Source organism: Bos mutus, chromosome 8 (assembly GCF_027580195.1).
Source record: "Bos mutus isolate GX-2022 chromosome 8, NWIPB_WYAK_1.1, whole genome shotgun sequence".
Taxonomy (NCBI): Eukaryota; Metazoa; Chordata; class Mammalia; order Artiodactyla; family Bovidae; genus Bos; species Bos mutus.
Window position 1 is genome coordinate 2,218,765 of NC_091624.1, and position 143,139 is coordinate 2,361,903.

Here is a 143,139-nt window from a genome sequence, read left to right on the forward strand (position 1 = left end):
TACCTACCAACCTGGGGAGTTCATCTTTAAGCATCCTATATTTTTTCCTTTTCATAGGGGTTCATGGGGTTCTCAAGGCAAGAATACTGAAGTGGTTTGCCATTCGCATCTCCAGTGGACCACATTCTGTCAGACCTCTCCACCATGACCCATTCGTCTTGGGTGGCCCCACACAGAATGGCTTAGTTTCATTGAATTAGACAAGCTGTGGGCCACGTGATCAGATTGGCTACTTTTCTGTGATTGTGGTTTCCATCTGTTTGCCCTCTGATGCCCTCTCTCAGTGCCTGCCGTCTTACTTGGGTTTCTCTTACCTTGGACTTGGGGTATCTCTTCACAGCTGCTCCAGCAAAGCGCAGCCACTGCTCCTGACCTTGGATGTGGGGTAGCTCCTCTTGGCCACTGCCCCGACCTTGGACATGGGATAGGTCCTCTCAGCTGCCACCCCTGACTTTGGACTTGGGGTAGCTCCTCTAGGCCGTCACCCCTGACCTTGGACGTGCAGTAGCTCCTCTCGGCCGCCGCCCCTGACCTTGGACGTGGGGTAGCTCCTCTCAGCCGCCATCCCTAACCTTGGACGTGGGGTAGCTCCTATTGGCTGCTTCTGCGCTGCGCAGCCGCTCCTAAACTTAAAGTGAGGTCTTTCTCATGAGGATTGGTGATCCTTTTTATAAATGGAAACCTGAAGTCACCTAGGCATGCCACAAGTCAAATACACTGACTTGTGAGGTAAGCAAGGCTTCAGCTTGAGCCGAGAACTCTGCTACACCCAGGTTGTAATTTCTGCAGAGATACCTTCCTCTTGCTCACCCTTTCAGCTGTTTCTCCCCATTTGTCTTACACGTAATCCTTGAAAACAAGTATGAGTTTACAATTGCATAGTCACAACAGACAGAAAACTAGAACCATCTGGGGAGCTTTTTCAAAAGATACACACCTAGAGCTTGACCTTAAGAAATTTCCATTTCTTGGGTGGGGTCTGGGCACATGATCTTGAAAAAGTCTCCAGACAATTCTGATATAACCTCTCTGAAAGAGAAGTGTTTCTCTGAAACCATATTTAGGCTTTTTTCCTGAAGAATCTATACAAATGATCCCTGACTTGCAATGGTTCAACTTAGGACTTTGACTTTACAATGGTGCGAAAGGGATACACCTTCAGAAGAAACTGTACCTTGAATTGTGAATTTTGACCTTTTCTTAGGCTAGCAATGGCATTCTCTCTTGATGCTGGGGAGCCACAGTTCCTAGTAAGCCACACAATCACAAGGGGGAAACAACAGATACACTTCCAACCATTCTGTGCCCACACAACTGTACTGTTTTTCACTGTCAATACATAAGTCAATAAACTGCATGAGACACAACACTACATTATAAACAGGCTTTGCGTGACATGACTCAGCCCAATAGTAGGCTAATGTAAGTGTTCTGAGCACGCTTGAGGTAGGCTAGGCTATGCTATGATGTTCCGTGGGCTAGTGCACTAAATGCATTTTTGACTTACAATATTTTCAACTTACGATTTCAACTTAGGTTCATTGGGACACAACTCCATCACAAGTCAAGGAAGACCTATATACATAAGAAAGGGTGGGGGCAGATTTAGAAATTGAAAATATAAATATCAACTTAGGAAACTAAAAAAAAAATTCAGTAGTCATTTAATGCTGCTCACTGATGTCTAATTCTCTCTTTCCTAAACCCAGAGAACCACACTTTTCCCTGCTTGTCTGAAGTTGGACCTGGCTAAGTTACTGGCTTCCGTCCATGAAACATAAACAGCAGTGCACGTGTCCCTTTCAAGCAGAAGCTTCAAGAGACAGTGCACAAGCCACGGCACCCCCTTTCCCTTCCCTTGTGATGGTGGAAGCACATGTCAAGGTGGAGCTTCCATCAGCTGAGATCCCTGGCTGACTGTGATGAAAAGCCTCTGTCATCCCAGGAGTAAGAAATAAAGACTTTAGTGAAAAATCATGGAAATATGAAAGCTGTTCATTGCTGCTGTTGTTCAGTTCCTCAGTCATGTCTGACTCTGAGACCCCACAGACTGCAGCATGCCAGGCTTCCCTGTCCTTCCCTGTCCACCTCTCAGAATTTGCTCAAAACTGAGTCAGTGATGCTACCCAACCATCTCATCCTCTGTCATCACCTTGTCCCGCCTTCAATCTTTCCCAGCATCAGGGTCCTTTCCAATGCTCGTTAATGCAACATAATCTACTCTGTCCTAACTTATAAACTGGCACATCTTCTTTCAGAGTCTAAGCAATTTAAAGAGAATCGGTTCTGTCTTCAACAATGACTAAAAACTTACAGAGATGGTGCTGATTAGAGGGAAATGGGGGAGCTTTAGCGTCAGAGTGACCTAAGTTTAAATCTGTGGTGTTGCTTGCTTATTGTAATAATAAAAATTAGTATATAAAGTCTATATAATATACAATTACTTTCAGCAACCACTAACACATGCGAAGCTGCTTACTACGTGCCAGGCATTGTGCTGAGCACTTTACGTGGGTCATCTCGCTTACTCTTCCATTTTGAAGATGAGGAAAATGAAGTTTAGGGTGTTAAATAACTTGCCCAAGGTCAGAGAGCTATGAGATGGTGGAACGAGGACTCTAACCCAGGCAGGGGGGCCACAGCGCCCGTGGTCTTCACGACTCCTCTACGCTGTCTCCCAGAGCGACTCCAACCAGATTAGTTTCCATCTCAGCTTCCTCAACTTAGGATGAGGTTGAAAACTACCAGGCAAGGTGTTTATGAGGATTAAAGGAGATACTATCATTCCTGGCATACAGTAAGCATTTAAGACATGGTAGAGTCGGACATGACTGAGTGACTTCACTTTCAGTCTTCACTTTCATGCATTGGAAAAGGACATGGCAACCCACTCCAGTGTTCTTGCCTGGAGAATCCCAGGGACAGGGGAGCCTGGTGGGCTGCCGTCTATGGGGTCGCATAGAGTCGGACACGAATGAAGCGACTTAGCAGCAGCAGCTAGTATTTTTCAGTAGCTAAAATGTCACTCATTTGTGCCTATTCTATAAATGGAGATTAGTCAATATGCAATAAAAGGTAACGTTAGTGAACACTTGTCATGACCTATGGGAATGCTGTACTGTAAAAAGACAGGCAGCACAGGCACAATAATCAAATCCTACATTACTATGCTTGCGTTCCTTAATGGCTGATATGGAAATTATTGCTAACTTCCTTAAATAAAGGTTTTTTAAAATAAAGATACAGTGTACAAATAGCACCCATAAAATTTCCAATGATGTATCCAGTAACTTCAAACCATTATTATTATTATTTAATATTTATTTATTTTCTTTGGTTGTGCCAGGTTCCAGTTGCAGCACGTGGGATCCGGTTCCCTGAGCAGGGATTGGACCTAGGCCCCTTGCACTGGGAGCATGGAATCTTAGCCACTGGACCACCAGGGAAGTCCCAAGCCATTATGCTTTAAAGTCCAAGAAAAAAGGTTTCAAGAATGGTGAGAAGATATTTTATGCTCAGATCAGATCAGTTGCTCGGTCGTGTCCGACTCTTTGCGACCCCATGAATCGCAGCACGCCAGGCCTCCCTGTCCAACACCAACTCCCGGAGTTCACTGAGACACGTCCATCGAGTCAGGGATGCCATCCAGCCATCTCATCCTCTGTCGTCCCCTTCTCCTCCTGCCCCCAATCCCTCCCAGCATCAGAGTCTTTTCCAATGAGTCAACTAGCCACAAATGATAAGTTGGGATCATTCAATAACCTTATATTCACATATTAATTGTTGACTACATAAGAAAACACCATTATTAAATGTGAAACTATTTATTCTGGGCCCTTTCTTTAACTTCCTCATTTCTTTTGCTTCCTTATGTAACGTTGTAAGAGTATATACTTTCTACACAGACAATCATGTCTTCTGCAAAGACAATTTTATTTTCTCCCTTCCAAATCTGTATACTTTTCACTTCCTCTTTTTCATTAGTTAGGAGTTTCCTAGGCGGCTCAAGTGGTAAAGAATCTGCCTGCAACGTGGGAGACCTGCGTTTGACGCCTGGGTCAGGAAGATCCCCTGGAGAAGAGCATGGCAACCCACCCCAGTGTTCTTGCTTGGAGAATCCCACGGACACAGGAGCCCGACGGGCTATAGTCCATGGAGTCGCAGAGTCGGACACAACTGAGCGACGATCACTTTCACTTTCAGGACTTCAGTATGATGTTGAAAAGGAGTTGCCTTGCTCCTGATGTTAATGGGAAAGCTCCTACTGTCTCACTGTTAAGTATGACGGTCACTGTAACTTTTCTGTACATGTTCTTTATCAAGTTGAGAAAGCTTTCTCTATTCCTTTCTATTTATTCAGTTCTTATGATGAGTATTGGATTCTGTCAAATGCTTTTTCTGCATCTGTTGATAGGATCATGTGACTTTTCTTTGTCCTGTTGATGTGATAGATTATACTGACTGATTTTCAAATGCTGAACCATTTCATATGTAACTGCATATAATTCTTTTTATATGTTGTTGGATTACATTTGCTTACATTTTGTTGAGAACTTTTGTACCTATCTTCATGAGCAACATTGGTCTATAGTTTTCTTTTATATAATGTCTTTGTCTGATTTTGGTATCAGAGTAATGCTGGTCTCATAGAATGAGTTAGGAAGTATTCCTTCTGTTTCTATTTTATAGAAGAGATTGTAAAGAACTGGTATAATTTCTTTCTTAAATGTTTGGTAGAAATCACCAGTGACCACATCTGGGCCCAGTACTGTCTGTTTCAGAAGGTTATTACTTATTTACTTTAATAGATAAAGGCCTATTCAGATTGTCTGTTACATGATCTTTTGATAAGAGGGGTTCATTCCATCCCTCTTGTTAAGATCCTTCATAACTTACAGCTTCATAATTACCTTCTAAGTTTGGCATATGCTTTTTAGTCCATTGTCATTTCTTATCACTTTCAATTCCCACATATCTGATTACATACATTTCCCCCCAAATATCAAGCTCTGACATACCAACATGCATTTACAGAGGCATCCTCTGTATTCCAAAAGCATCCTTTTCTAACTTGTATTTGTCTTACTAAACTCACCTTTCTGCAGAAGCTGTTCTTGATGTCTCCAGGCAGTTTAGCTGTCCCATTCAACTTGTATAATACAGAAACAAAAACTATTCTTTAAAACTACCAAAAATGCCAAGCTTTTAAATAGTTATTGTTCCATGTAATTCAAGGTATACAATAAGCTATATGATACTGACCTGGTTGTAGATTGTGTCCTTTATAAACATTACCTAAAACAGACACATTTGACACATCAATGACTGCAAAACTGAACAATAAAGCATCATTTCAAGATAAAGATTAAGTACATACCAAGACTGAAGGCAAACATGAGTACTCATTTGGACGCATGCTTAGATGCGTCATTTGTCAAGGCTGTATTATGAAATGTTTGAGTCTTTCTGTTTCTCTTATTTATTCTGAACGATTAGGAGCTTAAACTCTGGAGTCATACAGACTTGAGGGAAACACTACTTATAATTTGTGAGATCTCGGCCAAGGGAGTAAACCCAGTCTTGGTTTCCTCGGGGGATAAAAAAATAAATAGTAATTGGTAGTGATAGTAAATGATGATACTAATATTACTAGAGTTACTAAAAATAGTGTCATTATATAGACCTCTCTTTCCTTCCACATACAATGGTGGAAAGAAATATTTTTTTTACCACGACTCCATAGTGCCTTGTGAATAATAACCTATTGAAAAGAGAACCCCTTCTCCAACATAATTCTCCGTTTTTCATTTTTATAACTTTGACAAAAGTAGTTGAATATAGCAGTCACTAGATGGAGCAACATTCCTAGCAGAGTAATCCTTCCTAACCAAGAACTTTCCATTTAGTATTTAATAAAAATAAATCCTGTTTAGAAAAAAATCACTCACAAGTAGGTTACCTGGTACATTTTGTTACGTGGTACACTTGAACATAAATGATTTCGAATACCTCAGAGATATGGATATGAGAAAACAAGAGAAATATTTGGATATACCACAGTCATATGTGCTATTAGAAGCTGAACTGGGTTCCCCCAAAAGTTGTATGTTGAAATCCTAACCCCCAGCACCTTAGAATGTGACTATATTTGCAGGTAGGGTCTTTAAAGAGGTAATTAAGTTAAAATGAGGTCATTAGGCTAGGCTCTAATCCAATATGACTGGTGTCCTTATAGGAAGAGGGGATTTGGACACAGAAGTATGCAGAGAAGACAACATGAAAACACAAGAAAAAGAAAATGATCTACAAATCAAGAATAGAGACCTGGAACAGACGCTTCCCTCAGGCTCCTGAGAAGAAACCAACTTTGCCGAACCTTGGTCTTAGACTTCTCACTTGCAGAAATGTAAGAAAAATAAAATTCTGATGTTTTAGCCATCCAGTCCATTGTACTTTACTATGTAAACCGCAGCAAACTAATACAGGCTTCCCCGATGGCACTAGTGGTAAAGAATCTACCTGCTAATGCAGGAGACGCAAGAGACTTGGGTTCAGTCCCTTGGTCGGGAAGATCCCCTGCAGGAGGAAATGGCAACCCACTCCAGTATTCTTGCCTGGAGAATTCCAGGGAGAGAGGAACCTGGCAGGGTGTAGTCAAGGGGGCTGCAAAGAGTAGGATCCGACTGAGTACACACACAGAGCAAACTAATACATGTGGAAAGGAATACCAGAAAGTGAGCGCCGTGCAGGCAAGCATTTTTGTCTTTTTTGTTCAGTGTTATATTCCAAGCACCTAGAACAATGCCTGGCACATAATAGGTGTTTGATAAATATCTGCTTTGTGAATAAAGCAGATTAATAAAATTCTTGCCGTAGATGACTCTACTAAATACCAATGATGTTTTCTATTTTCATAAGATCCGAGAACATGAACACCCAGTGCTCTTACCAAGTACTGTGGTGTAATTGGTCTGCTGCCATAGCCCATATACAATAAGTCCTCTGGTGAAACTCCTGTTATGATTTAGTTCCTGGAGTAATTTCCTGAAGAACAGAAGAGTCAAGAAGACAAAAATACTACTGTAATATAATAAATGTGAATTAGTCCACAAAGAGAAACAGATCAACCTTGTTAGACCCCTCCTGGGGAAAATTCCATAGATACAGCTTGCTGGTAATGCTGTTCTCACATAAGCATTTGGTTAGCTGATTTCACCACAGGCATTGTGTACAGTCTGGAATCATAATTTAAAGGAAAAGTAAATACGACTTTTCTCTGCTGTTCTTCAAGTGCTTTTTAGGTGGACACAGAAAAAACACTAATTAAATTGCCTTCTTACATATTCAGTTACAAAGTCACGGTGCATGTCTGTCTTAAACCCATATCCACATCTTAATGTCATCACTATTATCATCAATCGATACTTAATTTGGTACCCTAAAGATGCTAGGAAAATAACAGCAAAATAAAAGAAATATGGAATGAATACTTTGATTTTAAATTATATGCAAATATCCTTTAAATAGGGCTTCCCTGGTGGTTCAGATGGTAAAGAATCCCCCTGCAATTTGGGAGAGCTGGGTTTGATCCCTAGGTTGGGAAAATCCCCTGGAGGAGGGCACGGCAATCCACTCCAGTATTCTTGCCTGGAGAATCACCATGGACAGAGGTGCCTGGTGGGCAACAGTCCATGAGTTTGCAGAGTCAGAAAAGACTGAGCAACTAAGCATAGCACAGCATATCCTTTAAATAACAGCTGGAGGAAAAATTCACCAAAATGATAATAGTTCTGTTAGAGGCAATAATACTATAAATAATTCTTTCTCTTTTCAATTTGTAATTTTATATAATAAGTCTCAGTTTTTAGAGCATAAAGTTCTAAAAAAAACATTCTTCTAATCGTTACTGAAGTGAAAATCACTTAGTCGTGTCCAACTCTGTGACCCCCTGGACGGTAGCCTGCCAGGCTCCTCTGTCCATGTGGATTCTCCAGGCAAGAATACTGGAATGGGTTGCAAAGCCCTTCTCCAGGGGATCTTCCCAACCCAGGGATGGAATCCAGGTCTCCCGAATCGCAGGTGGATTCTTTACTGTCTGAACCACCAGGGAGCCCAAATCATTACTGAAATTCCTTCAAAGAGAGAGGATGATACAACAGTATTTATTTTTAAAGTATGTTCTAAATTTTATTCGTTAATTTTTGGCTGCTGCACGCAGGCTTTCTCTAGCTGCAGCAAGCGTGAGCTACTCTTCATTGAGGTGTTCGGGCTCTAGACCGAGACTTCAGTAGTTGGGGCTCACGGGTTCAGTTGCTCCACGCCCTGTGGAATCTTTCCAGATTAGGGATCAAACCCTCATCCCCTGCATTGGCAGGTGACCACCGGACCACCAGAAAGTCCTATTTATGTTTAATCAATAAATTTATATAGAATATGCATGAGAAAGCCAGAATACAATAGCTTCATGGGCAAATAAAATTGAGCATTTTAAACTCTTAAATCTGGAAATTCCCATCTACTTTGAAAGTAATTTAAAAATCAAGTCAAAACTTGTTCTCAGTTTGGGGCCTGGAATTAGCTCCCATACTGATGCAATCTGAAGCCAGGGCCAACACATGTTTATCGAAGTCTTCGTCCCAAAGGGAGAAGCCGCTTTTCTAATTCTCCAGAAGTGATGCTGCTGGGATTGCCTTGAGATTTGAATCAAGGCAGCAGGAGTAGTAGTACAAACATGAAATCCATTCCGAAATATTTCCCTTTCCAGCAAAAATGAAAGCTACTTTCCCACCATATACAATTTGTAATCAAGCCCTCCCTTATTAAAGGTTTTAATTAGCTGCTTGTGCATTCACTCCTTATTCCTGGGAACCATGGCATAAACAGGAAGTTCATGCCTCTGGGGCTCATTTGTTGCAGAATGGAAAATATGAAGCTGTGGACTTTCCCAAGGATGATTCAGAGGGAAAGGAGCCTTAAACTGCCATACTCCCCTCCTTCTTCTTCTTCTCCAGAAGACTTAAAAACCAAGCCACTTCACAAGCAGTACTCCACTCCCACGAATATAAACAGTTCTTTCCCGACGTGACTGGAGATAAACTTGAGAGTTCTGCCTTAGGCTTGTGCCATACTCTACTGCCTGCACCCTAAAGCAACCATGATCTGCCACTCAACACCCTTACAATTGTGTGTGCTCCACTGTCTACGCTGACAACCACAGGGCTCCAGAGCTAAAACTAGAACGCCTACCATATCAACCACCCAGACACCACACTGTTGGATATTCTAAGGCCAAGCCGATGGAACAGCCCTGCAGCTTGACTGTAACGGTCGTTATACAAAACTAGGCCTGAGGTAAAATGACACAGAAGGATGCATACTTGGCGTGCCACTGTCGATTTCCTAGCTTTGATACTACACCTAAGATTTAACTATGAGAGGAAACTAGACAGAGTGGACACATAAGCTCTCGCTACTGTCTTTGCAACTTGCGGAGAATCTGTATTTATTTCCAGATGAAATGTTTTTAAAGGGCATCTGCTCGTGCACCTCGCCATACTTTGAAGGCTTGCATCCGGACAAAGCATCCAGAATAAACAGCCTGGTTTTCCACCGTGAGGTTTCAGCCACCACCCAGCAGAAAGCTGGAGGTGGGGAATACTCTCGCTAGTGCTTTTCTCTCTGCCTGGGATTCCCTCACCGACCTCCCACCCCGCCTGTCCTCCTTCCCAAGGCTGGCTCCTTCTCATCTCTCAGGTCACACCTCAATGCCGCCTCCTTACAGAGGCTTTCCCTTGGCCCGGTATCTAGAGTGGCTACTCTCGGGGCTTTCTGAGTTCCCCGAACCCTTCACTGCGCGCGCCCGTGGCCACGCGTAACGATCTGCTTTGTTTACTTGCCGGTTACCTGTAACAACTCCCGGAGGGCGGGCCCCGTGTCTCCCCTGGCGTGCTCGGTCCCCAGCAAGGAGTACCCTGCCCGACTACGGCAGGGAGAGGACTTTATTTCAATAAAGGGCACCTCATTCGAATTCACTCCTTTGGGCTCGAGGCTGGTCGCACCGCTTTCTTCCCCTCACACCACGGGGGCTCCCTGTCTAGGGCTGGCTTTGGTGCCCTCACTCTGGGCACACGCGTGCCCCTCTGCTTCCTCCCTTCACCTGGACCCTACCCGCCCAAGGAAGGCACCATCTTCTTCCAACTCGTTTGCCCAGAAGGGAGCCGTTTCAGAGTCTTTCTCCATAGCCTTCCCTCAGGCCATCCTCTCAGCCCCTTCCCGTATCTTCTCAGCCCCTTCCCGTATCTCCTCAGCCGGCGCTCCCACCCCGGTGGCCTCCGCCCTTCAATTCGGGCGACGCCCCTCCTTCCGGTGCTGCCCCGGCCCGGACCCCCGCCTCAGGAGCGCCTCGCCCCTCAGGCCACGCCCCTCAGCCCTTGGCTAGCTGGGAGGGCGGGAGAAGAGGCCGCGCGGGAGGGGAGGGCGGCGGCTGGGGGGGGCGTGTCCTCCCCGGCCCTGGGCGGCGATTGGCTGGACCGCGGAGAGGGGGCGGGACTGCTGCCTGTGTCTAGGGGCTCCCGGGTCGTCTCCGGGCATTCTTCGCAGTTCCACCTCGGGCTCTGGCGACTTCTACGCGAGAGTAGCGACTCTGGTTCAGGCAGCATGTCTGACAAGCGGCCAGCAGTGGACACCCAAGCTCGGCGGCTTCCTGACTCCTTCAAGGGTGAGCCCCGTGCCCCTGGCGAGGCCCGGTGGGGTCGCCCGCCGTCCCCTTCACCTCCTTTCGGGAAGAGCCCCAGCCCAAAGGCCCCAGGAATGTCTCCGAGGTTCCATAGCTGAGTGACCGTTGCTCACTACCGACGTTTCTGCCCGTTGTACGCGGAGAATGACGAGCCCTACTTCCCAGGCTGGGGGGAAAGTTGTAGGGATGTTAGGGTGCAGAATGCACGCCCAGTGCCCCGCACAGCCGGGACGCGGCATCGAGGGCGTGTCTCCGGTGCCCACAGCCAGAGCAGGGACTCGCGTTATCCAGCGGCTGCCAGATGCCAGGCCCTGTGCCAGCTCTTTCCCCTCGTTATCTCGTGGCGTGCACGAGTGACTGGCGGCAGCGGCTGGTGGAGTCGGGGCTCAAACCTGCCCGCCACGCCCGGGGCGCGGGGGAAGTCGGCGTCTTCGCCCCACTCCCCTCCAGCCCCATCCGAAGACAGCTCCGCCACCCCGCTCTCGCCCACCCTCAGAGTAAGCCCGGGTCCTCCCGAGCTACAAAGAACTCTTTCTGGTTCCCACCCTGGCCAGTTTGTCTTACTAAACCCCGCAACAGACCCGTGCGGTTTCGCCATAGGTTCCCTACACAGTTGCGGAAGTAGGCTCGTGTTGGCATCCTTCCTGTATCTCTTTCCAGCTTCACGTTCCGCCTCACTCTGGCCCCTCCACTTAACTTCCTTTGTTCTAGGAACATCGGCATCCTGGCTTTTGGCCCTCACTAGGAATTGTGAGTTCCCCACCCTACCAGGGCCTTCCCAGTCTTGAAGACAGAAATTGTGTGACTCAATTTGTTCCCCTGTGAAGGCACTAGCACTCTTGAGGGGGCTATCTCCTTGGGGGAGATGGGGGTGGTTCATAAAGAGATGCTGTAAACCTCTCGGGAGTACTGGTTCCCTCCCAGGGGTTCTTAGTGATCCAAAGGAATTCTTTCTAAGGACAGAATTTCAGACAGAATGACACAGTGAAAAATTTAGGGGGCTGGGTGGGCTTTTCCGGCACCCCACAAAGAACACTGTACTGCAAGGGTCCCCAGACTCTGGGATTTAATGCCTGATGATCTGAGGTGGAGCTGATGTAAGGATAATAGAAATAAAGCGTACAGTAAAGGTAATGCACTGGAGTCATCCCGTCCACCCTACCCCCGCCTCCACGGTGGAAAAACTGTCTTCCGGGAAACTGGTCCTTGGTGCGAAAAATGTTGGGGACCGCTGCACTGGACTCGTCAATTCTGATTGTTGGTGATGACAGCCTTGTCATCTAACAGACTGATCTAACATGTCCCCATTTCCTTTTCCAGCAATCTTTGTCTTTAGTTCCATTCCAGGAACATCAGAAGAATTATAGAAATCTTAAATTGTCGCTTTTTTGTACCTTGGAGAGTTATTTTCCCAAATCAGGAGTGTAGTAGAGAGGATATTCTTGAAGAATCTGATACTCAAGAGGCTGAATTACTTTGTCACACAGTTTATAAGAAATGGAGTCAGATTTTAAGTCCGGATTGTTGGCTGATCCTAAAACTTGCCAAAAATTGTGCAGTCTGCCTCTCTGATAGTCAGTTGTCTTTTTCTGGAAGGGAAGGTGGGCAGGATCCTTTCCTCTTCACCCTGAAATCCCAGTGGGAAAATAGAGGACCATGAGGACAATGTTAGAAGTTTGGTGACACTCTGGTAGGAAATCTGTGGAAGTTCTTTGGGAATAAACATGATCTTTTGGCTTAATGTGATTTGTTTTTCGTGCTCACAGAACAGCATTCACTCTTTAAGTTCTTTTTCTTGATTCTGCACTTCACTACTTTTTAGACAGCAGTCTTTAAGAATCTAATGAAAACTGTGCACCTTTTCCTCTGAAAATCATACATATAAACAAAATTTTGCCTGGGCTCTGTCACTTTTTTAAAAAAAATGTAAGACTTAGAGATGTGACACTGATAGGAAAGCCAATACGAGAATTTATTAAATAGAATTCACCGAGTGCTTGCCATATGCCAAACAGCCCAGATACTTTAAAAGCATTATCCAGTGCAGTCCTCTAACAGCTCCACAAGGAGAATGTCATTCTCTATCCCTTTACAGCCAGGAAACTGAAGCTCAGAGTGGGAAAATCACCCACACCTGTGAACTAGGTTCAGCCTTGAACTGACTTTGCAAATCATTTTCCCCATCCTAGAGCTGTTTGCAGAAAGTGAAGGTGTTAGTCACCATTCATGTGGTACTCTTTGCAACCCTATGGGCTGTAGCCTACTAGGCTTCTTTGTCCATGGAATTCTCCAGGCAAGAATACTGGAGTAGTCATTCTCTTACTCCAGGAGATCTTCCCAACCCGGGATTGAGCGTCCAGAACCAGGGATTTAACCCAGGTTTCCTGCATTGCAGGCAGATTCTTTACTGTCTGAGCCATCAGGGAAGCCCTAGGGCTGTCTCTGAAATGCATACTCAGAAGGAGGAACTTGTCAAGCATCAGTAGACGCTGAGAGACCGCAAAGGAATCTAGCTTCAGTCAAGAACCCTGGATAAGACAACTCCAGAGGGCTGCTCCAGAGAGAAGCAGTGGAATATAAAAGACTAAACTGTCCCATTATGATTTTGCTGATAATTAGTCTTAGGAACATAAATATGACCAAACCCTCAGTCAAGACTAGTTTTTCTTTAAAACCAGTGCGTTCACTTTGTAATGAAATAATGCAGGTGGGTTACAAAGAAATGCATGATTATAATTAAGAGTCATGTCAACAGAATAAATCCCTTTGGGAGAATGCCTGAAAATAAGCAGAATCAGGGGACTGCTTTGTTTATTTCAGTTGTTACAGTCGATCAGATGGGGAGTACTTTGTAACTTATTTAATAATTAATCTGAGTTAAATCCATCAGTGGTCATAGATTAACTCAAGCGATGACAAGTCTGCAGAAGTTGGCATTTATGTCATTTTTCATAATTAAATAGGTTATTGGACCCACCTCATGGTGTAACTTGCACACTGTAAAAGACGAAGTCATTGATCACCTGGTCAACTTTGAAGAAAAAAAATTTTTAATGTTGATAAATATGATAAAGATTGGATTCAAAGTCTGTTTTGTAAGAAAATGTCAGAAAACACTTTGCTGAAAACTATTGTAACCAGAAAAAGTGAGCCCCTCTTCTCTGTTTCTGCCTGACAGTCTGTGCCAGCCTCTATCATAATATTTATTACACAGTCTGTAAATATAAATTATAATCACCTTTGTTAGACCAGGAGAGCTTCTGAAAGCAGAGGATTGTGTCCTTGATCACTGTAGCAAGTTCAGAATCAAGTGCCTAGTAGGTTTGCAAAAATATTTGTTGAAAGAAAGAGGAAGGAATGAGATAAAGTTTACATTAATGGAGACATTTTCTGTTTACAGTTTGTCTTATTAAGTTTGTTACAACTCAAAATGATTGATTTTAGGGTGTGGACTTGTTCCTCATACATGTCCTCATTACAGATAGACTCTCTGGGTTTATGTTATCGATAAAGGGATTATAATTGTCAAAGTAATACATTGTACTTAATAAGGAATCTCCTTTGCTTATGAAAGTGTGGGAAGAGCAGTTAGAGGCACAGTAGAAAGAAGGAAGTGTGTGTCAGGTCTCTGTTGACACACATCATCCTTCCGTTCTTTTTGGACCTTGGTCTATACTCTGAGACTTGTAAAGACACCTGAACCCCAAACATTTGCCCTGACATTTCAGTAGATTAGCCTTGAAGTTACTGGCAATAACAGGTCTGTCCTAAAATATCAGACAATGAAAATCAGATACCAGCCTTGCCTAGTTGTAAACATGCATGGGTGGTAAGACTGTATAGATAGCAAAATGAGGGTGGAATCTAAAATTCAAAGATCTGAACTGAGACCTCAGTAGCATCACTCACCACCTGGGTCACCTGGGGAAGTCCCTCAGTCTCCAGAGTCGGTTCCTCATCTAGATGTTGAGCGTCGTCTTTCTGTACTATCTAGCTTCCAAAGTTTGGGGTATCAAATGAGAACATTTTTGTGAAGGTACTTTTGAAACTTTAAAATGTAAATTACTAAGATATTATTTATTGGGGACAACAGAATTAAAAAGTTAACAAGAGCTTAGTAATTATACAGCAAATTAAAATTTATGGACAAAAAGTGTGAAAGTCCAAGAAAGTTTAGGACTCTGACTTATGTCCCCAAATGTGGTCTGTTTCTCCTCCAGGGACAGAATCCCCAAGCAGGTTGTTAGTCTTGATGTTTCTGTATGGTGTGCAGGTCCCAGAAGGTAATTCAGTTAATATAAAGTTTATTCCTATGTACTGTCAATAATTACCTTACAGTTCTGATCATAACAATGGCTACTATTTACTGAACACTTCCTAAGTGTCAGGCACTCTACATATTTTCGAATATGAGATAATAACTATTCTCTTCCCTCATTTAGTGAAAGTGAAGTTGCTCAGTCGTGTCTGACTCTTTGCAACCCCATGGACTGTAGCCCACCAGGCTCCTCCATCCATGGAATTTTCCAGGCAAGAGTACTGGAGTGGGTTGCCATTTCCTTCTCCAGAGGATCTTCCTGACTCAGGGATTGCACACAGGTCTCCCGCATTGCAGGCAGACACTTTAGTGTCTGAGCCACCAGACTCTTTTAAAACTTTTCACTTTCCTAAGTGTCAGGCACTCTGCATATATTCTCATATGAGATAATAACTATTCTCTTCCCTCGTTTCACTTCCCTGGTGGCTCAGATGGTAAAGTATCTGCCTACAGTGGGGGTTCAACCCCTGGGTCAGGAAGATCCCCTGGAGAAGGCAATGGCAACCCACTCCAGTATTCTTACCTGGAAAATCCCATGGACGGAGGAGCCTGGTAGGCTGCAGTCCATGGGGTCGCAAAGAGTCAGACATGACTGAGCGACTTCACTTTCCCTCACTTTACTAATAAGAAAGTTTAGCAGTAGAATGGAACTCTTAACAGCAAAACCCCAAGCTTTTAGCCACTGCTTAGCTACTCAACTTCAGTTGAAGAATTGGGAACCTTAAGAGCTAGTTCCCTTATGTTTCTGCTTTCCGTTTTTTATTTAAAATGATGTTGCCCTCCAAAGACTTTTATGAGAAAAACTCAATTATAGATACTTTAAAGGGCTTCCCTTGTGGCTCAGCTGGTAAAGAATCTGCCTGCAATGCGGGAGACCTGGGTTTGATCCCTGGGTTGAGAAGATCCCTGGGGAAGGTAAAGGCTACCCACTCCAGTATTCTGGCCTAGAGAATTCCATGGGCTGTGTAGACCATGGGATCGCAAAGAATCTGAGCGACTTTCACTTTTCACATTCACTTAAGATGTCTAGGGCTTCTTCCCTGGTGGCTCAGACAGTAAAGAATCTGCCTGCAATGCAGGAGACTCAGGATCGATCCCTGGGCGGGAAGATCCCCTGGAAAAGGGAATGGCTATCCACTCCAGTATTCTTGCCTGGAGAATCCCATGGACAGAGACCTGGCAGGCTGCAGTCCATGGAGTCACAGAGTCAAACACAACTGAGTAACTAACACTTCAGATGTTCAAGTGAAAGAGCTAGGGGGAAAAGAACTGAAGAAGTATAAGGGTTTTGTTCTATTTAATATATTTCAGGCTCAGTCTAAATTTAATTAAGAACATCAATCTTTCCAGACGTGGGTCATATTCAGTCCATACCGTCCCTGAATTCTCTAACCTCATGGGTGTAAAGGGCTGATTTTAAAAAGAGAAAAGGAAAGAAAGCATTTGGGGAAAGCAGTATGACCACTGCTTTGGGACAGAGGATGATTCTGAATTGTGTGTGTGTGTGGTTGTTGTTTAAATAACACGGGTTTATAAGTTTCACGAGTAAAACAACATTGTATTTCTACTTCTATCTACCTCTCCTATTACCTGCTCACCACCAAAAATTGATGAACTGTATTCTGGGATCTATATATGCACATGTAACTTCCATATATCTTCTGTAATAGCCTTTTCGTCTCTTCCCCACGGAACAGCAGAATCTGGAAATGCCCTGGAGGTCCAGTCATTAGGACTCCTAGCTCTTAGTGTTCAAGGGCCCAGGCTCAGTTCCTGGTCAGGGAACTAAGATCCCACAAGCTGCATGGCGCAGCCCCAAAACAACAAAAAAACAAAAACAGTAGACTCACACAGCTCATCCAACAGCTGTTTACTTAACAAATGCTTGAGCACTTGCTGTATGCTAGGTGCCCTGCGTGACAGCTCACGTACTCTTCACACTGACCCTCTGAGGAGGGGCTCTTTTTAGCCCTCTCTTTAGATGGTTGGACGAAAGCACAGAGTTAAGACACTTGGAGAGAACACACAGCTGATAAGCAGCAGAGCCAACTCTGAAGCCACGGTGCTGTACTATTTTAACAAGGCCAAAAGTCGGGAAAAGACAGACATCGAGTAAGATAGTTACAAACATGAAAAATGGTATTTCGAGATGGTAAAGTGCTATAGATTCGCAGAGGGAGTCCTTTTAAAAACTCAGGTGTTCAAATTTGAAATTACTGATGATACTCTCACCTATTTTTTCTCCTCTTTTATGGCTAGAAATACTCAAATGAAGGAAAGCTGCAGAAAATCCTCAAGATGCTTGGGAAATAAAATACTTACACTTATTAATTTCTGTATTCTTTTTGGGCTAAGCACAGCATTCCCTTTATTTCTTTTTTTTTTTTAATTGCAAATATTCCTTAAAGGACTAGACTGTTTCCTTACTTCTCACGGTAAACAAACTCCAGGTTTTATGGTTCCGGTCGCGTAGCGCGCCGTCAGTACTGGTTCTTTCCGTCTAGTATGTGTGGGTTTATGACAGGCAGGGAGGGTTAGTCTTTGGTCCTGATTTTAACTTGATACCATCTGGCCTGTAGCCAGTCCAGCCCAGAGAATAATTTCTTCCCTAGAGGTTCTAGGATACGGGCATTCAAAGAACCATCAACCATGCCTAATTAAAATAATCATTTGAAAGATGGATTATAGAGTGCTCTTGTTTGCTTTCAGAGCTTCTGCCCAGTGAATTGCAAGTTGCGATCATCAGTCGAGTAAATGCCATCATTTTCTCAACAGACATTTGTTGATACCTTGCTGTGCTAATCTGCCTCCTCCCCGCTCTACCTGTTTTCGTCTTTCTCTCTATAGGATGCTGCCTGCACTTTTGTTGTTTCTCTTCCTTCCTCCATTTCTCGTATTTGCCTTTTCTATGTTTCCTTCCCTTCTGTGTCTCCTAAAATCCCAGTTGATTGAAAAACACAGTTATTTAAAATTTTGATTAATTGAAGACACATTTACATTCACATATTTTATCTGCCCTTTGCTTGTTTCCACCTTGAGTTCTTATTTAGCAGATCTTTCAAAGACCCTGTTTCAAAACAATATAAGGGAAGAGAAACTGGTTCTGTGGAAAATATACCCTTATTTGAAAAGTTGGAAGAAAGAGCCAATGTCTTATTTAACTTATGATTTCCTCTTCCTCAAATAGATGAATATGGTGTAGAACAGGACTGGGTCGTATACCCATGGACCAAATCTGGCTGACCGCCTGCTTTTGTCAGCCCCACAAGCTGAGAATAGTTTTTATACATTTTTTTAAAAAGAGGAAGATCTGAAAATTATAGAACTCAGATTTTAGTGTTCATAAATTACACTTTCCTGGGACTCAGCCTTGTCTCCTCATGTATGTGTAGTTTGTGGCTTCTTTTCGCGTAGTATTCACTGGTTGTAACAGACTTTATGGCCAATAAAGCCTTGTGTTTATTCTCTGGCTGTTTATAGGAAAAGTTGCCACACCTTGACTTTGAATCTCCAGTGAGGCCGAAAAAGAACACCTGTATGCTGAATAAATATGCTTTTAAGAAAAACTCAAAAAATGCCAAGACCTTTCATTTTGACCTACTGTTACCCCTTAAAACTTGCTGTTAGAACCAGATAACATGTTTTTGAGACTAAATTAGCCAGGCTATCTTTCATGATCCAAGCAACACTGTTCTTGGCAATTTCTGATACGAAGTATTTCACCGCATTCTGGGAAGGAGAAAGGAAAAAGTCATGCTTTCAGTCTTCTCTCTCTCTTAGTCGCTAAGTCATATCCGACTCTTGCGACCCCATGGACTGTAGCCTGCTAGGCTCCTCTGTCCGTGGGATTCTCCAGGCAAGAATACTGGAGTGGGTTGCCATTTGCTTCTCCAGCTTTCAATGTTGGTATTTCAGTATTCGCTGCCACACCTCTTCTTTCTGTGTGAGTAATGTGTATGACTTAGTCAGATTTTCATATACGCCAGAAGGTATTTACTTGAAGAGGAAATCCAGTATCTTTTGAACTTTAGAACAGAGTCACAATAGTAAACAGAATTGATCATTTCACATAATTTCTAGTAGTGACAAATTTAATCATCCTTAAGGAAATTGGCGATATGGGATCATGATCAGCATGCAGTGCTCTGATATTATGCATGTTATGATCTTGAAAAGACTGTTTTGCTCCTTGTCTGGAAGCCAACCCAACAACAATTGCTCTACAAGTTGGTTTTGTTCTTTTTTCTCTCTCATTTGTTTCATGGTTTTGTTTTGTTTTTTTCATTTGTCTCTTCCCAGAAAGTCTTTTTCTTTAGTACTTTGGTACTCTGAGAGGAATATTTTATGCCTACTTTATAGATTTTTATAAATATGAGAAATAATGTATATAAGAAGTTAGCTTGTGGCTGACATGTAATAGGCATTCAATAAATGTTATTGTTAGTATTCATAAAAGATACCTCCAGAATGAGAGAAATTTAAGAATTGTGTAATTTCATCTTTTCAGCAAAATTAGTTTACACTATGAAGATGTATAGAAGTTTTACTACAAGTATATTCAAAACAACTGAGTTTCTAATTGAGAAAACTGGACACAACCTAAATGTTCATCATGTGAAACAATGGAATATTATAATAATAAAGGATTTTTAATTGCATCTTTTTAATAATAAAGGATATTTATTTAATAAAGGATATTAATAAAGGATAATAAAGGATAAATAATAATAAAGGAAAGGATATTAATAATAATAAAGGATATTTCCTGATATGAAAAGATGTCCACAGTATACAGGAGGAAAACAGATTTTAAATTATTACATATACCACTATATCATTTTGGGGAAAAGAGAAAAAAACAGGACAGAAATTTACAGGACATATATATCAGTTCAGTCGCTCAGTCATGTCCGACTCTTCACGACCCCATGAATCGCAGCACACAAGGCCTCCCTGTCCATCACCAACTCCTGAAGTTCACTCTGACTCACGTCCATCGAGTCAGTGATGCCATCCAGCCATCTCATCCTCTGTCGGCCCCTTCTCCTCCTGCCCCCAATCCCTCCCAGCATCAGTCTTTTCCAGTGAGTCAACCCTTTGCATGAGGTGGCCAAAGTACTGGAGTTTCAGCTTCAGCATCATTCCCTCCAAAGAAATCCCAGGGCTGATCTCCTTCGGAATGGACTGTTTGAATATATATATAGCTAGGCAGAAAATAATCACCATCTAGAGATAATGAAAGTATAGATCACTTTTTCCTTCCTCTATTCTGAACTATAAGTTTGATATAGTGATAATATCTTGCTTTTAAGATAAAAAAAGTAAGATTTTTTTAAATGTGTGCAAGTTTCTTGGAAGAAAGCCTAATTGGAATGCTCAATTAAAAAATGTTAATGTATGGGCTTATATCTATTTTCAAAACCTTGCTTGGTCAAAAATTTATTCTAACACAGTTTTCAGGAAAGAGTTTGAGAGGAAAAAAAAAAAAATACTCTAAACCAGGCAAAATAGTGTTTACAACCACTTATCATGGGGTCCCTGACCTTTACAATTGTCCCTACCCAGCAATATCAACAGGTATCTCAACCAGAATATCTCAGAAATACCTATTACTTGTTATTTGTCTTTTAACCTCATAAAGGTAGGAGGGAGGATCCAGTCCTCAAGGTAATGAATGGGAATCTTGGAGGAAATGAATGTCCTACAATTTGGGGGGAGTTACTGAGGATTTCTTTTCCCCTTGACTTGTAGTAACTGTAGATGATTAAGGGTTCAATTACAGCCTGGAGTTTAAACCTCACCTTTCCAAGGAATGTGATTTTATACATCTTTTAAAGCTATAACCAGGTGGGGAAGAGTTTCAGGGTGAAACAGTGCTGATTCCCCAGAGTGTGTGCTCAAATTATTTCTAACTGAGCCTTTGAAAAGTGAAAGACCAAGCCCAGTTTTCTGAAAATCCACTTAATTTCTTCTTCCTCTTGATTGGCAGTCAAATCCCCTGTACTCATCTGGTATTAATAATTCATTCATAAATGAGCTTCCTGAAGGTCTTTGACTCTCCAGGCCTAGCCAGTCAGGCACAAAGTGAGGGGAAAATTAAGTAGTTTCAGAGGTTTTTGTCAAGAAGGGAAAAGGTGCCTGCTGCTACGTGCTGCTAAGTTGCTTCAGTCGTGTCCGACTCTGTGTGACCCCATAGACAGCAGCCCACCAGGCTCCGCCGTCCCTGGGATTCTCCAGGCAAGAACACTGGAGCGGGTTGCCATTTCCTTTTCCAATGTGTGAAAGTGAAGTCGCTCAGTCGTGTCTGACTCTTCTCGACCCCATGGACTGCAGCTTACTAGGCCTCTCCGTCCATGGGATTTTCCAGGCGAGAGTACTGCAGTGGGGTGCCATCGCCTTCTCCGATTTTTTTCCCACTATTTGTGGTGGAAATAGAACACTTGAATAAAATAGGAGAGTGACAGAAAACTGTCATCTGTGTTTATTGAGCAATATTGCCTCAATCCTGGGAGGCCAGTCTGATTATTCAAGACACAAAGGTTCAGAGAGGTAAAGACCACACAAGTAAGAAGTCACAGAGTTGAAACTGGAAATTCATCTTACAAGGGATTCAAATGCGTAAAGAAATTATACATCCAGCAGGTAAGCTAAGAAGTGTTTTATATCCTCTCTCTGGGAGATAACTGTGCTAGACATTGAAAATATAAACATAAAAAAGAAACAGCCCTGCCTTCAGGGTGTTTATCGTCTAGGATGTTGAGAACACGGAGCTTTGCCTGGAGTAAGGGAATCTTGGAGCAGTGTTTGAGAGAGTACCGGACGCTGTCAGATAAGTTTTTGTGCCCCATCTATTCCTTGTTTGGAATTCCTTTCACTTTGGAAACCTAGGCCTGAGCCTGGCAATGAGCCTTGAGACTGTCTTTTGCTATAAATAGCCACAACTGGAATTAAGAGGACTTCCTCTGTGAGAATATGAGATTTCATTCTCAGAACTCCTACCATGCTTTTCCAGTTTGGAGTTTGTCTTGAGGAGTGCTCCAAACACAACAGCTTCTTTAATAAGGATTTTTTAATTATTATTATACAGAGGCAAAGGGTCAAAGAGTGAGTTGATTTATAACATGGGCTTTGGAGTGAGATGATCTATCTTTGAAGCCCAAGTCCTCCATTTTGTGTGACCTCTGGAAAAATGTTTTTTCAGTGACTTCATTGGTATGGTACTTCAATTCAGTTCAGTTCAGTCACTCAGTTGTGTCCGACTCTTTGCGACCCCATGAATTGCAGCACGCCAGGCCTCCCTGTCCATCACCAACTCCTGAAGTTCACTCAAACTCACGTCCGTTGAGTCGGTGATGCCATCCAGCCATCTCATCCTCTGTGGTCCCCTTCTCCTCCTGCCCCCAATCCCTCCCAGCATCAGAGTCTTTTCCAATGAGTCAACTCTTCACATGAGGTGGCCAAAGTACTGGAGTTTCAGCTTTAGCATCAGTCCTTCCAAAGAAATCCCAGGGCTGATATCCTTTAGGATGGACTGGTTGGATCTCCTTGCAGTCCAAGGGACTCTCAAGAGTCTTCTCCAACACCACACTTCAAAAGCATCAATTCTTCGGCGCTCAGCTTTCTTCACCGTCCAACTATCACATCCGTACATGACCACTGGAAAAACCATAGCCTTGACTAGCCGGACCTTTGTTGGCAAAGTAATGTCTCTGCTTTTCAATATGCTATCTAGGTTGGTCATAACTTTCCTTCCAAGGAGTAAGTGTCTTTTAATTTCATGGCTGCAGTCACCATCTGCAGTGATTTTGGAGCCCAAAAAAATAAAGTCTGACACTGTTTCCACTGTTTCCCATCTATTTCCCATGAAGTGATGGGATCAGATGCCATGATCTTCATTTTCTGAATGTTGAGCTTTAAGCCAACTTTTTCACTCTCCTTTTTCACTTTCATCAAGAGGCTTTTTAGCTCCTCTTCAGTTTCTGCCGTAAGGGTGATTTATCTGCATATCTGAGGTTATTGATATTTCTCCCGGCAATCTTGGTTCCAGCTTGTGCTTCCAGCCCAGCATTTCTCATGATGTACTCTGCATATAAGTTAAATAAGCAGGGTAACAGTATACAGCCTTGATGTACTCCTTTTCCTATTTGGAACCAGTCTATTGTTCCATGTCCAGTTCTAACTGTTGCTTCCTAACCTGCATGTAGGTTTCTCAAGAGGCAGGTCAGGTGCGCTGGTATTCCCATCTCTTGAAGAAGTTTCCACAGTTTATTGTGATCCACACAGTCAAAGGCTTTGGCATACTCAATAAGCAGAAGTAGATGTTTCTCTGGAACTCTCTTGCTTTTTCCATGATCCATTGGATGTTGGCAATTTGATCTCTGGTTCCTCTGCCTTTTCTAAAACCAGCTTGAACATCTGGAAGTTCACGGTTCACATATTGCTGAAGCCTGGCTTGAAGAATTTTGAGCATTACTTTACTAGTGTGTAAGATGAGTGCAATTGTGCGGTAGTTTGAGCATTCTTTGGCATTGCCTTTCTTTGGGATTGGAATGAAAACTGACCTTTTCCAGTCCTGTGTTCACTGCTGAGTTTTCCAAATTTGCTGGCATATTGAGTGCAGCACTTTCACAGCATCATCTTTCAGGATTTGAAATAGCTCAACTGGAATTCCATCATCTCCACTAGCTTTGTTCGTAGTGATGCTTTCTAAGGCCCACTTGACTTCACATTCCAGGATGTGAATGGTATGGTAAAGTGAAATTAAAAACACCTAACTTCCCAGGGACTTTGTAAGGAGTAAATGAGATACATGTCTAAAGTAATTCAACACAGTGCAGGAAGTATAACAAGCTGCCTAAAAAGGCTGCTGTGATTCGTATCTGTTACAACAGCACCTGACCGGACTTCTCTCCACAAGTGATGTGTGGCCTTGCTTGAAATCTCTCACTGAATGTGTCCATGCCCCTCAAAGAGATAACTTAGAAGCCTCCAGGGTTAACTTGGATCACTTGTAGAACATTTACCTCACACCATGACACAGGATCAGAAAACTAAAGTCACGCATAACGAAAGGACTCATGAGGGACTTGCCTGGCCGTTCCTAAGACTCCACGGTTCCACTGCAGGAGGCACAGGTTTGATCCCTGGTTGGGAAGATCCCACACGGCACGGCCAAAACCAAACCAGACCCAAGTACTCATGTATATTTCTCATCTTTCATCTTGGGTTTTGGAGCACTTGACCTGGATGCTCACATGTGTCTGTCTTTTCTCTGTGCTCCCAGCCGTCAGTCTGCTGCTTTCTTGACCTCCTGTTTATTCAGAACCTCTTCTCGCTGCCGTCTAAATTGCTCCTCTGATCTAAGGAATCACCCATACCTGGCCTACCTCTTCCTCTCTGGCCCCCTCTCTCCCTCTCATTATTAAAACAGCTCCTGGAAAGACCGGCCTTCCATGCTTGAAAAGAACAGGGATCTATCCCTGAGCCTATTCAGGCCCTCTGTCCCCCACAGAAAGGAAACCAAGAACCAGAAAGACAGCAGATACAGAGAGTAGGAAGCAGCTCAGGAAGAGCAGGGGGATTTCCAGGATGGCAGTGAGAGGCAAGCGGAGGGAGCCCGAGAATCGATCAGTTCAGACGCGGCTCCGAGCTGCTTCCTCAGCAGGCGAAATGGGTAGAATACCTGAGCCTGCGCAAAGGAGGTGCAGACAACTGAAGAGAGTGGAGTCGTTAAGCACACCGAAAAGTACGCAAAAGAAGAGGACAGTGACTCCAGAAAAAAAATCAGTAAATTGTATGAGTGAAAACAAATTACGCCTCACTGCACGGCTTAGCTCTGAATCATGGTTGCATATTTATGAAATATAAAATTTGATATTTTCATGCAATTCCAAGGATAGGTGTCTTTATGTGGTGGGGGAGGGTTAGGAAGTCAACAGATGAAGCTTAAAACTGTAAAAGCAATAACAAAACCCGTGTGTCCTTTAGAAACAGGTAAGTCGGATACCACAACACACAGCTGAAAGAGCACTTGCCTTGAACAGAAGAAATCGGAAGAGGTGAGCAGAGGACTGCCCTCTTTTTTGCACTCGTCTTGTGGAACTATTTGACTTTTTAAACTTTGTGCAAGTGTAATTGATAAAAATTCCTTGACCCCCTGTAGCTCAATTGCTGAAGAATCTGCCTGCAGTGCAGGAGACCCAGGTTTGATTCCTGGGTTGGGAAGATCCCCTAGAGAAGTAAATGGCAAACCACTCCAGTATTCTTGCCTGGAGAATCCCATGGACAGAGGAGCCTGGCAGGCAACAGTCCATGGGGTTGCAAGAGTCAGACACGACTTAGCAACTAAACCACCAATTGATAAAAATAAAACTGAAACAGAAAAGGCACAAATGCTTAGCAACAAAGCCTGAAAAGGAAGCTGAAAGAATAATACCTAGAAGGGAAGGAAATAGGTTGCAAATTTTATTTACTTTGAAAAATTTGCATGCACAAAAAGGGTTTGGAAGAATATTTATCATCTTGGAATTGAGTAATTTTCCCATTCTTTTCTATACTTTTCTAAACTATTTGGAGTGGGACTTGTATTAATATTATCTTTGTGATCAGACAGAAAGCTATTTCAGGAAATTCCCTGGTGGACCAGTGGTTAGGACTCTGCACTTTCAGTGCCAAGGGCATGGGTTCAATCCCTGATCGAGAAACTAAGATCCCACAAGCCACACTGCACAGCCAAAAACAGAAAACCCAATTTCACGTTACAGAAAAGGTAAAGTGTTAGGAATGTAGGAGGAAAACCATGTACAAAGATGTTCATTATAGCATTTTCATAATAGTAAGAAAGCAAAACCAACATGGGCGGTAAGCTGTGCGTATGCCTAGTGAGATGTTTTACAGATGGACCTAAGTGAGCTCGTAAAGTATATCATGATTTTCACCTTTACGCTGTACCCTCAGCTTAAATGGCTTTTCCCTCCGTCCCCTTCTTTGTCACTGGTTTTTCCTTAACTGTCACATCCCGCAAGAAGCCCTTCTAACAGCTGCCGCCACTGCCTGCCCACCCTGCCCACCCCACCCTGGTTTCACCTCCATTCCAACAGTGTGGTGTGAGTTGCTCCTATTCTTGTGTTTTCAGAATGTTCTGAACAGACGCTGTATCTTAGTGCTTAGTATTGTAACGATTTTGCACTGAACTCCACCTTCTTGGTAGTTGGGTATGGATCGTTGTGTCACTTCGTCACACAGTAAAGATCAGGGGAGGAGCACTTGCACTCAGGGTTTTATGTGGACTCGATGGGCAAGTCCATGTAAACAACTGACGTTCAGTGAACGGCGAGGATGAAGATGGGGCTCATGCTAAGGACAGTGGTAAGAACTGTATGTTTTTCTATTTCCACAGATAGCCCCAGTACAGGCCTCGGTGTCTGTGGATGGATTTTGGTGGCTGTATCGTTCTTGTTCACGGTTATAACTTTCCCAATGTCAATATGGATGTGCATAAAGGTAAAAAAGATTTCATTCACATCTGGAACGGGGTCAACTCATCAGTACCTAAGCCCATGAAGGGTGTATGTGTGTGAGAGAGACCATACTGACCTATAATTCTTTTCCCTTCATCTCTTGAAAAATTTACCCCAGCCGCCTATTACAGTGGGATTTTAAGACCACTTTTCAGGGACTTCCCTGGTGGTCCAGTGGTTAAGACCCCACCTTTCAATGAGCTGGGGTGTGGGTTTGATCTCAGGTCAGAGAACTAAGGTCCCACATGCCTTGGGGTGTGGCCAAAAAATAAAAAATTTTCTTTAAAACAGACTTCAGCCCCTATCCAGTCAGCCCTTCCTGCGGGTTAAAGTAAGGATCACCACCTAAAATTTTCTGGAATCGGGGATGCAGGCCAATCCTGTGAGAAAGTCCTCCAGAGTCAGGGTTCTGAGGTGTGGCTGCAGGCGCCACTGTTCACTGTGTGACCTTGGCCGAATTTCCTCACCTGTCAGATGGGAGGAGTGGCAAGGTCTGTCTCATGGGGCTGCTGTGGGGGTTAAATGAGCTACATACTCAACACAACACCTGCCGCGTGGTTACTGTCCCCCCTGTGCTGGTGTTTCTTCTATAAAGTTATTCAGTTCAGTTCGTGTCCGACTCTTTGGGACCCCATGGACTGCAGCACGCCAGGCCTCCCTGTCCATCACCAACTCCTGAAGTTCACCCAAACTCATGTCCATCGAGTCTATGATGCCATCCAACCATCTCATCCTCTGTTGTCCCCTCTCCTCCTGCCCTCAATCTTTCCCCAGCATCAGAGTCTTTTCCAGTGAGTCAGCTCTTCACATCAGGTGGCCAAAGTATTGGAGTTTCAGCTTCAATATCAGTCCCTCCAATGAACACTCAGGACTGATCTCCTTTAGGATGGACTGGTTGGATCTCCTTGCAGTCCAAGGGACTCTCAAGAGTCTTTTCCAACACCACAGTTCAAAAGCATCAGTTCTTCGGTGCTCAGCCTTCTTCCCAGTCCAACTCTCACATCCATACATGACCACAGGAAAAACCATAGCCTTGACTAGACGAACCTTTGTTGGCAAAGTAATGTCTCTGCTTTTTAATATGCTATCTAGGTTGGTCATAACTTTGCTTCCAAGGAGTAAGCATCTTTTAATTTCATGGCTGCAGTCACCATCTGCAGTGATTTTGGAGCCCAAGAAAATAAAGTCTGCCTCTGTTTCCACTGTTTCCCATCTATTTTCCATGAAGTTATTAATACTGTGATAAATGACAGTCACTTACATATTCCTAAAAAGATAAAATATGCTCTAAGAATTTTCAGATTAGTTACTATTATAATTTAAGGAACCAGAAGACAAGCTATAAGGCTGTTAACTTTTTTCCCCCTGTGTTGACAATTCATGAGTAATTGAATAACATTGTTAACAGCTGAGGAGTGAAGTTGTGAATTTGCTTTTGTATACTCTTTGTATACTATCCAGATTTTACTCAGTGAATATCTACTGCTTTTGTAATCCACAAAAAAGTACTTAATTCTTGGTTATTCTGGGAGGGGTCACTAAACATTAACATGTTGCCTATAGCTGTTATCTAGTGTTATAAACATCTCACCTATTTAGAGGAGAAATATTATATTTCAAAAGCTATGCATGTAAGTACTTGTACTCCTCATGTTAAATTATGATTTGTGTTTTTAATCTAGATCATAAAAGAATATGAAAGAGCTATCATCTTTAGACTGGGTCGCATCTTACAAGGAGGAGCGAAAGGACCTGGTGAGTGCTTGCACTGTTGGTCTGGAAAGCAAAATGCATCCTTTTACTGATGTGATTTCCTTCATGAAGGTCTCTGTTGACTTAGAAGACTTCTCACAGCAGAATTTGTGCAACAATAGCAGTACGGCCTACCAGAAATTACCCTTTCCTTCCCGCCTCTCCCCTCCCCTTCCTATTTGAGTTGATAAGATTATCTTTAGGCCAGAAATAGCTGCAGCTATCGAAATTTGAGTGTGAGAATCCCTACTGAAATAAATGCTTCCAGTCATTATTTTCGGCAAACTTCAGTTAAGCTCCCACTGAGTTCCAGGCTCTGAGAATTCAAGGGACATGAAAACAGAGTCTCTGCCACCTTTCTGCCTGGTGGTGGGACGCCGGCAAGGAGACAGTTGACAGTTACAGTCCCACGTGGTCAGTGTTATGTCAGGAAGTCACAGGTGGCTGTGGAAGCCCAGAGAAGAGTGTCGGCCCCAAGTAGCAGGATGCTTTCTGGAGGTGACATCTCGGCAGGAAAAGGTGAGAACTGGAGGAGAGGTGTCCCCAGGATCAGAACGTGTGCAGAGCCATGCAGAGAAGAGCCCTGTAGGCTCAGTGAACTGCAGGCAGCCCAGCCGAGCCGGCGTGCAGGATGAGAAGAGGGGGTGGTGAAGAGGTCAGCAGGGACAGGTTGTGCAGGGCGTGGTACGGCTTGTTTGTGGGAAGCAAACTGGAAGAAACAGCAAGATGGCATAAGAAGCAATTGCATCGGTCTAAGTGAAACAGGGATTTCCCGGGTGGTCCAGTGGTTAAGACTCCGCTTCCACTGTAGGGGCACGGGTTCAGTCCCTGCGGGGAACTAAGATCCCACATGCCGTGTGGGACGGCCAAGAAACAATGGTGAGTGAGAGCAAATGGGTGACAGTAAAAGCGGAGTAAGGAAATGCAGCCCACAGGTCTCGAGGGGACGGCTGGCTGTGGGGAGAAAGCCGCGGCGTCCAGGGTGCCGTTCCTGGCTCCCAGTGCACCCACTCGGGGGTCCAGGGTGCCATTCCTGGCTCCCAGCGTATCCACTCGGGGGTCCAGGGTGCCGTCCCTGGCTCCCAGCGCACCCACTCGGGGGTCCAGGGTGCCGTCCCTGGCTCCCAGCGCACCCACTCGGGGGTCCAGGGTGCCGTTCCTGGCTCCCAGCGCACCCACTCGGGGGTCCAGGGTGCCGTTCCTGGCTCCCAGCGCACCCACTCGGGGGTCCAGGGTGCCGTTCCTGGCTCCCAGCGCACCCACTCGGGGGTCCAGGGTGCCGTTCCTGGCTCCCAGCGCACCCACTCGGGGGTCCAGGGTGCCGTTCCTGGCTCCCAGCGCACCCACTCGGGGGTCCAGGGTGCCGTTCCTGGCTCCCAGCGTATCCACTCGGGGGTCCAGGGTGCCGTTCCTGGCTCCCAGCGCACCCACTGAGACGCCCTGCTTCCTTGCGGTTAATCGGGTTGATCCTGTGAGAAGGAAGGGCACGGTGAGCTGATGAGTGAGGAGCCAGTGTGCACTGACCTCAGGTATGTCTCTGTTGCAGGTTTGTTTTTTATTCTGCCGTGCACTGACAGCTTCATCAAAGTGGACATGAGGACTATTTCATTTGATATTCCTCCTCAGGAGGTAAGGTTGTCGTTTGCTGTGGGTGACTGAGCTGTCCGGGGCCTGGCGTGGAGAGGCAGCGGGGCCAGCGGCCACAGCACAGCTGGAGAGCCCCTCTGCCCTCAGCGGTTTCTGGCCCTGTGACCTCCAGCAAGTTCTTTAACTTCTCTTTATGCCCGCATTTCCTCATCTATAAAGTAGAGGTTATAATAGCAGGACCTACTCTATAGAGTTCTTGTGAGGACTAAATGAGACGCTCTATGCAAAGTGCTTAGAGCAGAGGCTGATAAGTAGTCAGCGCTGTGAAAGTGCTTATTATTATTATAAACGTACTGTAGCGTCAGTGTAAGCATAATTCACCATTACCACTGTCATCAGCGCTCTCCCTACCACACTTCTCTCTGGGTTTCTGATAGAACATTCCTCTTACAGTGCTTGACAGTATTCTGGGTAAACTGGTTAGAAGCCAAAGAATTAGAGACTGCCCATTTGGTATTTTAGATAAGAATATGATATTTTATATGAGTAATTATTTCATGCTTTTTCAAAGTGCCTCACCGTTGAAGCTCACAGCAGAATCCCAGAAAGTAGACAAGAATTCCTCCCGACTCAAGGACAGGGCCAGGACCTTCAGAGTCCCGGGTCAAGGCTTAGCTGTGGGACAGCTCCATGCTGAGTGCATCCTACGTTCGTTCCGTCCCAGCCCTTGACACAGTGATGGCCATCCTGGCCCTTGTGTCTGAGGGGGCGTCATGACCATCACAGGTAGAAGGCCTGAGAAGCAGGACCAAAGAGAACTGCTGGTGTTTGCTGGCCCGAGGCCAGGCCCTCAGCAGAGCGGTGGAGCCTGGTCACAGAATCCAGAGAGCAGCTCAGAAGCTTCGCTGCTGGTCCTGAGCCAAGCAGTCAGTGAGGCGAGACTTTGTAATCCACACGTATGTAGTGACACCAGAAATCGTTTTACCCGTAAAAGCAAGACTGAGAGCACGTCTGTATTCTCTGTGTGGAAGGTTGACTCTTAGAAGGAGCCCTCTGAGGGTAGCAGGGAGTTCTGGCACTTTCCTCTGTAAACACAGCGAGCATCTGGCAGGGTCACGGCAAGCCTCTGCCTTCCAGCTGCTCCCTGAACGCAGAGCGGTTTGAAACTTGGCAAGCAGTCCTTTTTCTGATCCCCTGTGAACTTGTTATGAAGGAAGATAAACACTCTGCCTACAATAATCAGTAGATAGAGAAGCTGCAACTTTACAAAGCTCCAGCCATGGCAGAGTCTCCATGGCAAGAATTCCTTTAGAAATGACCAACATTTTCCATCACATCATGGGAAAAAATTAATTTTCACACAAGATGGTAATATATTATGTATCTATTTACAAACTCCCCACTTCTCCAAATTTGAAGTATTTTTATGTTACTGAGAAAAAAGAATTAACTCTTTTTATGCCTGGCAGAACTAAACAGCTATTACCATTTTTATGACTTTTTCCCATGTACATCTTTACATTCTCAAAATGGCTTCACTTGCAAACATCTTTTTTGACCTTCAAAGAAATTTGCTTAGAATTGGGCAATATTAGTAGCCCCATCTTACAGATGAGGAGTCGCTAAGTCAAACAGCTGAAAGCCCTCGCTGGAGGTCCCTGAGGAGGAGCTGGCAGAGCTGGGACTGTAGTTGAGGCCTCCTGACTCTCCCCACACTGCTCCTCCCACAGTCTAGTCCTTCTCCTGTTTTACTGACTACCTGCTGTGTATCAAGCACTCTGCCAGTGCTACAGATAAAAGGACAGACTGCCTTCAGAAGTTCATAGTCGAACAGGGAGGCAGTGGTGTCAATAAATCACGTCACTGCAGGGACTGGGTGAAGGAATGAGTGTGTAACTCTGCCGGGAGGGTCAGGCAAGTTTCATAGAGAAGAGGACACTTGAGCTGTGTCTTAGATGCCGTACCCGTCTGACGTTGTGGGGAGGAGAGATGAGGGGGACCCCCTAGCAGAGGAACGCCTGCAGGGAGGCCCGGGACAAGGAGCGTGGTGCATGTGGGAGCCCCACATCGTCCAGTGGAGGACGTGTGCAGGAGTGGGGAGGAAGGAGGCCAGAGGACAGGTATCAAAGGGCTTTGAACCAAACCAAGGACTCTGCCGTTGAACGTGACAGGAAGCACTGACACACTGGGTCTGTGTCCTGTAACCATTTTATGAAGCACACTGTAAATATGCTTTCACCCTGACATCGCCCTGTGAAGAGAGTTCAGTTCTTTGGTCCCATTAACACTGCACTGCTTCAGGCTCATCAGACACAGGCTCTCTGGCGCCCCCGCCCCTTGTCACACATTGCTGTCTGCCTTGGATACTCTCACTCCATCCTCAGAAAATTATTTCCTTTTTCAAGAGTTAGTTCATGTCTCACCTCTGCCACCTGCAACTGCCCATCTTTGTCCCTTAGAGCGTCACTTGATTCCCTGACCTCCTTGAAAGTAGGAACTAAGTGTTTTTCATGCCTTTATCCCTGAAACCTAGCACAGTGCCGGCTACTGACTGTGACTAAGTCTCAGTATGTGTTGAATGAGCAAATGAGTGAATGGAATTAATAGTAAACGAAAGTACTTTATTAAAATTTTTAAGACATAGTGAACATCCTGATACTTGGCGGTCTTAGTCCCTTGCGGTCTCTGTAACAAATTCGGTGGCTTATAAACCAGATATGTAGTGTTCACAGTTCTGAAGTAGTGCTGGTGAAGACACCAGCAAATGTGGTGTCTGATGAGGGCCTGCCTCCCCATTCCTAGATCACTGTTTGTGTCCTCACTTTATGATCTCATGTAGTAGAAGGGGGAGGGGTCTCTCTGGGGTCTCTTTTATAAGGGTGCTAATCCCATTCATGAGGGCTCCACCCTCGTGGCCTCCCAAAGGCCCCACCTCCAAACACCAACACATTGGGGATGGAGTTTCAACATGAATTTTAGGGAGATGCAAACATTCAGTCAATAGCACTTACTAAAAAAATCAGCTCTTATTTTAAGACATTCAGTGGGATCACAGTCCTTGCAGCCTTATTAAAGGGGAGGCTGATGGACTTCCCGTTGCCTCCCTGCGTCGCAGATCCTCACTAAGGACTCGGTCACCATCAGCGTGGACGGCGTGGTCTATTACCGTGTGCAGAACGCTACTCTGGCCGTGGCAAACATCACCAACGCTGACTCAGCAACCCGTCTCTTGGCACAAACGACCCTGAGGAATGTCCTGGGCACCAAGAACCTTTCCCAGATCCTCTCTGACAGGGAGGAAATCGCACACAACATGCAGGTGAGGTGGGCACCACTGGCGCAGCTCAACTGCAGGTTTGGGAAGAGGAGTACAGGGCCCATGGGCATTTGACAACTTTTCATTAAGTCAACTTGGAGAATCACTGGCCTTTTTTTCTTCATAGAAAACTCTCCCCAAGCTTGATGGAGGGGGATTTTTTTCATATAAGTTGGTTATAGGTTAATAACACTCCAATGCGTGCATTGTTTTTAAATTCCCTCCAGTATAAATTTTTTTCCCCAAAGTTAGTGTTAGCCTTTTTCTTTTAGCATAATAGTTCAGAGGCTATTCTGCAAGCCAGGGCAGGTATGGCTGGAGCCACGTTCTGTGCGAGTCCTATGACTTTGTTTGTAACTCCTGCACTTTCCAATCTTGCCTTCATAACAGATGATGAATCAAATCTGACTTGGTCAAAAAAAATCAGGTACCATCACCTGAACTGTTACTGTTTGTGCAGATTTCTTTGGTCTCTTGTGATGCCCCAACAACCGTATGAAATGGAATAGTGTGATTTCACTCCTCCCGTTGTAAAGGGAGGAGGTTGAAGCACAAAGAAGTAGCCTGGCTTGCACAGTCCCATTAGCTCAGGAGTTCTCTGGCCACCTGTTTTAATAAGTGCAGTTTTATTAGAATGCAGCCACACCCATTGATTGGTATATTATTTTCCATGGCCACTTTTAATCTGCACAGCAGAGTTAGTTGCAACAGACACTGAAAATCAGTAGCCACTGTAACCCTTTTAGGGCTTCCCAGGAGGCACTAAGGCGGGTAAGGAACCCGCCTGCTGTGCAGGAGCCGTAGAGACGCAGGTTCAGTTCCTGGGTCAGGGAGGTCCCTGGAGGAGGGCATGACAACCCACTCCAGTGTTCTTGCTTGGAGAATCCTATGGACAGAGGAGCCTGGAGGACTACAGTCCATTGGGTCGCAAAGATCTGGACACGAATGAAGCGACTTAGCAGCAGCAGAAGGAATTTAGCTCTTTTAGAAAACGTTTGCCAACCCACATTAGCTTATTAGTAGCAGAATCAAGAAAACTTCCCAGTAATCCAGCCTCCCACTTCAGCCTGCATGCCGCCGTGGCTGACTCTCTCCGCAGCCCTCCACCAGCGCCTCACCCACTCCAGATCCCAGTGAACACAGCTGCCTTAGGCTCCTGAGCGAGGACTGAACATTTTCAGCCTGCCTTCTGTCTTCCTAACAGTGTACCCTGGATGATGCCACTGATGACTGGGGAATAAAGGTGGAGCGCGTGGAAATTAAGGACGTGAAGCTGCCAGTGCAGTTGCAGAGAGCCATGGCTGCAGAGGCAGAGGCGTCCCGGGAGGCCCGAGCCAAGGTACCTTTGTGTTTTTTGTGTGGTTTGTTTTTCCCGTTGAGTCTTCCTTTTTAAATATACAATGTAAACATGCTGGTTGTAAAAAATCCAAATAGTCCCAAAGTAGCAAAGATGAAAGCTCTCCTCATCACTTTAAATCATATCCCCTCCCACCAGAGGCCACTACTCTTACCAGCTCAGTGTATATGTTGACACCCCCAGATTTTCACTGGGGTTTATTGACTAGGCTGTCAGTCTGCTGGCCTATTTTACAGAAGTAGGGTCACAGCACATACTGTCCTTCACCTTGCTTTCTTACAAACCGCACCTCCTAGGAATTCCAGTACATAGGTAGCTGCCTGGCTCTGTTAGAACTGCGTACGCCCTGCGTTATTCTCCCAGCCCTCTGTTAAGGACACACCAACAGTCTGACTTCAGAGTGAACGGCTGTCCCATCCCTTCCTTATTTTTGTCTCTTTCTTCCTTTTCCCAAGTTGTTCTTCCTTCTTACAGTTTCCATCTTCCTTTCTCTCCTCTTTTTTTTTTCCCACTTCTTTTTCCTTGATGTCTGATTTTTTTCCCCTTTTTGTCTTTTTTTTAAATCATCATCCCTGACTGTGTTTTAACCCTGCATGGGTGTGTGACATCCATGGGAGGTGCTGAGGGAATATTTGTGAATCTGGAAAAGAAGATATGTTCAAATGAGTTCATAAGGATGTCTTACCAAACCCAAGGGTAGGAAGTAGAGTCAAGCCTCACCAGAATCAAAGCCAGAGACCAGAAGGCAGCCTCAGGGGAGGCAGGCATTCCACATCCTGGGCCTCGCCTCGCTGCAGACAGCTGGAGGGGAGAAGGTCTGGTTCTCAAGTGCGTGTGTCTCCCGGCCGAATGCTGTGGGAAGCAGACCAGCCCCCACCCCAGATTCACTTCAGAGTGACCCAGCTTCGATCAAAGATCTTAAAAAGGTCCCACACCCCCTCACCTGTGAATAGATGGAGGAAGAGGGACAGTCTTCATAGGAGCAGTTGCTGTGGACGTGACAGATCTCCCAAGATACCAGTAGCGAACCAATTTGTTGTTGTTAGAAAACAGTAGCAGCTGGTGATAACTGGCTAACCACAGAACCCTGCCCTTCTGTTAGGATGCCCTGTAAGCTACAGATGCTGCTGCTGCTAAGTCGCTTCAGTTGTGTCTGACTCTGTGTGACCCCATAGACCGCAGCCCACCAGGCTCCCCTGTCCCTGGGATTCTCCAGGCAAGGACACTGGAGTGGGTTGCCATTTCTTTCTCCATTGCATGAAAGTGAAAAGTGAAAGTGAAGTCGCTCAGTCCTGTCCGACTCTTAGTGACCCCGTGGACTGCAGTCTACTAGGCTCCTCCATCCATGGGATTCTCCAGGCAAGAGTACTGGAGTGAGTTGCCATTGCCTTCTCCAAAGCCACAGATGGGTCACTCTAATTTTTTAGCCAGCACCAAATAGATTCATTTGACACACTGCATCCAGAATGTTTCACTAACCAGAACTTTTAGATTTTCCTAATGTGTTAATTGGGCTTCTCAGGTGACTCAGTGGTAAAGAATCCACCTGCCAAGCAGGAGACTCATGTTTGATCCCTGGGTCAGGAAGATCTTCTTGAGAAGGAAATGGCGACCCACTCCAGTGCTCTTGCCTGGAAAAGCCCATGGACAGAGGAGCCTGGTGGGCTGCCGTCCGTGGGGTCGCAGAGTTGGACGCGACTGAGCGACTGAACAACAGTGGGTTGACTGGCGCTTCCGACACTGCAGGGCCCTCAAGTCTTTTCTCTCCAAACCATGATATTTTATTTAGAAGATTTAATTGTATTTATGAGAATGATATTAACTATGCCTCACTATAATTTAGTTATTTTGAAAATGAGGGATCCCTTTTACCTAGAATCTGTCATTAACCAAAAGCCCGGTTCCCAAACCACGTTGAATAATATAATTTATCATACATAGACGATACAGAATATTGGCGCCCCAAGGGTCCTTAGAGATTATCTTCTGAAGGTGACAGATGCTGCCTGTCCCCCTCCAGCTCCCATGCCCGTCGTTGACCACAGCGCTGCTTTCCACTGAGCTTGGGCTTGACCTGAGAATGCTGCTGAAGCACTCTAGGTGTGCGTACGGGCGAGCTAAGTCGATTCAGTAATACCTGACTCTTCGCCACCCTATGGGCTATAGCCTGCCATACTCCTCTGTCCATGGGATTTTTCAGGCAAGAACACTAGAGTGGGCTGCCATTTCCTCCTGCAGGGGATTTTCCCAGCCCAGGGATCAAACCCATGTCTCTCGAGTCCCCTGCACTGGCAGGCAGGCTCTCCCTCCAGCGCCAGCTGGGAAGCCCTGATGCACACTCGGTAACCACCCACAGCTGCTTGAAATTGGCCCTGAGAACGAAACGCATTTGCCATTCCCACTATTTTGACAAAAATATCAAACCCCAAAAAAGTGATGTGATCTCAAAATCACACAGTTGATTAGTGACTGTGGAAGTTAAGATTTCTTGTGCTCCTCACTGCCTTCTTTCCAGGAAGGACTGAGCCTCCTTTGCAAACATTCCACCAGTTAGGAAAGAGCTCCTGACTTCGCTTTATAAGAAAAAATAAAGTCACTTAGGATTCTGAATTACTGGGCTCTCACTGGATCTGGCTGTCTTTAAGGTTGGGGTTCGGAGAAGGCAGTGGCACCCCACTCCAGTACTCTTGCCTGGAAAATCCCATGGACGGAGGAGCCTGGTGGGCTGCAGTCCACGGGGTCGCTAAGAGTCAGACACGACTGAGCGACTTCCCTTTCACTTTTCACTTTCATGCATTGGAGAAGGAAATGGCAACCCACTCCAGTGTTCCTGCCTGGAGAATCCCAGGGACGGGGGAGCCTGGTGGGCTGCCGTCTATGGGGTCACACAGAGTTGGACACGACTGAAGCGACTTAGCAGTAGCAGTAAGGGTGGGGTTAACACACAGAATCTCAAGGAGTCTTAATTCTTCCATAGAGTCCAGTTATCCTACAACAACCACAAGGCCCAGTATTCAAGTTCTCAGAGAAATAGGGGTCACTGTTTCTTAAATAAATTGCAAAGGAAAAGGTTGTAAGAGTCTATCGACTAAGAGACTTCAGAGAAAAATTCCTCAAGTTAATTAGCCTGAAATGCAAACTCATGTCACAAGCAGATGCCACTCTAAACATTCACTGTAATGGGTTTAAACAAGAAAGAAAGATCCAAGTGTGGGGGAGGGGGAGGTCTCGGTGGCGAGAACACGCATTGGTGCGACAGCTCTGGAGCGTCTGGCCACGTGGATCTGAGCGGAATGCATGCTTGTTTCCCAGAAGACGTGTGCTGGAGTGTTCACAGCAGCACTTTGTAGTACCCCTGACTAGAGATTATCCAGACATCCGCTGCTAGCTGAATGGATAGTGGTTGAGATGAAGACTTCCTAGACTGCAAAGAAAATGAGCACATTAAGTGCTCACAAGCGTCATTTGAGAGAAAAGTTACAAGAGGACAGATTCTCCTGAACTGTTATGTTAGCGGGACCTCTTTTAAGGTTTTCAGACCGTGACTGGAAATGTAATATCTTTTGTGCTTGCAGATTCTCCCTTTTTTCCTTTGTCACGATTCTCAGAAAAGTGCCTGGCATGGGCTTTGGGCTTGCACCTCTGGACCTAGTTGTGTGATAACTGAGCGGGTGGAGTACAGGACGCAGGTGGCCTTTCCAGCCCTTCCCTCAGAGCAGCCCCCTGGGCCGCAGGAGGAGACAGCAGGACCCTTCCACAGGCCTGAACTCACCAGCTATGACACTGCTGCTGCTGCTGCTGCTGCTGCTGCTGCTAAGTCGCTTCAGTCATGTCCAACTCTGTGCGACCCCATAGATGGCAGCCCACCAGCCTCCCCTGTCCCTGGGATTCTCCAGGCAGGAACACTGGAGTGGGTTGCCATTTCCTTCTCCAATGCATGAAAGTGAAAAGTGAAAGGGAAGTCGCTCAGTCTGACTCTTAGCGACCCCGTGGACTGCAGCCCACCAGGCTCCTCCGTCCATGGGATTTTCCAGGCAAGAGTACTGGAGTGGGGTGCCATTGCCTTCTCCGAGCTTTGACACGATGCTCTGTGAATAGGAAGTGTCGATTGACAGGGCTCCGGGCTTCTGGCAGAAACTGCGAGTGCCTGGTTTCTAAGACCCTGCCCACAGCACCCGCTTGGCTTGTATTAGACACGGCTAGGGTATTGTGTTCACATCTTTGGCAGCTCACTCAGACCAGCTTTTCTAGTAACAAAATGTGTGCCCAGCTGGGTGGGTCTGGCTTCCCAGCCAAGAAATGGTGTGCTGATTGGTAGTGGGAGCTGAGCTATCTTTGCAGTTGATCTGTGTCCAGACAGGGGGAAAAAAAAAAGCGCCTTATTGGACATCTGAGCTGACGGGAAAAATCAGAGCCTGCTGTGCCCGTGGCAGGGTCAGCTTGTGTGTTCTGTCCAGGCCTTGCCTGGGAGACAGTTCCCAGAGTTCTTCTCAGTGTGGCTGGCACTGGGCCCTTCCCACACACTTAGGGGGACATAATGCTTTAAAATGCTGATAAATTCCAGTTTTTATCCTCTAATCTGGTCCCTTCTTCCAGTAAGGCTCCTCTGTCTCACCTAATGCACAGCACAGAACCCAGACACAGCCTGTGCCCCTCGAGTCCCGCCCAGTCCACCCCACACTGTTGAGTCTCAACAGCCCATTTCCTTCTCCGCCCACACCACTGGTGACTGACACCAGGTCGCTCTGAAAGCTCTCCTCCGTCTCTTCTCATACTGATGCTCTAACATCTGGTGGAGGCTTTTCTCTAACTCTGAGGCTTCCCACCGCCTTCAGGATAAAGACGAACACCTGGGTCCCTGCTGCCCTTCCCGCCCTCCTGTTCACCCCCCTCCCCGTCCTGTTCAGCCCCCCCAGTTCACCCCCACCTCCCCCTCCTGTTCACCCCCACCTCCCCCTCCTGCTCACCCCCCTCCCTATTCACCCCCTCCCCCCTCCCCCACTCACAGTTCACTCCCCCTCTGCCCTGTTCGCCCCCACCTCCCCCTCCTCCTCACAGTGCTCACCTGCTTATAGTTTCCTGGAACACTAGGTTTTTTTATACCGCAGTACCTTTTCCCATGTTCTGCCTGAAATAGTCTTTCTCACCTTAGTCCAAACAGCAAGGCCTCCATCCTCTATTGTTCCGCTTCATCGAGGGCATAACCCCACCACTTCACCTTTGGCAAAAACTGCTTTCCTCTTCCTGCCAGCTCTGGGTCTTGTACCTGCCTCAGTCAGCATTTGTCACGTTGGAATGAAATGATCTGCTTCCGAGTCCATCTGCCCTGCTTGGCCAGGAGCTGAAGGACGTGGAGGAGTCCCTCCTCTACCCTAGCCCCTTTATAGGTCTTGACACCCGGGAGGCCCCAAAGCTTACTGTGTAACTGAATGAAATTATACTGGTCGTAAGACCATTGCTTTCAATTCTCATATTCACAGAAGTATTGAAAACCTCCAGCTGTAAGTTGTAGATTTACCAGCCTAATAGTTTTTTAGGATCTGTGCAATAGTGTTTGCAGTCTTATTTCCCCTAAGAAATTCCCTGTGGATGTCATAATTGTTATACGTTGAATAAATACTCATACTTATGCAGTTGCATTGAAATAAAAATTTAGCATAAGAAGAAAAAAAAAACCATTAGTATTTTGAGATTCCTGTGAGAACAACCTAACTATACTTTTAGGAGGGTTATGGTATCTTTACACCTGTCCTCCTAGGATTAGGACTTAGGAATAGCTGCCTTGACTTGGCTTCTGACTCTCTTAAGAATTAGGGCATAGGTGGATCCAAAAGTTAGGTCTGGTCACTCGCCCTTGCTATGTAATTAGCTCTGTTTATACACTTCAACACGTAACAGACCTCTGTCTTCCTTACAATGGTCCCATGAGGTCGGTGCTTTCCCATTTTAAGAATAAGAAACTGAGGCTCAGAATGTTAAATAACCTTTCTGAGGACATTCAGCTAGGAAGCGTTAGGTTTGCAATTTGAGCTCAAGACCACCTAAACTCTTGGAGAAGGCAATGGCAACCCACTCCAGTACTCTTGGAGTCGGACATGACTAAGCAACTTCACTTTCACTTTTCACTTTCATGCATTGGAGAAGGAAATGGCAACCCACTCCAGTGTTCTTGCCTGGAGAATCCCAGGGACGGTGGAGCCTGGTGGGCTGCCGTCTATGGGGTCGCACAGAGTTGGACACGACTGAAGTGACTTAGCAGCAGCAGCAGCCACCTAAACTCTAAAACCCCTGCCCTCCCCACCTCTCCAAAAGCCTTCAAGCTTTGCTCACATAACCCCTCAAAGAATTCAGAAAATCTGTGTCCCATCTCACATTTTAAATAGACATGTACATTTTTTCATTTTGAATGTGGATATTTGCCAAACATATAAGTCCTGGCATGTTTTAAATATTGACATTTTGAGGTAAAACTGTTAACATCATTCATTTTAAATGCTTTCTTTGAAATTTAGGTAACAATGATTCCATTCTCTATTTTATAGAATGATGAGAAAATAAGCTCTTTTAATAGTTAGGAATTTTCATTTTTCGTTTTTCTCCTTGAATTTATGTTTTCATTTCACATCCCTACAGAGTCCTTTCCTAATATATTTTGTTATGAATTATTTCATCACCCTTCTGAAACACATCTAGTATATAAGTTAAACTACTTCGCAGTTTTCTCTGACTACAACCAAGGGTCTCAATGAGATGAATGAAGAATGAGTCCGTGTCTTGTCGACGGCTCTTACTTATTGCTAGAATAGGCAAGAGTCGGCATCAGTTCTCTTATTTTTCGTTTCTACAAGTATGAGAAGTAAGAAATCTTATTTATATAAATAAGTAGATGGAAATGGAAGGGGTTTTTTTAAATACTTTTATACAGTACTTAGCACTCCCTCTGAATTTATGTGCTGAAAAATCCTATGACTTTTTTGATCTTTCATGAAAAACATTTTTAATTATCTATCAGCTTGCAGTACAATAAGGTCCTCTTCCCTTTCTTTGAAATCAAAGAATTGAAAATCTATCTGACTTGCAAAAGGCTTTGTATCCAGTCATTTGGGTCATTCACTTTCTCAACTCCTACACAGAATTCTGAATTTTCCCTTTGTTTGACGCCCTGGAAATGGGAGAAAGACAATAAATAGTAAAAGAGGATGTCTTTTTTTTCAATTCTTATTGGAGTATAGTTGCTTCATAATGTTCGTTTCTCCTGTGCTGCAAAGTGAATCAGTGATACGTATGCATCCATCCCCTGTTTTTTGGATTTTCTTCCCATATAGGTCACCAGAGCCTTGAGTAGAGTCCCCTGTGCTACAGTCAGTTCCCATTGGTTATCCATTAGATCCATAGCATTGCATATAAATCGGTTCGCATCCCCCGGTCCATCCCCCCTCCTGTAAAGACGGTGTCTTGACCTCTGGCACACACTCAGGCACATCAGTTACAGGGAGAAGATCACAGAAACTGAGTATCTGGAAGCTGTTTTCCTGGGAACTGTTCTGGCCGACTCCCTGGAAATGTGTGGCTGGAGCCAGACGTGCCCTAGTTTGAAGGCTGCAGCTTGACAACCAGCGTTTCCTCTGGTTTAATCTCTTCTTGCCGCTGCTCCGTAGGTCATTGCGGCTGAGGGAGAAATGAACGCGTCCAGGGCTCTGAAAGAGGCCTCCATGGTCATCACCGAGTCTCCCGCCGCCCTCCAGCTGCGGTACCTGCAGACGCTGACCACCATTGCTGCTGAGAAAAACTCGACCATCATCTTCCCTCTGCCCATAGACATGCTGCAGACTATCATGGGGCCAAAACAGTGAGCCGCGGGGGCGGCAGAGCTGAGACGGGCCCAAACCGGCCCTCAGCCGGGAGGTGGAGGGGTGCACGCTGGGCCTTTCTCCCTCCCTCCCCTGTTCCATAGGTTGAGTGTGATATTCTTACAACGCGTAGTGATCCTAGCAACAGATGAAGGTTGTTAGCTTGTAAATACGACATGAGAGAGAGAGGTGATTAATGTAAGATAACCTTACTCTAAAATATTTAAAAGTTCATGTGTTTAGATTGCTCCATGATAGGTGAAGTCCATCTTCTTTCAGATTTCATCGAGTCGTTCTGCACCCTCCATCAGCCTCCAGGCCAGAAGCAAGAAGATAGAGTATCTCTGCAAGACAAACATTTTGCAGAGAATAGTGACCTTGGGCTACAAGCAGCTTCTCTGGGCCACGCGTGCCTTACTTCCGGGGAATCTTAATTAAGGAAATTTTCCTAACGTTCGTCTACTTTCTAAACTCAGAGCAGGTTGCAAACTATTCCTTACTTGAGAGGAGACATGTTCTTGCCAGTGCCTGTCAGCACTGGAGGTCAAGATCGAGGGAGATGATCACCCAGATTCTTGAGGGCCTTAAACCCACTGCTTTAGGGATCCGTTCAGAACAACGCGGGTTGTTGTTTTTAACGTCATTGAGCCCCTTTATGAGTAAATGATTCCTCTCTCTTTCAAACCAGCTAAATACTTACCACAGAAGTGCTTTTTTCTCACTTTTGCCTATTCTCATATGTCAGATTCTAAATATTTGAATTTTTAAAATAAAATTTTCTCTAAGTCCTATAAATAGTTGTTTATACACCAATTTGAATGGCTTAAGGACTAATACTTGATAAAATACATCTTTAGAAAACTATATTTTACTGTCTGCATGTTAACAACTCTTGGACGCTGTGAGCTATCTTGGTTACCGTTCATTAAGTAACAGAAGGAATTCATAGTCAGGCACACAGTATCCAAGGAGCTTGGAAGAACAGTCAAACTTGGCATATCTGTAGAGATATGGCTCTTTTTGATTTGCCTGGTCATCTTTCTGTCATATATGTTGATGCTGAAGGAGGAACTGGTCAGCGCTTCTGAACCGCTGTAATTTTAGGAAGCATCTTCCGTTTCACAAATGCCTGTGAAGCCAAGCACCTGGTATTCTTCCTGTTGGTTTCTGGAAAGCCGGCTAGTGCATTTGTACTGCTTCCTCTTGGAAGCTGTGAGATCACTTTTAAAAATTTAAAAATAGCAGTGTCCTCACCCAGAGCCGCCCCTTGTATCTGTCCTCAGCGGGTCACTTGTCAGTCTTCCTGAGTCCCTCCCCAGCAGCCCATTTCCAAGTTTACTTTACGGAGCCTTGGACCACCGTGGATCCGGGTCCTGGCTGAGCTCATTAGATGTATATGGAGCATTTTGACTTGGAACTCAAGCTGCATTTCTATTTTCAATTTTAAAATTGAAATGATTTTCTCTCTTTTGCGAGGTGGCTCACCCCTGACTACTAAGGACCAGGAGACAACCGCATATCCTGGCTAAAAGTCTCTTCTCAGACTTTAAGGTTCAGTGCTTTCTGTTCCTTGAGTCTGTTTCCAGACACCAGACAGTCTTCGCTCTTCTTCCTCGTGGGTTGTGGGTTGAAGTTAAGTCGCCTGGGAGAGAGGAGCCGTAGAAGGAGCTGCAGGGTGACAGCGGGCAGTGTTAGTGCGAGGGCTTTTCCAGGTGGCCCCCTTAGTGCGAGGGCTTTTCCAGGCGGCCCCCTCTGCAATGCTGTGCATAATAAAGTGTGAGCTCATACTGATTTTCTGGGATGAGAATCTGTTTCTGCCTGCATGTGGTATGTGTGGATTTCGTTTTTCAGAAGTGGCACATGTGTTTCTCCAGGCCTGGACTGGCTGCTTTGGCTGCTGCACACTCTTCCTGGGCCAGAGGAAGAGGGGAGGCCACGGCCTTCTGCCGTCTGTCGTGTCTTACTCCCTCTGGTGTCCACGCAGCTTCCCTGAGGAGTTTGAGATCCACGAATCCTTGGCTGGTCTGATTTCCCAAACAGGACAGGGCCTCACTTCTTCCTGTCACCCAGCTAACTCACTGGCATAAACCCTACTTATAAAGAGGAATAAATGATATAAAACCAATGGGGGGCATTGTAAAAACCTATACCAAAGAGTTAAGAATGGATGTTTTTGGAAGACATCACATAGAAGCTTTCACTTTTTCTATATTTTAATGTTTTACGATAATCACAAATCTATCAGAAAAAGCAAATAGGATATTTCCATTTGGAAAGCTTTAAAATAAAGAGAAAAAACAACCCCTACCCTCCAAAAAGCTATGGGTGTTACCTGCGACATTCAACCTTTAAAAGACTGTCCTGAGGGATTTCCCTGGTGTCCAGTGGTTAAGAATCCGCCTTCCAACGCAGGGGACGGGAGTTCAGTCCCTAGGCAGGGAGCCAAGATCCCACATGCTGAAGGGCAGCTAAGCCCGCGTGCCACAAGTACAGAGCAGCACCTCCACCCCCGGCCACGGCCAGACAAGGCCCAGCACCGCCGAGATGAACGAAAGGCACGCGCAGCCATGGCTGACCCTGTGACCCGTGCACGGGGCCTGCCGAGCTCCTATGTCCATGAACCATGAAATTTTGCAGGCAAGAATACGGGAGTGGGCTTCCATTTCCTGTTGTAGGGATCGTCCCAGCCCGGGGCTGAGCCTGCATTCCACGTGTCTCCTGCGTGGCAGGCGGGTTCTTTACCACTAGCTCCCCGAGAAACCCGGAGAAAACGAAGAGCGGCCTTGGATCAACGGCCACCACCTGTGGAGCAGCAGGCACCCGGCTCTGTGCTCAAGTACTTGTGCACACATTTTATCTTCAAAACAGCTTGATGGGATGCATTTTTATCCCCATGTTACTGATGAGGACCCTGGAGTTCAGAGTGCCTTACCCAGCATCACATGGTTAGGAAGCAGCAGACTTGAGAGTCAAACGTGGCTCTGTCTACAGTCAGACTCCTGAGGCGTCTGTTGTGCCCTCGTGTGACAGCGCCTGCCCCCACCACTCCCGTGCACACACCACCAGTCACTTTATATGCAGACCACAGCTTTTCAGCACTGTTGAGATTCAAATTTGACTAGTGGAATTTTGCATTCATAGCCAAGCAGGCCTTAAACTTCAGTTTTGGGCTGTCAGTTCAGTCCGAGTGAAAGAAGTAGGTTGGGTGTTTGTAGCCACGACATGTTACAACACACTCACCTGAGTGGGAGGAAACCGGGCTTCCACAGATCTCTGAGGTTACGTGGCCTTTTAAAATATTTCTGTGATCTTTACACTGGGCTGCTTCACAAGGTCACTCTGCTAGGAAATAGTGAACCACCTATTTCCAAACTTCTTTTTAGCCGCAACCTTTCCCCCTGTTTTTTCAAAGGAAACTCCAAAGTAAACGAATAAATTCTCAAGTTCACATTTATAACATTTACTTAATGTCAATCAGTGAGGCTGCATTGAAAACAATTGGAGTTAGAAAGGCAGTTACATCCTTAAATGAGGCTCTACCTTCAGTTTCCCGTTTGTTTCGAGTGTCTGTGATATTTGTTACCACTTTAAAAACTAAATTTCAACCAAATTGTGAAATCACTGAAGCACCTCGTAGAATTCTATTGATCCCAGTTTTAAAATCACTGAATTTGACTTGAACCCAGGTCTGACTTCGAAGTCCAGCTTTCAAGCCCTCCATTGTGACAACTCTGGTTGGGTACTGTACAAAGACAGTATTACCATTTTGCAGGGGGGAAACTGAAGCTCACGTAAGTTTTCTGTCCTATGCTTAGTGCCTTGCACACTGCCTGGCATAAATATGTTATCTATTCAACTGAATTGTCCAAGATAGGATGCAGGTTCTAAGCCCAGGCCAACCTCTTTCCAGGAGACGCCCCATTGGCACTTGGGCATTTCATGGCATTTTGCAATGACTTCTCCATCGTACATGATGGAATCCACCGTCTCTCAAAAACCATTAGGAAGAGAAAAATATGTGGTTGAAGTGATAGTGTTCCTGACTCATTATTTTGCCTTTGAGAGAAAAAATACGGGGCTGAAGCAATTCAGTTGCCTCAGGCAACTCCCTTTCTCAGAGTTCACAGGTCTCTCTCTCTGAAGCCACAGGCACCAATAAACAGAAATTGGCCAATAAACCTCCTTGAATGCCAATAAAAGGAAATGAAAACTGCAGGGCGGGTTCACCTGTGCTGGACTCCCTCAGGTTGCCAGGACTGGGAGCTGTCTAGACAGGCCTCCCCGCCGCTAGGGAAGCCCTACAAGCTCCAGGTGGTCAAGGCCCCTTTGTTCCAGAGTTTCGCATTTGTCATGTTAATAGCTTTGACCCTGAAATTGGCCTTCTGGAATAAAGGCAGGCATTACAAGTTCAAGTCCAACCCCCTCTCTGCAGACTTTGAGGCCCTCTGTGAATTCCTGCCTTCCCTGTCTTCTGCCCTAGCCTCCCCTTACCCCCGCCCCGCAATTCCTGCTGTTTGTCCCTGAGCACAGCAGCCTCCCTCCAGCTCCGACTCGGGGCTGCTCACACCCTGCCTCAGACAGTAAAGAATCTGCCCACAATGTGGGTTCCATCCCTGGATTGGAAAGATTCCATGGAGGAGGAAATGCCAGCCCACTCCAGTATTCTTGCCTGGAGAATCCCCATGGACAGAGGAGCCTGGCGGGCTACAGTCCGTGGGGTTGCAAGGAGTTGGACAGGACTGAGCGACCAAGCACACAACACAGCACAAGTGCCTGACATGACCTGACCCACCTCCCACCCCGACTGTGTCACCTGGAAAATTCCTTCCCCGATACATTCGTCACTTCTGCGATGAATCAGACTCTCTTGAGGTAGGGCTCCCCCTGGGGAATTTTATACTTTTAAAAAGCTCCCTGGGCAATTTGCATGATCAGCCAGCTTTGGAAACAATGGTGTAAACACACACACACACACACACACACACACACACACACACACACGCCCTTCCCACCCCAGAACCCCTCACACTGGCTTCTGTTCTTCTACATCCTCTGCAGGGGAGTTTTCCTTCTGTAACTTGATAGGGATGGGGGAGAGGGAGGTGGCATGGAACAAAAGAGGAAACCACCAGAGAAAAGACCAGAAGGATGGAGGGGAGGGGAGGGGCTTGTCCCTCTTCAGTTCTTTGGACTGATTTGGGATCTCCATGGAGAAAAGGTTTAGAGACACGAGTTCATGGAAATGTCTAACAGGCACTGTCAGGGGAGTGTGCAATTTCCTCGTTTCTGTCTCATTACAACAAAAATTTGAAGCGACGGACGTTAAAGCCCTCAGCGTGTCACAGCTCTTGGATGGTGTCACAGCTCCGTGTTATTTAGAAAATAAAGGAAAATAACATCCTCGAGGCATGAGGGCAAGCCGACCCAAAAGATGCGAAGAGGAAAGAGAGAGAGAGAGTGCCCGTGCATGACCCCCGGCCCTTTGGCTCTTCTTTTTACATGGTTTTTCCTTCCCCTGGGCCTGCCCTGTGTAAACTGGGCTCCATCTGAGGTCCTCACTCCAGTCCTTGGACCTTCCTTTGTCCTATTTTCGCGGGCTTTTCCCCTCCTTGTCTTTTAGCCACTCCCATTCTGGACTCCTGTTTCCTCTTCTGCCTAACAGGACTTTGTGACAACGTGAGCATGAGCAGAGAGTCAGGGTCTGGGGACCAAAGGGGCACAGAGGCCCTCACCCATGCTGCAAACTCGGAGAGCACCCAGGGGCACCTCCTGTCAGCAGAAACACTCGTGGCAAGCAGAGGAGACGAAGAAGAGCCATGTAGATGCTCCAGGGGAGGGCAACCCCCGGGAGTGTAAGTGACTCTAGGGTCCCGCTACTGCCTTGACCTCCTTGCCCCCAGTGTTCCAAGGCCGTGCCTCCCAATGACTGACCGAAGTGGGGCGATTAGACACACTTCATCCGCTCCTGGGAGACCTTCATCGCCTTTGTTGGCTGATGGGCTCTAGAACATTCTGAATCAAACAAATATTTGTACACCAACGTTCAGAGTAACACTTTTTTTTAAAGAAAATCTATTTATTCGTCTGCATCAACTCTCAGCTGCGGCACACGGGATCTTAGTTGCCCTGCAGCACCCCCAACCAGGGACTGAACCTCCGTCCCCCACGTTGAAGAGGGATTCTTAACCACTGGACCACCAGGGAAGACCCCCAGAGGCATTATTCACAGCAGCCAAAAGGTGGAGAGGATCTGAGTGTCCATCGATGGATGAAAGCATGAATGAGACGGTATATACACACACGATGGAATAGTATTCAGCCACAAGAAGAATGCAGTTACTTTATGGGCTGTAAAATGTATGAATCCTGAAAGCATCAAGCTAAGTGAAATAAGCCAGACAGAAGGCAAGTGCATGGTTCCACTTCCACGATGCACCTAGAACAGGCAAGTTCACAGAGACAGAAAGTGCAATAAGGTTCCCAGGGGCAGATGGGAAGTAGGAAGAGGGAAGGAGTTGTGTCATGGGCACAGGGTATAAAGCTAAGCTGGGGATTAGGAAAAAGGTTTGGGTGGAGATGGTGGGGACAGCTCCACAACGCCACCAGTGTCTTCAGCGCTGCTGAATCGTACATTTGCAAATGATCAAAAGGATAAATTAACAACACAAATGGGACTATGCCATTAATTTTTTTTTCACTTTGTCTCAGGACTCCCCAAAAGCTATGCAAAAGCCTCCTGGACTGCACGGCTGTCTAAGACGCATCCACCCAACCCCTCTTCCTCCCTGCTTCACATGGGGTCAGATGGCATCTGTCTGAAGGCTCTCCAGCCTCCTCTGGCTGCCTATCAATCTCCTTCCATACAAGCACTCTCCCCCTAGTGCAGTCTCTGCCCATTCCATCTCATCTTGGCATCTGCTTCTCGGAGGATCAGATTTATATGTGGGTTGAATGAAGCTCATTCACTGGGTCTCAGGCACAGGCCAACCCCCCACCCCCACCCCATGGACCCTTCCCAGAACAGTGAGGATACTTCTCAGGACAAACAACCACAGCAGGTCACACACTTCAAAAAGCTTTTTATTGAATTCAATTTTCAAAAGCACAGACACTTGAGACAATTCTGCAAGGACCCTGAATTTTTGCAGGGCTGTTTTGGCTACAGTAAAAAAAAAAAAAGGAAAAAGAAAAAACCAACCACACGCGCACACACACCAGGTTGACCCTGCTCACTCTAAGGTCTCCTCTCGAAGGGCGGACAGTTCTGAAAGGCACTGGCCGGCAATGGGGTGGGGCCTGCCTTCCTCAGGCAGCCAGCTCAGCGAGGGCCCTGTCCAAGGGGTCCACAGACCAATAGTTGTCATCCCAGCCGAGGAACCAGCCCACGAACGAGGGGGGCTCGAAGCCCTGCTTCACCACAGTGATGGGGGTCCGCCGGTCACGATTAGCTGGGTCCGTCTCGATGTAGCGCTTAGCTGCAGACACATGGGCAGAAGAATCCTCAGTGTCTCCACCACCGAGGAGAGCTGGTTCCACGCCTACGGTGGCTGTGGTCCCCCTGCCCCTAAAACCCAACCCCTCCCCTGGACACCACCATTCCTTAAAGGCAACGACAACCACGTGACTCCTTCACTGCCCCGCCCAGAAACACAGGAAAGGCCAGGGGTCACAGTTTAACCTCCAGCTTCACAAGGCGTGCCTCATTGTTCTCTAGCGTCCCCTACTGGAAGGTATTAAAGAAACCAGCTTCTGGATTTCCAGCTCCCAAATCAGACTCTACTCAGCTACCAGAGACCTGCTTTCCTGCATCTAGATCCAGATGCGGTTAGTCCCTGGGCATCCTGGGAACCCGAGGCAGCTTCTATCTGCCTCTTCCTCTTGCTGTGACCCACGGCTTCTGCAGGAACCGAGCTGTTCTCTCACCACCCAGGGAGGGCTCACCAGGGGCTGGCCGTGGGGGAGGAAGCCCCCACCCCGCTGTCACGAACTCCCAGACCCGCACAGGAAGCTGCTCCCGCCCCACCGCCCGAAACAGACCGGCAGGCACGCGTGGGTCCTCACCAGAGGTCAGGGCTTCTGTCTTCTCCTCTTCTTGAGAATCCTTACCAACCCAGACAAAGACCTGGAGGAGAGGCAGAAGAGGGAAGGTGTGAGATGAAGCCGCACGGGGGCACTGGCCCAGCTTGCTGTTGGAAGAGGAGGAGGTTCCAGGTGCGGGCCGGACACCCCCCTCCCCTTCACAGCCCACGGACTGTGACTAGAGGACTGGGGAACAGACACGGCGAACTGGTGGCCGACACCCCGCTTTGCAGGCCCGCCCTCCACTGGAGGCTGGTGGTCCGCTGTGTCTTCTTAGACAAATGGAGTCACTAGCGGATTACCTTCAATCCAGACTGCAGATCCCCCTGAGAACGCGGAGGGCCTGGCAACCACGACCACTCACAGGCGGCTGAAGCTGAGCAGTAGCTGCCCCTGTGCTGGGAAGTCCCACCTGCCTCAGACTCCCCCGCACCTTCACGTCCTCCACCCCGGCCTGCCTCAGTCAATAACACTGACAACCAAGCTGGGACAGCCATGAGACGGAGCCCCTTCTCTAGAAGTTCACGAATGATCCGTTTGGGGGCATAAACTTATTCAACCAGTGAGCAGACTAATGTGCTCACTAGTTTATTGATCCAACCAATGAGCACTGAGTCTGCTGGGGGCCACTCTCTTGGTATCTGAGCCAATAGGGTTCTAAGCCTTGGAAGAGAAGTAAGTCATCACCACTACCGCCATCTTGAGTCTTCAGTTCAGTCGCTCAGTCGTGTCCAACTCTTCGCGACCCCATGAATCGCAGCACGCCAGGCCTCTCTGTCCATCACCAATTCCTGGAGTTCACCCAACTCATGTCCATGGAGTCGGTGATGCAATCCAGCCATCTCATCCTCTGTCGTCCCCTTCTCCTCCTGCCCCCAATCCCTCCCAGCATCAGAGTCTTTTCCAAAGAGTCAACTGTTTGTATGAGGTGGCCAAAGTATTGGAGTTTCAGCTTTAGCATCAGTCCTTCCAAAGAACACCCAGGGCTGATCTCCTTCAGAATGGATGGGTTGGATCTCCTTGCAGTCCAAGGGACTCTCAAGAGTCTTCTCCAACACCACAGTTCAAAAGCATCAATTCTTCTGCGCTCAGCCTTCTTCACAGTCCAACTCTCACATCCATACATGACCACAGGAAAAACCATAGCCTTGACTAGACGAACCTTTGTTGGCAAAGTAATGTCTCTGGTTTTGAATATGCTATCTAGGTTGGTCATAACTTTCCTTCCAAGGAGTAAGCATCTTTTAATTTCATGGCTGCAGTCACCATCTGCAGTGATTTTGGAGCCCAAAAAATAAACTCTGACACTGTTTCCACTGTTTTCCCATCTATTTCCCATGAAGTGATGGGACCAGATGCCATGATCTTCATTTTCTGAATGTTGAGTTTTAAGCCAAATTTTTCACTCTCCACTTTCACTTTCATCAAGAGGCTTTTTAGTTCCTCTTCACTTTCTGCCATAAGGGTGGTGTCATCTGCATATCTGAGGTTATTGATATTTCTCCCTGCAATCTTGATTCCGGCTTGTGCTTCTTCCAGTCTGGCATTTCTCATGATGTACTCTGCATATAAGTTAAATAAACAGGGTGACAATATACAGCCTTGATGTACTCCTTTTCCTATTTGGAACCAATCTGTTGTTCCATGTCCAGTTCTAACTGTTGCTACCTGACCTGCATACAGGTTTCTCAAGAGGCAGGTCAGGTGGTCTGGTATTCCCATCTCTTTCAGAAGTTTCCACAGTTTATTGTGATCCACACAGTCTAAGGCTTTGGCATAGTCAATAAAACAGAAATAGATGTTTTTCTGGAACTCTCTTGCTTTTTCCATGATCCAGCAGATGTTGGCAATTTGGTCTCTGGTTCCTCTGCCTTTTCTAAAACCAGCTTGAACATCTGGAAGTTCATTGTTCACATATTGCTGAAGCCTGGCTTGGAGAATTTTGAGCATTACTTTACTAGCGTGTGAGATGAGTGCAATTGTGCGGTAGTTTGAGCATTCTTTGGCATTGCCTCTCTTTGGGATTGAAATGAAAACTGACCTTTTCCAGTCCTGTGGCCACTGCTGAGTTTTCCAAATTTGTGGGCATATTGAGTGCAGCACTTTCACAGCATCATCTTCCAGGATTTGAAATAGCTCAACTGGAACTCCATCACCTCCACTAGCTTTGTTCGTAGTGATGCTTTCTAAGGCCCACTTGACTTCACATTCCAGGATGTCTGGCTCTAGGTCAGTGATCACACCATCGTGATTATCTGGGTCGTGAAGATCTTTTTTGTATAGTTCTGTGTATTCTTGCCACCTCTTCTTAGTATCTTCTGCTTCTGTTAGGTCCATATCATTTCTGTCCTTTATCGAGCCCATCTTTGCATGAAATGTTCCCTTGGTATCTCTAATTTTCTTGAAGAGATCTCTAGTCTTTCCCATTCTGTTGTTTTCCTCTATTTCTTTGCATTGATCGCTGAAGAAGGCTTTCTTATCTCTCCTTGCTATTCTTTGGAACTCTGCATTCAGATGCTTATATCTTTCATTTTCTCCTTTGCATTTTGCTTCTCTTCTTTTCACAGCTATTTGTAAGGCCTCCCCAGACAGCCATTTTGCTTTTTTGCATTTCTTTTCCACGGGGATGGTCTTGATCCCTGGCTCCTGTACAATGTCACGAACCTCCGCCCTTAGTTCATCAGGCACTCTTGTCTATCAGATCTAGTCCCTTAAATCTATTTCTCACTTCCACAGTATATCATAAGGAATTTGATTTAGGTCATACCTGAATGGTCTAGTGGTTTTCCCTACTTTCTTCAATTTAAGTCTGAATTTGGCAATAAGGAGTTCATGATCTGAGCCACACTCAGCTACTAGTCTTGTTTTTGCTGACTGTATAGAGCTTCCCCATCTTTGGCTGCAAAGAATACAATCAATCTGATTTTAGTGTTGACCATCTGGTGATGTCCATGTGTAGAGTCTTCTCTTGTGTTGTTGGAAGAGAGTGTTTGCTATGACCAGTGCGTTCTCTTGGCAAAACTCTATTAGCCTTTGCCCTACTTCATTCCATATTCCAAGGCCAAATTTGCCTGTTACCCCAAGTATTTCTTGACTTTCTACTTTTGCATTCCAGTCCCCTATAATGAAAAGGACATCTTTTTTGGGTGTTAGTTCTAAAAGGTCTCATAGGTGTTCATAGAACCGTTCAACTTCAGCTTCTTAAGATGAGCTTTATTACCCCAAAAAATCATTTCAGCTGATTTTTATGTGTCATCTATTCTGATGTGTATCTAAAATATTTTATTATTTGTAATATAAATTTATTTTAATTGGAGGCTAATTACTTTACAATATTGTATTGGTTTTGCCATACATCAACATGAATCCACCACGAGTATACACGTGTTCCCCATCCTGAACCCCCCTCCCAGCTCCCTCCCCATACCATCCCTCTGGGTCATCCCAGTGCACCAGCCCCAAGCTTCCTGTATCCTGCATTGAACCTGGACTGGCGATTCGTTTCACATATGAAATTATACATGTTTCAGTGCCATTCTCCCAAATCATCCTACCCTCTCCCTCTCCCACAGAGTCCAAAAGACTGTTCTATACATCTGTGTCTCTTTTGCTGTCTCTCATACAGGGTTATCGTTACCATCTTTCTAAATTCCATATATATGCGTTAGTATACTGTATTGGTATTTTTCTTTCTGGCTTACTTCACTCTGTATAATAGGCTCCAGTTTCATTCACCTCATTAGAACTGATTCAAATGTATTTTTAATGGCTGAGTAATACTCCATTGTGTATATGCACCACACCTTTCTTATCCATTCATCTGCTGATGGACATCCAGGTTGCTTCCATGTCCTGGCTATTGTAAACAGTGCTGTCATAAAATGTGAAAGCGTTCATCACTCAGTCATGTCTCTTGCAACCCTACAGACTGTAGTCCGACAAGCTCCTCTATCCATGGAGTTCTCCAGGCAAGAATACTGGAGTGGGTGGTCATTCCCTTTTCCAGGGGATTGCCCCAACCCAGGGACTGAACCCAAGTCTCCTGCATTACAGGTGGACTCTTTACCATCTGAGCCACCAGGGGTGCCCATTCATAAGATGGTATCAGACAAGAGAATGCAGACACTTTCGCCCTTATGAACAGCTGTGTGCCTGCTACCTGGCGCCTCCCCACCAGCTATGCATGGTGTCTATCCTGTTCATCACAGGACTCCCAGCAACCCAGCATTCTGCCTGGAAGACAGTGATGCTTCACATGTGTTGACTGAGCGCATGAACACACAGATGAACAAGCAGATTAAGGAGCCAATGGAACAAAGGAGCCAGCAGCTGATGGCTAAACTGCAAAGCTTCTGGTACTGACCTTCCAACCGGGGAGCCCAAGAAGAAGCCGGGCAGATGCAGAGCAGTCTTGCACCTGCATGGCTGCTATGTTCAACCCTGACAACTCGCGGAGGAGACAGCTCGCTAGGAAGGGCTACTGACTGCCATCCCTCACGAGGACGCAAGGCCCTTGGGGACAGGGGCATGTCTCTTTCTAGGTGAGAGGTTACGCCTGCATGAGATGTGAACCAAAGCCCAACTGTCTTTACCAACAGGTTCAAAGTAAGAGTTCACGCTCCCCTAAGGCCTGGGAACGAATGCTGGTCATCTGATTTGCCTTTCTAAGGTGCTTTGCTATTGGCAAGGGGATTCTACCTGCCTCTCATCTGCTGGGATAATGCAAGGTGGGCACCATCACGCCCAAGCTGCAGATGAGGACACGGAGCTCAGAGCGGGAAGTTACTTGGGGGACCGTCCATTACCTGGTCCCAGGTGTCCAGAAGCATGACGTCATCAGTGGCCAAGTCTTCCTGCATGAGCTCGCCAGGGACCTCCTCGATCTAGGAAGGGATGGAAGAGGTTAATGAGAGCCCACCGCAAGCCGCCTTCCCCCAGCTCTCTCTGCCCTCCATGGGGAGCTGCTGAGCTGGCTCCAGCCTGTGGGGGTCTGTACTGGGTCGTCAGAAGGCCTCTCCCTGCCCCTGCTGTGGATGCCTCAGCTTGTTCCCTGGAAAACACCTCCCAAGGGGCGAGCAGGGAGCGACCTCGGACCTCCTCTGGGACTCACCACGAAACGTCCGATCTTGTTGGAGCAGGCGAAGAGGCGAGGAGGGTGGGCGTCCATCTTCTTGTCCTTCAGCCGTGGGGACGTGCGGTAGGCGGCCTTCCCACCCAGGGCCTCCCAGAAGCTGTCTGTGAGGGGAGGCCAAGCCAGTTACCAGCTGACACCACCTGCCCCCTCCAGCACTTCCCCGCAGACTCTGGGACAAATGCTGCCTTCGCATAGCCAAGTGCTCTCAACCGCCACCCGGCATCTTAAAACCCCAGTGTGACCAAGAGGGACAGGGCCTGCGGGACTCGAGGGTGATGAAGCAGAGGCCCCGGGGGGCAGACTCAGCAGCAGACACAGGGCCGGGGCTGCTTCTGCTCTGAGACTGGCACAGCACTGTGGGATGGGGATAATCATCCCCGCTCGACAAACAAGGCGGCTGAGGCTCAGAGAGGCCAAGCCACTTGCCCAGCACCACACAGCAGGCACAGAGTAAAGCCACCTCATCTGACTCCAGTCCCCTGTATTTTCCCACTATATCTGCTCCAGCCACATGTGCTTTTTATATTTAAATGCATTTTCCCACCAGTCATATTTAAATATACATTAACTGAAGCATGTGACTGGTGGTGGTTTAGTCATGTCTGACTCTTTTCCAACCCCATGGACTAACCACCAGGCTCCTCTGTCCGCGGGATTTCCCAGGCAAGAATACTGGAGTGGGTGCCCTTTCCTTCTCCAAGGGATGTTCCCGACCCAGGGATCGAACCTGAGGCTCCTGCATTGGCAGGTGGATTCTTTCCCACTGGGCCACCAAGGAAAGCCCATAACCATGTGACCAGTGGTGACCAAATTAGACCTAGCAGATACAGAACACGTCCACTCTTTCAGACGTTTTCAATGGATTATGTGACTCTAGATCGAACTATTCTTCCCCATTTCTGCTTAGCATCAAGCAAGAGAGAGCGGGCTTAAAACCAAGGAGGGAAAGATCTAGGGTTAGCATAAGGGAAGTGCTCCTGACTCCCGCTCTGGAAACAAGGCAGGCTCGTGGCATTTCTGTCCACGAAGCTTCTCAAGGTTAGGACAGACCACAGCCCCCATGAGGCCGATGCTGCCACATATAATCTTTCACGGCTTTCCCGCAAGTGAGCCCCCCTCCAGCTGCCTTCCCCACCTGCCCCAGCCCACACTGGGCTCTCCTTTCTCTAACTCCTAGACGCCTCCCTCTCAATGACCACATTCTCATTTTCATCTTGGGTGTACGTGTTGGCCGTGTCCGACTCTGCGACCCCATGGACTGTGGCCCACCAGGATCCTCTGTCCGTGGGATTCTCCAGGCAAGTATACTGGAGTGGATTGCCATGCCCTCCTCCAGGGGATCTTCCCGACCCGGGGATTAAACCCAAGTCTCCCGCATTGCAGGCAGATTCCTTACTGTCTGAGCCACCAGAGAAGCCCCCTTTTCATCTCACCCACTTTAGTGAACATACGTTAGGGGATAAGTGCTGAGGCAGGAGGAGGATAACGAAAGCCCCGAGCAGACAGGAGGCAGGGGAACCCAGCAGCTCCATCCCCAGAGAGCAGCAGGCCCCTTGCCTCTCGCTCCTACCTGGCTCGCTGCCTTCTGCCACCTGCACGGGTTGCGCCCGAAGCACCCTGAGCAGCTCCAGGGCCCCGGTCTTCTCTGCCTCGCTGGCTCCCGCACCCACCCACAGGTAGGCGGCCGAGGGGGTCTTCAGGACAAAGGCATCGTTGGAATTCAGCGCGCCAGCCTTGGGCATCACCTGGGAGGGTAGTGCTCAATTAATCAATCAGGAAATAGGTAAAAAGGCTTCACCCACTCCTCGCAGCCCAGGAGACACTGCAGCAAGAGCAGCTCTTACGGGTGGACTTGGAGGAGGGAACGTGTGCCCCATCAGAGCTGAGGACAAGGACTCGGGACACTGAGGGGCTCAGCTGACTCCCACGAGCCACGAATGCACTGTGCTTAGCCAAGGAGATTCTAGAAATCGGGGAGGCATTAATAGAAGTTGAGCACCCACAACAAAGGAGGTGATAATCCCATTGTCCTCTAGGCTGCTCAGCAGGATTACGTTCAGCTTCTGCATCTTCCACTATAAAAGGGACAGCAGCCAACTGGATGGAATCAAGAACAACATCCAGATTGTGAAGAATGGACTATCTGTTAGGTAATGACTTGGCCATCATGGAAGGCATGCGAGGGACACTGGGCATTCTTGAAACAAGGAGAAGTCTAAGACACACAATCCTGCTGCCAGGGCAGCAAGGCACAAAAAGCTGCTTCTCAGCCCCTCAGCCACCCGACCGATTCTGCACCCAGAGGTCTGCCCATCAGGCCTGGGGGGTTTCCGAGAGGCCAGTCTTGCTAGGGGTCCGGGGCCCAGGGCCTTACCTCCACGGCTCGGGTGGCTCCAGAGCTGCTGGCCCGGACCTGGAACAGGCGGGTGCTGGCGGGGGCCGTCTGCCCACCCTCGCGGGAGGTGCCGCCCCTGTAGATGATCATGGGTTTCCCGCCAAACAGGCTCATGAGGTGAGCGGGCTCCTTGCCTTGGACCACACGGCTCTGAGGGAGACGGGAGCGCAGGTCAGGAAAGGGGGGTGGGAGCATCGTCCTATGCGCACACACTGGGCTCAGCTCAGGGCAGCTGGCATGGCCCAGGCTCACCCCCAAACAAGCCCATCATGCTCGGGTCTGTGTGTGGAGTGGGGCTGGCCAGGGAACAGGAGGTGCAGGAAGGCTGGAGACAGCCCTGCTGGCTGAGGTAACCCCGGGCACTGCTTCGGCGTTTCCCCTCCCACAAGGCCTAGCCTGGCTGAGGCTGGGTCTAGTCCAAGAACCCAGAGAGCCCATGTTTGCAAATATTCCCTTAAATGGAAGCCCAGGGATGGTTCGTGGACATTCTTCCCAGATTGTGACGTCAGCCTCGGCCAAGAAAGCTGGTGGAGTGGTGAGAAAAGAGCCTTCCAGGTCTGGAGAGAGCCCTCCTGCAGAGCCAGTGCAGACCCGGCGAGGGCTTGGCGGTGGGAGAGGGACAAGGAGGTCTGAGAGGGTCCCATCTGTTCCTGCCCTGTGTGCCGTGTCACTTCGGATCCCAGCTGTGACCCGTGCTGCCTAAATCCAGATCACCTCACATGTGGGTTTGGGGGTGGAGGGTGGTTCGTGGTCCCTTCCCAGCAAGAGCCACCACTGCTGGGTCAGAGCTCAGACCCCAGCTCCACTCTGCTGGTGAGAATTCAGGCCACGTGTGATGGTACATCCTCTGCCTGCATGTCTGATGAACCTCTTTCTCCCACGACTAGACTGTAATAAACCACATCACAGAGGTTCAGGGCAGGGCAGGGCCGGGGGCCGGGGGAGGATACATCTGTGTGTTCACGTTGGCAGACGCAGCATCCGCGTCCTGCTTAAATGTCTATCAAAAGGATGGATGCATGGGATGAGGGACGGTCACATGAGTGAGCAGCGGGCTGGGCTCACCTGCACGGGAGTCCCTCCCAGCTCCTCATCCAGCTGAGCGGTCAGGATGGCCGAGGCAGCGACCTCATCCTGGGTGGACTGGGCGCCCTGCCTGGAAGAGAAGTGAACCTCAGCACCTTGGTTTGCACAGAGCCCGGGGCCCCTCCGTCATCCTGGGCCTGAGAAACCTGCAAATCTCCAGATTACAGGTAGTGAAACTGACAAACAAGAGGAAAAGAGATTTCTCTGAAAAGGAACCAGAGCCAGGAGCCAAAGCAACACAGCACACACCCCAGTCAGCAGCCCGTCACCACACACCCCAGCGCGGCTGCCCGTCTTCTCACAGAGATCCGACCACAGCCAGTGGACTTCCTCATCCTACACCTGCCCACAGGGAGATGTGTGGTGGAGGGCTTTCTGTCTCACCTCTTCCTCCGCCGTCTAAATTTCCCATAACTAACCTGTGCTATCTGCATAAGCAATCTAACAGATCAACGTGCTGATCAAAGAAAATGTTCTAAAAGCCTTCTGGTGAATTTTGTACCGTGTGTGTATCATTAACACCTAGTCCAGAAACATTTCTTCAAGCTGCTTTTAAAAGTCTGAGGTTGTCAAACTGAGAGGCGACCTCCACAGCATCGAAATCAGGAAAGGAGAGTGAAGCCTGAGGAACTGTCACACATTAAAAGACGGAGAACACGACGATTAAACGCCACTGAGAGGCATGATGACTAAATACCACGTGAGACCCTGGGTTAGATCCTAGACCAGAGAAAGGACATTAGTGGGAGAACTGGTGAAATTCAAGAAACATCTACAGAGGAGCAAATGGTCTTGCAACAATGTTAATTTCTCGGTTTTGAAAACTGAACTGTGGTTAGGTAGGAGCTGACCGCAGAGGGAACTGAAACAGGTACATGGAAACTGTCTGCACTGTTTTTCCAACTTTTCAGCAAGTTTAAAAAAGCAGAAACCCATCAGTCAACCTTTGAAAAGTTGGAGATTGCACAGTAAGAGAAACGAACTGAAAGATATTATACTGAGACATCGTTTTATCAACTCTAAAGCTGACAAAGAGCAAAAGTGTGAGAGCACAGTCCACCAGTGAGGCCACGAGGGGACATGCTCTCACCTGTCACCGGTGAAAAGGCCAGCGGCACAAAGTTCATCTGCAGAAGCTGGGTGCCACCTTCAAAGTGACGCACGCGCTCACTGTCAGCCAGCAGCCCAGCTTCTGGGAACTCACTCTAAAGACACTTCTCACGCATCCAAAATGATGCTTGTTTAAGCCAACTAATCATGGCAGTGCTTGTGACAGGAGGAGCCGAATCAAAGCGAATATGCATCAGCAGGGAATTTGTTAAATAAATTACAGGATAGCCACACAGTGGAATATTACATGGCTGTAAAAAAAGAGAGTAAGGAAGCTCTTTATGGACTGACACAGTCTGAGCTCCAGAAAGTATTAACTGGAAAAAAAAAGCAAAGTGCAGGACATTATACACAGTAGGCCATCTTTCACATGGGGAGGGAGGAGGACTAGGAATACAGGGCCAGATTTGCTTTTATCTGCATAAAAATGACTGGAAGGATATGTGAGAGGCTAATGAAGGCAGGCACCCACAGAGCAGTGAGGGTTTCAGAGCAAGGTGGGCGAAGTCGTGAATATGTCATCTCTCTTTAAAGAATTAAAAATAATCTTTAGTTAGAAAACATCAGAGGATAAACAGAACTTAGAGTGGAATTGAGGGAGAGATTTTCTATTCGTTTCTCCCTAGTCCGCACGTCTCTCCTACAATGGACATGTGATGCTTTTATGAGATGAGTTTACAGTTTGTTTTGAGAAGTAAGACCAGCGGTCTTGACCCGGGGACAAAAGCCTTTCCCAGTGGAGCACGGCTGTGCTGGCCCAGGTTCACACACCCGCAAACTCCCCTCAGCCCTGTCCTATGCCCCCCGTGGGGGCCATGCTCCCAGCGTGTGCCCCCACTCCGCCCCCGCTGCCCCCCGCGGTGGCCATGCTCCCAGCGTGTGCCCCCCGCTCCACCCCCTCTGCCCCCTGCTCCGCCCCCTCTGCCCCCGCTCCGCCCCCTCTGCCCCCCGCTGTGGCCATGCTCCCAGCGTGTGCCCCCCGCTCCACCCCCTCTGCCCCCCGCTGCCCCCCGCTCCGCCCCCGCTGCTGCCCCCTGCAGTGGCCTCCAGCGTGCCCCCCGCTCCACCCCCCTGCCCCCGCTCCACCCCTCTGCCCCCACGGTGGCCATGCTCCCAGCGTGTGCCCCCTGCCCCATTCCCTCTGCTCCTCGCGGTGGCCATGCTCCCAGCCTGTGCCCCCCTGCTCCGCCCACTCTGCCCCCCGCGGTGGCCGTGCTCCCAGCGTGTGCCCCCCGGGACCCCAGACCCTCACCAGTTGTAGATGATCTGTCCCTGACGGCCGCCGTGGCGGTAGTTGTACAGAATGATGTAGCTGTCACCACCGTAGAACTGTCCGTACGTGGCGGGGTCCACGGGCACTTTGTTGGAACCTTCAATTCTCCAGATCTACCAGAGCAAAGCTGGGCTCAGACATCGGGCGGCATTCCCGGCCCCCAACTCCGACCAGCTGAGAAACCAGAGGGTGCTGGGTAGCGGTTACAGCACGGGATTGCCCTCGGACTCAGCCTGAAGCGAAATAACTTGCTGGAATCACGGAGCCACCAAGATTCAAACCCAGGGCTTCTGTTCAGATCCTGGCAGCGCACCCCTGCCCCCCGCGCTTCCTCCTCCTTGGGAGCAGCCCAGGGACTGGTAGCTGCATGGCGGGGTTCAGAAAGTGCTTTTGGTGTGTGTTACACAGTGCAACACAGGCTCAGAGTACACATCAATATACGACCTGCAGCCAAATCAGGCTCTACCCCCTCGCAGGCTGTGCACCCTTGGACAAATTGCTTGATGTCTATGGGCCTCAGTTTCCTGATCTGAAAATGGGAATAATAAGGGAGGTTGTAAGGATCGAATGAGCTACTTCACGAGTCCAGCACAGTGCTTGGCACAGGATGACGGCCCTGCAGGTGGCGGCTGCTGTTAATAATGATGATGATGATGATGATGACTAAAGTTGCCATCAGCTGTATCAGCAAGTTGGCTGGATTTTAGATATCACCTGCAGAGGCAGGGTCGTCACTGAGTGACCTCAGAATGACTCCTGCTGGCAGATCTCTCTGCAAAGCTCGGGTGACGGTTTTCCAAGCGGTCACGGAGCCCTGCAGCGCCACCTGGTGGTGCTGCGAGTCCTGGCACGTAGAACCTTTGAACCTCGAAAATTCTTGAAGGTGATGGAGTGGGATTAAGCCTCATTTTAGCAGGGGCTTCTCTGGTGGCTCAGACAGTAAAACATCTCCCTGCGATGCAGGAGACCTGCGTTCGACCTCTGGGTCGGGAAGATCCCCTGGAGAAGGGAGTGGCAACCCACTCCAGCATTCTTGCCCATGGACAGAGGAGCCAGGTAGGCTACGGTCCAGGGACTAACATTTAACTTAAGCTTCATTTCACAGATGAGGAAAGTGAGGTTCAAAAAGGTTAAGTAACTTCCCCAAGACCACACCGCTGAGCAGCCGGGGCTCCTTCCACATTGCCCTATCCTGGCTCATTTTCATCGCGTGCTCCTCTGCCACTGAACTAATGAACCAATGACAGAACCAGTAATAAGTCAGAACGAACATTCTGCCATTTCTATTATGTAGGATGGAATCGACGTTTGAAGTTGATTCTACCTCCTAAACATCTCGGAATCCCACTCCCCACCTCTCCATCTTCTCTGTGAACTCCTTGGGCTCACGGCCATCTCCTCTTGCCTAAACTATTGCAACGACCTCTGCATGAGGTCTCTACTCCCATTCTCCTGTCTCGAACTCATTTTCACAGCGAGTTCTGGAAGCACAGAACTGAGCCTGTCACATTTCTGCCTTTAAAAAAAGAAAAAGAAAAAACCCTCACTAGCACCTAATGGTTGATACAGAATCAAGGCCACACTTTTGGACAAGGAATTTAAGGCCCTCCCCTGAGAACATCCTCAGCACCAGGCTCCCAGGACAGCTCCCTGCCCGAATACCCACTCTTACTCTGGCAGCAAACCTCCTCATACTCGGAGGCCCCACCCAAGGGTCCCCATCTCTATGGAGATGCCCCAACCACCCACCTCCACTGCCCTTCCTGCATTCCCAGAGTCCCTGTGCACCCTCCATGTTCCACTGACCACACAGGTCTCAGCAACCAGCTGTGCCCACCTCCCCTCCCGTCCCAGCACTCTTCATGGAAAGGACAGGGTCTCAGACACTTGCAGGGAGCCCTCAAGACAGCAGGGGCTTAGGACATGTTGGTTGTAAAACTCAAGCAAGACAAAAGAATCCCACCCATCAAAACTGGGGTCAAAGCCTCTTAGAGAAACATCCTCAGAGAAGAGGTGGGCCAGAGGTGCCAGGGACGGAGCCCACCCCAGCGCCCCAGGTACCTGCTTCTGCCCTCTGCCGTCATCATCCATGCCGTGCTGGGCAGCCATGGCAGTGGAGGTGTGCAGGGTGGCCGCGTCGAAGGGCACGCGCTCCACGTTGGCAATGTGGCTGGAGAGATAGCTCAGGCCCGGGCCGTCCGTCTGGTCTGGGTCCCGCCAGTTCTTGAAGAACTGTTTGAACAGCGGGGTCTCGCCGCCCTCGGGAAGGACAGAGACCTGGCGGGGATGGAGCAAGAGAAGGTCGTGGCTGGGCTGGAGTCCCCCAGAGGGCAGAGGCCACCCGGCCAGGGTCCTCCAGGGAGCCTCAGACACCCCGTCCAAGCAGCCCTCCCCACCCCACCGGGCCCACTCTCACTGTCCCACCCAGCTCCCTGGCTCACCTGGGTCTGCCTGGGGTAGTCCATCTTGGAGATGAAGTCGGACGCTGTTTTGAGGGCGGCCTTCCTCTCCTCGGTGTTGGCCTGCCTGCCTGTTGGCCGAAGGCGAGCAAGAGTCCTGGGGTCAGGGCTGCACCCCAGTGCTCAGCGGCCCAGGGAGAGCAGAAGGCACGCCTCCCTCCCTTTTGTTCCTAGACCATGGACGGCCAAGGCCAGAGGCCCCAGAGCTGACCACGCCATGAGCTCCCGGGAGTCCAGCGAGGGGTCCTGGCTAATGACCTGGAGCACACCAACCCACTTACTGAGCTCAGAACTACACACAACTTGCTGCATTTAATCCACACAGCAACCTTCTGTGATGATCATTATCTTGTCCTCATTTGCATATAAGGAAGTCAGGGTCTTAGAGAGGTTAAGTGACTTGACCAAGGCCACTCAGCCAGTAGGGAAGTTGCGACTCAAGAGCCCCAGCCTCCCTGTATGCCCCAGGCTCGTGAGCCGAGTTCTGCAAGGCTGCAGGGGCGCCCGTGTAAGGCCCTGTTGGAGCCCTTCCCTTCACCCCAGTACCTTTCCAGACAAAGATCTTTCCGTCTTTGCCATGGTCCAGGATGAAGCAGTCCTCTGACCTCAAGGCCCCCTGGGCGAAGGGGTTCTCATCAGCCACGAGGGAGACCGACATGGTGCCTGCACCATTGGAGACCTGGGGGAATGAGAGGGACCCCGGGCCTGTGAGTGGTCTTCCCCACCTCGGCCTGCCCACGGGCGCCCCCAAGCCCGCACTTGCAGAGGCCGACAACCCACGCCACCTCAAATGACGCTGCAGAGAAACACAGCCCTGAGGCTCATGTGGGATTTCTTGATCCTTTTCCACCTTCTCACAACCACATCTGTGACCTACACATGGGTGTGGCTTGGAAATGGCAGCCAGAGAGGGAAGGGAATCAAATGCGGGAGTGCAGGGGGCATAGGAAAACCACCGCCCAGCTGATGAAAGGACGTTCAAGCTCATCGGCTTAAACAAGGACGCACATGATAAAAGCAACGCGGTCTACATGCAGTGCGGGCTACAGAGCTGGGACCTGGAGGGGGAAACGGGGAAATCTGAATGAAGCTTGCAGTTTACTTAACAGCATTGAACCAATGTTTCTTAGTTTTGACAAAAGTACCTGGTTATGTTAAGATGTTCAAGGGAAGCTGGGTGAAGGGTATATGGGAACCTTCTGAACCGTCTTTGCAATTTTTCTGTAAATCTAAAAACTATTCTAAAATAAAAAGTTCATTGAACTCTTCTGAGGGTACCCTACTTGTCCAAATTCAAAAGATTTGACAGTACCCACGGCTGACAAGACTCCGGTAAACAGGTGAGGGTGATCAAGGAGCCTTCCAGAATGCAGTTTAGTACCGTGTCAGGAAGTTAAATAACAAGTGTTCTGCATTTATTGAAAACTTACTTTGTGCCAGGCACTGTTCGAAAAACCTTATGTAATTTAGTAACTTCTACAGTTACAGAACTCCTTTAATCCTTACAGCAACCCTAAAGGTAATCTTATTACTGCCCCTGTTTCCTTCACAAGGAAACCAAGGCGCAGGGAGGTGAGGTCACCCCCACAGCTAGAGAGCGCCAGATCCGGGATTCGCAGCCAGACAGTGCAAGTCCAGAGCCTGTGTTCCTGTCAGTTACTCTCAGGGCAGAACCTTCCTCCCTGGGGTAGGACAGACAGTCTAACTGCAGAACTGGTATTTTTGTGTTTCTGTTTTCTTCTGGTCCTGCCACGCAGCTGAATGCAGACATCAATTCCCTGTCTCGGGACGGAACCAGGGCCATAGCGGTGGAAGGCCCACAGGCCAAACCACCCAGCAACCAGGGACTCCCGAGAGGCAGCGCCTTCTTTTGTCTTTTATTTTATTTATGGTAATTGGTATATACCAAAAAATTTTCATCTTGAGGAGGCAAATATACTTAACTACTTTGTTAACAGTTTTTTCTTAATATATATATTTTCCTGAAGTTAGTTGACTAGTTAACGTACAATGTTTCAGATACATAACAAGGTTCCTCAGCTACACACACACACACAATTTTGGGGATTATTCTCCACCATAGGTTACTACCAGTTACTGACTGTAGCTCCCCGTCCAAGAACCAGTATTTTCAATCACTGACTCCTCATTCAGCCTGTGACCCAAGCGATCCACATCTGGAAACCTCCCCCAATGCCATACTTAGCACACACGCACAGAGAGACTGCTGGCGATCAGAAAAGGCGGAAACGTTCTCATGCCCATCATTAGGGGTCTGCAGAGATTTCCACATTCATAAAATGAAATACTACACAGCCGTTATAAAGGGTCCAGTGGAAAAAAGAAGTATGAATAGCCTGCATCTGTTGATATCAAATAGAGACGGAAAAACACATAAGGAGACCCAGGAAACTGGAGTTTCCTTTACCAAACGGGCAACCATGTAACCACAGCAACCCAAGGAGCAGGGAGGAGAGGAGGCTGACTCTCTTAAACTGAGTATTGTTACTTTTGTAATTAAAACCCATTTTTAAATAGTACTGGCTATCTTAAACTAATAAAATTAGACTGACTTTTATTTTTTTATGTTCTTGAGTATTGCTCAACCCTAGTACTTACGACAAATACATATTATTACTTCAATATCAGAATAAATATCAGTAATGTGGTCTTCCTGCGGTGGTGATACGAATCTGCACCTCATTCTGCTGTTATTTCACCACAAACAAGCTTAGGGCACAACTCGGGCAACACAGGCTGAGGTCAGACATCCCTGGCTCAAGATCAGCCTTAGTCCAGCTTTTCAAAACCATGAGAAGAAATTATAAATAAGTCACTGCCCATAACACACACATAGACACACACTTCTGTAGTACTTTGCTGGATTTCCCCTTGGACCCCCCAGAGATCCTGCAACGTGGACTCTGCGGCCCTCCGCCCTCCCCACTTCATGGGCCCCGTCAGTGACAGTGGCACCGATGTGTCTGCAGTCGCCCACACGCTTGTTCCTGGGGCAGAGGCACAGAGGCAGCAGACGGGCGTCCCCTGGAGCCGTAAGAAGCCGAGTCCCCCCATGGCACCCCCACATGTGCTGGCTCAAAGCCCCCGGCCAGTAGAGCTGGGGAAGCCCAGGTCTCCTGCACCCCCATCCTGAGCTCAAGACCCAGGGAGCTCAGCCCAGGCTCACCTTGTACAGCTTGGCCAGCTTGCGGTTGGCCGCATCCTCCTTGGCTGTGTCCTCGGTCCCTGCGGGCAGAGCTGGCTTGGGGCCCAGCACCTGCGGAGATGGAGAGATGGAAGAAAGCGTGGCGGTGAGCTCCTGGCAGCCTGCCGCCTCCCAGGGAGGAGACTGAGCTCCAGAGAGAGCTTTCTCCCCAGGCAAGCAGGGACCACGTGGGCCTCCACCATCCACGGCAACCTTCCACTTGGGGAAGGACTCCCTGTGGAAATGTCCTGGATCCCTGACTGTGCCTCTGGGGTGCAGAGCCCAGCCAGGGCTGCCTGTGGAGTCTGTCCCTCCCCGACCCCTGTCTCCAGGAGCTCCATGAGGACCCCGTGCAGTCCTTCAGATGTTTACCATTTCCACCAAGCCTTCTGAGAAGGATAAGTACAGCTACCAACACCTCCCACCACCTGCCTTCAGTGGACTTCATTTCACCTTTGCAGCCATGCTAAGAGGCACAGGGGCTTCCCTGGTGGCTCAGCTGGTGAAGAATCCGCCTGCAACGCGGGAGACCTGGGTTTAATCCCTGGGTTGGGAAGATCCCCTGGAGAAGGGAAAGGCTACTACCCACTCCAGTATTCTGGCCTGGAGAACTCCATGGACTGTTAAGTCCATGGGGTCGCAAAGAGTCGGACACGACTGAGCAACTTTCACTTTCAAGAGGCACAGATTACCACTCTCATTTCACAGGCAAGGAAACCAAGTCCACAGAGAGGCAGCACCTTGTCTACACCACTTAGTTCAGCTCAGTTCAGTCGCTCAGTTGTGTCCGACTCTTTGAAACCCCATCAACTGCAGCACGCCAGGCCTCCCTGTCCATCACCAACTCCCAGAGTCCACCCAAACCCATGTCCATCGAGTCGGTGATGCCATCCAGCCATCTCATCCTCTGTCGTCCCCCTTCTCCTCCTGCCCTCAATCTTTCCCAGCATCAGGGTCTTTTCAAATGAGTCAGCTCTTTGCATCAGGTGGCCAAAGTATTGGAGCTTCAGCTTCAGCATCAGTCCTTCCAATGAACACCCAAGACTGATCTCCTTTAGGATGGACTGGTTGGATCTCCTTGCAGTCCAAGGGACTCTCAAGAGTCTTCTCCAACACCACAGTTCAAAAGCATCAATTCTTCAGTGCTCAGCTTTCTTTGAAGTCCAACGCTCACATCCATACATGACCACTGGAAAAACCATGGCCTTGACTAGATGGACTTTTGTTGGCAAAGTAATGTCTCTGCTTTTTAATATGCTGTCTAGGTTGGTCATAACTTTCCTTCCAAGGAGCAAGCGTCTTTTAATTTCATGGCTGCAGTCACCATCTGCAGTGATTTTGGAGCCCAGAAAAATAAAGTCTACACCACTATTAGGTGGCTAAGTAGAAATTTGAACCCATATCCCTGCGACATTAGAATCTATCTTCACGTCTCCATTCTGCGCCACCTTCAGCCTCAGTGGCCCCAGCTATTGCCCCTCTCAAGCCATGCTTGGTGTCCAAGCTCTTTCCCCATAACAATCACCTTCTGCTCTTCCTAAAAACCAGTGCTCAACAGCCCCAGACAAGCAGGAGAGACAAGTGGCACGAAGCACAGCCTGTGGTCTCCTCTTTTTCCTAGCGACCTTTAGCTCTATTGATACATCCTCAAAGCACACTGGCTGGCGATGCCTATCATGCAATTGACGAAATGGGTCATAAACTAATTGGAATGGTCAGAAGAGGAAAGAGGGGACTGGGTCTCCGTTGTCTCTTTCTGGCCTGGCTCTAGCACCAGGCTTGTCCTCAGAAGACGCCAAGACCCTCCTGCTCAGCTCCTTTAGAGGATCCGACTCTCTTGGCAGAAGGGTGTGGCTCACAGCCCGGATGCACTGGATCCTGGGATGCCAGCCCCGCCTCTCAGGGGAGTCTGGGGAAGGTCAGGGGGAGACTCCTCGGCTTGGTAGAAAAACAAAGTCACCCCACAGTTGCCTACTGGACGGAGAGAAGGAATGAGCCCCCGTCCCCTTGCTCAGCCCCACCCTGTGCTCCCGGGACGCGGCCGCGGGTACCTCGAGCATGGCCTCAGGCTCGGCGCCCTCCTCGGAAACGTGCACGCGGGCCCGGCCGCTCCGCTCGTTGTCCCGGATGCCCTTGGACACCTGTGTGGCCTTCAGCCTCTCAAAGCGGTTGCTGCTGGAGCCACACCACTGGTAGATGTCCTGTAAGACAAGGCCCCCACGTGAGGCAGCGCCCCCTGCCCGCCTTCATAGACGCCCAGCCGAGCGATGTGACAAGCACACCTGTTCTCTGCTTGCCCAGATGAGGGCTGGTGGAGCACACACACCCACATCCAAGCACAGCAGGTGTCATGTGTGTGTACCAGGGCACGTGAGGGTCTGCTGCGGGTGTGTGTTTTTCATAGGTACACCTACTTACAGAATGTGCACAAAGATGTCTGCCTGAGGATGGGAGTGAAACTGGTCCAACCACTTTTGAAAACCATGTGACTGTGCCTTTTTAAAGCTCCATATGCAAATATGCTACAACCCAGCCATCCCTCTCCTGGGAAAATACCCAACAGTAATGCATGCAAATGTCCACCAAAAGACATGTGCAAGAATGCAGTATCTGATTCAGACTGCTTGCTCTCAAGACAGCTCACCATCATCGCTGAGAATCATTGAACTGATGATATTTCCCTTTCTTTCTTTTTCTACCGTGGATTTTCATTCATGCAGAATAACCATGAATTAATATTAGTATCAATAAAATTATGTACCTGTTTTAAAATAAAGCTTGTGCAAGAAGGCTCAGAGTTGCATCCCTTGGAAGAGCCCCAAACTCTCCCAAGTGTCCGTCAACAGTAGAACAGATAAACCGGCAAAGTTTATGTAACAAGGAGAAGGAACAAGCTACAACTAAAGGCAACGGCAGTACGGATGGGCCTTGGAAAGAGAATGTTGGGCAAAACCAGTCAAACAGCAAGAGGAAAGGTTCCAGGAACATGAAGTTCAGGAACAGGTGGAACTGCTGGTGGAGGAACTCTGGGGTGAGAGTTACCCATGGGGAGGAAGGGACTAGAAGAGGCCACACGGGGCCTCCCAGGGCTGGCGGTGCTCTTTCCTGAGCTGGTGTTAACTACACGGGCACGCCCACTCCGTCAGATCATCGAGCGGCACACGCAGAATTCACACGCTCTTCTGTGCATCTGTCACACTTTCATCACAAGCTTATGCTCAGTGTGTGTCTGTTTGCTGTCAACGTGCTAGGTCACGTCCAACTCCTTTGCGACCCCCATGCACTGCGGCCTACCAGGCTCCTCTGCCCAGGGATTTCCCAGGCAAGCGTACTGCAGTGGGCTGCCTTTTCCCTCTCCGATAGACATTATACCACCTGTATACGTGAGGCGGGGGACAGAACGTCTGGCCACGTCTTCCTGCAGGAATGCGTATATGTGGATTTGGGAAGAATATGTACGAAGCATCACACGTCTATAAGGTGGGTCTGGGTAAGTGCACCCCACACTCACCCACACAAGTGAGCCACAGACAAGTGAGCATGTGCAACGACACAGTGACACGCACATACGTGGGTCCTTGAACAACACACCCAAGTCTCCACGTGCAGACATTCATCATGGTGACGTGCCTACACCTGCTGGCAAGAGCTTATAGCTTTTTCTGATAGAGGTACAGTTGACTTACAACACTATGTAAGCCTCGGGGGCACAACACAGTGATTTACTGCTTTTAAAGACTATTCGCCGTTTGTAGTTATTATAGCATATTGGCTACATCTCAAGAGCCTATAGGTTTTGAACACGCCCGCCATATACGTGCAAGTGAGTGACCATGAATAAAAGATACACAAGACGCGCATGTCAACATGCCCGGGACCACACACCACCGAGGCCGTTCACAGTCTCTGCGCGTGTACGTGACGAGCCTGAGTCTCTGCGCCACGCACACCTCCCCTGAGTCTCTGCGGGTGTGTCTGACTCATACACAGCACAGGGCCGGCTGCCCCTGCGACCCGCCCCACCGTGTCTTCACATTGTTCACGTGGATGAGCCCACCTCCCCAGGCCAAGCCTGGGGCACTGCAGTGGCCCCTGAGAAAGGGCAGGGCAGAACTCACGTTGCCCAGGTCCAGGATGAAGCAGTCGCCGTTGTTGAAGCTCTCCCAGGACACGGGCACTCGGTGGCACGGACCACACGCCGCCCTTTGACCTGGAAGAGTCTCTGCACCACCACCTCATTGGGGACCACGTGCTTGAATCCTGATGCCACACCTCCTTTCTGTTGGGTCAAGGAGACAGCGTTAGTCCAGGGGAGAGGGTCTGGGGACGGACAGGAATGATCTGAAGGGCACAGTGGCCCACGTGCCAGTGGACTTCCAGCAGATACCCCACCTCTGCACCTTGCTGCCAGCCTTTTGAATTTCATACTCTAACAAAGACCCCGGGGCCCACTTTCCTGGATCAAAATGCTACAAACAGTCCTTTTTCTTTTTTTCTTTTTCCTTTTTTTTTATTTTTCTAATTTTATTTTTAAACTTTACATAATTGTATTAGTTTTGCCAAATATCAAAATGAATCCGCCACAGGTATACATGTGTTCCCCATCCCGAACCCTCCTCCCTCCTCCCTCCCCATACCATCCCTCTGGGCCGTCCCAGTGCACCAGCCCCAAGCATCCAGCATCGTGCATCGAACCTGGACTGGCAACTCGTTTCCTACATGATATTTTACATGTTTCAATGCCACTCTCCCAAATCTTCCCACCCTCTCCCTCTCCCACAGAGTCCATAAGACTGTTCTATACATCAGTGTCTCTTTTGCTGTCTCGTACACCGGGTTATTGTTACCATCTTTCTAAATTCCATATATATGCATTAGTATACTGTATTTATGTTTTTCCTTCTGGCTTACTTCACTCTGTATAATAGGCTCCAGTTTCATCCACCTCATTAGAACTGATTCAAATGTATTCTTTTTAATGGCTGAGTAATACTCCATTGTGTATATGTACCACTGCTTTCTTATCCATTCATCTGCTGATGGACATCTAGGTTGCTTCCATGTCCTGGCTATTATAAACAGTGCTGTGATGAACATTGGGGGTACACGTGTCTCTTTCCCTTCTGGTTTCCTTAGTGTGTATGCCCAGCAGTGGGATTGCTGGATCATAAGGCAGTTCTATTTCCAGTTTTTTAAGGAATCTCCACACTGTTCTCCATAGTGGCTGTACTAGTTTGCATTCCCACCAACAGTGTAAGAGGGTTCCCTTTTCTCCACACCCTCTCCAGCATTTATTATTTGTAGACTTTTGGATCGCAGCCATTCTGACTGGTGTGAAATGGTACCTCATAGTGGTTTTGATTTGCATTTCTCTGATAAACAGTCCTTTGTCAAAACGTGCATTCCCCAAGGAATGTTCTAAGGAATGCTAATCCCCCAAGATATCCTGCAAGGAAAGGATTCCCTGATCAGGGAAGCACAAGGCATGCCCTTCAGTTGCCCCCTGACTGTTACACAACGCACATCCGCATCATAAAGGCACTGGGAAGTCCAATGGTAAATACACTCGCTTGGCATGTTTTAGAGAGCACTTCCCTGCCTTGAGTCAAGATACTGCTTTTCTCTTCCACATCCTGCCTGCAACTCAAGTGTTCTGCAAAACCCGCTTTAAGAAGCGCTCATTCAAATCTTTCCCATCCTTCAAGGCTCTCTAGGAAGAGTCAAGACTGTCCCCTCCCCCCCCCATGATGCTGCAGCGAGTTCCACCCAGCTGTGCCTTCAGAGGCAGCTGTGGGTAACGGACAGAGCACTGACCTCAGGCCCAAGTCCCTGCCCTGCCACTGGAGTGCTGGGGGACTCTGGGGAAGTCTCTTGCCCTCTCTGAGCCTCAGGCCTCCTCCTCCTGGAACGGCGATCTAAGCCCCTGCTGTGCCGCCCTCCGCAGTCATCATCAGGTCCCAGGGAAGTTCAGGAAGGCTTCCCAGCAGCAGTCAAAACTGCCCGTGGGGGCTTCCCTGGTGGCTCAGTGGTGGAGAATCCGCCTGCCAATGCAGGAGGCCTGGGTTTGATCCCTGGTCTGGGAAGAACCCACAGGCCTGGTGGCAGCTAAGCCCGGGGGCCACAACTATCGAGCCTGCGCTCTGGAGCCCGGGAGCCATAACTGCTGAACCCACACACGGCAAACACCGAAGCCCCGGTGCTCCAGAGCCCATGCTCTGCGACAGGAGAGGCCCCGGAATGAGACGCCCACGCGCCACAACTAGACAAAAACCCGCCCAGCAAGGCAAAAAAAACCAACTACCCTCAGGACGGGAGAAAGTCAAGTGGGCTGGGTGTCCTCATGAGCAGTCCCCAGCCCTGGATGCTCACCGGCCCCAAGCCCCAGGGAGGGCAAGTCAGAGAAGAGAAGGTGCTCACAAGCTTCCCATTTCACCCATGAGTATACTGAAGAAGGGGTCGCAAAGAGTCAGACATGACTGAGCGATGAAACTCAACTGCACTGATACTGAAGACCAGCGAAGTGAAGTGACTTACTCAAGGGCACTCAGTGAGCATGTGGCAAAGCTACGGAGTATAACTCCGTCTCCCGTTTCCAAAGCTGCACACGTCATGGGCCACTAAGGCTGGAACTGTGGCCACCCTCCTCCCCTCCCAGGTCCCTTGCTGACGCCTCACCTTGCAGAGCAAAGCCAGGTCTGACTTGCTGCACTGAGTCCATGAGGGCAAGGGACAAACGGAGTGTGATTGGGTTCCTATTACATCTACACACAGCAAGGAACACAGAACTGGCTGTGACATGATAATGCCATTGTGCCGGGCATTCTGCAGGAGTCATCTGTGAGGGAGGCATCATTATCACCATCTTACAGATGCAGAGAACGGATGCCGGAAGCAGAGAGACCTGCCTGAGATCTCAAAGCTAGTAAGTGGTGGAGCTAGGTTTCAAACCCGGGTGTAAACGAATGTGTAAGGTCCACATTTTCCCCCAACGGCAGGTTTGCTTAGAGCCCAGGTCACCAGGGTCATCCAGGATGGGAGGCAGGAACGAACACTGTCCTGAGCAGGGTCAAGTAGAAACGTGTTCTCCCTGTTGTGAGTGGGAGCGCCCTCTGGTGTCCGTTCTTGGTACCAGCGTGAAGCCTTTCAACAGCACCCCCTTGGTAGGGCTCAGCAGGACCGCCTTGGTCTTCTCAGAGCCTTGTTTTCCACCTGGCTTCAGAGGCCTTCCAACTGGGAAGCATGTGAGGAAGGGCAGCTGGGGAAGACGATTCAGTGCCCCATGCTCATCTGGAAGTGACCGCGCAGGTTGCGTCTTACCAAGTCCATGCCAGGCTCCTCCGTCATGGACGTGCAATGTGGTCCCCACAAACTCCTGAGGTCCCAAATCTCATCATCCCACTTTTCAGGCAAGAAAATTGAGGTGCAAAGAGGTCCAGCCCCATGCCCAGGGTCCCAGCTAATTGGTGGAAGTTTTACCCCCAAGTTTGCCCTTCCTGGGACCAGTCTTGCCCAGGTCCACCAGCCCAGGACCTCCTGAGTGTCTATGGGCAGTGCTCACCCCGGGACCCCACATGTGGAGGTAAAGAGACAGTGGATCTGAAAAGCTTTTCCAAAAGGTGCTGAACGGACACAATGACCATTTCCATGGATTCCTTAGAGACGAGGAAATGGGAAAATGAGGGAAGAGAAAGACCCTTAACATTTTTTAATACATCTCTAAAATATTTTACTTGTTCAAGCATGTCTTCTATTTTTTGTCCAAAAAAATTAAAAACTTTTCTTTTAAAAAAGGAAAAGGGTTGTTCAATGTCATAAATCTCAGCTCCAATAAATTTTATATATGAATTTATAAATTAAAAGATACAGATTTCTAATGAGTATGGACAGGCATTTCCTGATTGATTAACTCCTCTAATCTTACTGATCTAGGAAATTGGACTTGGAAAGATCAGTTCATACAAAAATAAAAGCAAGCTCCCAGGAGACATTAGTGAATCTCCAAGCATAAGGGGCAAGGGTTTTTTGTAAAGTTTTACTATTTTTTTATTATTTTTACTTTAATATTTAAGATTGATTGCTGCTTTCTGTGGTCTAATCATTAGTGGACAGAGATTGGCATCAAATTATTTGAACAAAATTTAATGGAATACTTTTTAAAAGCTACTTTCCAAATTAAAGTGAAGACACACACATATAAATATATACATCTATATGTTCATATATAGAGAGAAAAATTACATACCATTTGGTGTATATCTCCAAGAGTAGAATCATGGGCAACTTTACTTACTAAAAGCCTTATTTCTATGTTTGACATTTTACAATAAGCGTGTATTATACTTGTAGTCTGAAGAAAGGTAAAAGCTATAAAAATCTACCTTTTAAAAATATGTTAAGCTCTTTATAAAACAAAGAAAAACCTATTGACTGGCACTGATCCCATCCACCCTCTAATTTCTGGGTTCCTTATCTAAAAACAGGAGGGAGGACAGGAAGGACCCAAGGGATTCTGTGGGTTTCCCACTGTGTTCCTCAGGGTCAGGGGCTTCCAGGACTCAGCCCAGCCCAGACTCTGCTGGAACAAAGGGTTTCAGATAACCCAGCTCCTTGGGGTCTCTGGGGTTCTATCCGAAAGTCAAGAGGAGGAGGAGGAAGAAGAAAAAGAGGAGGAGGAGGAAGAAGAAAAAGAGGAGGAGGGATCAAAAACAGTGCATTTGAAGGATCTGAGGGTCACAGAGCAAGATAAGACGGGCCCTAGGAAAACCCTATCTAGGGGCTCTCGTCCCTTCCCTGCCCCTGCTCACACCCCGAGCACAGAACCGGCTTCGAGGAGCAGGCTTTCACAGAAACAAGTCTTGCATAACAAGCTCTGCTCCTTGGAGATCCATAATTGATGAGGGCGCCAGGCCGGGAGCCTTGGGCTGGGCCTGCCGAGGGCAGGGGCGACCAGAGGACTCGCGGGAAGGGGAAAACAGGACCAGCCGTGGACCTCAAGTTCCCACCAAAAGCAGGGCCTTTGAGGACTGAAGCCAAAGGCAGGAGGGGTTGGGAACCCCTCCCCTAGAGCATCCTCAGAGTACGTACGGTCCAAGAACATCCTGGGAAAATCACCAGAGCAGGGAGGAGACTTGCTAAACATGTAAATTCCTGGGCTCCATCTGAGCTAAGATAAGAGACCAGAGAGTCTTCAAATGTTTCTCTGAACTAGCCCCTTCATATCTGGGTTTAAATCCCAGCTCAATCGCTTACCAGCTCCGTAAGCCGCTTAGTCTGTCCACAAGTTAAGTCGCTGCTGTCCACACAGCAACACCAGGAAGCAGGCGCTGCTGCTCAAGGGGCCTGATAAGTACTTGCTGGAAGGAAGGACGAACAGGGAGCGTGTGCCAGGACCACGCGGAGGCACGCGGCAGGCAGAAGGGCAGCCTCCTGGTTAAGTGCTCCTTCCACCTTCTGCTCTAGGAGCTGCAAAAAGTCCTGGTCTTTCTCCCCGTCCAGGGCCTGGCTTCCTAACTTCTCTCCTTCTGCTGGTACCAGGGCCCCAGAGGAGACTCCAGAAAACGTAGAGCTGGACAGGTCTGTAGAAGGCGCTCTAGGGAGGGGGGAACTGGCCGACAGGGGGCGCTAGGAGGCTCCAGGGAATCCAGCCCAGCTTCACCCAGCCCAGGGCTGAGGCCCAGTTCCCAGGACACACCCTGCCCTCTGCCATCTCTAGAGCTTTCCCATCATCTAATCCCTGGCGTGTCAGCTGGGCAGACAGCATCACCACCCGGCTAACACGAAGGAACTGGAGGCCCAGAGATGGACAATGACTTCTCGAAGGTCACACAGCATATCAGCAGCGTGCTGATGCTGCTGCTAAGTCACTTCAGTCGTGTCCGACTCTGTGTGACCCCATAGACGGCAGCCCACCAGGCTCCCCCGTCCCTGGGATTCTCCAGGCAAGAACACTGGAGGGGGTTGCCATTTCCTTCTCCAATGCATGCAAGTGAAAAGTGAAAGCGAAGTAGCTCAGTCGTGTCCGACTCTTAGCGACCCCATGGACTGCAGCCCACCAGGCTTCTCCGTCCATGGGATTCTCCAGGCAAGAGTACTGGAGTGGGGTGCCATCGCCTTCTCCGATCAGCAGCGTAGATGAGGCTTAATACTACCCTGGACCCCTGCTCACGAAAGGCAGATTGGTGTACTGGGAAAAAGCTGGGAGTCAGGAAACGTGGGCTCCAGTTCTGGCTCGGAGGCTGACTTGCTGTTTGATCTGGAGCATTCCTTAACCTCTCTGTGCCTCAGTTTCTCCTCCCTCCCTTAAAATAAGAGGTCTGCCTTCTGACGTTAAGGCCATCAAAGCTTGTGATCCCTTCCCTATGCTGACCAAAGAGAACCCCGTTCCAAGAGGCCAGGCCCCGTGCACAGCATCTTCCAGCTTGCCTTCACCAAACCCTCTCCGCAGGCCTGGAGGGCAGGTGCAAGTGGCTGTCACGTAACCAAAGAGGACAGGGAGGCTCCGGGAGGCCAAGTGGCTGCCGGAAGTCACAGGGCATATTGGCAACAGCCTCCTGGGGCTCCCAGCGTGGCTCTGCTCAGCCCCACCTGACTAGGGGCTGGAGCTCAGAGTCTTCAGAGTTCAACAAACAGGAAGAGAATGGGATCGAGGGTCCCCTTTCAAATATCGAACATAGGCCCCTCTGTTGGCAGGGTCTCAGAACTAAAGGATACAGGCTCAAGCCCTGGGCATGCTAGGTTTGCATAGGGCAAATGCTATACACAGGGCATAGGGCCCCTGTGGCCCACCTTTTACTGCTGGGGCGAGGAGTCCACCTTGTGGAGTGACCGAAAATTTCTTCTCTCAATTTAATAAGAGACCAGAGGCTCAGAGAGGGCGTGTGATTTGTCCAAGGTCACACAGCTAGCAAGGGCCCGAAACTCAAAGCCAGGGCTAGCCAGCTCCAAGGGCTGAGCTCTGGCCTGTCTGCCTACACACCCGCACGAGCCTGAAAGCTGGACGGGCAGGAGTGAGCCCGGCCAGTGGGGCCTCTGTCCCCGCTGCCCAGCACCCACCTTGTACTTGAGGCCGGACTTGAAGTAGCCGAGGAAGGTGGCCGACTCGAAGCCCTGGACCTCGCGGTGCTGCACAGCCCGGCCGTTCAGGTAGTCGTCCAGCTGCACGGTGAAGATGGCGGCTGCCCCGCTCTCGTCCTGGCTGCATTCATTGCCTGCGGGACGTCAGAGGGCATGAGCCTGGCTCCCGGCCAGCGGCCCCAGCTGCCCACAGAGGAGGCGTCTGGAGCCCCTGGCAGTGCCTGAGCCTGGCTGGAGAAGCCGGGAAAGGCCCTGTCTCTTGTGAGCCTCACTGAATCCATCTGTATAATGGAGGAGGCGGGAGTTGACTCCAAGGTCTCTAAGAGTCCTCCCAGCACTCACTCACTCAAGGTCAGGCCAGGGAGCATCAGAGAGATCAAGGCACAGGGAGGGGCCAGGACTTCAGGCTCCCGACTGAAGGGCAAACTAGAATCTGGCTGGAAAGGGTGGGTCCTGGGTTTCTAAGCCACCGCCCACTCTGAGTCCATAGATAGTGGCCTGTTTAACCCTCACAACAGTCCTACAAGGGAGTCTGGTGCAATCATCACATCCTATTTACAGAGACACTGAATGTCTTGCCAAAGGGCAGAGCTAGGGTCTGAACTTGGGGAGGCTGCCTCTAGAGTCTTGGAAACATGTAACCAAGGGCCTGGCACTCACTTGATGCTCAGTAATCGCTAAATTCCCTTCGGGGCTTCCTGGGGACCAGGTCTCAAAGGTCTGTGCTTTACAGCAGAGGGGCCGGGGCGGGGCCGGGGCCGGGCCATCTCACCCAGCCAGTAGTGGAGGTCATACTGCAGGTTCCCATTCCTCAGCTGCACCGTCTTCAGGATGACATAGGCATCGCCTGTGAAGAAGTCTCCGTAAAGGTTGGGGGGCACGGGAACCAGGTCGAACTTCTCCACACGCCAGATCTGCAGGCCGGGCTCCTTCCCTGCCTTGAGGAACTCGGGGTGTTCCACCACCATGCTGCCCGGCTGCAAGAGACAGGGCAGAGCCTGAGCAAGGGCAGGGACCACAGTGGGGACAGACCCTGGGGCACGAGGGAGGCTGGTTTCCAGCACCAAGAGTACCTCAATTGAGCCTGACTCTCCCCACCGCGTCCTAGGACCCCGCCCTCGACGAGTGAGCACACAGGGCAGAGTTTAGGCTCCAAGCCCTGCCCTGGCCAGCATCTTTCGCTCCTTCTCATCTCCCTGGTGATGGGGGACAGAAGGCTCTCCCTCCCTTCTCCCTTCCTGTCTTAGTGCCAATTGGATGCAACAGCTGAGGCACGGAGGAGTTAAGCCAGGGACCCCCAGCTAGGAAATGACAGAGCAGGAACTGGCCCAGACTCCAAGAGCTTTGGGACCATGGGGAGACCCCTCAGATGGCAATGGTAAATCTGGGGGTGGCCAGGGGCTCAGCTTAAACCCTTCCAGCATCCTCGGTGGCCCTGAGAAGTAGAAGGGTCCTCACAGAGTTCATTATCCAACCCACCCTGCAGATCGGGAGACTGAGGCCCCAAGAGGTGAAGGGACTGTCTGCTTTGGCTCTTTTCCCCCCGCCCCATCCACGTCCCCATCACACCTCCATTCCAGAAGGGCCTAGACGGCTGAGCCCAGGCGGCCTCCTGCGCTGTCTGCCTCCTCCCTCCTGCCCCTAAAACCCCACCCCACCCCCAAATTCCATTTCTTGGAAAAGGCGAAAGGACGCAGCAGGGGTCTGCGGGAGCCTGCTGGAGACAAGGTGGTGGAGAACGGGGGACAGGCGGTCAGACCATGCGCGGGGCTGGAAACGGAGCGGAACGGGATGGTTAGCTGGGAGTCAGACGAGGGCAATCAGCAGGTGCGGGCCACCTCGGGCCGGATCTAGTGGAAGAAGTCAAAAAACCAGACGGGAGAACTCAGGCAGCGGAGTGGAGAACAGGAAGAACAACTGCAGCGAAGAGAAACCAGACAAGGCAGAGGTGGCATCAGAGACGGGAGAAGAAATCGCAGTGACGAAGGGAAGCAGGTGAAGGTGAGATGGTACAGGAAAGAGGAGGGAATCCAGGGAAGAGGGGAATCCTGTGAGAAATCAGATGAGAAAGAAGACTCTGAAATGAAAGGAGAAATCCCAGAGGGAAGGCGAGAAATGAGGCAGAGGGAAGGAGAAATCGGGAGGCAGAGATGGGTAAGAAGTCAGAAGGCAGCGCAGAGGGAAGAAATCCGGCCAAGGTGAGGTTAGCCTGTTGGGAGGGAAACAGCCAAGGCGGAGGCGCCCACCCCCTCCACCGGAGCCCCGGAAGCAGCAAGAGATACTTACAAAGCAACAAAACAGTTTTTCCATTCTAGACCTGAATTACTCCCCTTTTCCTAGAGCTGTATCTGCAAGAACTTACAATAAAGAGTTACTCCGGGGGCCCCCGGGCACTCACCCGCGCCTCGGTCACCCGCCCCTGCGGCGCCCGTGCCTGGGTCGCCCCCGGCGGCGCCGGGGTGGCCAAGCGGGCCGGCTGCGACAGCGCGCCCAGCGCCAGGACCAGCGCGCCCAGCAGCGCGCAGCGATGCGCAGCCATGGCAGCGACGGCGGCAGAAGACCCGGGAGGCAGGCAGGGGGCGGCCGGGGCCGCCAGGCTCGCCCCGGCCTTAAGTAGCCGCCCGGCCCACTCCGCCCAAGCTAGAGACCGCCCCGTTTGGGAGGGCGGAGGGCCGGGTTGGGCCCCCGCGGGCGGGGAGGGGCGGGAATCTGGCCTGGATTTTTTAAGAGACATCGGGGTTCCCACCGGGACCAACCCAACGGGTGCGGGTGCGGACGCCCCTTCACTCCAGCTCCGGGGTGGAGACCAGGCACAAGGCCTGGCATACAGCAGGTGCTAATTCAGTGCACACTAAATGGACACACGCATGAACGGCAGGGATCCACCCAGCTTGGCTTCCTGTGTGATCCACGCAGGACCCCTCCCCTCTCCACCCCTAACATCTCCAGCAAAAAATCACAGGAGCTAACTAAGAGATATTGAAGGTTTTCAGCATCACATGAACATCCTTTATGGACTGGGTACTATTCACAGCCCCATTCTAAAGAGGTGGAAACAGCTCAGAACCGTCAAGCAATGTGCACACAACTAGGAAATTAAAGTCAAGACCAGCGCAGGTGGTCCGGGTGGATGGCCTGCTTAGGCAGCACGTGGCTGTCACCAGCTGCGGACACGGGTCAGGGGGCTGACCTTCACTGGACCCTTGAGCAAGCTGGACAGAGAGGGGCGAGCAGATCTCTCCACTTCTGGGACTGCAGGCTTTGCTGCTGCTGCTGCTAAGTCGCTTCAGTCGTGTCCGACTCTGTGCAACCCCATAGATGGCAGCCCACCAGGCTCCCCTGTCCCTGGGATTCTCCAGGCAAGAACACTGGAGTGGGTTGCCATTTCCTTCTCCAATGCATGAAAGGGAAAAGGGAAAGTGAAGTCGCTCAGTCGTGTCCAACTCTTAGAGACCCCATGGACTGCAGCCCACCAGGCTCCTCCGTCCATGGGATTCTCCAGGCAAGAGTACTGGAGTGGGGTGGGTCCTTGTGGTTGCAGCTCGATGCACCGGAGCTTTCTAGGGTTGCAGCAAGCAGGGGATATGCTCCAGTTGTGGGGCACGGGCTTCTCTCTGTGGTGCCTTCTCTTCCTGCGGAACACAGGCTGCGGGGCATAGGGCTTCAGCAGTTGTGGCCCACCGGCTTCCTTGCCCCAAGGCATATGATGTCTTCCCTGACCACCCCCTGCCTTGGCAGGTGGATTTTTAACCACTGGACCACCAGGGAAGTCTAAAAGTTATTTGTTAAAAGTTTGTTTTTAATCAAAACTTACAAGTCACTTCATTTATACAAAGTTTCACCTCTCAACCCCACTTACTTGTACCTCCAGGCAACCAACCCACATCTAGCTTCCTCCTTCAGCTGATGGTTTCGTGGTCTGCCTTCATGTCGTAGGCAACCAGCCTTTGTTGTTTGGGGTTTGGGGGTGGGGTGGGGGGTTGTTTGTTTTGTTTTTGCTCTTGTGTTTTCAGTTTTAGATCCCATCTATGGTTCTCTCTGAGGAAGACAAGGATTTGAGCCTCCTCCCCTTTTGCCCAGGCTCCCTTCCCATCCTTTATTCTCCTGGAGACTTACAGTCATTGGGTTACAAGTGCTATTCAGACTCACCCAGGCCTGCTTCCCACCTTCAACAACCCCTCTTCCCACCCTCCCACTACTCTGCTGGACTCAATTTCTCTGTTTCCTAGTTCCCTTTGCAGTTCCTTTGAGAAAGGAGACTCCTTTCTCAGTAACAGGGAAATGCAATGACAGAGAAAAAAGGAGCTGGAGACCTGGGCTTGACGCCCAGCTCCACTGTAAGCTACTTTCTTCCTCTCTGCCTCAGTCTCCTCATCTAGTAAATGGGTATAAAGTGGTTGCTGAGAATCCAATCCGTCTGTGTGTGAAAATGGCCTGGTCTGCCAGTGAGTAAATGGGAGTTCCTGTCCTCCTTCCCCGCGAGCTCCAGTCATCCGTCCCAGCTCCTCCTGGAGCCCAGCTTCTGTCTAATCAGGCTGAAGTTTGCCCTCCATCACACACAACTTCCTCCCATTTAAGGGGGACTGTGGGTCAGATAAAGGGCTAAAGGAACACACACAGAGGAGATAAATCAGACTGCAGGGATTATAAGAAGGCTTCACGGACAAAGGCACTTATGACCTGGGCCTTGAAGGACAGGGAGGAGGGAGATTGAGAAGAGAGGCGTTCCAGGGACGGAACAGCATGGGCAAAGGGCAAGCAAGCACAGGCCCCGCAGTGACCGACAGGGATCCCGCCTGAAACACCGGGACAGGAAGAGACGAGGCTCGAGAGGGCGGCAGAGGCCACGGGGGCCCGTGTGCCACGCTCAGGACTCGGAAAGGTTTTTAAGATGTATATGGGTATGGGTGAAGAGTTTCTCAGAGAGCCTGTTTTTTGTTTTATTTATTTCCTTATTTTTGGCTACGCCGGGTATTCATTACTGCAAGCGGGCTTTCTCTAGTTGCAGCAAACGGGGGCTCCTCTCCATTGCAACGTGCAGGCTTCTCCTCGCAGGGGCTTCTCTCATTGCAGAGCCTGGATGCTACAGCACGGGCTCAAGAGTCGTGGCGCCCAGGCTCAGCTGCCCTGCGGCCTGTGGCATCTTCCCAGACCAGGGATCCAACCTGTCTCCCCTGCAGTGGCAGGTGACTTCTAAACCACTGGCCCACCAGGGAAATCCCGGAAGAGTCTGCATTTTATCTTAGTGTCCGCGGGGACCCACAAGAGGTGCCTGACTTCTCAAGGCTGTATGTCTAGTTCTGGGCCTGCAGAGCCCGCACTGGATGTCTCTGGCCTAAACTCAGAGAGCCCCTTCCCTCTCCCTAGGCATTTGGAGGATGATAAAACCCCCCTGTTCTCATACGTGCCTGACGGAAGCATAACCCAGTTTCCCCTCTCTGGAGAGCAACTGACATCTATACAAATTCAAGACACGCAGTGTGACAACAGAGCCATTTCCTTCAGGTTGACTTACAGAGGGACACAGAAATATACGTGCCAGGAGGTCCACTGAAGCATTGCTGGAAGAAATCTGGAAAGGACCCAAAGGTCCTGGTTAAATAAATCATGGAGCCGCCAGACAATGGGCCACTCCGCGGCTGTGCAAAAAGAATGAGCCAGCGCAGGCCGTGCCCAGCACACAGTAGGCAGTCAATGAACATGGCCTGATCCCAAAGTGCAAGACAGCAAATTGTACAGCGACTCTACGGTGGCTCCTCTCTTCTGTTTTATAAGGGTGTCTGTTTGTGCATATACTTTCTCCTTAAGAAAATCAAGAGAGTAAACACCAAACTGTCAAGTCAGTTTGTTTGAAAGAGATGAAGAATTCGGGGTTAGGCACCCACATCGCGGCAGCTGGCATGAGCGAACACTTTAGGGCGATGAAAACATTCCAACACTGGACTATAGTGCTGATTACCCAACCGAAAAAGGTGCTAAAAATCATAACACTGTCTGCTTACAATGGGTGAATTGTTAATGGTATCTATATTACACCTCAGTATACTTGTGTGAAAAAATTTTTCAATGTGCTATAGGCTTTGAAACTATTTACAAGTGTTTCTCCGATGTAGTTTTTTTTCAATTACAGACTGATCTAGGAATAATACCTTAAAAACAGATACAGTAATATCTGCTCATTAGACAATTTGGAAAATTCAAACCAGCAGGAAGAGGAAATTTCCTTGTCATCCCCAGCCACCCCCAACCCCCACCCCAAGTGAACCTAAGCCGGCAACCAGCCCAGCCGAGCAGTCCCTTCTGCTCAGCTGGTGATTAACAGAGGGCTGGTGTGGCTCGGCCTTGGTCCCAGGGGTCACAGCCCACCAGCCAGGGTCACTGACCCCAGGTTAATGATCACAAAGGCCCCTGCAGCTGTGCCTGTCACACAGCTCTGAAGCCTGGGTCCCTGGCACTGGAGACCCGTGGAACAGGCCCTGGCCCCTGCCCTCGGGGCATCCATAGCCTGGAAACTCTCACTGCAGGGCAGTGATGTGCAGAGACTGTGATGGGACCACAGCTCCTGGGCTCCCTGCCCGGAAGGGAATGTACGGGTTCACAAGAGCGGGGAGAGCTTAAGTGCAAAAGAAAAACCTCTGAGTAGGAGGGAGGAGCTCCCCACCCCGTGCCAGGCTTGCCTCTGCTGCTGGCTTCCTGGGTGACTTTGGGCATATCACCGTCCTCACCTGCCCTTCAGGTCTCCATACGGAAAAGAACGGCCAGGCCCTGCCGCTCCGACCCCGAGAACTCTCGTTCTCGGCCCCAGCATCCCCCAGATCCTGGCTCTGCGACCACATCAGGAACCTACAGGTCTCTGGGCCTCAAAGTTCCCACCTGTAAAATGGGGACACTTGTCCAGGGCACCTCCACAGGTCCTTCTGAAGCAGACAGTGCAGAGCCCCCGCCCTACACAAGGCGGGCCCAGCATCACTAGTAGCTGCGTGCCTCCGCACCTCTGGGTCTGCATGTCTCTAGGAGAAGACAGGAAGGAGAGGAGGTGGGCTCCGAGCCTGAGTCTCTTCACAGCGACCAGGAAGCGGAGATTCAGGGAGTTCCAGGCACTTGGCTCAGGGGCCTTCAGCTGGAAAGAGGCGCTCCTGGGATTCAAGCTCAAGTCTGGCTGGCTCCAGCGCCCAGACTCTATCTGGGGCTCAGGCAGGGCCCCCAGCACCATCCCGCCTGGGCAGCAAGGGAACAGCAGTACCTATTACAGGTGAAGGGATGCAGCTGCTGACCCAGGCAAGCCCAAGCCAAGCCTAGCAGCCCGGACTCTCTGGGGTGGCGTCTCTGCCGCACCTCCCTGGCTGCAGAGGGCAGCCCAGGAAAGCCCTCCAGCCCTGCACCTGAGAGCACCCAGGACAGAGGCACGACCAGGAAGGTCCCCGGGCTGCAGCCTCTGGGCGGAGGGCGAACCGTGGCGTCTACACTCTGTGCCACTCCCAGGGTGTACAGGGCACGCAGGACGGCATGGCCCCCTGTGCCGGGAGCAGCCTGCTCTGCCACCAGTTGCTACGTGAGCACGCCTTAGCCCCTGCCCTCTCTGAACCGCAAGAGACCCCTCGCCCTCTGATCTCAGGCGTTCTGGCTCCTGCCTAGCGCTCCGCACAGTAGGCAGTTTTCAGCATCCAACCACATCCCTCCCCTGCAGTTCGACACAGGACGGCCACCGCCCGCCACCAGCTTTGGCCCTGCTCCCTTGGAGACCTCAGGCTAGCCTCCATGTCTCCGTGGGCCTCCCAAGGCCACTACCCGCGCCGGGAGGAGGCAGCCTCACCCTCCGCCCCCGGCCACAGTGTACAAAAGGTCTTGGCCACTCCTGGAAGACACCACCCTGCTCTCTTCTCTTCACACCAAACACTGTTGTTCTTGATTCTCAGGCAGCCGGCCACTCACGAGCAGCTGTCTTTTTCGGAGCTTGTTTGCTTTCTGGCTCACGGCTGGGTTCTGGGTCCTCCTGGGAATACCCGCCCTGCTGGCCGGGGTTTTGTTAAATAGGCAACAGTCAGTAAACAGAGAAGCCAGTTATGAAACCCGGTAAAACTGGACAGGGCCTCAGTATGGGGAGCCCTGGGGACCTGAAAGAACATGTGTTTCAGAATCTGGGAGACTCAGCGCCTGTGGTCAGGGCCTCAGTTTCCGAATCTGTAAAATGGGAAGCTCGCAGGGCAGTGAGGAGGGCCAAGGCCTGACACACAGCACAGATGGAGCTCCGAGTCAGTGCCCCGTGTGTGAGCTGGCTTCTTTGCACAGAGGCCTCTCAGCATGTACACACCACGTGTGAGCAGTTAGTGGTGCCGGAGAAAGGTTACAGATTTCACAGTGAGATTCTTGAGCTCAGGTCTGGGCTGTGTGACCCAGAGCAAGCTGCTTTCCCTCTCTGAGTGCTGGGTCACTCACTTGTAGAAAGGGACAGACTGCCCAGTTGCAGGGTGGTTGGGAGCTCTGGAGCAAGTAGCACAGAGTAGGGCTTATTTGTGGCAATGTTAAATAGTCCATTCTCTCTTTGCAGACTATAACCCCAAGAGCAAAAGTGTAACTTCTCAGAGTCACTTAGTGAGCACCACGCAGGGCAGAGGTCTCCGTTCCCAGGCCAGAGCCGAGGCCTGAGCCCACGACATGACAAGGCCCCCGGGAAGGGCCAGCTGGACCTCTGCCCTGGCTCCGTCCATTCTGGGCGAAGACAGCTGTTGGGGAGATGGCCAGTGAGGCTTGGCTGAAGCCACCTCCAAGAGGCCGCCTCTCCCAGGGCTCCAAGCCACTGGCTTTTTCCCAGCTTCCGGAGGCTACCCCACCTAATGCTGAGAGCCAGGACAGGACGTTCAGAAAGGACTAGCCCCGCCACTTCCTGACCCCATGCCCTGGGAGCAGCCAGATCTGGCCACGGGTGTGAGCCAGGGCCCTGCCTGCCAGGATCCCCTTTAAAGTCCGTCTCCCCTTCTCGGGGGAGGCAGCAACCCTGGGAGGCTGCAAACAGCTGCGAACAACTGTCCCCTAGCTGCCCCAGGACCCCACGGCCCACCGACAGGGAAGTCCAGGCACAAGCACACATCAGCGGCAGGACGAGGAGGCCCAACTCCAGGCACCGTGAAGCAGGACCAGGACAGGATGGGGGACGCAGCCTCACCTGCCAACTCCCAGGGCGGCAGGGCCTATGGGGCCCCAACCAGAGCCAGGAGCAGCAAGAGCCGCAGGAGGCAGCGCCCTGCTGCAAAGGGGAAGGGCTTCCCAGCAGGAAGAAAAACAGTCTGTGTGACTGTGGAAAGAGCTCCCGCCAGGAAAATCTGGGTATAAATCCCTGATCTACCACTTCCAGATGTGTGGCTTCTGCTCTCTGTGCCTCAATTTCCTCATCTGTAAAATGGGATTAGACTAGCTTCTTGCCGGGGTTGCTGCGAGAATTTTATAAAGTAAAAGACGTTTGGGGCTTAGCACAGTGCGCACGTACAGAGGAAGCTGTGGTGGTTGTTTGCTGGGGGCTTAGGAAGCCTCTGTTAATCTCTCTCTGACCCTTAAGTTCCTTATGTATAAAATCAGGGTTAAAATGTCTTTTTAAAAGGTGAGCGGAAGGATCTCCCTGGTGGTCCAGTGGGTAAGACGCTGTGCTCCCAGTGCAGGGGGCCAGGTTCAGTCTCTGATTGAGGAACTAGATCCCACAGGCTGCAACTAAGACCTGGCACAGCAAATAAGTAAACAAAATGAATTTTATTGAGGGTTGAACGAGACCATAAATGTGGAAGATTCCAGGATCATGCCTGACATAAGACAGAGGTTCAAAAATGCCAGTATCCTCCCCCTTCTCCAAAGAGATAAGGAGCGGCCCAGTGGTGGCCCAGCCAAGGAGACACAAGTGATAAGCAAACCAGCCCATCCCTAAAGACCCTTCGAGCCCTGGAACGTTAATAAGATTCTGAAAGGAACAGCAAGAGGCAAAATACATTTGTGCCTCTGGTCAAGCAAGGTTCCCTACCCACCCGCCCCTCCGCCCCCCATGCCGCCTCCCCACCCCACCCCCTCATCTGTCTGGGGATCACGTTCATCCTTCAGCAGCTCCCTAGGCCGATAATCACCATGATGGGAACCACAGTGTCAGGACCTCAGAGGACGGTGACAGGTCCCTCCTGCCGCAAGCTCCAAATGGAGCCTTTCTCTGTCCCAAAGCCCCTCACAGCCAGCAACGGCGGGAGCCCACCCTCGAGGCACCAGTTTGCACTCTGCAGGCAGAACTTCTGAGAATCATAAAGGGGACAGAGGAGACAGTACAGAACCCAGAACAGCGAGGGGAGCCTCGGCCCGCTCAGGGTACCGAAAATGACCAGCAGGGTGAGGGCTGTGCAAACTCCCATCCAGGAGGAAAACAAGATAATGTCCAGGTTGAGCATGGGCGGGGCCAGAATCCCTACCTCGGGGGGGCACTTGGGCAAATGGCCCTTTTGAGCGTTTCAATTTCCTCCTCTATAAAATGGGTTGGTAAGTCCTACCCTGGGGGTCGTCTGGGAAAACTGAAGGAGCTCCTGGTACACAGCAGGTGCTCAACAACCACAACAACCCCTGCAAACATGCCCACTGGCCTCCCGTACCCAGCCTTGACTTTCATCACTGCATCCTTGCCTCCAACGCAGTGGAGGGCTGGAGGGTCCCCGCCAAGGCTCGGAGACCTGGAGGCGCAGCTTGTGCCAAGGACAGGGACACGTCTCAGGAGAGGGTCTCCAGCCAGCACTTAAAGAGCCCACTTTGCCTCCCACCCCATCCACAAATCTCTTCATGATGCCCTCCCCTCTCCTCTGGTCTGCTCCCACCCCAAGGAACAAGGGCTCAATCCCAGCCCTGTCTCTTACCACTTAGGTGACCCTGAGCAAAGTGATTCAACCTTTCTGAGCCTGGGTCCTTGGGTACAGAATAGCCAGATTATCCCCCAGGCCTACCAGAACTTGACACCAGTATAGCGTGGTTAGAAATCCTTTGCAATTTATCTCAGACGCTGAACTACAATAGAGCTACCGGAGATTCAAAGATGTATTTTATCCTTGCTAATCCCTTTCATTTTAATAAAGCTTTTTAAAAACGTCCTTTCCCCCTCTCAAACATAAACAGAGCTATAAGACTGGAATGCTTGTGTTCCTTTCCCAGCTCCGAAAATAAGCATCGCCAGCTGGAAGAATTAATGAAATCCAGTCCACAGAGCACAGGGCTTGGCACGTGATAGAACTCCGGAATGGGCGTGGCCTCTTCCAGAATGGGCGTGGCCTCTGCCGGAATGGGTGTGGCCTCCTCTCCCCAGGGGTGCTTCCGGCCTCACCTCCATCTCGGTATCTGCCTAATCACCCGCCTCATCTTCTAGGTACCCCTCCTGAGAGCTTCCAGAACCCTCTGGGACACTCCAGAGTCAGGGCTGAGGCCAGAGCAGGGATGCTTAAGCCCCTCCGCGCTCCCCATTCACACTCATTTCCCCATCGGCCTCCCAGACGCTGTCCTGGTTCAGGGTCCCCATCTCCCCTGTGGAACCACTGCACCAGCTTCCTCGGTGCCTCCAACTCTCCATTATCCACAGAGATCACACCATTCCCGACTCAAGACCTTTCCGCAGCCCAGTGCAAACTGAAAGAAGTCAGGACTCCTAAGCTTGGCTCCTAAGGCCCTCTGGGACCCGGTGTCCACATGCTCTTACAGCCGCATCCCCTAGTCCCCGCACGCTATCCTCGACACCCTCTGCGACACCTCCTGCCTCTTCATCCTCAGCTTCCTGCAGCCAGGGGAGCAGGGGTCTAGCCTCAGCTCTGCTTCTGACTGTGAGACCTCGGGCCGGCTCTTTGGCTCTCTGAGCCTCAGTCTTCTCATCGGGCTCTTGGGGAGCTTGTGCAGATGAGACGCGATAAGGGAGTGAGCGCCAGATGTCGGGAGGGCTCCAGAAATGCAAGCCTGTGAGCTGCAGCCTTCTCCCTGCACTCTGACAACAGCTGGCAGGGCGGGATCGGTTCCTCCACCTCCGTAGGGGCGGGGCTCCCTCTCCCCTAAGCCCTGAACCAGAGGCTCACAGCCTGCAGCCGCAGCCAGGGAGGGGGACAGGACTGGGGGCGGCTTAGAGGAAAATTACTCTCCTCTGGCGCAGCCACCAGGGGCTCCCAGCTGCCTCTGACAGCGGGGAACTGGGGGCTGGCAGGCTCTGCCAGAGCCAAGGACTTGGCCCCAAGCCTTGACCGCGGTCTGAGCTGGTGGGATGGTGGCCCAGCGGGGTTGGGGGGGAGGCGGGCGGGGGTGGGGGGGTGGGGGGTTGGGGGGAGGCGGGCAGGGGAGGGTAGTTGCCCTGGGCCCCGCTCCTCTGGGACACTCCCTCTCTTTGGCAGAAGAGGAGGGAAAAATAAAAACAGACAGGCCTTTGTGAGAGGAAAATACCGGCTCCAGCCACTGCATGCTGGGGCCCCGGGGGCGGTGCTCTGAGAAAGGGACCCTACTGCCAAGCATCAAACCCCACACCCACCCTGGGGATCTTGTCCTGGCGTCACATGCCTAGCCTTGTGCTCCTCACACGTGTCCTGCCTGTGCACCCGGGGGGCACGGTCCTCCTGCCGTGTCCCACGTCACTCACACTTTGGATCACGCCCCCCGCATCATGCCACGTCTGCCGTATGAGGGACTCTGCACAGCTGGTCCCCGACTTGCAACGGTCCAACTTCATGATTTCCTGACTTTAGGATGGTGCGAAAGCAATACAAGTTCAGTAGAAATCGTACTTGGAGTTTTGATCTTTCCTGGGCCAGCGATGTTTCCCAGTCGGCCACACGATCCCAAGCGCAACAACCGGTAGGCTTACAACCATTCTGCACCCAGACAACCATTCTATTGTTCATTGACAGTACAGCATTCAATAAATTTCGTGGGACGACATTTAAAAAGTCTTCCTGTTAGATTTTGCCCAACTGTAGACTAGTGTAAGTGTTCTGAACACATATAAGGTAGGCTAGGCTATGAGGTATGAAGGTAAGATAGGAAAAGTGTATGACTGGAAAAGTGTATCAATGAAATGCATTGATAAACTTGAGATTTTTTCAGCATACTGGGATGCAACCCCATAGTGAGTCAAGAAAGACCTGTACCATCTATCTACGACATTTTCAACGTCACATCCACTGTCCTGAGGCCCGGACCCTGGAGAGCTGTGCCCTTAACCCTGTCCTGGCTCCATGCACTGTGTCCCTTGCTGCGTGACCCCCACGTGTGAAGGTCCAGGACAGGCTCCCAGCCCTACCCCGTTACCTCCACGACCATGACAAGCCACGCCCCTTCTCGGTGCCTCAGTTTCCCTGGCTATGAAACAGAAATGGTATTAACACTCACCCACTACGTGCTGTGGGGACTGAAGGAGACACAGCAATTCTGGGGCTGAGCCCAGTGTCTGAGACACAGCGAGTCTACCGGGTGTCTGCTGATTTGTGACGAGTCTTCCGGGTGTCAGTATCACATCGTGTGTGCTACCTGCCAGGCTCCCACGACCCCAGCACCTACCTCGCATCAGACACTCTATCACACTGCTGCTGCTACTGCTGCTGCTAAGTTGTTTCAGTCGTGTCTGACTCAGTGCGACCCCATAGACGGTGGCCCACCAGGCTCCCCCGGTCCCTGGGATTCTCCAGGCAAGAACACTGGAGTGGGTTGCCATTTCCTTCTCCAATGCATGAAACTGCAAAGTGAAAGTGAAGTCGCTCAGTCGTGTCCGACTCTTAGCGACCCCATGGACTGCAGCCTACCAGGCTCCTCCATCCATGGGATTTTCCAGGTAAGAGTACTCAAACAACAGCTACAAGGAGGCTATACCTCCCCCTCTAACAGGGGGAAAAATCAAAGGCTCAGAGGGGCGATAAGCTGCAGGAGGTCACACAGCCAGAAAAGGGTGAAGCTGGGAGTGGCACGCAGGTCCGTGCATCCTGAGACACAGAAAGGAGACCACTGAGGGATTAGGGGGTGGGTGTGCAGCGTGCCAGCAGGCAGGCACAGGCTCCTTTTAGGGGAGATGAGGGGTAATGAAAATGTGCTTGAACTGGACGTCTCGTGATGACTTTGGCGTAAGTCTGAAAGTTTACTAAAAATCACTGAATTAATTCAAACTGGTAGACTACATGTATGTAAGTTATCTGTCTACTTACTCCAGCAACTGATGTACTTCAGAAAGCCGGTTTGTTTGCTTAAAACCCATGTGCTTTCCAGGCACCATTCTGCCAAGACATTCAGCAAGAAAAGTGCTCTCTCTGTGAGTGGAGACGGCCAAGCAGTGGCTGAGCAGCCCCTCTGAGGCCCAGGGCAAGCAGCCTTGGGCTCCCTGGTTCCCAGACACCTCCGCAGAGCAGGTGTGCAGCCGAATCACCCAGGGAGCTCCTGAGAACTCGGATTCCCAGGCCCCACGCCCAGCCTCGGAGTCTATGGCTACGGGTGGGGCTCAGGAACCTGGGATCTGAGTCTCGGCCCACACTGGGAACCACTCATCAACGCCCAGCACCTCTCACTCTGGGGGAAACTGAGGCCAGGCAGCGCCGGGGAGCTGCCAGCTCTGCCCATTGAGCTGGGGAGGGCCTGGGCGGGAATGGAGGTCCCTTCCTGGTTCCTTCTCTCCTTCCCTCCTCCGCCCACTCCATTCCTCCCCGGCCCCCAGCCTCCTGGTGACTCAGGCCTCTGAGTCATCCAGTGGCACCACAGAGGAAACTTCTTAGCCAAAACAATCCCCAAACAAAGCCTCCCAGATCTGGGGAACAGAATAGGCCCAGGAGGCTAAGCAAGGGAGGGGAGGAGAACACAGAGTGGAGCTGGACGCCTGGACCCCAAGCCCACTGAGCCCTCCACTGAGCTAGAGAGGGCGCTTCCCTGGCCCCCTGAGTAAACAGCACTCACTGCAGCACACAGAAGGCTCAAAATGGGCCAGACAGCATGGCCAGTCCTTCTCAGCTCTGTCTTGTTGACAATGCTTCCCAAGGCTAGCACATGCCCATTTTACAGATGGGGAAACAGAGGCTCAGAAAGGGTCAGCCCAAGGTGACACAGTTAAGAAGTGCAAAGCAGAGTCCGGAACCCAGGACCATCTGATTTCAAAGTCTGGCTCTCACTCCTACGCACCTTTTAAAAATACCTCCTGGGTAGCACGGCATGTAGACAGTGCCTCATCTACACGAGACAGGTGAATGGCCCAGAAGGGGCCCGACCACACAGGGCTTTCTCCCTCTTCTCCCTGTGTCAGGCTCTGCCTCAGGACTTCCTGGCCCCGTGGGGTATACACATGAGCTTGGGGGTTCCTCAGCAGCAGGAACACAAGGCAGGAAGCGCCCAGGGCCTAAAGAACCAGCCGGGAGGAGCACGGGAGCAGCGGGGCCACGGCGGGTGAACAGAGTGGGTGTTTGTCTCTGGGGAGCAGGGAGCCTGCAGACAGGGGGCAGGAACAGCAGAAGCAAAGGCTCAGAGGTGTGGCCCCCACAGCAGAATGCAAACGCTGGCTAGGCGGGCCTGGGGTGCGCGGCCTGGCTGCGAGAGGTCCTGGCCTGCTCTGAGGCAGGGGAGGATCTTTTCAGCCCAGAGAGAACAGGCTTGGAGCCGGTTTCATCTCTGCACGGGGCCTGGCCAGCAGCTGAATGGGGAGTCCGCATGGGGAACCCTGGAGTCCTTCTTTCAGCAGGCTTTGGGGACAACCTAGACCCCCAGCTACTCACCCACAGGTCAGAGTCGCCCCTGAGGGACTCTTCCTTCACCATGGCTGGGCTGGGCAGAGAACAGGCGAGCCTCTCCCAACCACACCGACCTAATCGCATCGGCCTATAAATAGGGCCCTGCGGTTTGGTCTGAAATAGCTGTGCCAGGCCCAACTCCACAGGCACCACCGGGGCACGCACGGTTCCGGAAATGGTCCTTCTCACTGACACGATTAAAACCCCAAACTTCCTCGGGAGACCACTGCGCATGTTCTAACTCTCTCTCTTAAACATGAGGCGGTGGGCTGAGGGGAAGAGCCGCCCACCCACGGCAGATGACAGCAGTGGGCCTGTGACTGCTCTTCTGCTTTCTGCTCTCGGGGGACCCAGAGCAAGCCACTACCCCTCTCTGGGCCTCAGTTCCCCCAAATGTAAACTGGGAGGTTGAACATGGTATCACTGGGGCCCTTCCAGCCTGGATGCTCCCCAGAATTGTCTCGGGGTAACCCCTACCCTCAAATGCTCATGCCACTGTTACCCCTTTCCCAGTTGACTTGGGGGTTTTTTAAAGTTAATAATGACTGGCATTTAAAAATTAGAATTGCAATAAATACTTGAGTGAGGTCTAGGCCTGCCACTGAAAGGCTGGATGACCTTGGAAGGGTCACCGTCCCTCTCTGGGCCCCAGATTCCTCAATCATAAGATGAAGGTGCTGCTAGGTTGATGCCCAAGGTTCATGACTATTTTTAATTAATTAATACTTTTGTGTGTTTGTTTAGTATTTAAGAGAACCGGGATAGGCCAGCCTTGAGCTGAGTCCTGGGGCTAAAAGACAGCCGAGGCCCTGGTCCAGACCCCGGTGGGGAAACGTAAAGGCTTTTCCAAACCACTCGGGGTCCCACTAGAGGCCTCTTTCAGGGCTTCCGGGGACACCTTGTTTCCAGTTCAAATTACAGATTTATGGTCACAGAGGGATGGATGATGACATGGACTCGGCCATTACCTACCAACAAGGAAGGAAGGATAACGAAGCCATCACCAGGTACCAGGCATGTGCTTAGGACTTCACGTCCCCATTATTAATCCTCAGCAACCCTACTGTCATTCCCATTTCACAGATGAGGAAACTGGGACTGAGGGGGGTGTGTCAAGGGGCACAGAGCAAGTCAGAGCTAGAGTAATGCTCGGACTTGTTGGCCTCTGGAGTTCAGGTTGTAACCAAACCCCAGTGAAACAACGGAGGAGGGCTGCCCAATGGGGGAACGAACCGACAGGACAGGAAAGAAACCAGCCCGGAGCGATTTACTGCGCGTGTAGGTGGGTGGGAGGGACGAGGCTGCGCCCAGTGACATTCGTTCTTTCCAACCCCCTCTGCATCCCACCAACTGACCTCACATCTCATTGCTCAAGCAACTCCTCAGCTCAAGACCTGCCGTGGCTCCTGGCATCCAGAGGGTCAGGACCCTGCACTCAAAGTCTCTTTAGCCACTCTGCCCACTAGCTCCCAAACACAGAGGTACCCCCAGGGGGCTGAGCTTTCGCACGTGCACCTTCCTTGCCTGGACTTGCCTCCTTTGCTTCCCTTGCCAACCCCTCAGCAGAGCGCTAGACTCGGCGGGGAAGCCCTCTGAGGCTCCCGGGGCCCCAGGCAACAACCAGCACGAGTCTGGATCTCCCAGGGCCCCCAGGTTTGATTCACCTCCGCTCTCCAATGCAGAAGCTCGACAATGAAAACACGCAAGGAGCCCAGAGAATGCTGGAAAGGGCTCATTTCCAGGACTGCCGACACCAAGCCTCATCCTGAGGCGCAGTGTCAGGACGCCACGGTGTGGAAAAGCCAAAAATTACAGCCTCGGGGCTCCTCAGGGCGGGACTTGGCGACTGTCTCTTTCAAGGGTTCCAATCCTGAAATTGGGGCAAAACTCTCCCCTACTTTAAAACCTCCGTGCCTCCCCAGGGGTCTAGATAAAACTCCAAACCCTAACCAAGGCCCCTGAGGGCCTGCACAACGGAGGCGTCACCTGGTCTCCAGGCCCTTCTCCCTTCGCCGTGCTCTGTTCCCAGCTCCTTCCTCTCCCTCACACTGTCCCTCGCTCACACTGTTCCTTCCATCTTTCTCCTTCATCTGTCCAGACAAGAGCCCATCACACCCGCCCAGTCCCATCTGCTCTCCTAACGCCGGTCCCTTCCTTCACAGCCGAAGAAGGGATGAGTTTGTTCTGTGTATAATGGATTCCGTAGGGCTTCCCTGGGGGCTTAGCGGTAAAGAATCCGCCTGCCAATGCAGGAGACCCGGGTTCGATCCCTAGTTTGGGAAGATCCCCTGGAGAAGGGAATGGCTATCCACTCCAGCATTCTGGCCTGAAGAATTCCATGGACAGAGGAGCCTGGCAGGCTACAGTCCTTGGAGTGGCAAAGAGTTGGACACGACTTAGCGACTAAACAACAATAACTTATATAAGACCCAAGACGGTAAGACCCACGAGGGTTGGGAAAATCTCATTCTTTGCTGATTCTCCAACCCCCAGCCCAGGGCCTAAATAAATACCTGTCAAATGAAGGCACACACGCATGAACAAATCAATGAGTGAATGAGCCTCTATGTCTTACCAGACAGGAAGTGGTCAGACTCCTGCTGAACATTTGAGGAAAAAAAAACAGGGCCCCAATTAGGGAGGCCGCAGAAGTAGGAGACAAAGTGAACGGTGCGGCCTGCCAGAAGCAAAAAGGAGAGCGAGCTTCCAGGAGGGGGAGGCACCCGGGGCTCCAGCAAGGTGGGGCATGGAGAGCTGAGGAAACACCAGGAGGCGTGGACACGGAGGGGTCACTGGGGAGTGCGCGAGAGGCGGGGCCCAGCACAGGGACAGCGGGACAGGGTGAAGATGCAGAGAGCCCTCAGCTGACAGGCGCACAGCGGCTGCACACTTCTGCAGAAGTGGGAAAGCAGAAGATGGTTCCTGTGTCACTTGCCAAAGCATTCAGAGAATATAACCCCTTGTGGGGACACAGCGCTCAGGCCATGGGGCTCTGGGAGTTGTCAAGGCTCTGAGTCTCAGACTCTAGAGCATCAGAGCCAGGGCGGCCCCTGCCGGTCCATCTGGGCAGCTGGGGGAGGCCCCTTCGTCTCGTGCCCTTGGGAGGCGGCTGTTCCCCCTCTGTGGGAGTCCAGCATTGAGGCCGCAGCATCGGAAGGCCCTTGCATCTGGGCTTGGGGAAAGAGGAACAGCACCAACTGTGGTCGGCCTGTCACGTCACGGCTGGAAGCCAGCCGGGCTGCGGGGATGAGTAAGCCCTGGAGGTTCTCGGCCCCTTCTCCTTTCGGCAGTCAAGGTCACCAGAGCAGTGTTTCCCAGTCTTTCCGCACAGTTACTATCAGAAACTCACTTCTCTCTGTTTCAACACGGGAAGCTGGGTTACCCCCCTAGCGATGATCCTTCCCCTTTTTCCAGCTCACAAAGCCCTTCGGCATCTGTGAGCTGATGCAGTCCGCACGACAACCTTGTTAGGTGGGTGGGGGAGACCAATGCACCCATTTCACAGGCAGAGAAACCGAGGCCTGAACTGGGACCTGAGCCAGGTCTCCTGCTTCTGGCCAGAGGACTCTGCATTCCGTGCCCTGCCTCTTCACCTCCTCCAGCGGGTCACCTGTGAATCTGATAGTCAGGTGGGCCCCGCCCTGCCGGCCGGCCCAGGTGAGTGTGACTCATGCACCTTCCCTGTGACTCACACTTCTCACTCCTCCTCCGGTCAACAAGCCCGGAGCCTTGGCAGCCGCACCCCAGCTTTTCTCACCCTTCCAAAGAATTCCTGCACCTCCTCCTCATGGGAGTCCACCCTCGGTGGGAGTCCACCCTCCAACCGAGGCGCTACCAGCAGCCCGGAGAGGGCAAGCACCTTCCTACCGTCACCCAGCGCAGGAGCAGCACAGCCCGGGGTGGGGGCCCAGGAGTCCTGGCACCCAGCCCACTTCTTGCCTCTTCCCCAAGGGATCACCCTTGCCTGGCCTCCCTCTCTAGGGAGGCTGAGGAGCAAATGAAGCAAGGGCAGAATGCTCTCTGAGCTTTACTAGAAAAACCCCAGGGACTGCCTTTGCACCATGTGTGCGCCCAGCGGCTGCTTCCCCAGGCCCATCCAGACCCCCCGGCAGCCAGGCTGGGTTTAGGAGGACCCAGCGGTGGCTGCACTGCTCTACCTACCTTGTGGGGCTGTGAGTGAAGAGGGCGGCTCCGTCGGAAGGGCTTGGCACCAAGGTGAAAGCGCGGCTCGGGGGCTTAGCAGCACCACCTGTAAAGAAAGGGCCAAGACTCCCAGGCTCAGGGGCTCAAGGTCATCTGGTCAGAGCCCATTTCATGCTTCAGCTCCTCCCCAGCCCCCACCACCCCCCATCCAGGGTCACATGCCCCTGCATGCACACCTCCAGCAGTGGGCCCTCACTTCCTGCCAAGGCTGCAAACCTTCTATTCAAGAGTCTGGCTGGTTAAGAGCACTGTTGCTGGGATGTGCTGGAATTCTCTCTGCCCATGCCCCGTTACACGCTGGGCCTAACTCTACCCTCTGGGCTCACCAGGAGCAGGTCTGGCACCCCGTTTCCCAGTGGCCCCTCAGAGACTTGAAGACGGTAACCCTGGGCCCCTCGAGTCTCCTACCCCTTTTGCTCCAGCTCTTCCTGAGATCAAGGTGTCTGCTTCCCTCCCCCGGCTTCCCTGATCTACTTTAAATGAACCCTGTCCCCACCGACAGCGCAAGACCCAGAATTAAACACTTGGATGAGCTCTCTTCAGGGCAGGGCAGCAGAACTCTCACCTCCATCATTCTAGACGCCATGCCTCTATTAATACAGCCAAAAATCCCATGAGCATTTAAAGTAACCCCATTGTATGACTGAATTCAGCTTATGGTCAGCTTCAGAACTGTGGCTTAAGATCGTGAAGTTAGACCAAAGGGCCCTTCATTTAACTAACATGTAACAATCAAGTTACGTCACCTTTCTGAGCCTCAGTTTCATTCTCTGTAAAACAGGAATTGTGGGGTAGGTGTTAGAACCTACCCCATGAGGTCATTGAGTGAGTGAGTGAATGAGTGAAAGTCGCTCAATCGTGTCTGAACTCTTACGAAGATCAAATGAGATAAAATATGTCAAGGATTCTGAATAATGTATGTGCTTACCCTACCACTTAACTCTCGGTCTGCTTCTAAAAAGTGCATCTTTCTCATGCTGTACTTATGCAGACTGCGGAGCCAAGCCTCTCACATGCCATATCCCCACCTCTATGCCTAGCGTTGCTCCACTGTTGCAAGACTGTATTACCATCATATGCTGATGAGTCTCTCTCTCCCATGAGACCATGGGCTCCGTGAGGTTGCTCTGCCTCTGAAGCCCAGGCCTGGCACGTGACCTGGCAAACAGGAGGACCCGTGGGTGTACGCTGAGTGACCAAAGCAGGGCCAGCCCACGCGCACCCAGAGTGGTTTGTGCAGCCCCAAGCTTTCAGCACCCACACTTTCAGAGACACCCGGGGTCTTCACCCTTCGTCACTCCCAGACTCCCAGTCAGCCACATTCAGGGAGCCGCTGAGCAAACTGGCTCCTGCCTGAACTGGAAAAGGGCTCTGCCCAAACCAGCTTCTCCAAGCCAGGCGGAGAGACTCCAAGATCCCAAAGGCAGCGGGGCCCTGCAGGCTCCCTGGATTAAGATGCGAGTGAACCCTATTCTTAGCTGACAGTAGACGGCCCAGACATCCCTGGGGCTTTCTACATCATGAGCAGCACCAGTGCACAGCAAGAGATCCAGAAAGAGGCTGGGGGCTTATTTGGGCCCTGGGACCTGGAGTTAAGTGCCACCTTCGTGGGCTCCCTTCAAAGAGTTCCATAGAAACTTCCCAGTTCCGTGGGGTAGATGAACACAGAGCTGCTGCTGCCAAGTCACTTCAGTCGTGTCCGACTCTGCGACCCCATAGACCGCAGCCCACCAGGCTCCGCCATCCCTGGGATTCTCCAGGCAAGAACACTGGAGTGGGTTGCCATTTCCTTCTCCAACACAGAGCTGGGCTCCTGCAAATGATTAAGCAGTTCCCACTTTCCGTTAACTCCGTGAGGATGAACCTTTCAAATCCAGCCCCCTTCTCGACACACCTCCACATCTGACCCTCACCCTCTCTGGCGGTGCTGTAATTGTTCCCAAGGGCAACCTCTTTTACGCTCAAGGTTCCGCATCTCAGCATCAGCAGCACCATCCCCCGTCTGGACGGACGCCGGGCATCCTCTTCAGCCACCCCGGCTCCGTCACTCTCGCCTCCCTACACCGCTGGTTCTACCCGAACGCGCCCACTGCTCCCCACCCCGACTGCCAACACGTTGGTCCAGGCCCCTCAGCCTCTTGCCTGGGAGGCTGCCGTGCCTCCTACCCGTCCTCCCACTTCCTCCCACCCCGTCCTCCCACCCACTCCCTCCTCCCCTCCAGAGCAAGCCAGACCACGTTGCTCCTCTGCGCAGACTCAGCCATGACTCCCTGATGGCCCCCAGGTAAAACCCAACGTCCTCAGCGGCCCTTTAACCATGCGCGCCTTTTATGGTCTGCCCTCATCAGTCTTGAGCCTCAGCTCTCCCCAGTTCCCGTCTTCCACCCACACCCCTCCAAGCTCCAGCCAGAGGCAGCTGCACTGGCCCTTAAATCTGCCTATAATCTTTGCACAGACTGTCTCCTCTGTTCCCGAGCTCTCTTCCATCCCTGTTCTTTTCTCCTTCCGCTCATGATCAAGCCCAGGTTTCCTCCGAGAACTCACCTCTAACCCCCCCTTCCCCGTGAGGCTGAGCTCCTCTGAGCCTCGGCCCGTTTCCCTGCCACACTGTTACACTCTGTTTCCAAGTGTGCCTCCCCCGTCAGACTAAGACCCGCTTCCCTGTATCCCAGAGTCTAGCCTAGGGCCACCACAGCTCAAGATTCAAGGAAGGCAGAAACTAGTAAATCACACGCATGTTCACGTGTGTGCACACGTGCGTAAACACTCATGCACAAACACGGTCTCAGAGACGGCAAAGGGCGCAGGTGCTGCCACCTATGGGCAAAAAGAGCATTACACGGTTTCCTGCGCTCTGGACGCCGGGAGCCGTCGAATTTCAGATTCACTGGGTGTAGAACTGTTGTTATTGCTTAATCGCTAAGTCGTGTCCAACTCTGCGACCCCATGGACGCCAGGCTCCTTTGTCCCTGGGACTTCCCAGGCAAGAATAGTTAACCCCAGCTAACTCCAAGTCGGTCTGTTTTCCATTTTGGGCCTTAAGGCTGCCACAACTTAGAAACAAGGTCTGTAAACCAGCTTTGGTCCACGGCCCGCATGCTGCATGGAGCCCTAAAGAGGGGTGTCTCCTTCCAGTAGTCACCATCCTTGCCTGGGGCTCCTGTGAAGCCTATTCGCTGGGTTAGATCTTAGAGCTGCCCGCCCATGGAAGGAGTGGGTAGAGAGCTTGCCATTAGTGAAGGTGTATAAGCATCAGGAACCCCATCTGTTTGGATGGCTAAAAAGGAGCTTTCTGCCCTGCGGGGGTGAAGGGGTGAAGGGGAAGCGGGAACAGAGGTGTTTTTCTTCCAAAAGACTGTTTCCAGATCGCTGAGAGGACCTTCAGATTTGGGGTGTGTGTGTGTGTGAAGTTCCTTCAATCTTATCTGATTCTCTGCGACCTATGGACTGCAGCCGGCCAGGCTCCTCTGTCCCTGAGACTTTCCAGGCAAGAACACTGGAGTGGGCTGCCATTTCCTGCTGCAGTCAGATTTGGTGAGGGTGTGTGCCCTGTCAGGCAACGCCAGAGGGTTCAAATGACACCAGCTGTCATTGGGCACCTACCCAGCGTAAATTCCTTACATACATCGTGTCTCATCCTCTCAACTCAGCGGGCAGCTGTCACAGTCCCCGTCTTGTGAAGGAAGAACACAAGTTCAGAGAGGTGAAGTGCTGTGCTCAGGGTCACACGGCTAAGGTGCCTGAGCAGCTGCCACCAAGTCAGGCCGCCTCCCCGACAGCTTGGTCTCACCAGACTTCAAGCTGGGCCTCTTGCTTACTAGACAAAAATATAAAGCTCCAGTTACTCTAGACCAGGGGTTAGCAAACTTTTACTGTGAAGTGCTAGGACTTCTCTGGGGGGTCCAGTGGTTAGGACTGTGTACTCTCACTGCAGGGGGCACAGGTTCGATCCCGAGTCAGGGAACTAAGATCCCACATGCCATGACCAACATTTTTAAAAGAGAGAAAGAGAGAGAAAAGAGCCAGATAGGAAATAGTTTAAACTTTGCAGCCACACACCCTGTTGCAGATTCTTCCTTGTTCAGTTTCGGATTTTCTTTTTTACAATATTTTAAAAATGTAAAAACCATTTTTAGCTTGGAGGCATACAAAAACAGGCTGGGGCTTCCCCAGGGCTGTAGTTTGCAGCCTACAGCTGTAAGAGAATAATACGTATAACCTTAAGTATAAAAACTTCTGGTGGAAATGTTTTATGCCAAACACTAGGCCCTTCAGCTGTATTTCTCCCCCTTCAGATGACATCCTACTGAGTCACTCTCTCCTAAAGAAGAGCCCTGCCCTGCTCTGAAATTCAAGGGCTGTTCAGATTCTAGAAACATAACTGCGGACCAAATACAGTTCCGCTTAGTGCTATGAGATGACAGAAGCAAGTACAATGGGTAGAAAGAACCTCAAGGATAAGATATCAGGAGTTCTCGGCTCTAGTCTAGGCCTTGAACAAAGGATTTAGAATCTTACTAGGCTTCCCTGGTGGCTCAGCTGGTAGAGAACCCACCTGTGAATGCAGGAGACACAAGAGTCATGGGTTCGATCTCTGGGTCGGGAATATTCCCGAGAGAAGGTAATGGCAACCCGATCCAGTACTCTTGCCTGGAAAATTCCGCTGACAGGAGTCTGGCGGACTACAGTCCACGGGATTGCCGAGTTGGGAATAACAGCGCATGCGCGCACGCAGTCCACGGGCCTGAGGAGTTGGGTATAACCGAGCGCGTGCGCACACGCATGCCAGCTGTGGTCCCTGGACCCGCAGCATCTGCGTTAGCTGGGAGGGCATTAGAAGTGCAGACGGGGACTCCCTGGTGGTTCAGTGGTTAGAACTCTGTGCTCCCAATGTAGGGGGCACAGGTTCCATCCCTGGTTAGGGAAGATGCCACATGTTTCAAGGCCAAAAAAAAAAAGGAAGTGTCACGCCCCACTCCAGACATACTAAGCCAGAATCTGCATTTTCACAAAACTCCCAGGTGATTTGGGAGCACAGTAAGTTTGAGATGCTCTAAAACGTCTCTTACGTCCAGTCGCAACACTGTTGACAGACCCCTTCCCCTGAGGAGAGAAAAGGTCCAAAGGTCTTTTTTGGTGTTGTAAAAATAAGTCTCTGCCCTCACGCCTGCACTCTTTGTGACCCCATGGACTGTATAGCCCACCAGCCTCCTCTGTCCAAGGTATTCTCCTGGCAAAAATACTAGAGTGGGTTTCCATTTCCTCCTCCAAGGGATCTTCCCGACCCAGGGATCAAACCTGGGTCTCTTATGTCTCCTACACTGGCAGGCAGATTCTTTAACACCAGCGCCACCAGTGACCTCAAAAAACACCCCACTTCAGGACGCACACTCAAGAGACCAAGACCTGCTACTGAGGCTTGAAATTAAGCCTTCGACTGGTGGAAAAGTAAACCCAGGTGGATGAGAGGTGACAGTCCTCAATTCACAGTAGGGGAAACTGGCTAAAAAGGAAAATGACTTTCCCAGGACCACACTGCCAGGACAGACTCGGGGGCTGACCACGGCCCAGTTCCTTAATCTTCCCAGGCCTTGGGCTTTATGATCACTGAAATCGTTTTCATTTAGATGAGTACTTCTGAAATCTCACAAGTGGTGGAGCAGCAATCAGAGAACTTACTTTGAGCTTTAGGAAATTCACTTGCTCTCTCTGGGTCTGAGTATTCCTGGCCATGAAGTGAGGAGGTGGGACCAGGCAGCTTCTGAGGTCTAACTGTAAGGGTCGGAATCTGGAAAGGGTTTCTAGGTGAGGAGGCAGTCAGGAGAGGGGCCTTCTGCAGAGGGTGACCTCAGTCACATTGAAGTCTGGAAACAAAGGCAAGTACTTACATCCTAAACATGGAGGCGGCACGGTGACCGGGCCGCAGCTTAGGTCTGTGGCAAGTGCAAAGCAGAAACTGCGGTGCGAACCAGCTTCTCCCTGCCTCCTCTGCCCAGGATCTTAATCTTTAGCACTTGCTGATGCCGAACTGTGCAAATCTACAGGTATACCTCGATTTATTGCACTTCAGTTTACTGAGCTTCATCGAGACTACATTTTTCACAAACTGAAGGTTTGTGGCAATCTTTGAGCAAATGGTCTTGTGACATCACGTTTCCAATAGCATTTGCTTACTCTATGTTTCTGCATCACATTTTGGGAATTCTTGCCATAGTCTGTTTAAACTTTTTCATGATTGTTGTATTTGTTATGGTGATTGGTCATCGGTAATCTATGCTGTTACTTCTGTGACTAGCTGAAGGCTCGGATGATGGGTAGCGTTTTTTAGCAATGCAGTGTTTTTGAGTTAAGGTACGTACCTTGATTTTTGAGACGGAACACTGTTGCACACTAAACAGGCGACAGCGTAGTGTCAACACGGCTTTTACACGCGCTGGAAAACCAAGAATTCTGTACGCCTTGCTTTATCGTGATAGTCACTTTACTGTGGCGATCCGGAATGGAAACCTCAGTATCTCTGAGTTATGCCTGTGTTTGCTAAATGAAGAAATGTTTCAGAAGAATGGTCCCTGAGCCTTCTAACAGCACAGTTAGGCTTTTGATAACCAGCCTCAGATGTTCCCCAAAGAAAGGCTGGTGGAAATACAAACTGCTACAACCTTTCAAGCATGGAAGTTTGGCAAAATGTAGCAAAAGCTGTAAATTTGTCATTTTTGACTCAACAGCTCCATTTCTTGGGCTCTCTTTTAGAAAACAATGAGAAAGTAATAATTTATGCACTAGAATGTTCGTTGCAGCACTGTTCATCAGCAGCCTGAATGCCTAATAACAGACGATGTGAAGTGAATCACTCACATCATAGATACAATAATAGAGAAAAAAAAAAATCAGGTCAGCATTCATCATTTTAATAATAAAAATGTGAAACTTTTTTTTACAAATAAAATTCATTATTTTCTTTAATCCCCCAGTCTATTAGAATGAAAGATTTTAGATAAACATGCATTTATCCACTTAGAGTATACTTTTAAAACTCTTTAAAAAATTAAATTTAGAGTACTAAATAACATGAAAAAATATTTATGTTATAACATTTGGGGAAAAAAATGCAGAAAGTCAGAACAGAAGATTACAAATGTGTTATGACCACAGTTCTGTCAGGGGTAAAAGAATATGTGCTGAAAATATTAGGAAGGAAATGCACCCAAATGTTAACACTGATTATCTTGTGTTGGCAGAATTATGGACATTCTTATTGTTTATACTATTTTTATTTTCTACATTTTCTATCATAATTACTATATTTATAAAAAAGAAAAAAAGTCATTGGAGGAGGGGAAAAAAAAAGACATATCCTGTGGGTATCCCACCCACAACACTCTGCCGCTCCTCCAAAATTAACCAGCATTTACTGAGTACCCACCAAGGGCCCAGCCCTGCCACAGCCACTACAGAAGGAAAATTAAGGGCCAAGCCCCACCCTGAAGGCTTACATATACCGTATATATATTATTTGTTTGCAAATAAACTGGGATCAAATGATATCCTTGCTGAAGTTGGAAAGAAGGCTGTTTGCTTAACCGGTTCAGCAGAATAAATAAATCCACCCCTACTGGCGTGGCACCTTCATCCCAGTTCCCTGAGAAGCTCCACGGCTCAAACTGCCCCTGGAGTCCCCCTTGGGAAGAGCACGTTTTAGGGACACGTTACAGCCAAGGAAGAAAACTGTTAATCCTGAGTCCAAAAATTGGGTGCAAGAGGTGCAGAGACGCACCCTCAGACAGAACCTGTGAGGCACCAGGACGCAGCAGGATGGGGCCTGGGAAAGAACCTATCTGGCTACGTGGTCCCTGGGGACCCCAGGCATGAGCGCTCACATCTCCAGACTTCAGCTTCCTCATCTGTAAAATGGGGCCCATAACAACCTCAGGGCTACTGTGAGGCTCAAAAAAGAGAAAGGAAGGCATTTCATTTCTCTGGGCTGAGCCTCAGTTTCCTTATCTGTAAAACTGAGTAAATATCTCCTCCCTAGTGGAGCTGTTAAAAAGATAAAACAAGATGGTAAAGACGAAAAGTGAACACAGTAAGAACGCCACCGACAGGGGTCCTCACCCTTACTGCTTGTAGAGCAGGGAATGGGATACATGCATGAATCCTAGGCCTCAACTGCCGTATCTGTAAAATGGGCAACCAACTGAATTCACAAAGACCCAATTTATGAACAGCAGCCGAATCTCCAGCTGATGCTGGTGCAAGTCACTCAAACAAGGGTGACTGCTGTGGGCTCACTTCATGCTTAGAGACGTGGGGGCCCCATGTCCCTGCAGTGGGCACAAAGCCCCCTGGCTCAGAGGCTGCCGGGGCTGGGAGGGCGTGACATTATTCTGTCCACCAGCCTAACGCCAGGGGACACGGGCCCAGCGGAAGGCACGGACTAGCTCAAGTCACCCAGTATTTTGCCAAATGGCAAAACCAGGACTCAAGCCCAGGCCTTCTGCTGTCCAGCCTTGCCCATCACACCCACCGCTGTTCTCTGCCCTGCCCTTAAATTGCTGATGTGGTCCTGGGCAGGGCAGGGGAGAGCAGGCAGCAACAGCAGGGTGTTGGGGGTGGGGAGGAAAAGCCAGAGAGCAGCAGGAACCCAGCCTGCCTGTGGTCTCCAAACTCGCAAACCACATCAGGCTGAAATATGACACATGCTCACTCGGTTGAAAGGGAGGAGATATTTTTACTTAACATCCCCCAGCTGCCTGAACACTGGTCTCTTTCTTTCCCTCCCCTACAAAGTACATAGCTCCTGGGACCAGGTTTTCCCTGCTTCTGCTGGCTTTTTCTCAGGAAATAACCATGGGGAGGGGAGGGCCGGGGAGAGAGATGTTGCCCATTCTTCCTGGCTTCCTCAGAAAGCTTTCCTGAGCGGGGGCTCCAGCAGTGAAAGGAGGCTGGGCCCCCAGCTAACTCTCTGAGTGAACCTGGGCAAGTCTCTGTCCTCTCAGAGCCGGGATTTCCTGAAATGGAGGAAAGATGGACCTACACTCTGAGTCCTGTAGGTAGTACAGAAAAGCATGAATTTAGAGAGTCCCTTGGACTGCAGGGTCATCCAACCAGTCCGTCCTAAAGGAGATCAGTCCTGGGTGTTCACTGGAAGGACTGATGCTGAAGCTGAAACTCCAGTACTTTGGCCACCTCATGCGAAGAGTTGACTCATTGGAAAAGACCCTGATGCTGGGAAAGATTGAGGGCAGGAGGAGAAGGGGACGACAGAGGATGAGATGGTTAGATGGCATCACTGACTTGATGGACATGGGTTTGGTGGACTCCGGGAGTTGGTGATGGACAGGGAGGCCTGGCATGCTGTGGTCCATGGGGTCGCAAAGAGTCGGACACGACTGAGCTACTGAACTGAACGAACAGTCCTGAGAGGCCCCTCCAGGCCTAAACTCCCCACGCCATGCATGCGGATCAGCACCCCTCCTCACAGCCCCAGCAAAACTCCACCTGCAGTTCTCATAACGTCAGGACTAGATGGCTTCGCCAGTAGAACATTTAAGGCAGTGATTAAGAGCTACCGCCCTACAGTCAGACCTCCGGAATCCTAGCACTGACACCTAACTGCCTCACAAGCCAAAGTACATTCCTTAGCCTCTCTGAGCCTCAGTTACGTCCTCTACAGAAGCAGATAACAGGACCTAACTCAGAGACATGATCGTGAAGAACCAACAAAGTAATTAACGCCCCAGCGCTTGGTTTACTAAAAGGTAGCTTTTTATCATGGAGACCAACATCTCCCCATTTCACAGATGAGGACACTGAGGCCCCGTGAGCCAGGACTTGCCCAAAGTCACTCAAAATAACTCAGATTACAGCTCCACTCCTAAGTCAGTGCATCTAACTTCTCTCAGTTCTGCCATCTCTAAGAACTAATCCATGCTCAGAGACTGTAGATATGGGCTGTAAAGTTCTCTTGAAGAAAACCAGAGACCAGTGCCCCAGCAAGGGATGACAGAATATGCAGAAATCATCTCTATGACCTGACAGCTTCTCACCAGAGACCCAAGCTGCCGACATGAAGTGGGGAGAAGTGACCCTCCGGCACTGGATGGCTAAGAAGCGTGAAGGCATCCAGTATTCAGCTCTTGCTTGCGACAGTTCCACAGAACTGCACACACAGCTGTCCACAGGGCCACCTCTGGGGCAAGAAGGGGTTACAGGGATGAGGCTTACTCTATTCTCTAGGCTTGAATCTTTTTTTTTTTAGAGTTTATTTTCAATTGGAGGATAACTGCTTTACAATATTGTGTTGTCTTTGCCAAACATCAACATGTATCACCCACAGGTACTCACATGCCCCTCCCTCCTGAACCTCCCTTCCACCTCCCACCCCATCCCACTCCTCCAGGTTGTCACAGAGCCCCAGATTTGACCTCCCTGTGTCATACAGCACGGCTTGAATCTTTAACAATATTTCTTTGCTTTAAAAGTAAAACTCAATACTGAAAATCTCAGAATAACTTGGCAACCTTGTCCAATAGCTACAAGCCCACTACTTGCTTTTAGATAAAATTTGCTGCCAGTTCTGATGGGTTCTTCAGCTGGGATTCCAGAATCTGCCACTCTGGTCCATCCCATGGCCATTGGTCTGGTTCAGACCTGCACTCTCTTTCACTCGACCATCCAGTAGCCTCCTAAGGAATCCCTGTATCTTGAGTGAAAAGTAAAGTGAAGTCGCTCAGTCATGTCCGACTCTTTGCGACCCTATGGACTGTAGCCTACCAGGCTCTGAGAAGCCTCTCAAGAGTACTGGAGTGGGTGGCCATTTCCTTCTCTGGGGGATCTTCCCAACCCAGGGCTCGAACACGGGTCTCCGGCATTGCGGGCAGACGCTTTACTGTCTGAGCCACCAGGGAAGCCTTCAGTGCAGCCCCTTCCAAAGCATCTGCTACAAAGCCACCAGATTACTCAGAGTTTTGATCACTGCCCTCAGGCTAAAGTCCAAGCCCTTAGTTTATGATCTAGCTCCCTCTTGATTATGGTCTTCCCTGGTGGCTCAGATGGTAAAGCATCTGTCTACAATGCGGGAGACCTGGGTTCCATCACTGGGTCGGGAAGATCCGCTGGAGAAGGAAATGGCAATCCACTCCAGTACTATTGCCTGGAAAATCCCATGGACAGAGGAGCCTGGTAGGCTACACAGTCCATGGGGTCTCAAAGAGTCGGACACGACTGAGCGACTTCACTTTCCTTTCCTTTTCCTTTCCCTCTTGATTTACAGTCTCAACTCCCGCCACTCCACCTTTCCCTCGTCTGCATCCTCGCCTTGTGGACTGCTCAGAAAGCCTCAGTGCCTTTGCACGAGCTGTGCCTGCTTCTCAGCATGTCTTACTGCCCATCGCCTTATCTCCTGGGAAACTGTTACTCATTTCTGAGGTCTGGGTGGCCCAAACAGACTTAGTCACCCCTTTATAGGCTGAAGTTAATTCTCAGTATTGCAATTTTGTTCCGAACACTATAGATGAGACGCATCTTGAGGACAAATATCTTTGCCTTCCTCAAGGCTCTTGGGCCCTCGCAGGGCAAGACACTGAACACAGGCCCTGAAGAGTGCTGAATCAAGGAAGAAGGGAAGGAAGGAAACCCCTCCTGGGAGATGCCTGCTTTTCCAAATTGATGTCAGTCCCCAATAAAAAAGACTATGGAAAATTCTGGAGTAAAGTTCCTTTCCCTGATTCACACGGTAACTTTTTTTGCTGCGAAACTCACCCGGGTGCCAATTCAAGCTCCCCGGGCTGTTTATGATTTCCCTGGCATTTATAAATAGTGAGGCCTCAAAAAGGAAAATGGAGTTTCAGGGGAACTGGAAGCTGCCGTTCCCCCTCCCAACCTTCCTCCTCCATTCCAGGCCTCTTCCCCTTAATTAACATCCCCAAGAAACGCCAACCAGCACTCCAGAGTGTGTGTATGTCTTGGAGGGGTGTGTGTGTGTGTGTGTGTGTGTGTAGTGCTCAGTTTCTTAGTGAATGGAACTCGAGGTTCAAGAAGAGTCTAAAGCCCCAGGAGCTAGAAGTCAGCCAAGTGCGAATGGCACTGAGTCCCAGGCCGGCCCCTTCCTCGCTGTGTATCAGCCGCTCACCAGCTCTCAGGGCCCTGCAGCTTTCTCAACTGTGGAACCAGGCTGGTGAGATTCCATCAAGCTGTGGTTACTGTAAAGCGCAGTGCAGCAAGAGTTCATAGGGCTCTGGTCAGAAACACGGTCCTGGGAGAGCAGGACCCGCAGGGTTAGCCTCAGAAAAGTCCCCAGAGGCCCCGGCTTCCAGGAAAAGCCGAAAAGCAGTCACCCACAGGGCACCCTGATTTTCCCCTGCTCTCCTGAGTTCTGGGTGTCATAAAGCTGTCCTCCCTGTTTTGAGTTAGATGTGAGGGCGGAATAAAGGGCGGATGTCTGGGTGTCTGAGGCCGAAGCTCCCTGCAGCCCCGCCAGCCTCCTCGGCCCGGGGCCTTGCTTTCGGCCACTGCGGAGAGCAGCCAGGCTGCGCCGGGCCAGGGGACACGCAGTTATCAGATTCTGAGGCGTGTGGACCCAAGCAGAGATGGGGGCCCCAGGGAGAAAGTCTGGTTCCAATCCCTGTCCTCACCTCAAAGAAGTTTCCGTGTGAGTCAGGGAAGGGCCCGTGCTCTGCAGGGCGGAGGGACGGACAGCGCCGACAGGTAGCAGCGGCAAGCCGATCCCAGACCAGTAAGAGGAAGAACTTCCTAATAGTGCTGGGCCCAGAAAGAGGAAGGAGGTGGGGGTGGGGGCTCCTCATCTCCAGGGGAGCGCAGGCAAAGGCATTACTCCTGGAGATGCGCGAGGCAGACTCCCCGGCGGAGTCGCCGCCCAGACCTCTGCAAGCCTGAGACGACCTACTGGCGAGTGCGGGGCTGACCCCGGGCCCACGCACCCCACCGGCGCTAAGTGGGTCAAAGTCAGCTCGAGTGCACCACGGGGCCTGTGGGTGGAGGCCTGAATCCCCTCACTCCCCACCCGAGCCCCCCAACTCTCCCCGACCCCCGGAAGACCCGCAAGGTGGGGGGAAGGGGGGCCCTTTTTCCGCGATGCCCCGGCTGCTGGGCCGAGCTCCAGGCGCGGGCGAGCTCGGCCCGCGCGCGGAGGGAGAAAGGACCCAGAAGCCCGGGATCCCCGGGCGTCCCGGGGTCGTGGTCGCTCCCCTCGCCTACCTGCGGCTGCGGCGCTGGCGACGGCTGCTGCTGGGTCCAGCTGTGCTCAGCTGGCTGCGGGCGGCGGGGCTGGGGCGGGCAGGGCGCGGGCGGGGCGGGCAGGGCGCGGGCGGGGGCCGCCCTCGGGGCGGGGCCGCCGGGCGGCGCGGGGGAGGAGCGCCGGCCCCGCCCACAGGCGGCCGGGAGCACGGCGACTCTGGCTCCGGACCCGCCTCGGTGTGCCCTTTGCCTAAGGAAAGGATCGAGCTACCTGCTTCACACGGGAGGAAACTGAGGCCCGCAGCACCGCGGGGGGATCGACAGGAGCCTGGGGAGAGGGGAGGAGACTCGGGGGGCGCCTGGAGCTGGGCTGGGGCCAAAGAGCTCAGTTGGGATGGGCAGCCTGCGGGGTGAGATTCAGCTCCGGGGCGGTCGGGCTCCAGGAGGCAAAGCCCTCAGAAGATGACCTGGGCAGTCCACAAAAGCAGAATAGGAGTGTGGGCAGCAGCGAGAGACCCTGAAGGGAACAAAGGAGCAGAATGAGGCCCGGTTGCCTTCAGGAACGAGAAGTACACGAAATGCCAAAGCGCATCCCTGTCCTTAAAATGTTAAGCTGGGGCTTTGGAGTCAGACCACCTGGGCTTGACCCCCTGACCTATTAGTCCTGAAACGTTGGACAAGTGACCTAAGGTATCAAAGTGCCAATTTCCTTATCTGTAAAATGGGCATCATAATTTCATCTTCATGCGTCTGTTGGGAAGACTTAATGAAAAAAAGTCTTAACACCATATCAAGTACTGTGAGTTCTCTGTAAATGGAAGGTTTTATTAGTGTGATGTGAAGTTGCTCAGTCGTGTCCGACTCTTTGGGACCCCATGGACACCAGGCTCCTTTGTCCATGGGATTTTCCCTGCAAGAGTACTGGGGAGGGTTGCCATTTCCTTCTCCAGGGAATCTTCCTGACCCAGGGATCAAACCTAGGTCTCCCGCATTGTCAGACAGATGCTTTACCATCTGAGCCACCAGGGAAGGTGGTATTAGTGTGATGGCAGATATTATTTTAGGTGCCAGAGCAAATCCACACTGTCAAAAAGATGAATGCAAGGTCACTTCTAAACAAATGTAGTGTTTTATTTATCATAATACCATCTTTTGCATTTGAGAGAGAGCCATTTATGATGGATAAGGGATTCCCAGGTGGTGCAGTGGTAAAGAATCCACCTGCCAATGCAGGAGACATAAGAGACACAGATTTGATCCCTGGGTGGGGAAGATCCCCCAGGGAAGGGAATGGCAACCTGCTCCAGTATTCTTGCAGGGAAAATCCCATGGACAGAGGAGCCAGGCAGGCCCCAGTCCATGGAGTCACAAGAGTCAGACACGACTGAGCGACTGAGCAGGCGCGCATTTACAGTGGAGCAGGGCGTAGAACTGGAGAAGGCAATGGCACCCACTCCAGTACTCTTGCCTGGAAAATCCCATGGATGGAGGAGCCTGGTGGGCTGCAGTCCATTGGGTCTCGAAGAGTCGGTCTTGACTGAAGCGACTTAGCAGCAGCAGCAGGGCGTAGAACAGCCTCTGACAGTCTTGGTGCATGTGAGAGTTCCCCGTCTCCTGCAGCTGCTCTGTGACTCCAAGTTGGGAGACCCACATTGCAGATAAGACCAGAGGACTGAGGTGTCCGTTCCCAGCCTAGGTGAGGGCTGCAGCCCCATGTTCAGCTGAGTAAATCTCCCTCCAGCACAAGAGAAAATATACGAAGTCAATAACTGCTGGGTGCTGGGAATCAGACAGAAAACCTGGTGTTATTTAAGTAGCAGAGAGGCTAAGAGCACAGCACTCACTTCCTGGTTTTTCCTAGTTGTTTTTTTTTTTCCCTAGTTTTTTAATTAAGTAGCAGCCAGGGAAGCCACAGGACCTGGAGATTCCCAGCCAGGTTCCTCCCCTGCAGCAACCGTTTTCTACATCTCTAGTGATGACAGGGATTTGATTTAGGTCATACGTGAATGGTCTGGTGGTTTTCCCTACTTTCTTCAATTTAAGTCTGAATTTGGCAATAAGGAGTTCTTGATCTGAGCCACAGTCAGCTCCTGGTCTTGTTTTTGCTGAGTGTATAGAGCTTCTCCCTCTTTGGCTGCAAAGAATATAATCAGTCTGATTTTGGTGTTGACCAACTGGTGATGTCCATGTGTAGAGTCTTCTCTTGTGTTGTTGGAAGAGGGTGTTTGCTATGACCAGTGCATTCTCTTGGCAAAACTCTATTAGTCTTTGCCCTGCTTCATTCCGTATTCCAAGGCCAAATTTGCCTGTTACTCCAAGTGTTTCTTGACTTTCTACTTTTGCATTCCAGTCCCCTATAATGAATGAAAAGGACATCTTTTTTGGGTGTTAGCTCTAAAAGGTCTTATAGGTCTTCATAGAACCCTTCAACTTCAGCTTCTTCAGTGTTACTGTTTGGGGCATAGGCTTGGATTACCGTGATATTGAATGGTTTGCCTTGGAAACGAATAGAGATCATTCTGTCGTTTTTGAGATTGCATCCAAGTACTGCATTTCAGACTCTTTTGTTGACCATGATGGCTACTCCATTTCCTCTAACGGATTCCTGCCCACAGTAGTAGATATAATGGCCATCTGAGTTAAATTCACCCATTCCAGTCCATTTTAGTTCGCTGATTCCTAGAATGTCGACGTTCGCTCTTGCCATCTCCTGTTTGGCCACTTCCAATTTGCCTTGATTCATGGACCTGACATTCCAGGTTCCTATGCAATATTGCTCTTTACAGCATCGACCTTGCTTCTATCACCTGTCACATCCACAACTGGGTATTGTTGTTGCTTTGGCTCCATCCCTTCATTCTTTCTGGAGTTTTTCTCCACTAATCTCCAGTAGCATATTGGGCACCTACCAACCTGGGGAGTTCCTCTTTCAGTATCCTATCCTTTTGCCTTTTCATACTGTTTATGGGGTTCTCAGGGGAAGAATACTGAAGTGGTTTGCCATTCCCTTCTCCAGTGGACCACATTCTGTCAGGTATGACCGAAATCAAATCCCTTATGATTATACAGTGGAAGTGAGAAATAGATTTAAGGGACTAGATCTGATAGACACAGTGCCTGATGAACTATGGATGGAGGTTCCTGACATTGTACAGGAGGCAGGCATCAAGACCATTCCCATGCAAAAGAAATGCCAAAAAGCAAAATGGCTGTCTGGGGAGGCCTTACAAATAGCTGTGAAAAGAAGAGAAGTGAAAAGGAAAGATATAAGCATCTGAATGCAGAGTTCCAAAGAATAGCAAGGAGAGATAAGAAAGCCTTCCTCAGCGATCAATGCAAGGAAATAGAGGAAAACAACAGAATGGGAAAGACTAGAGATCTCTTCAAGAAAATTAGAGATGCCAAGGGAACTTTTCATGCAAAGATGGGCACAATAAAAGAAATGGTATGGACTTAACAGAAGCAGAAGATATTAAGAAGAGGTGGCAAGAATACACAGGAGAACTGTACAAAAAAGATCTTCATGACCAAGATAATCATGATGGTGTGATCACTCACCTAGAGCCAGACATCCTAGACTGTGAAGTCAAGTGGGCCTTAGAAAGCATCACTACGAACAAAGCTAGTGGAGGTGATGGAATTCCAGTTGAGCTATTTCAAGTCCTAAAAGATGATGCTGTGAAAGTGTTGCCCTTAATATGCCAGCAAATTTGGAAAACTCAGCAGTGGCCACAGGACAGGAAAAGGTCAGTTGTTATTCCAATCCCAAAGAAAGGCAATGCCAAAGAATGCTCAAACTACTGCACAGTTGCACTCATCTCACACGTAAAGTAATGCTCAAAATTCTCCAAGCCAGGCTTCAGCAGTATGTGAACAATGAACTTCCAGATGTTCAAGCTGCTTTTAGAAAAGGCAGAGGAACCAGAGATCAAATTGCCAACATCCGCTGGATCATGGAAAAAGCAAGAGAGTTCCAGAAAAACATCTATTTCTGCTTTATTGACTATGCCAAAGCCTTTGACTGTGTGAATCACAATAAACTGTGGAAACTTCTGAAAGAGATGGGAATACCAGACCACCTGACCTGCCTCTTGAGAAACCTATATGCAGATCAGGGAGCAACAGTTAGAACTGGACATGGAGCAACAGACTGGTTCTAAATAGGAAGAGGAGGAAGTCAAGGCTGTATATTGTCACCCTGCTTATTTAACTTATATGCAGAGTACATCATGAGAAACGCTGGAATAGAAGAAGCACAAGCTGGAATCAAGATTGCCAGGAGAAATATCAACAACCTCAGATATGCAGATGACACCACCCTTATGGCAGAAAGTGAAGAGGAACTAAAAAGCCTCTTGATGAAAGTGAAAATGGTGAGTGAAAAAGTTGGCTTAAAGCTCAACATTCAGAAAACGAAGATCATGGCATCTGGTCCCATCACTTCATGGGAAATAGATGGGGAAACAGTGGAAATGGTGTCAGACTTTATTTTTTAGGGCTCCAAAATCACTGCAGATGGTGACTGCAGTCATGAAATTAAAAGACGCTTACTCCTTGGAAGAAAAGTTATGACCAACCTAGATATTCATATTCAAAAGCAGACTGTGCCAACAAAGGTTCGTCTAGTCAAGGCTATGGTTTTTCCTGTGGTCATGTATGGATGTGAGAGTTGGACTGTGAGGAAAGCTGAGCGCCGAAGAATTGATGCTTTTGAACTGTGGTGTTGGAGAAGACTCTTGAGAGTCCCTTGGACTGCAAGGAGGTCCAACCAGTCCATCCTAAGGGAGATCAGTCCTGGGTGTTCATTGGAAGGACTGATGCTAAAGCTGAAACTCTGATACTTTGGCCACCTTAAGTGAAGAGTTGACTCATTGGAAAAGACCATGATGCTGGGAGGGATTGGGGGCAGGAGGAGAAGGGGACGACAGAGGATGAGATGGCTGGATGGCATCACCGACTCAATGGACATGAGTTTGAGTGAACTCCGGGAGTTGGTGATGGACAGGGAGGCCTGGCGTGCTGCGATTCATGGTGTCGCAAAGAGTCGGACAGGACTGAGCGACTGAACTGAACTGAACCGAGTGATGGCAGGAACCATTTCTTGAGTGCTTGGGCCATGCTCTGGGCTTCCCAAATGCTGCCGACCTTCATCCTCACCTCCTTGCCTGCTTGATTCGTCCCCTCCCCTGCACACTCCCTGTCCCCCACACACTCCCTGCACATTCCCCGCACACTCCCCCGCACACTCCCCGCACACTCCCCCACCCGAGGTAGGCATCAGGGGTGCAGTTTTCACACGAGGAGACCCAGGCACCACGAGGGTTAAGCAGCTCTCCTGAGCTCACACAAGTGACACCATGCACATCTGGGTGCTTGGCCCCATCTCTGCTCAGTGTCCTCTGTCTCACTCTGCTGCTCTCCCTGGCTTGGGAAACTGTCCAGTTCCACCTCCTCTGAGAACCAAGGAGGCCCCTCGCTCACCGCAGGACACCTCCTGCTCTCTCACTGCACCCTGCCTGCTGTTTCTGGAGGCGGCCTGTGGGACAGGTGGGGAGAAAGGCATAAACACAGACTATTTGGTTCTCAGCTCTCTGTTTACAGCCCCCGGCACACACATGACCTGGAATCATCTAACGTGTCATTTCCAACCCCAGCAACTTTTCTCAGGCAAAGAAGGGAAACCTCTGAATCTGTGTGTCCAGAGAACTGGAAGATATGATGTTGGGAGGAAGGCCACAGAGGGGAACATCTAGTCCCACCCCTCACTGTAGAAGCGGGGAAACCAAGGCCAAGGATGCAGAGAGGCTTGCCCGCAGAACCCTCTGATGGCTCCATTTGATACTGGAGAAGCCCGTACTTCTAGGCTCTCACTGGAAATAATTTAAAATAATGATTATGACAACAGTAGGGACAAGCAATATGACATCAGAGGGCCAAGCAGGTTGCTCTGTGTACATCAATGGGACCATGTGTTGCTGCTGCTGCTAAGTTGCTTCAGTCGTGTCCGATTCTGTGCGACCCCGTAGATGGCAGCCCACCAGGCTCCTGCGTCCATGGGATTCTCCAGGCAAGAGTACTGGAGTGGGTTGCCATTGCCTTCTCCAATGCATTAAAAATGCATTGGGACCATGTGTATGTCACCGCTAATCGGGGTGTATCTTGGCCTGACCCCTCAGTCAGGCTCAGGTCTGCCTGGCATGCATGTATAGATACCCTCTCTTGTCTTTTTCTCATTTCTTTCTAGACTCCTTTTGCAGTCCTTTTTGTACACTTCCCCATTGGTCTAGAGGTCAGTAAAGATTGTTTGCCCCGTGTCTCACCTTCAGAGTGAATGTCTTCTTGTTCTTGCCGACGTGATTCTCCTCTCACGGAAGCACTTTGACATCTTTTGTCAGAAGACCACTTCTTTCCTGGGAGTGAGGACGGGGGAGACAAAAGCCACACCCAGGCCATGCAGTAGACAACATGGGGTACCTGTTCCCTCTTCTGAAACTGCCTTTCCCCACCCACAGGGGTGGCACCCGTGATTTCATTTTAACTCCAAGTCCACTCCAAACACGTTGACAGCGTTAGGAGTGGACTCCTCCACCAAGCTAGACTATCAGAATGTGGAATTACAGTTTGGAACAGAACAATCACGGTTAATTAACTGGGCCTGTGAGGACCAGTCATCTGTGAAGGCCAACTTATTAAGACAAGACTTTTTTATATATAATTTTATTTATTTATGTTTAGTGTGCTGGGCCTTCCGCTGCCTCTTGGGCTTTGCTCTAGTTGCAACGCGAGGGCTTCTCATTGTGGAGGCTTCTCCTGCTGCGGAGCACGGTCTCTAGGGTGCTCCCACTTCAGGAGTTACAGCTCCTCGGCTCTAAGAGCTCAGGCTCAGTAGCTGTGACACATGGGCTCAGTTACTGTGCAGTGTGAGGGATCTTCCCAGACCAGGGATCGAACCTGTGTCTCCTTCATTGGCAGGCAGATTCTTAACCGCTGAGCCACCAGGGAAGTCCAAGACAACTGCTTTTTGAGCAGTGAATGCCTTGTATCAGGGTCCTAGAAGCAAAGCCTAAGTGGGGATTTCGTGCAAAGGAAGAATTGAAGAAGTGCTCTCAGGAGGTCCTGGAACATCCCAAAGGCGCCAGGGCAGGGATGCAACCAGGCCTCGGGGTCAGACTGGAAACATGGCCTGAGTACTAAGGAAACCCAGCAAGGACTGTCACTTCATCATTTGTATCTCCCCATCTGCTTCGCTGCTCTGCCTCACATCAGAAAGGAATCTCTGCCTTCCACAAAATGACTTTTACCAGCAGTGAGCTGGACTCACTGTCTGTGGCCCACATGCCAACTTGGGTCAGATGCCTACCAGAGTGGTGGGGTCAAACCGCCCCAAACTGGCCGCTCCCGCTGTAACCTGTGGATGGAAAGAAAAGGGGAGAGGAAGCCAGGCAGAGTGAACAGCTTCCCTCGGGGGAAGGCCGTAAAAAGAGTGGAGGTGGAAATGGGATGGCATCTTTCGCTAAGGGAAGATGCGGAGGCTGGGAGAAACCAAGGCTGGAGAAAGGGAGGAGTCTGCTTCAGCCTGGGTGCCTCTGGTGGTATGCGGAGCCAGCCTGAACTGGCTTACAAGAGCTATTTGTTAAGTTTCTAGGAATTTTTACAGCTAGCTGTTAAACACAGTCTTCAATAAAAATTAATGTTTATATGCTTATTATTGAAAAAATCATAAAGGTGGTAATGTCTCAGAACCTGTCACTTCCTAATTATTTTACTCTACTATGACCTATAGGCTTCCTTGATAGCTCAGTGGTAAAGAATCTGCCTGCCCTGCAGGAGACCAGGGTTCGATCCCCTGCTGGTTCGATCCCTGGGTTGGGAAGATCCCCTCGAGACTTCACTCCAGTGTTCGCGACTCACTCCAGTGTTCTTGCCCGGGAAATCCCTTGGTCAGAGGAGCATGGTGGGCTACAGTCCACGGCATCACGAAAGAGTCAGATACAACTTAGCAAGTAAGCACCAACAACTATGATCTGTCTATGCTCTTAAGGCTTTTGTTTCTAGTCATTTATGGTAAAAATACTATTGCAAATAGTGTGCTGCTCCCCATCACTTCCCAGTTTCACATTCAGTGGTGTCATACTGGTAACCTGAAATAAAACTTGGTGGGGATATTTACACCAGGGAAGTCAGCAAAGGCTCAGAGATCAGAGCTTCCCTTCTTCCTGACTTACCTCACCCCCCAGTCCTACCCAGGAGCCTATTGTTTAGCATTTGGCAGCACCCTGGGTTCCCCCATTCAAGTCTCTGCATTGAGACTGCCTGTCTATGTGCGTCTCCTGCTTACTGGTTGGGCACCCGGTGGAAGGAAGAAGTGTGTTTGCTTGGTTTGTCAATATGTACTCAGTGTCAAACAGTGCCTGGCACAGAGCTGGTGCTTAGCAAGTTTTTACTAAATTAATTAATCAATAAATGAGGGAAACGAGACAAGTTTGGTCAGCAGAGTGAGTTGGGAAGCGTCAGAAGGACTGTAGCCCTCAGGAGAGGGCTGCACTGAATTTCAAGAGCTGCCAACCCTTGTCTTCTGAATGAGGAGGAAGCTGTGCGTCTTACTATTTTAATGAGGAGTTAGGAGCATGGATGCCGTAAGGTCACTGTCAGCTCAGTCCTAACCCATAGTTCACACGTCTCCACATCACTGGAATTCCTAAAAGGCCTGATTCTCTAATTGTGCCCCATACATGCCAGTGAGATGTTGAACACCATGAGCTTCAGAGAGGATTCTAATTCTGATTCCCCCGCCACCCGGCCTCCCAGGTTGGATTTTCAAGGAAATTTCAAAAGCACCCAGATGCCCTTCTTCCTTCTGCTATGCATGTCACTGCCATCTGCAGCCACAGATAGCTGGCCCTGAGACAGTGAGTAGCACTTTCAAGGACAAAAACTAGACTTGGAATGATCAGCACCACTTTTGGAATGCTGCTTGGTCACTTTACTATTTCAAGTAAGTCTTGCAGCTACCTCCAAGTTAGGTATCATCTTCAACATTACAAGTAAATAAACAGGCTCGTGAATAATCCCAAGGAGATCAAACCAGTCCATCCTAAAGGAAGTCGACCCTGAATATTCATTGGAAGGACTGATGCTGAGGCTGAAGCTCCAGTACTTTGGCCGCCTGATGCGAAGAGCTGACACATTAGAAAAGACCCTGATGCCGGGAAAGATTGAAGGCAGAAGTCTCGAGAAGGGAATGACAGAGGATGAGATGGTTGGATGGCATTGCCGACATGATGGACATGAGTTTGAGCAAGCTCTGGGAGTTGGTGGTGGACAGGGGAGCCTGGCGCGCTGCGGTCCACGGGGCTGCAAAGAGTCGGACACGCCTGAGCGACCGAACCATGACTGACAGGCTCAGAAAAGGGAAGGTGCCTGACTACGGTGCTGAGCGGCTGGCTGGGATTTGAACTGGGTCTGTCTCCAAAGCCCAGGCTCTTTCTACAGCCAAAGTGAAAGTCAAGGGGAAGATAAAACCTTTTCCATGCCTCCTATTCATGATCAGGAAATTTTTTCTCTTCATCTTGACAATATTAGGGACTGAGGTTGGGCCCTTGCCTGTAATGCTTTATGAATACTCACTATTTCTTTATGTGGAAAGTACCTGGAGTTGTTTAAGAAATGTAAGCCTATTTTAAGAAAAACTGTAAACTGCTGTGCTATACAAATAAAAAGTAATTCATAAAACCCCTTCCACACACACACCAAAAAAAAAAAAAAACCCTTTGATACAGTCTATTTTTGTATTCTTTTATTCTGTACCCACACAGGAAGTTCATGTTTCTGGGTTTTTTCCTTATTTATTATTTACTTACTGTTTTTCTGTATACAAGCCCTGTGCCTTGGGCGATGGGCACAGAGATGAATCAGTCATAGACTCAACCTTTGCAAGGCCTGTGGCCAAGGAAACGGATAATTACAGTAGGGTGTTACAGGAACTAAGAAAGAGGAAGCTCGGGGTGGGGATGGGAGGAGAGGCTGGGGACAGGATCCAAGAAGACTTCAAAGAAGGAGATGAGCTGGACTTTGGAATATCCCTCTTTGTGCCCCAGTTTCTTTATTTGATAACTGTCCACCTCAAAGAGTGGTGGGAAAATGAAGTGAAATTATCCATGTTAACTGCTAGCTGCAAGGCCTGGGGCATAGCAGGGCCTCTGTAAACAGAAGCTGGTATCGTTCTGGGAAGCCTACAGGTAATGACGTGGAGGAGCTAAGATGGGTGAGCTCGTGCCCACGTGTCTGGAATGCAAGGTACCAGACTGAGTTATGAAAGATGACGCCAGATAGCAAGAGGACAAAGAGTCGTAGGTTCCTGTTCTGGGCATTATCTCCTTCAAATCTGACACCAGTTCTTCCGGCTGGAACTATTTTCACTCCAAGTTCACAGATGGAGAAACTGAGGCTCAGAGAAGTGAAGTTTCTTATTTTCATTGCACCGCTGGGAAATGGCAGGACCAGGACGAGAATCCAGATTTCACTCCCAAGCCACTGCTTCCCGGGGGGTTCTGAGAGCAGGCCAGGCTGAAGGGACGGGGCAGTGGGAAGCTGGCTCTCCTGCTGTGGAGCCCCACAGCGGTAGCCGGATGAAGAAGGAGTTTCTGCGGAGGGGCTCAGGGGCCTGCTGGCCTCGCCGCCCTTGATGGCCAGGGATTTAGCAGGAAGAGCTGGCTTTTGTTCTCGATGAATCAGCCCTGCTGTTTCTGAAAGCCCAGCCCCACTCCTCTGGGCTCAGCGGACCAGAAGGCATTCAGCTGTCCCTGCAGGTCACCAGTGGGGTGGAGCGGGCAGCGCTGGGTGCCCTGGACTGCCCCGTTTACAGAGAGTTATAACATCGCTGCACGGAACAATGGGCTTTTCAGAGGCTGGGCTGCATCTTGGGTTGCAAGTCGTGGTAGAAACACAATCAGGCCATCAATGCGTTACCTTCTTTGGGCTTTGAGGAAGTAAAAAACAAACAACAAAAAGTCATGCATAACAGCTGATTCGGTTGCAGTCATCCCCACTCTTTTTGGCACCAAGGATGGATTTCGTGGAAGACAATTTTCCCACAGACCAGGGTGGGGGAGGATGACTTGGGGATGATTCAAGCACATTAGATTCATTGTGCAATTTATTTCCATTATTATCCCGTCAGTGTCACCTCAGATCTAATTAGGCTCTAGATCCTGGAGACTGGGCGCCTCTAGGTCAAGGTTTTCATCAAAGGTTGATCTCTTCCTCCACTTCCAGCTCCTCCCCTTCTCCCTTCCCTTCCCCTATTCTTTTGTGCCTCTCTCTTTCTTTCCCTTTTACTTCTCCTCTTTCTTCTTTCTCACTGCTGTTTCAGCAGTGGCGGTGCTTTGCTGAAGTCCAAATAGCCTTGCCCAGGGAATTAGAACACCTGAGGTCACTCCCGGCCCCACCCCTAGCTTGCAGGATGATTCTGGGCAAGTCAGCCCTCCTGTGAGCCTCCACTGTCTCAGTGGCAAACGGGACAATAGAACTAACCGCCTCTGAGAAAGCTTAGGCTCCTGTTGCCGTTTAGTCTTGAAGTTGAGTCCGACTCTGTGACCCCATGGACTGTAGCCCGCCAGGCTCCTCGGTCCATGGGACTTCCCAGGCAAGAATACCGAGTGGGTTGCCATTTCCTTCTCCAGGGGATCTTCCCGACCCAGGGATTGAACTGGAGGGGTATCGAACCCATGGGTGATCAAACCCGCATCTCCTGCTTGGCAGGTGGATTCGTTACCGCTGATTGCACCTGACTCATAAACCCTGGAGCTTTCCCAGCCCCGCCTTCTACTGCACTGGCCCGAGGGAGAGCCAGAGGGCCTCCGTCTTGTAAGATCTAGCCAACTGTGCTTCAGTTAGAATCTGCAGGTCAAATTACTCTAGGTTGTTTTATTTTACAGCTGTGATTTGTTAGACTGTCTTCAAAAACTCAAACGTGCAAATGTGATCCCTTCTTTTTTTCTCAAATCCAAACCACCAACTTGAGAAAGGCAATACCTGATGAACAAGGAACATGGTACTTGGCTGATGGAGCTTTCCTCTCCAGAGCGTTCCCCTGAGCTCCCAGGCTGAAGCAACCCCAGCGGGGAGAGGTCCCCTAACCCCCACAGCAAGCAGGCGATCTGGAGCTTGCTTTCTCCCTGGCGCAGGCGTGCCACATTGACCTTGACGTTGGATGGACAGCTCTGCAGGCGATCTGGAGCTCGCTTTCTCCCTGGCGCAGGCGTGCCACATTGACCTTGACGTTGGATGGACAGCTCTGCAGGTCCAGTTCCCCCGCAGGCGGCGGGGCCTCCAGGAGCTGTCCAGCTCTCGCGGGGTCACCACACACCCCACGCTCAGTTTCTCAGACAGCCATTCTCCAAGGTTCTAGCCTGCCAGGGGTCCATATCAAAATCTGTGTGCATTTCTGCCCTTTGGGGCTGCAAACCTCTTTATTTTTGGTCTCCAGGTGTCTTACCCGTCTCCCTTCAGGGAGAGCAAACTTTAAGCCGTTAAAGGTGAGTTACCCAGAGAGGTCCTTTAAGCTCATCTTTCCCTAGAGATGAAAAAGAAAAACACAAATCTTCAGTGGGCAATCTGTAACACTCTTTTAAAGTATGCAACTTAATCATGGCATAAAATGCAATCAGTACCGTCTGGTTTTATGAGACCCATGGGAAACTGTGCGAACTTTAAGTGCTGAGGGTCGTAGGCTGGTAAGCTCTATACTTTATCATCATCTAAATTCCAAGTGTTTTTAGCCAGGCCTCAGGGGCCACACATGATCTGGCCTTGCTTTATCGCTGCGGCTCCATCTCGTGCCCTCCCACTCGAACCCTTCCCACCTGAACTCTGTACTCCTTTGCCACTGAATCATCTGTTGGTCTTCCAGTAGACCCAGATTTTCCATCACCTTGACATCTTCAAACTTTTCTACTCCAGTTCTCTCTATCTCTTAGGATTGCCCATCTTGACATTCTCCCCGTTTAACTCTTCCCTACCTTTTCAGATTTAACTTGGGGGGAACTCTCTAGCAAAGCCCTCCCCAACTCCTCCAGCATACATTATACTAACTGCCCTTCCCTGCTCCCACAGTCCCTTCCAATGCCTCCATCATAATACTTACTGGACCATTCTGTGAAAACAGAGTCCCCTGTCCTGATTATTTTTCATCCCCAAACCTTGCTTAATTCCCTTATAAATGACAGTTATTTGTAATGAATTAGTTACCGTTTTTTTTGCTGAAGCTGAAGCTCCAATACTTTGGCCACCTGATGCAAAGAGCCGACTCATTGGAAAAGACCTTGATGCTGGGAAAGATCAAAGGCAAAAGGAGAAGGGGACGACAGAGGATGAGATGGTTAGAGAGCTTCACTGACTCAGTGGACATGAATTTGAGCAAACTCCAGGAGATAGTGGAGGACAGAGGAGCCTGGTGTGTTGCAGTCCATGGGGTTGAACAACAACAATTGCTCACTGTCTTTCTCACTAGACTATGAGCTCCTTGAGGGCAAGGCCAAATCTCTAATTCTCTACTGTCTATGACAGCGGCCAACCCAGCATCCTGGGTTGTGTAGACCATCTGCACACACATTAAACTGCATTGAAAGGACACCGATCAAACTGTGTTATAATTATCTCTTTATGTTTCTAGTTCTACCAGCAAACCCCTCACGGGCAGGCACCAAGTGCTGTTCACTATTATGCTTCCAGTGCCCAACACAGAACTAGGCATACAATAGAAGACTAGGAAATGTGAAGTGAATAAACAAATGAATGAGTTAAATGACTAAGAAGCAGAACGAACGTGAAGGCAGGGTGAACAAATGATCAAATAAAGATATCCCAAACAACCTTTCTGAAACAAACAATTGATAGCTGTTACTTTCACTATTTGGAATAAACATAAGCCTCCTCTCTTGATTCTGTCTGCTTATACTACTGGGAAAAAATTATAATGGAGCTGGTCAAGGCTAACCTTTAAAAAACAATCACCACAGAAATCCAATGACTGGAGCAATGAATAGGTAAGACATTGATATCAATTTACATTAATTAGTAAGGCTAAGCTACTCACTCAAAATGTCTGCTTCCTTAACCTTCTAGATTTGTATCAAATATCACCTGTAGGCTTTTCCCAAGTTTCATATTTTAAAAAAGTTTGAGTCATTGTAACAACCCTGAAATGCATGTGTGTGTGTGTGTGCGTGTGTGTGTATGTGTGTGTGTGTGTGTGTATGTGTGTGTGTGTGTGCGTGTGTGTGTATGTGTGTGTGTATGTGTGTGTGTGTGTGTGCGTGTGTGTGTATGTGTGTGTGTGCGTGTGTGTGTGCGTGTGTGTGTGTGTGTATGTGTGTGTGTATGTGTGTGCGTGTGTGTGTGTGTGTGTGTATGTGTGTGTGTGTGTGTGTGTGTGTGTGTGTGTGTGTGTGTGTGTGTGTGTGTGTATGGTGTGTGTGTGTGTATGGGTGTGTGTGTGTGTGTGTGTGTGTGTGTGTGTGTGTGTGTGAGTGTGTATGGGTGTGTGTGTGTGTATGGGTGTGTGTGTATGTGTGTGTGTGTTTGTGTGTGTGTGTGTGTGTATGTGTGAAGGGGAAACACTGTTTCTTCTCTACCCACAAAGAACTTTACTTTGTCACCAGCTGTGGAGGTGTTTCCCCAACACTGACAACTCTGTGACACCAGCTGGGTGTTCTGCAGTTCAGTTCAGTTCTGACATTATCGACTTGGAATTAGGGTCAGATCCCACAGGTTAAAGACAGGCCCACAGGACTGCTCACAGTCCCACTTCAGAAGCCAAACGCAAGCCCTAGCCTCCAGTACATCTGGCCGACCAGCTGTAAGTCAGGGGCTCCCATGACCCTCTCCTCTGATTTGATAATTTGACTGCAGTTTAGATCCTCGCGTGCTCAGTCATGTCTGACTCTTTGTGACCCCACGGACTGTGGCCCACCAGGCTCCTCTGTCAATGGGATTTTCTGGGCAAGAATACTGGAGTGAGCTGCCATGCCCTTCTCTGGGGAATCTTCCCTACCCGGGGATTGAACCCGAGTCTCCTGCACTGCAGGCAGATTCTTTACCACCGAACCACCGTGGAAGCCCGATTTACTTACTACTAGGTGACCAGTTTATAAAAAAGAATACACGGGAAGACTGAAGGCAAAAGGAGAAGGCAGTGGCAGAGGATGAGATGGTTAGATGACATCACCAACTCAGTGGACACGATGTTGAGCAAACTCCAGGAGACGGCGGAAGACCAGAGTCTGGAGTGGCACAGGCGGTGGAGCCTCAAAGGCTGGACACAACTTAGCGACTGAACAACAGCACGTCAGGAGCAGCCAGGTGGAAGAGATGCCCTGGGCCAGATGTGGAGGAAGACGGGCCAGGCTTCCATGCCCTCTCTGGGGCCACCACTCTCGGCAGCCGCATGTTTTCAGCAACCTGGAAGCTCTCAGAACCTCAGAGTTCAGGAATTTTTATGGAGGCTTCGTTATATAGGCACGATCAAGTATTAACTCAATTTCCAGCCCTTCTCCCCTTCTCGGAGGATGAAAGTTCCAAACTTCTAACCACAGCTTGGTTCTTTCTTGTGACCAACTCCCATGCTGAAGCATCCATGAGTTTACCAAGGGTCTCCTCGTTAGAACAAAAGGCACACCTACCCACCCAAATTCTCCTCCTTGAAAAAACAGACACCCCTATCACCCAGGACATTCCTAAAGATTTAGGAGCTCTCTGTCGGGAACCAGTATCAAAGACCAAACATTAGTACAAAAGAAGTGCCTAGCGACTTCCCCGGTGGTCCGGCGGCTCAGCTCCATCCTCCCAAGGCCAGGGGCCTGGGTTCAACTTCTGGTCAGGAGACCAGACCCCACGTTACAACTATATATGTATATGGGCTTCCCTGGCAGCTCAGCTGGTAAAGAATCCGGCTGCAGTGCAGGAGACCCCGGTTCGATTCCTGGGTCGGGAAGATCCCCTGGAGGAGGAAATGGCAACCCACTCCAGTATTTTTGCCTGGAGAGTCCCCATGGACAGAGGAGTCTGGCAGGCTACAGTCCATGGGGTTGCAAAGAGTCAGACACGACTGAGCTACTAAGCAAAGGACAGCATAGATATATACAAGAAGGTGTATATGTGTGTATATATGTATGTTCCTAGCAACTTTATCACCTAGGAAGGTTTTGGGAGCTCTGTTTGTTCCGTAATACTTACATATTTAAATGTTCAACAGTATTGAAAATACTTAAATGCCTTCAATATAGTCTTTAGTTTTAAGAACAGTAGCCAAATTTCCCCAACTTCCCTAGAGTCAGAGAATAGCGCCTGATACAGGACTGCCAACGATCAAAGTTAAACCCAGGACTGCCTTAGACTATTCCGGATGGGTAAGCAGCAAACCCACAGGTATTTCTATTTCTAAACAGTTGTGATCATCCTGTTTAAACAATTATGCACACAGTTCCCCGCCCCCACACATGCACTCTGTTATTTAGCAAACATTTTCCCTCGTTGCAATATATTCTTTATATTTCCTCTGAAAAAGCCACAACTTCTTGAGTCTCTGTTTTTTCAACTTAATCATTTCATCTTTGCCTACTCCTTCTCCAGAGCTCTAGAGGGTTGAGCAAGCTAATGGGGAGGAGGCTATTCAAGTGGGTAAGAGTGCAGGCTTTGGGGTCACACTACTTTATGGAATCCTGGTTCTGCCACTTCCTTGTTAAGTTGCCTTCAGCAAGTTACTTGTCATCTTTGATTCTCAGTTTTCTCATCTGTAAATTGGAAATAATTGTGCCTAATGCAGAGAGTTAGTATAAGAATTAAATAAAAGATTAAGCATTATTAAGCATTATTACACATGCATGCTTAAAGAAATGCATGTGTAATAATGCTTCCCTGATAGCTCAGATGATAAAGAATCTGCTTGCAATGCAGGAGACGTGGGTTCAATCCTTGGGTTGGGAAGAGCCTCTGGAGAAGGGCATGACAACCCACTCCAGTATTCTGGCCTGAGGAATCCCCATGGACAGAGGAGCCTGGTGGGCTACAGTCCATGGGGTCACAAAGGGTCAGCCGCGACGGAGCAGCCAAGCACAGCAACGTACAATCCAGTGCCTGACGCCTTCTTTAAGGAAAAATAGCGGCAGTTAATGCAAAATCGAAAAGCTTGAATTGCTCAGCCCAAGCTAATTCTTTTTCTTAGTCTTATTTTCATATATTATGCTAGTTTTACCAAGACATGGTACTAAACTTAAAGCTTATATGCATGTGTATATTTTTCAGATACAACTTTATCATGTGATTGCGAATGAGGAAAAAATAAATACCTTAGCAAGTATAGAAAACAATAGCTGCTATTCCTATTGATATTATTATTATCATTATACTTTTCTTCTCCATAAAGTTCACATATCATCATTACTTAACCCTCACCAAATGATTTCTTGCTCCTTATTCTTATAGGTAAGTCTGAGGTACAGCCTTTAGCATGCAACATTTTTATCCCCCAAAATTATCTTTTCAAATCAAACTACCAGGAAGAGCCAGCCAGCATGGCCACACGGGCTTTCCCTCTGACCGTCTGGGCAGCCCCTGACTCTTCAAGAGCTTCACTTTCAGAAAGGCTCCTCTGACCTCCAAAGAGCAAATCTCCCCTGGACCACTTTACCTAGAACACACCGTCTCCCTCAGGGGCACTTAGGCCTTCTTCCAATCCAATTTCCACATGACCCCAGAAGCATTTTTTCTAGAAATACATGTAAACAATCTGGGAAAACACATCTTTTAATGGTTAGTGAGAGTGTAAATGGGTACAAGATGGGCAGTTGGAATATCATCTGATCCAGCTATTCCACCCCCAGGAATTTTTTTTTTTCTACAGATGTACTCAAAAGTGTGCAAATGGGCACATCTACAAGGTAATCAGGGCTTCATTGCTTACTGTACTACTAGCAAAAATTGGAAATCACCAAAATGTCCATCAACAGGGAGTGATTTAAATAAATTATGTAATATACATGCACTAGAATACCGTAGATTGGTGATACTCTATGTAGCGAAACAGGAGCATTCCCAAACTCTATTTGTCAGTGAAAAAAAGCAAGGTGCAGGGACTTCCCTGGTGGTTCCGTGGTTAAGAAATCACCTTTCAGTGCAAAGGATGCAGGTTCGATCTCTGATTGGGGAAATAAGAGTCCACGTGCCTCGCGGCAACTAAGCCCACACACCGCAACTGCTGAGGCCACGTGCTGCAACGAGACTCAAAGCAGCTAACCAAATAAGTAAACAAATCTTTTAAAAAGCAAGTGCAAAGCACCATATGCAGTGCTAGCACATGTGAGAAGACTGACAAAAGAGAGAGAGAGAATAGATATGTGTTTGTTTGTTTGTATACTTGCACAATGTACTTTGGAAGGATACGTAAAAAACTAGTAATATTGCTCACCTCTGGGGAGCATCTGGGGGGTAGTTAGGGGCAAAAAGAAGATTTTTCTGTGTAGATCCTTTGTTGCCTTTGAATTTTAAATCAGAATGTATCATCTATTCAGAATAGTAATCATAGAAAACACATGTTGCACAGACAAAAAAATGACTGTATGTGCTTGTTCCTAAAGAGATGGCAGAAGAATTCGTATTCTGGAGAAAATTGCTCTCGTACTGGGGAGAAAACTTTCTAATGGCCTTTTGGTTGTGCAAAGCTAAAACCCAGCTAAAATCATCAGAAAACGAAGGGTGACCTCTCTGGGTGAGAAGTAGTTCTGATTTTAGGTAATTCTTTACCTTTTCTGGGGTGGATCCAAGAGCCAGGAGTTTAGGGCACTGAGAATTATGGAGACAGAATGAACTACTTAAGAATAAGAAATAGGAATAAACCCCCAGGGCTGAAATGACTCCCCATAATGGTGTTAGAACAAGTAACTGTTGAGTTAGGGGAAGCCAGAGCTTGCCACTATGAACGTGGCAGGATGTGAGGGGTCAAACCTTTTCAATATCAAACTAGCCTGCAGATGTCTCCCTTTTTCACCTACTTACCACAGTTACTCGCCCTTATTGTGTGTTTTGAATGGTGAGTCCTCTCTATCCTTAAGAAAAGGAAAATCTTTTTCTTTTTTGGTTTGTTTGTATTAATCGATGATGATCCGGATTTAACAGATCATCACCTCTTCTGCTGATGAGCTAAAGAAGAACAGAGAGAGACGTTGCTGGTGGTCCAGTGGTTGGGAATTCTCCTGCCAGTGCAGGGGACACGGGTCCCATCCCTGGTTCAAGGAAGATCCCACACGCCGCGGAGCAACTAAGCCCATGCTCCCTAGAGCCTGTGCTCCCCAACAAGGGAAGCCACTGCAATAAGGAGCCCATGCACTGCAACTCGGACATGACTGAAGCAACTTAGCAGCAGCAGGACTGCGACTGGAGAGCGGCGCCCACTCACCACAGCTCTAGAAAGCCCGCAGGCCCCAAAGAAGGCCCAGTGCAGCCAACAATAGATAAATAAATGAATAAAGGTTTTAAAAGAAGAAGAGCAGAGGGACTAGAATAGAGAGAAGGAATTGCCATGTGCGTGCATGTGTGCCTGCTAAGTCGATTCAGTCGTGGTGACTCTATGCGACCCCATGGACTGTAGCCCGCCAGGCTCCTCTGTCCATGGGATTCTCCAGGCAAGAATCCTGGAGTGTGTTGCTACGCCCTCCTCCAGGGGATCTTCCCAACCCAGGGATCGAACCCACATCTGGCAGTCAGGTTCTTTGCCGCTAGCGACAGCTGGGAAGAGCCATGGTGGAGGTCCAGGGCAGAAGGGTTTTCCCAAAAGTAGGAGGAGGTCAGAAGAGATGAGGAGGAGAGGAAGGTGACCGGGAGTCATTGACACAAGGACACCTCTGGCCTGGGAGCTGATCCGGGGGAGGTGATCAAAAAGGAACAGCACCCAAAGCACAGCTGAGCCAGGTGAACGGAATTAGCAAAGAAGGCTTCAAGAGAGACAGTTTGAGCAACAAGGAGCAATAGCTGAGTCACTGTCACTGGTCGCTCGGGCGTGACCCGAGATGGGTCACTGCCCCAAGGTCACCCACACGTATTGTTTTTCTTGGGCAGCTGCAGAATAGATCACTCCATTAGCATCAGTAACTTGCTGGATGCCTGCCCAGCTGGACAGATGGCCGTCCATACCACACAGCAACATGAGCCTGCCCCCATTCCTACAGGGGACATCAGGGCCCAGGAAAAAAACCTGTAAGCCCAAAGCAAGGGAATGGGGCCCTGGACCCAGTGGAATGGTGACAGGAAAACTGGGCATCTGTACTCGGTGCGGGAAGGGGAATGAGAAAAGCGGGATTTGAACTGAACAAGCTCAAAGCCTCCTGAGATGGGACAGCAGTTAATGACACTGCTGTCACACACAGGCAAGGACCACAGCGTCCGGCAAATCTGACAGTGTTACTTTCAAGGCACACAGGTGACGCCACCCTTATGGCAGAAGGTGAAGAGGAACTAGAGAGCCTCTTGATGAAGGTGAAAGAGGAGAGCGAAAAAACTGACTTAAAACTCAGCATTCAAAAAGCTAAGGTCATGGCATCCAGTCCCATCACTTCATGCCAAATAGATGGGGAAACAATGGAAACAGTGACAGACTTTATTTTCTTGGGCTCCAAAATCACTGCAGATGGTGACTGCAGCCATGAAATTTAAAGACACTTGTTCCTTGGAAGAAACGCTAAGATAAACCTAGACAGAGTATTAAAAAAAAAAAAAAAAAAGCAGAGACATCACTTTGCCAGCAAAGGTCAGTCTAGTCAAAGCTATGGTTTTTCCAGTAGTCATGTATGGATGTGAGATTTGGACTATTAAAGAAAGCCAAGTGCTAAAGAATTGATGCTTTTTAACTGTGGTGTTGGAGAAGACTCTTGAGAGTCCCTTGGACTGCAAGGAGGTCAAACCAGTCAATTGTAAAGTAAATCAGTCCTGAATATTCCTTGGAAGGACTGATGCTGAAGCTGAACCTGCAATACTTTGGCCACCTGATGTGAAGAACTGATTCATTGGAAAAGAACTGACTCATTGGAAAAGTGGAGAAGGCAATGGCAACCCACTCCAGTACTCTTGCCTGGAAAATCCCATGGATGGAGGAGCCTGGTGGGCTACAGCCCATGGGGTATCAAAGAGTTGGACATGACTGAGCGACTTCACTTTCACTTTTCACTTTCATGCATTGGAGAAGGAAATGGCAACCCACTCCAGTGTTCTTGCCTGGAGAATCCCGGGGATGGGGGAGCCTGGTGGGCTGTCGTCTATGGGGTTGCACAGAGTCGGACATGACTGACGTGACTTAGCAGCAGCAGCATTGGAAAAGACCCTGATGCTGGGAAAGACTGAAGGCAGGAGGAGAAGGGGACGACAGAGGATGAGATGGTTGGATGGCATCACTGACTCAATGCACATGAGTTTGAGCAAGCTCCAGGAGTTGGTGATGGACAGTGGAGCCTGGCACGCTGCAGTCCGTGGGGTCACAAAGAGTCGGGCACAGATGAACAATGAACTGACTATACCTCACCTTGCATGGACCACCACTGCCAAATCCTATCTATTCTATCTCCTAAATCGCTTGTGAAATCAGATCAGATCAGATCAGTCCCTCAGTCGTGTCCGACTCTTTGCGACCCCGTGAATCGCAGCACGCCAGGCCTCCCTGTCCATCACCAACTCCCGGAGTTCACTCAGACTCACTTCCATCGAGTCAGTGATGCCATCCAGCCATCTCATCCTCTGTCGTCCCCTTCTCCTCCTGTCCCCAATCCCTCCCAGCATCAGAGTCTTTACCAATGAGTCAACTCTTCACATGAGGTGGCCAAAGTACTGGAGTTTCAGCTTTAGCATCATTCCTTCCAAAGAAATTCCAGGGCTGATCTCCTTCAGAATGGACTGGTTGGATCTCCTTGCAGTCCAAGGGACTCTCAAGAGTCTTCTCCAACTCCACAGTTCAAAAGCATCAATTCTTCGGCGCTCAGCCTTCTTCACAGTCCAACTCTCACATCCATACATGACCACTGGAAAAACCATAGCCTTAACTAGCTGGACTTTTGTTGGCAAAGTAATGTCTCTGCTTTTGAATATGCTATCTAGGTTGGCAATAACTTTCCTTTCAAGGAGTAAGCGTCTTTTAATTTCATGGCTGCAGTCACCATCTGTAGTGATTTTGGAGCCCAGAAAAATAAAGTCTGACACTGTTTCCACTGTTTCCCCATCTATTTCCCATGAAGTGGTGGGACTGGATGCCATGATCTTTGTTTTCTGAATGTTGAGCTTTAAGCCAACTTTTTCACTCTCCACTTTCACTTTCATCAAGAGGCTTTTTAGTTCCTCTTCACTTTCTGCCATAAGGGTGGCATATCTCATCTGCCTCATCTGCATATCTGAGGTTATTGATATTTCTCCCAGCAATCTTGATTCCAGCTTGTGTTTCTTCCAGTCCAGCGTTTCTCATGATGTACTCTGCATATAAGTTCAATAAACAGGGTGAAATATCTCCCACTAACTCTACATGGCAACCCACTCCAGTATTCTTGCCTGGTCAATCCCATGGACAGAGGAGCCTGGTGGGCTATGGTCCATAGGGTCACAAAGAGTTGGACACATTTGAAGCGATTTAGCAGCACTCCACCTCCAGTGCCTTAGATCTTATCATCTTTGGTCTGGAGTGTTGCAACAGTCTCAGCTGGTCCCAGTGTCTTCTATCTAACCTCATTCTAATCTTCCACCACAAGCTGGTCTCCAGAGGATCTTTCTGACAAACACATAATCCTAACGTTCCCCTGCTTAAAATTCTTCGATGGCCCCCATGACCTCCCAAGCTTTGTAGCACAACCTTCAAGGTCCCTTTTGATCCACCACAGCTTCATCAACTTTCTTTCTTTCCTAACAACCAGGACTTCCCCCACATCTTCTCTGCCAGCAGTCTACACTCTCATGTCTTCTCAAGCTTTGCTCTGTCTGTTCCCTCTGCTTATTATAACCTCCCCAATTCCATGATCTCTGTCTGTAGATGCTGCTTTCCCTTCAAGGTCTAGTTAAGTGTGCTCCCTCCTGGCATGGCGCATCCACATCCTGTTCATTCTTAGCTATGGTTACACCTGACTTCAGCCTTGCGCACTCATGATCACAAGGCGGCTACAGCAGCTCCAAGCATCACATCCTCACCCAATATCCACAGATTTTCCCCCGTTGTTGTTAATAAAAATACTGTTTTTTTTTTTATTTTGAAAAACTTAAATCATTTAAAAATAAAATAGAATAGTGGTCCCAATACACTCATCACCCAGGTTTCACAACTGTCACTACACGGTCATCCTGTGTCTTCTACATTTTCACACACCTTTCCCTTCCCCTCAGATTATTTTGAAGCAAATCCTAAACATTTACTTCTTTTGTAAACTTTCATAATAAATCATTGAAAGGTATGAATCCTTTTTTTAATTTCCCACAATATTATGGAGGAGGCAATGGCACCCCACTCCAGTACTCTTGCCTGGAAAATCCCATGGACGGAGGAGCCTGGTAGGCTACAGTCCATGGGGTCATGAAGAGTTGGGCATGACTGAGCAACTTCACTTTCACTTTTCACTTTCATGCATTGGAGAAGGAAATGGCAACCCACTCCAGTATTTTTGCCTGGAGAATCCCAGGGACAGAGGAGCCTGGTGGACTGCCGCCATGGGGTCGCACAGAGTCGGACACGACTGAAGCGACTTAGCAGCAGCAGCAGCCACAATATCATAATCACAAATAAAATATTGTCAACCATTTCCTACTGTCATCAAATCTGCAAAACTGTTCAATTTCCCCTACTAGTCTAAAAAAATGCGTTTTCCTTTTCACTGTTTACCTGACTTTGAGTTCTTTTTAGTGGTTATAACTAGAAAATATATATTATTTTCTAAAGATGAAAGGTATAACATGCTCATACTAATAATTTCAATTGAAATAGAGAATTACAGTTTTCAGTTAACCTCAACAATCCTAATCTGTATCTCTATGCCAAATAAATCAGTTCTCAAGGATGCCAACATGAATACATATTTTTTATCCCATAATACCCAGTCTCTTTGTCCTTGGACACATCCCTCTAGGGATACAGAATCTAATGATGATGATTTAAGGTCACTCAAAGTCTTCTCTGTATGGTTATATCATCCATTGATTCCACATTTAGGAACATTTGTATTTTATTTTACTTCCAATTTCTAAGGATTGCTTTCTAAATTTTTTGGTAATTATACAAAAAATTTTTGGTAATTAAACAAAAATTTTTTTATATAAGATACTTGCCTGCCTCCGAAGTTAAATCTACAAAACAAAGTATATTTTTTAAGTGTAGATTCTACCCCATTCCTTTATTCTATAGTCCCTCCCACTGCTATAGTAATATTTATTTTTTTTAATTTTTTTATGGGTAGAACAGTTTTATTATGGAAGTGAAAGCTTACAAATATGTAGAAGGATGTGGGCCTGTGAAGGTCTGAAAGAGAAATGAAATTTAGCGAAAGTCACTAATCTAGAGAATCTGTTTTGGGTGGGCTGATCAGAAATTGCAGAAAAGAAGATGCACATGTCTGGTTACTGAACTGTGACTTTATATAAAGGGGGGTGTTTCAGAAGGGTCTATGGAAGCTCCCACCTTGGTATAGCTTGGTAGTTGGCTTGGAGCTGCTGTTGGTGATCAGTTCAGTTCAGTTCAGTATTAAATTTTTATGTGTAAGTAAATGATAGCATACTCTACACATTTTCTCTTCTATTAATTTAATTTAATTTTATTTATTTTGCTTTAAAAATATATCTTGGGACTTCCCTGGTGGTCCGGTGGTTAAGAATTCACCTGTCAGTGCAGGGGAGATGGGTTCAATCTCTGATCCAGGAACTAAGATTCCACATGCCGAGGAGCAAGTAAGCCTGCAGGCCACAAGAGAACGTCCGAGGGCCACGATGAAGACACAGCATAGTTAGAAAAAAAAAAAAAAAAAACTGTATTCTGGAGTTCATACTGTAGTAATAGAGAATTTTCTTATTCTTCGCTAGACTTCATTTCGGGGGTGTACCATAATTTATTCAATTAGTCTCCTATTGATAGGCATTTGGGTTGTTTCCAATCTCTTGCCCTTACAAAGACTGGGTAGCCTTGGACATGCATCTTTTCATCTTTTTGCCACTGAACCTGTCATAGATCTCCAGAAGCAGGATTGCTATATCACTGTACACCCATCAGAATGGCTAAAATTAAGAGAAGACAAAAGTAATAATACCAAATGATGATGAGAACGCAGAGCCACTGGAGCCCTCGTACATTACTAGTGGAAAGCAAAATGGTGCAGTGCTTTGGAAAAGTCTGGCCGTCCCTTACAAAGTTCAACACGCGACTACAATATAACCCAGCGATCTCTTTCCTGTATTTACTCAAGACAAAGGAAAAGTGTATTCACGTTAAAACTGTGTCTATCTGAACATTTAGAGAGGCTTTATTCATAACTGACCCAAATTGCAAACAGCTCAAGTGTCCTTCAGCTGATGGATAAGCTGTGACACATTACTACAATTGAATGCTACCCAACAATTGAAAGGAACAAGCTACTGATTCAGTACAACATGGATGAACTTCTAAAGCATTCTTCTAAGAAAAAGAAGTCAGACTTAAAATGCTACATACTCCATGGTTCCATTTATATGACATTCTCCAAAAGGCAAAACCACAGAGACAGAGAACACATCAGTGGTTGCCAAGGGCGGAGGTGAGGGGACAGTGTGATGCCTAAAGGGCTGCATGTTGGAATCTGGGAGGGGGTGATGGGACGGGGCGATGGGGGGGCGATGGGAGGGGGCAATGGCACTGTGGTAGTAACTATGCAATTATATGTGCTCCTTGAAACTCGTAGAATTGTGTACTCAAAAGAGTGAATTTTACTATATGTAACTTACATCTCAATAAACCTGACTCCCCTCCAAAAAGACGAGTGCACAGGTGGTTTTCCCAGTTAGTGCCAAATCCCCTCCGTGGTAGGATGATTAATGGCTCCCACAGATACCCAGGTCCTAATTCCTGGAACCCGTGGGTATTGCTTTTTCATGGGAAAAGGGATTTTGTAGATGAGATTCAATTGGGAATCTTTTTTATTTCTTTTGTATTTATTTATTTGGCTGGGGCATGTGGGATCTAGTTCCCTGACCAGGAATTGAACCTGGGCCCCTTGTGTTGGGAGCATGGAGTCTTAGCCACTGGACCACCTGGGAAGTTCCCTAAATTAGGAATCCTGAGGTAGGGAGGGTATCCTGGATTATCCAGGTGAACCCTAACCACAATCATAAGTGTCCCTTTTATAAGGGACATAGAAGGGGAGGCAGAAGATGACTCTACTATGGAGGAGACGGCCATGTGAACACTGAGCAGAGAGAGTTTTAAAGATGCTGCATTGCTAGCCTCGAAGATGGAAGGAGGAGCCCAGGAACAGAACGAATGAGGCTCTAGAAGAAGAGCAAGGAAAGGAAATAGGTTCTCTCCTGGAGCCTCCAGAGGAAGCACAGCCCTGCCAATCACCTTGCTGCTACTGCTGCTGCTAAGTCACTTCAGTCGTATCCGACTCTGTGTGACCCCATAGACGGCAGCGCAACAGGCTCCCGTCCCTGGGATTCTCCAGGCAAGAACACTGGAGTGGGTTGCCATTTCCTTCTCCAATGCATGAAGGTGAAAAGTGAAAGTGAAGTCGCTTAGTCATGTCCGACTCTTAGCGACCCCATGGACTGTAGCCTACCACAGCTCCTCTGTCCATGGGATTCTCCAGGCAAGAGTACTGGAGTAGGGTGCCATTGCTTGGTCACAGCTAAATGAGGCTTCGGACCTCTGGAACTTTAAGAAAGTTATCTGCGTTGTTTTAAGTCACCCAGTTGGTGGTAATTTGTTACCATAGCAATTGGAAACTAACGTGCCCTCCATATGAGTTGGGCAGTTTTTGCAGTCCCATCAACGTGTAGGGCATGTCCTTTTTTGAAGAATGAGGAAAATTTTCCCAGAAGCCCCGGAGAGCACATCTTCATATCTCATTGGCCAGAATTGTGTCACATGGTCTTCTCTAAACCAGTCACTGGCAAGAATAAGCAGACTTCCTTCCTTGGCTTAGCCCTGAGGCTGTACCATTCTTTCACCACTCACGCAGCTGCCTGATCCTGACCACATCAGCTTTCTGCCCTCAAGGAAGGAGAAGAGCATAGCTTTGGGTTAACTACCAATGGTGCCTACCTCAAAAATTATTTGCAGAAAAAGAAAAACCCTCAGCTCAATATATATTTTATAAAAGTTAAAAACCTGTAGGCTAAACTTTCTGAGGGGCCATCGGTTGCAGCCTCCCAGGCCAAGGCTTTCCCATGTCCATCTGGCTTTGCCCTCCTCTCTCTTTTTCCACAGGAGGTAGGGCCTAGCTGAGCTCTATTTGTGAGTCACCAAGGTTAAATAAGGCCCCAAGAACACACTGGCCCGCCTTCCAGAAAAATGTCCCACTTGCAATACTGACTCAAGGCCTATTAAGGGAATGTTTTCTGTTCTCTCCTCTGTTTTGGCTTTTCTCTGATACATTATCCTAGAATGTCAGGTCCCTTAAAGGTGATAATAATAATAATAATATATGATAACAATAGTGTTTATTATTGTTGTGGTAATTACAACAGCTACATCTATTGAGCACTTATTATATTCCAAGCACTTTGTATTTGTTATCACGTTTAATCCTCAAGTCTTCCTGATGAAGTAGATATTATCATCTCCATCTAATAGATTTTGCAATGCAGGAGAAGAGGGAATGACTTAGCCAAGATAAGTGATGACACCAGGGTTCAAACTGAGATCTGTGAAGATTCCAGAGTTTTTGCTCTCAAACCGCATGAAGTCCAAAACCTTCTTTCTAAGGGTGGGAGGCAATAACTTGGGGTGGGGGAGCGGAGGAGACAGGGCACTAGGAGGTGCGAGCACCCTGCTCAGGCCACGTGTCCAGTGAGTGGGCAAGGGGATGACTGCCCCTTTAGTGTAGCCAGTAGCTCACAGAGCTTTGCTCTCTCTTCTAGAAGAATCAAATATTTACAAAGGGCTTCCATGGTGGCTCGGTGGTAAAGAATCCACCTGCCAATGCAAGAGACATGGGTTCGATCCCTGGTCCAGGAAGATCCCACACGCCACAGAGCTACTAAACCCTTGTGCCATAGCTACTGAGCCTGAGACCTAGAGCCCATGCGACACAGCTGCTGAGCCCGCGGGCCACAGCTACTGAAGCCTGCACGCCCAGAGCCCATGCTCCTGAGGGCGTTAACTTAGGCTCCCAAGGCCCTTCAAGGAGGAGGTGAACATTCTCTTGCTTTAGGCACATAGGCCTCATAGGCAGCAGTATCTGTTGCTCAAGGACATGCTTTTTTTTTTTTTTTTTTTTTGAGCTCAGAACGTATGATATGGGAGAAGGTCTGGGTAAAACTTCCACAGCCTTGATCTTTGGGTTAACCGGTTCCTTCTGGCTAGTCTCGTGCTGACGTCACCCCAGGATGTATGTTATGGGACAGGCTCTGGGCAACATTTTCACAGCCTTGAGGTGTTTTTTCTGTTCTCAGCAGCTAGCAGACCAGGATATAACACTCTGCTTACACGAGGGAGGCGCATAATCTTCCCACCCCCTTCTGAGGTCTGTGTCAGAAGCTTGTTCTGCCTCTACCACTTTAATAGAATTTCTACTGCACAAAGCTCTGCTGATGGAGACTGCCTTTGGTCCTGGAGTTAAATCTTCGAAGACCACAAATCCAGTGGAACACCATAAGCTTTCGTCTATCATCTTGGGGGCTCATCTGAGACCCCAAAACAAGGTGTAGGCTATCACTCCGCAATAAGAGAAACCACTGCGATAAGAACCCTGTGAACTGCAGCGAAGAATCGCCCTGTTTGCCAAACACAAGCCAGCGTGCAGCAGCAAGACCCAGAGCCGCCATGAATAAACAAATCCTTTAAAAAAGCTTTAAAAAATTATTTACAAATCAACTTTTAATTGAGTTTAATGAGATAAAATGTGTCTGTCTTTTTGGCAAAATGAAAGTAGTGAAGTAGAGACTTTCTCATTGTGATTTTGTCACATTTATCCGGCTTCACTGGGGGATTTCAAAAATTGTAGTTATAACACGAAGCCTGCCTTACAGCTTATAAAGCACTTTCAAATAATTTCTCTTACATGATCCTTGCAACAGTTCTTGAAGCAGGAAGATATGCTTATCCCACTTCACAGATTGCCCAAGGTCTCACAAATCAGTGAGTGACAGATGCAGAATCAAGCCCTGGACCCTGTCCCTTGCAAGGAAACCTGTTGGCTATGAAGGCTTGCTGTCCAAGGACTAGGACTTTTCCTGTGAATTTTAGACTCATATTTTCAAGTTTAAACGTCAAGTCTGCCATCCTTTATCTTTTATGCCTCCAAAGCAAATCTGATGGGTTTTGGTTTTGTTTTGTTTTTCGCTGTGCTGGTGATAGAGGTGGAGTAAAGGGACAAAGTAAGTGATTAAATAATTAATCCACGAAATGGCAACCCACTCCAGTATTCTTGTCTGGAGAATCCCAGGGACGGGGGAGCCTGATGGGCTGCCGTCTATGGGGTCGCACAGAGTCGGACAGGACTGAAGTGACTTAGCAGCAAAGGACTGTAAGCAGGAAAATATGGGACACCCCTGTAAGTTAATGGTTACTCAAGGAAGCAGGTTTGTATAACCACAAAACCAAGCAGGCCTGCTTAGCAACAAGATCATGCAACATCAGACACGCCCCAAAGCAATAAAACAACGACGCCATGAGACCCACGACCGGCCCAGTGAGCCCCGTAAGTTAATGATCCCTAGGACATGCCCTGCGCACACACACACACACACAAAACAGTAATTTGTGGACCTAGCTTGACCATCTAGGGACAAGAAAACTCGCGTGCTCAACCTAGAGGAGGAAATGATGGTGCAGCCTGGCGTCTCCTCGAGAAAGAAAGGGAAGTTCTTTTCCCCCTTCCTCTCTTTTTCTCTGACTTTAAAACGGTGGCCTACTAAGGTCTCAGGGTGCAGCGCGTCTCGCCCGCCCACCTGTAAACCTCACAAGCGTACTGTTCCACTAAATCACTTCTCATGTATCACTTTGTCTGTCTCTGAATTCTTTTCTACGCTGAGACATAAAGGACTGTGGTGCCGGAGCTCCTCAGCGCGCTCCTGAAATGACTCGGAGGCCCCTATAGTGACACCAGTGGTTTCCCTGGGTCTTTGCCGCCGCACTGGGGCTTTCTCTAGTGTGGCGAGCGGGGTCCACTCTCTTGGTTCCGTGCGTGTCTTACTGCGGTGGTGTCTCTTGTGGAGCATGGGCTGTAGGCAGGCAGGCTTCAGGAGTTGTGCATAGACTTAACTGTTCCAAGGCATGTGGGATTTTCCAGGACCGGGAATTGAACTTGTGTTCCTTGCATTCGCAGTCAGATTCTTAACCACTGGACCCCCAGGGACATCTCTGATGTGTTTTCTTAGTAAAGAAAAGGCATTTTCTTAAGCTTTGCATTTTCGCTGAGTTGACCCCTTTATAGATTGCCTTGGTCGATAATTTGGACGCCGACTCCGGTTCTGTTATGCTTTCCCTTTAGCTGATTTATAATCCGTTATGTTTTTTTTCCAGTTAGTGATAACCTTCCTGTTGCTTCCAAGAGCTCTTCAGTGGATTCTATTCAGTTTCCAAGGCAGAATTATACCGTCTGCAAATATTTTTTAAAAATAAAACCTGCTCTCCTTATCCACCATGAGTGCTCCTTTTACCACATGACAAGCCATTTTTCCACAACTCTGCATTTTCCAGATGACTAAATGGCTTCTTTAAGTGCCAAAATATTTAGAAATATAACTGTCTGAGCTGAAAATCTTCCTCAGATGAATTACAATGTGTAGCAAACAGTTTGTGGTTTTGCCTGCAAAACACATTCCTCTCGCATCTTTTGTAGCAGTCCCTTCCCTGTCTCTTTTGAGTGTCTGCCTCTCTCCTCAATCCCCATGAGGTCCCAGCAGGACTGTCTGTCCCATTCACAACCCCCTAAAGAGGCCCTAGCTCCACCACAATCTGACCCAAATGACTCTTCCAAGAATTCGTGTCTTGAGAGAAGGGATACTTGGCTGGTAGAATGCTGGAGTTGAGCCCTGCAGAAGGCAGACCCTAAGATGTCCCTGAGGTTTTGCCCGGGGCTGCCCTGACTGCTGATTCTGCCCAGACTTTCTCTACCAAAGCCTAGTTAAGTGCTCCGTTGATGCCAGAGGCTACCCAATATCCTTCTGATAGATTCTCTTTGTTTAGGTCTGCTTTGTTGCGAAAGATACAGAATATTATCAGTGCCCAAGAGTTGGTGCAGATAATATGTCTTTTTCTTGAAATTTCTTTTTTTTGGCCTCTCTGGTCTGGGTTGCTGCTCGCAGGCTTTCTCTATCTGTGACAGCGGGGGGGGGGGTGGGCTACTCTCTAGCTGCGGTGCTCAGGCATCTCATTGCAGTGGCTTCTCTTGTTGAAGAGCACAGGCCTTAGGCGTGCAGACTTCAGCAGTGGTGGTGCTCAAGCTCAGGTACTTGGGCTCTAGAGCACAGGCTAAGTAGTGTGGTTCATGGGCTTAGTTGCTCCGAGGCACGCGAAATCTTCCCCAAGCAGGGACTGAACCCGTGTCTCCTGCACTGGC

General features: G+C 49.3%; 2 protein-coding genes and 1 long non-coding RNA gene across 3 annotated transcripts; 1 reads left to right on the plus strand and 2 right to left on the minus strand.

The window, feature by feature from the left end:
• Positions 1-528: 528 nt before the first annotated feature.
• LOC138988947 (uncharacterized) lies at positions 529-10,326 on the minus strand. Its single transcript, XR_011465217.1, has 4 exons — positions 9,904-10,326; positions 6,950-7,044; positions 5,263-5,295; positions 529-1,575 (listed from the first exon to the last, which is right to left on the minus strand). It is a non-coding gene; the product is annotated as an uncharacterized lncRNA (long non-coding RNA).
• Positions 10,327-10,558: 232 nt separating this feature from the next.
• STOM (stomatin) lies at positions 10,559-44,225 on the plus strand. The gene is made up of 7 exons (XM_005889492.3): positions 10,559-10,717; positions 26,452-26,555; positions 28,255-28,327; positions 29,871-29,953; positions 33,027-33,230; positions 34,432-34,566; positions 42,243-44,225. Exons 1-7 carry the CDS (start codon positions 10,657-10,659, stop codon positions 42,435-42,437), a joined length of 855 nt encoding a protein of 284 aa, XP_005889554.1. The 5' UTR covers positions 10,559-10,656; the 3' UTR covers positions 42,438-44,225.
• Positions 44,226-49,496: 5,271 nt separating this feature from the next.
• GSN (gelsolin) lies at positions 49,497-80,842 on the minus strand. Its single transcript, XM_070374976.1, is given in 18 exon segments — positions 49,497-49,909; positions 50,496-50,556; positions 55,319-55,396; positions 55,624-55,748; positions 57,218-57,392; positions 58,022-58,192; positions 59,108-59,198; positions 61,491-61,624; positions 63,573-63,788; positions 63,953-64,041; positions 64,517-64,649; positions 67,158-67,247; positions 69,227-69,376; positions 71,294-71,352; positions 71,355-71,454; positions 78,228-78,382; positions 79,021-79,225; positions 80,647-80,842. Coding segments are annotated over 18 exon segments (2,343 nt in total). The 5' UTR covers positions 80,788-80,842; the 3' UTR covers positions 49,497-49,739.
• Positions 80,843-143,139: the final 62,297 nt, after the last annotated feature.

Bases quoted from the DNA above. Each gene is read 5' to 3' on its own strand.
- STOM (XM_005889492.3), top strand. From the start codon at position 10,657: ATGTCTGACAAGCGGCCAGCAGTGGACACCCAAGCTCGGCGGCTTCCT. The intron at 29,954-33,026 runs GTAAGGTTGTCG...CCTGCGTCGCAG, and splicing joins TTGATATTCCTCCTCAGGAG to ATCCTCACTAAGGACTCGGT. The intron at 34,567-42,242 runs GTACCTTTGTGT...GCTGCTCCGTAG, and splicing joins CCCGGGAGGCCCGAGCCAAG to GTCATTGCGGCTGAGGGAGA.